Source organism: Peromyscus leucopus, chromosome X, assembly GCF_004664715.2.
Source record: "Peromyscus leucopus breed LL Stock chromosome X, UCI_PerLeu_2.1, whole genome shotgun sequence".
In the NCBI taxonomy this organism is placed as follows: domain Eukaryota; kingdom Metazoa; phylum Chordata; class Mammalia; order Rodentia; family Cricetidae; genus Peromyscus; species Peromyscus leucopus.
Window position 1 is genome coordinate 21780435 of NC_051083.1, and position 144179 is coordinate 21924613.

At 42.8% G+C, this 144179-nt stretch overlaps 3 protein-coding genes across 5 annotated transcripts; 2 read left to right on the plus strand and 1 right to left on the minus strand.

The window, feature by feature from the left end:
• Window positions 1–20825: 20825 nt before the first annotated feature.
• LOC114683399 (3-hydroxyacyl-CoA dehydrogenase type-2) lies at window positions 20826–23445 on the plus strand. Its single transcript, XM_028857695.2, has 6 exons — window positions 20826–20936; window positions 21305–21469; window positions 22354–22518; window positions 22644–22772; window positions 22866–22974; window positions 23143–23445. The coding sequence occupies exons 1-6, from the start codon at window positions 20910–20912 to the stop codon at window positions 23331–23333; spliced, it is 786 nt and encodes a 261-aa protein (XP_028713528.1). The 5' UTR covers window positions 20826–20909; the 3' UTR covers window positions 23334–23445.
• Window positions 23446–23588: 143 nt separating this feature from the next.
• LOC114683398 (RIB43A-like with coiled-coils protein 1) lies at window positions 23589–34022 on the minus strand. Its single transcript, XM_028857694.2, has 8 exons — window positions 33860–34022; window positions 33486–33560; window positions 27299–27415; window positions 26021–26102; window positions 25499–25840; window positions 24741–24859; window positions 23939–24333; window positions 23589–23829 (listed from the first exon to the last, which is right to left on the minus strand). Exons 3-8 carry the CDS (start codon window positions 27413–27415, stop codon window positions 23748–23750), a joined length of 1137 nt encoding a protein of 378 aa, XP_028713527.1. The 5' UTR covers window positions 33486–33560; window positions 33860–34022; the 3' UTR covers window positions 23589–23747.
• A 111-nt stretch (window positions 34023–34133) lies between these two features.
• Window positions 34134–80062, plus strand: Smc1a (structural maintenance of chromosomes 1A). 3 transcript variants are annotated; one of them, XM_028857680.2, is made up of 25 exons: window positions 34134–34353; window positions 40459–40647; window positions 40753–40865; window positions 43626–43829; window positions 43918–44156; window positions 45114–45372; window positions 45461–45601; window positions 46961–47043; window positions 47189–47396; window positions 52110–52295; window positions 52573–52752; window positions 52846–52992; window positions 53081–53218; window positions 54294–54410; window positions 54507–54613; window positions 58152–58293; window positions 63719–63864; window positions 63957–64110; window positions 64969–65079; window positions 76791–76947; window positions 77352–77516; window positions 77624–77774; window positions 78885–78954; window positions 79329–79444; window positions 79804–80062. In XM_028857680.2, exons 1-25 carry the CDS (start codon window positions 34245–34247, stop codon window positions 79880–79882), a joined length of 3711 nt encoding a protein of 1236 aa, XP_028713513.1. In that variant the 5' UTR covers window positions 34134–34244; the 3' UTR covers window positions 79883–80062. The 3 variants fall into 3 exon arrangements, 2 of the variants coding, with proteins under 2 accessions (XP_028713513.1, XP_037055105.1); XR_003733149.2 differs by lacking the exon at window positions 79804–80062 and having other exon boundaries at window positions 77352–77506; XM_037199210.1 differs by lacking the exons at window positions 78885–78954; window positions 79329–79444; window positions 79804–80062 and adding an exon at window positions 36507–36558 and having other exon boundaries at window positions 34276–34353; window positions 77352–77506; window positions 77624–77768.
• The last annotated feature ends 64117 nt before the right edge of the window (window positions 80063–144179 follow it).

Consider the following 144179-nt stretch of genomic DNA (forward strand, 5'->3'; position numbering starts at 1 on the left):
GGTGGATCTCTGTGAGTTCAAGGCCAGCCTGGTCCACAGAGTGAGTTCCAGGACAGCCACCAAAGCTACACAGAGAAAACCTGTCTCGAAAATAAAAATTTATTTGAGGGCACAGGAGATGGCTTAGTTGATACAGTGCTTACCATGAGAGCTTGAGGACACAGGTTCAATCCTCGGCACCACATAAAATGTCAGGCACAATGGTGCTTGCGCATCTGTAATCCCAGCAGTGGGGAAGTAGAGACAGGAGGCTCCCTGGGCCTTTCTGATCAGCTGTTCTAGCAAACTCCAGGTTCAATAAGGGTCTCTGTTTCAAAGAAATAAGATGGAAGGGCTGATGAGGTGGCTCCCATGGTAAAGGCACTTGCAGCCAAACCTAAAAACCCGAGTTTGATTCTGGAAACACATGGTAGGAAGAGGAAATCGAGAACTGACTCCTAAAAGTTGCCGCTAGCCCCAGAGCATGCCCACACAATACACATTCACATACAAAATAAGTAAATAAATACTAATAATAATATAAATTCAAAAAACAAGATGGGGGAGTGATTGAAGAACACACACATTGTTGATCTGACCTCTACATGCAATGTGCAAAGACACACACACACACACACACACACACACACACACACACACACACACACACCCTTGGAAGATCTCACAGCTAGCCTAGTCTCCCACAATGGCTTGTCATGGATAGGTAACATCTGACACGTGAGTTCTGATGATAAACAGTTGTCTAGGTTACTTTTCTGGATTGAAAGACACTGCCTGAAAACATTTACTCTTCACTTGGTCCTGCAGATGACTAAGGAGAAGGCTTGGCATCTCTGCCTTTGTTATTGCATTTGTTTCCTTTCTTGCCTTAACCTTTGCATGGGATTCCATTCAGGTCTGTATATACACAGGCCAACCATGTAAGAAATAATTTGCCCGGAATTATAATATAGGGTCCACTAGCCCTAGACTTAACTTAATCTTTCTCCTCCCCTTCCAAGGCTAATGCCGCCTACCCACAGCAACCAGGAGACACACCAGCGCAAGAAAGGAATGACAGGCGGTGCTGCGTTGAGAACTCATGCACATTCCCCTGCTGTAGCGCTCTCCTTCATCATTCCTGTGTTTGTAACCTCTCGCCTTGCTGCAGCTGAGAAGTCTGTTTGTGAGCGGAGCTCGCTCTCACTCCCCCATTCTTTGTCCACTGAACAAAGCCTTTCCCAGGCAGTCCCAGGCAACCATGTGGTGCCGCCCGTAGGTCACTGTGTTAATTGCCTGTGTATTTGTCTGAATTGTCCGTTTGTGTGGGCTTCTTCCAGACAAGGATTATAATATTCTTCATCTGTCTTCCTTCCCAGCAGCATATACCCTTCATAAAGGAAGTACTTAGAATGTTTGCTGAATTTTGTTACTCTGTGGGGTTGATGGGCATCCATCATGAAAAATTGTTGCTTTCTCCTTTAAAGCTCTGATAACTGTGAACCACCTAAAGTAACTCCATTTTGTCCTAGTTTTAGCTGACTCACTCAGAGGCCCCTCAAACCCATCCTCCCATCCCCCACCCCCAGCCCGCCAGCTAACCACATCCTGCTAAGCAGAACATTCTCATTCTGCAGCGTTGTTCTACAGGTCCATTATTCTACAATATAAAACAAATTGTTCGAATCAACTGAAGTAAAACTTTTGAAAACACTTCCCCACCCCTCCACTCCCCATGGTAGCCTGCCTTTGGTATGATGTAATTGAGGTTTTCAGTTTATAAATCCTACCCTGCCTCACTCGGGGTCAATAGTCTTTTCTGGTGTGAGCCTGCTTTCCACCTCTGGGAAATAAAGGGCTCTTCATGTGACCTTCATTAAGTGGCATTCTTCCCTGTGTCTTGCGTGGGTACAACAACTAAACGTTACCGTCTAAGACTGGTGTGAACAGCTCTAAGGAAAGCGGATTATCACCTTCATCTCAGCTCATTTCTATCAATAGACTGTAGGCCTAAGATCTCAATACCTTATTTATATCACATTATCAAGGCAGTCATGAAGGATTAAGATCTTATTAATGTTAACAAGCCAGCCTTTAAGTACTGCCCCCTCAGCTAATTCACTACCTAACAAATTGCTCTGCTTAGTCAATGGTTGAAACCCTGACTATGCATTCATCTCAGTTGGAGAGCTTTTAAGCAGCCTCTTACTCAGGGCTCCATACAGAGCAGCAGTCATATTAGAATCTCTGGGTTGGGTGCCAGGCATCAGTAGGTTTGACACTCCCCAGGTGATCCCAATGAGGGCCAGCGTTGAGAATGAGAATCACTGAGAGATTGAAAGCACTCTCCGTGGGTTCTGACTGCTTCCTCCTGCCTCCTTTGTTCACCTTCACCTCCAAGCTCCCTTCCTCTCCTCACTTGCTTCCTTCTGCTTGCTCACCTCTGTTGTCTGCTAATGTAGAGAGTCAGCAAGCCCTGGGCTCTGTCCTCTTGTGATCACGGGGCAAGTCATACTCTCAGGTTCTTGGTTTCTTTTCCAATCCAGTCATATCACTTGTGCTCACAGGTAATAAGGGACTCTGAAATCCCTTGGCTGCTGAAGAACAACATGCAGATGTAAGAGATACCTACAGACCTGAGTACCAACATACACTATGTTGAGGGATCAAAAGCCACCCGCAGAAAGTGCCACAGAGAGTTGACACGGGTTTAAAGTTTCAATCCAGGCAAGTGAAACTGTATTGTGACTAAAAGCTACTAGAAAAACATTTCTAGCTATATTCATGTAAAGTGTAAGGACAAAACATCTACAGGGATAATAAACTCCACACTCAGGGTGAGAGTAACTCTGGAGGGGTAGGAAAGGAAATGGAGCAAATATATCTTTAAAGTTTTATTTGAAAAAGATTAGTTTTCTTTCTGTGTATCTCTGCATGTATATGTGTTTCTTATGCTTTTCGTGTTTTTTTTTTCTGTTTTCTGTGCTGACTAGTTTAATGTCAACTTGACACAAGCTAGAGTTATCTGAATGGAGGGAACCACAATTGAGAAAATGCCCCCATAAGATTTGGCTGTAAGGCATTTTTTTGTTTTGTTTTGTTTTTTGAGACAGGGTTTCTCTGTGGTTTTGGTGCCAGTCCTGGATCTCGCTCCATGGACCAGGCTGGCCTTGAACTCACAGAGATCCGCCTGGCTCTGCCTCCCAAGTGCTGGGATTAAAGGTGTGTGCCACCACTGCCAGCCTTGCAAGGCATTTTCTTAATCAGTGATTGGGGAGGGCCCGGCCCATTGTGGTTGGTACCATCCCTGGGTTGGTTGTCCTGGGTTCTATAAGAAAGCAGGCTGACGGGCGGTGGTGGCACACGCCTTTAATCCCAGCACTGGGGAGGCAGAGGCAGGCAGATCTTTGTGAGTTTGAGGCCAGCCTGGTCTATGGAGCGAGATCCAGGAAAGGCACAAAGCTACACAGAGAAACCCTGTCTTGAAAAACCAAAAAAAAAAAAAAAAAAAAAATGAAAAAGAAAAAAAGAAAGCAGGCTGAGCAAGCCAGGGGAAGCAAGCCAGTAAGCAGCACCCCTCTATGGTCTCTGCATCAGCTCCTGGCTCCAGGTTCCTGCCCTGTTTGAGTTCCTGTCCTGACTTCTTTCAGTGATGAACAGTGATGTGGAAATGTAAGCAGAATAAACCCTGTCCTCCTCAATTTGCTTTTTGGTCTTGGTGTTTTGTTGCAGCAATAGAAACTCTAACTAAAACATTTTCTAAAAAGAGCAAAAAAGAAGTCATGGAGTTGGATGTATGGGGAGGCAGGGAGGATCTGGGAGGAGATGAGAGAGGGGAAACCTTGATCATAATATATTATATGAAAAAAAAACACAAAACAAAAAACCAAATCACCCATTTAAAAAATGGGCTTGGGATCTGAACAGAAAATTCTCAAAAGATGAAATGAAAATGCCTGAGAAATATCTCAGAAAAATTAGGGAAATACAAATCAAACAACTTTCTTCTTAACCCAGTCAGAACAAAATGCTGAAGAGAATGTAGGGAAAAGGGAACTTTCATTCACTGTTGGTGGGATTAAAAACTGGTGCAGCCACTATGGAAATCAATGTGGAGAATCCTCAAAGAACTAGAAATAGATCTACCATATGATCCAGCTATACCACTCCTTGGCATATGTATGGGTTCCCAAGTTGGGAGGAGAGGGCATCTGACCCCCTGGAACTGAAGGTGCAGGTATCTGTGGACCCTCTGATGTGGGTCCTGGAAACTGATCTTGGTCCTCTGTAAGAGCAATACACACTTATCTGCACAGCCATTTCTCCAGCCCTCCTGGAAGCATTTTGTGGACATTTTTTGCATTCACTATACACAATAGTGAGTTGTGCTGAATGTTATAAACATCAGGTTGATGATGTTTTACTATGTATTGTTGCTTTTGTCTATATGTTACCAGCATTCATTCAAAACCAAAAGCAGAGCAGTTCACCACTCTAGTTGGCAGTGAGAACCTGGGAGAGTACAGCCTAAAACTGAGGTGGCCTAAAGTCTCATGTAATAGCCAACTTTATTCAGAGCATCAGACAATTTATACTCTGAGGGTTAAGAATCACATGAATGCCGGGAGGATTCACTGTGAACATATAGCCACATGGATATATGAAGCTTTGTGGGATATATTTATTGGAAATAGTTTTGTTTGAAAATCTCAGGCAATGTTTGGGGAAAGGAATGATGACCTACTCAATCAAGGTCATATACATTCAGGCCTTAAGCCTGGATCATTGCTATTTCAACAAACTATGAAAAGAATATCAACTCTATGTTGACAGCCTTTTACAGTCAATATTATTGACTGTGCTGGAATTCTTGCTTCTCAGCCAATAAGAAGCTTTAATCAGATTCTGGAATGGTGGGCTCCTTTCTATTGCATGTCCCCACAATTTTCCTTTCTTTTTAATATTTATTTTTACTTTATTTGTGTGTGTGTGTGTGTGTGTGTGTGTGTGTATGTGTGACATGTGTGTGGGTGCCAAAGAAAGCAGACAAAGGTTTCAGATCTCCTGGATCTGGAGTTATAAGTGGTTATGAGCTGCCTGATGTGGATGCTTGGATCCAAAACCAGGTCCTTTGGAAGAGCAGCAAATGCTCTTAAATGCTGAACCATCTTTCTAGCCTCCAATTCCCTAACTTTCTATCGTGCCTTAGCTAGACTTTCCAATAGTGACTTTATTTGTACTACCCATCTTATAGGGTCATGGTCAGAGTTAATACATTTACTAAAGAACCTCACACATGGCATATGCGTCAAATAATATGACTGGGGCTTGAGATCCTGGTTCGTTATGATAGGGGCACAATGATAGGGTGCTGCATTATAGGCCTGTATTATAAGTACACATTTGTACTTTGTTCTGTAAAAAAGGAATCTACACACACACTACTAATGGTTAGTTTGGGTTAGCTTTCAATCTAGAGGTCATGCAAACAACTGGCTAGGGTGGAATGCAAGACTCAGTGGCCATCTATGGCCCTCCTGAACACAGCTGATCTCATCTGCTCTTAGAATCTAAGCAGGGCCAGGTCTGGTTAGTACTTGCAAGGTAAGACTTGCTATTTTTTTTAAAGAAAGGAGAAAGGAAGGAAGGGAGGAAGGAAGAAAGGAAGGAAGGAAGGAAGGAAGGAAAATAAAATATAAAATAAAAACATCAGGCAGACAGGAAAGTAGGGGAAATTCGTTACAGGCCTTAGACACTATCTGGTGACATTACTTGGCTTTCGGATTGCTGAAGCTAGTGGTCTGCTAAGAATATGTTATAAGTTTTTTTTTTTTTTTTTTTTTTTTTTTTTTTTTTTTGTTTTTTTCGAGACAGGGTTTCTCTGTGTAGCTTTACGCCTTTCCTGGAACTCACTTGGTAGCCCAGGCTGGCCTCGAACTCACAGAGATCTGCCTGCCTCTGCCTCCCGAGTGCTGGGATTAAAGGCATGCACCACCACCACTGCCCAGCGATTATAAGGTTTTTAAAGTTACAAGAATGTTATGGCAGACCTAGGAACTTTCTAAGGGACTATGAGTAGCTCAAGATAATTTGGCTCTGTTCTGAAACATTTTAACTCCCCATAATCAGAAAGTTGAGTCTTTTGGCCTTGTGGAATTTTTTCACACAGATACAGTTTTTCCCCCACCCACCCTGCCCATCATCCTTTTTCTTTGGGAACTTCAGTTCCTACTACTGACAGGCCACTGTTTATGGCCCAAGTACCTTGCAGACATGATCTGCTCAGATAGGGACATTTCGTAGTGAAGCAAATTGAGGCTGGGAGACACTAAACCGACCTAGATCCCACAAGCTATCCCTTTACTGGATGAACAACCAAGACTTATTACAGAAATTGCCTTTGGAATAGTATAAAGCCTCTACAGAAATGTAGGCTGTAGGGTTGTTAGCAGCTAAGAGCGCTTGCTGCTCTTCCAGAGGACACTTGGTTTCCAGCATCCACACTGGGCAGCTCCCAGCTCCCTGTAACTCCAGATTCAGGGATCTGACTCCATCTTCTGGCTACCCCAAGCATTCTCACACACATGGCATACATTCGTGTAGACACATACACATTAACAAAGTCTTAAAATTTTTCATGTAGGTTGGAACATTGGTCTATTGTCCATTCTCAGCCTTGGAGAGGTCTGCCTCTGCAATGGTCTCTTTAGTCATTGCCTCACTCTCATCCTTGAGAGTACCTCACTTTACCTCATAATAAACCCCACTTCTATACTACATTCTGTGTGCCTCATAGAATTTTTTTCCTATGGAGCTCACATGGACCAGGGAACCAAGGAGAGACCAAATAAAGATTCCAGTAACATCTTTGCATGTCTCCACCTGGTTGAGATTGGATCTGTTTTATCTTTATCATGCTATCAAAGTCTCCCCCAAATTTCTAGCTGTGTTCATCTTCTTGGAAAGGGGGATCTTCTGAAGAAACACCTCATACAAACCTTTGGAAAAGTCGCCACACAGGGGACCTTAGATACCAGTTTAAACAAGCAGATAAGTAAACGTGTTCTGTCTGTTCCTCCCTCACTACAAAGCCTGCTTTGTAGTCTATGCAGCCTTTCGTTTCTGAGTTTTCTTTTTGTTGTATTTGTTAATTTTATGTGCATGGGTATGTGGGTGGGTGCACACATGCGACAGTCTGCATGTGGAGATCAGAGGACAATGAGTGGGAATCGGCTCTCTTCTTCCACCATGTAGGTCCCAGGGATCAAACTCAGGTTGTCAGACTTAGCAATAAGGATCTTGCTGTCCCTATTTCCTTATACTTCGGGTCGGGCTTGGTGAAGCTCACCTTTAATCCCTGCTTGGGAGGCAGAGGCAGGCAGAACTCTGTGTGTGAGACTAGCCTGATCTACACAGTGAGTTCCAGGCCAGCAACAAGGACTAAATGAGAGCCTGCCTTTAGAAAGCCCCTCTAGATCACCATTCTAACTGGCCTATGTTATGACATCGTGTTTTCCACTGTCACTTCACCCGGCAGCTGTCTAACTCCATCTATTTGGTCCCCCTTGATCATCTGCCCGCCTGAAAGTCAGCAAGAGTAGAGACTCTAAGCCAGTGCTTCTCAACCTTCCTAATGCTGCGACCCTTTAATACAGTTCCTCAGGTTGTGGTGACCCCCCCAACCATAAAATTACTTTTGTTGCTACTTCATAACTATAATTTTGCTACTGTTAAGAATCATAATGTAAATATCTGTGTTTTCTCATGGCCTTAGGTGACCCCTGTGAAAGGATCATTCCACTCCCAAAGGGGTCATGACCCACAGGTTGAGAACCACTAAAGCCTTCTAGGACTCATTCCAGCCATAAGTGGCCAGATCAACTAGATGCCCATCTCCTAAATGGTTTTAGGGCCTTAGTTCTTAAAGAGGGATTGCAGTCACATAATAACAAGCCTGAAGGTCATCTAGGATGGACCTTTCTCTCATCATCAGCAGCTTGTAAAACCAGGAACTGAAAGTTCAAGACTGATTACTGGTCAAAAGAATAGGATTCTGGCAGTGGTGGCGCACACCTTTAATCCCAGCACTTGGGAGGCAGAGGCAGGTGGATCTCTGTGAGTTCAAGGCCAGCCTGCTGGTCTACAAAGGGAGTTCCAGGACAGCTAGGGTGGTTACACAGAGAAAACTTGACCCCCCAAAAACCTATCTATCTATCTATCTATCTATCAATCATCTATGTATGTATGTATGTATGTATGTATGTATGTATCTATCTATCTATCTATCTATCTATCTATCTATCTATCTATCTCTTTTTTTAATGATGGGATCTGAGGGGCAGGTGAAATGTCTTGGCACTTTCCACTTGCTGATCAAGGCTGATGAACATAGTTTAACTCTAGGAATCCACATGGCCAAAGGAGACACCAACTCCTTAAAGTTGTTGTCTGTCTTCCATATACATAGCTACCCTCATGTACATGGCGTGCACACATAAATAAATAAATGTAATTTTTAAAGGGAATAGGATCTGAGTCATATTTCACACTGTGTGGTGACATGGCATTCTAAACTGTTTAGAAAGTCATAAAATCAGTATTTAGCTGTGGCTTCCTAGTGGGAAAAAAAAGCCAGAGGGATACCATTGTTCCCTCCCTAAATTAACCCAAAGGGGCCTGTCAATCACTTGGACAGGAAAACACTCCTCAGGAAAGCTGTCTGTTCTAAAGACTTTGGAAACAATATAAAGCCTGCATAAAAATGTAAGTCAGTACCATGGTAGCCCTGGAAGTTGTCCCCTCCCACCCCTTGAGAGTGTGTCTTCCTCTGCAATGGTCTGTTTGCCCATTTCCCACTCTCATTCCTGAGACTGCTACACCTTACCTTGTAGTAAATTCTACCTCTGGTCTAACTAAAGAGAAAGGCTGAGGCGCAGATGAGATGGCTCAGTGGGTAGAGGCACTTACCACACAAGCCTGGCACCTTCATTTCAGTTCCCAGAGCCCCGACATGAAGAGAGGACCAGCTCTAAAAAAGTGTCCTCTACACTTGACATGTGTACTGCAGTAGGCATGCCCCCATCATGTACACACATGATAAAAAATAAAGATATTGTACAGAGATAGAGGGTGCCTTTGCAGCCTTGCACCCCCACTTGCAGGATCCCCATTTCTGAATGTTGTTCCAACCACAAGAGCGGGGGAGGAGGGGTTTCCGAAGCAGCTGCGACCCCTTCCAGGCAGACTCATCTCCCCCCACAGTCTTTTATTCTGTTCTGAGTCTTTCCTAATTCTACCCTGGGCTGGAACCAAGTGGAAGCTACTAACTACCACCTTCTCTCCCTTAGCCTCCCTACTTGGGGCTGCCGGGGCTGTGTGAGAATCTGCCTCCCCAGAGCTGGAGAATTGGGGGGCCCCAGCATCTGCCTCTGACCACAAGCAGGTGGAGTATCCCACTTTGCCTCACCTCTGTTAGCAGGAGGGCTGGGGAGGAGTTCTAGGGAAAGAACAGCTTTGTACAGAGTGCCATAGCCTCCCCCCACTAGCTTCCGCCTCCTGGTTGAGGCATCTGTCACTCCTTATACTGGTGCCAGCTGGTTTCTCCTTTCTTGACTATTCCTACCTGTTTCCCCCTGCTTTTCTTTGGGCTCTTCATAGCTCTTTTTCTTCTTCTTCCCCACTCTCTCCCTTGCTGTTTTCCTCACCTCCTTATGTCCGGGATATAGTTGTCACCCTCCCACTCCTTGTTGCTCTAAAAAACCAAAAGAGAGAGTCAAATAAAAGAAAATAAGAGCCCAGCTGGTCCTGAAACAGCTTTACTAAGTGTACAGATGATTCCCAGCTTTCCAGACTGCCTACCTGGATGGGTATGGAAAGCATGAAAGGATTCTTCCACGGTCGTGAAGGGAGGGCGGATTGTAGGTGGGATTTATACTGTATACTGATTGGGACATTTACTGAGTCCACCAGAGGATGCAGGCTTATTGCAGTATCATTCAGATGCATCTACTCACTGAGCAAACAATGCCATTCTCTTATGCACTGAGCCTTGTATTATTGCTTAATGTGGATAGAGGTCAAACTAGATCTCCAGTCTTTCAGGAGGGTGGGTGCTGGCTCAGCGGCAGGCATATGGAGCTGTAGGTGCCTGAGGAGTATCTCACTATCCTGGGAGTCATTTGTGGGGTAGAACTGTTCGATTTGACAATAAAAAATACGAGGCACACAGAGATTTGCACCATATGTTTATCTGGTAATGCTACAGAAGGAAAAGTGGGTTAAGTCTTATTGTAGAATGAAAAAGGTAAAGGAAAGCTAAATGGTAGGAAAGAGTTAAGCAGGACTGTAGCCTTGATTGAGGATAAAATATATTACATTGTCTCAGCTAGGTGGTGGCGGTGCATGCCTTTAATCCCAGCACTTGGCAGGCAAAGGCAGGCGGATCTCTGTGTGTTCAAGGTCAGCCTGGGCTACCAAGTGAGTTCCAGGACAGCTAGGACAGTTACACAGATAAACCCTGTCTTAAAATAAACAAAACAAAACAAAACATTACATTGTCTCTTGGAACTGCACTTGCTCTTTATGCCAAGAACCATATCCCAGTTGCCTTGAGAAATAGAGAAGTAGACAGTACCCAAATAACTGCCTTGGCTTTTCTGTTTGTTTCTGTAAACATGCTTGCTTGTTTTTAAAAATCAAATAATGATAAAGAGCACTGGTAGCTCTCCCAAAGGACCCAGGTTTATTCCTAGCACCCACATGGTGGCTCACAACCATTTGTAACTCCAGTCCTAGGAGATCCAGCATCCTTTTCTGGCCTTTGTGGGCACTGCATACATGTGGAGTACAGGCATACATGCAGGCAGGACACTGTACATATAAAATAAAAATAAAACTTAATTTGAAAAAAATGAAAATTGGGAAAAATAAAATTTCTGCTAGAGATCTGTAACCACACAGACTAAAATTTAAAGTCCACTAATCAGAAAAAAATGGCAAAAAGTGATGCTGTATTGCCAATAAAAACTGTATGAGGTAGGCAGTGGTGGCACATGCTTTTAATCCCTGCACTCAGGAGGCAGAGGCAGGTGGATCTTTGTGAGTTCAAGGTCAGCCTGATCTACAAAGCAAGTTTCAGCACAGCTAGGTCTGTTACACAGAGAAACCTTGTCTTGAAAAACCAAACCAAAACAAAACAAAACAATAACAAAAGAACTGAATGAGACAAAGGATTAGGGTCCTATTGTTTCAAGCATTATCTCAAGTGTTATTGAGCAATAATAAAGCTGAATTCTCCATCTTTCCAAGTGCAGTTTGGTGATCTCCTTCTGTAACAGTCACACTACTGTAGGAACTTATCAGGTTATACATTATTACCAAAAAATATAGTGTCATACTGGCTGAAGTTAGACAGTCCACATCCATCAGACGCTGGAGAACCTTAAAAGTGAGGGGGGAACTCCAGGCCAGCCAGGGATACATGGTGAGAACCTCTCTCAAAAAGAAAACAAGGGAGGATCACCAAAGGTACTTAAGCAAAGGTATTTCAAAATTGGATTTTAGGGGGTTGGGGACTTAGCTCAGTGGTAGAGCACTTGCCTAGCAAGCGCAAGGCCCTGGGTTCTGTCCTCAGCTCAAAAAAAGAAAAAAGAAAAAAAATTGGGTTTTGGGAATAAGCTTTTGTTGGCTTGCTTCCTGAAGCATCTTTTTAAGAGGGACAACAGTGGATGGAGTCCGACCTGTTGAAATAGGATGGGCAAGAGCTTTTGGATGATGGTTATAGGAGAGCAGGAGAAAGGAAGTGCAAATCCAAGATGCATTTAGGGATTGGGAAGTATCACAGCGACAGAACACTTACCTAGCATGCAGGAGGGGAGGCCTAGGCTTAATCCCAGCACCATCACAACAAAACAAAAAACCAAAGATATGCTTAGGAGTTATATCAATGGGACTTGGCAATTGATTGAATCAAGTAAAGTGTATCAGGCTTATTCTTTTGTTTTTGTTTGTTTGTTTGTTTGTTTTCGAGACAGGGTTTCTCGGTGTAGCTTTGGAGCCTATCCTGGGCCTCACTCTGTAGATCAGGCTGGCCTTGAACTCACAGAGATCTGCCTTCCTCTGCCTCCTGAGTGCAGGGATTAAAGGTGTGCGCCACCACCCCCAGCCAGGCTTATTCTTTTAGGCCACCAATCAGCTCCCAAATCATGACATAAGAGACTTATTAGTAATGAATGCTTGGGCTAGCTTAGGCTCATTTCTGGCTAGCATTTCTTCTTTAACTTATATTAACCTGTTTCTCTTTATCTACCTTTTGCCTCGGGGCTTTTTACTGTTCTTATGGCTTACTTTCCTGCTTCCTCCAGTGTCTGGCTGGCTGGCAGTAGCTGGCTTCTGGCCCTGGGCATGTCCCTTTCTTTCCTCCTCATTGTCTTTGTTCTTTCCCCCTCGTTCTTCTCTCCTATCTATTCTCTCTGCCAGGCAGCCCAGCCTATCCCCTCCCTGCCTAGCTATTGGTCATTCAGCTTTTTATTAGACCAATCAGGTGCCTTAGGCAGGCAAGGTGAAAAAGATGCAACACATCTTTACATAATTGAACATGCATCCTTACATAGTTAAACAAATGCAACATAACCAAATGTAAGGCATCCTTACAGAGTTAAAGTAATTTCCACAACAATAAAGCATGCCTGAATCCTAGGGCTGACTTGATTGCCTGGGAAGATGGTATTGCTACCAACTGAGATAAAGCAGGTTTAGGGAACAATGACTCAGCTTACTTCAGGACAAAGCGATGGAGTAATTTGGTATGTGGGAGCAGTAAATAGTTGGCTATGATTCTGAAGTTCAGTGGAGTCAGTAGGCTGAAGGTAGAGTACTGGGGAAATATTTAAAAGCAAAAGGTGGGTGAGATCCTTAAAAAGAGGGAAGAAGCAAAAGAATCTAGGGAGGGGACCTAAGAAAGAAGTGAGAGAATTCTAAAGAGGCAAGAGAGGGAGGCATCACAGAAAACAGATGGGATTTTCTAGGAGGAGAGAGCAATCAACCATGTCAAATGCAGTAAGAAAGCTCTGATTACATAAAGGCTGGTAAATGACCTTCAGTGTTTAGGATGTAGCTCCCAGATAGAACTGGTGCTCAGCATGTACAAGGCCCTGGGTTCCAAAGGAAAAGGAAAGGAGCTGTTGATATGGGCAACAGTCAAGTCCCTGTGACCCTGGGAAAGCATCACACAGGCTCCTTCAGCCATCACTCCCAATTTATTCAACGACAAACCTTCTGCTAGCATGCATCCTAAGCACACGTTCTCTCAGCGCTCATCACTCCTGCTGAGTTCAAACCCTTCATTCCAGCCGAGTCTCATCTCATTTGGAAATCATAGGCCACATTTGGATGCTCTTTGCATGCATCACATGGGGATCCTTTCTCTTTGCCAGTATCCCCTCAGCAGCAGAGAAAGCCAGTGCAGCTCTGGTTTTGCAGAGGTAACTGCAGGCACTCTCACAAGGGTTAAATAGGTTACCTTGTGGTGATGAGGACTATCACTTTTCCCTCTCTCCCCTGGTAGGTAATACACACTGAGGATTGTGACATAATGTTGCATTTTTTTAGGTTCTACTGTTCTTGCTATGTAAACTTAGGCCTTCTTAGTCCATATTTTCTAATGATCTTGAGACAGAAATGCATACAATAAAAAGGGAGAATGCTTAATGGTACAAATCTTTAAGAAAGTGGAAGGGTCTGGAACACAAATCCAATGGGAAGAGAGAGCATCTTCAAACAGGATCTCTCTTCTCTAATCCCCAAGGAATGGATGGTGTGCCTTGAGACAACTTTGGAAATACTGAGAAGCAGCGTTGACTTAATGGTTTCCATTTGCTCTAAACATAGTGCTTAAGCACTAGTCTATTGGAGTCAGTAGAGAAAATTCAAGGAGTCTGTGAACTTGTCTGGGGGGAAAAACCTTCCTATTTATTTTCACTTTCACTAATAGACATGGACCACATCCTTCTAGATAATGTGTGAATAACAAACTACAGTAGAATTAGTTCTTGTGGCTTTATCACCAATAGAAATCAGATTTTAGCCAGACATAGTGACTCACACCTTTAATCTCAACATTCTGGAGGCAGAGGCAGGTGGGTTTCTGTGAGTTTGGAGGCAGCCTGGTCTACATGGTGAGTTCCAGGGCTGCATAGTGAAACCCTATAGAAAGAGAGGAAGAAAGGAAGGAAGGAAGGAAGGAAATCAGATTTTAAAAGTTGTGTGTGAGGTATGCCTGTGTGTATGAGGTATACATGTGTATGTGTGTATGTGTATGTGTGTGTGTGTGTGAGGGTGTGTATGCCCATGTAGAGACCAGAGGAGGATGTCAAGGGTCCTCCTCTATCATTCTCCACTTTACTCCTTTGAGGAAGGTCTCTCACTGAATCCAGAGCTTGCACATGTGGCTGTACCTGATTTTTTTACGTGAGTGCTAGGTATCCAAACTCAGGTTCTAATGTTTGCATAGTGTCTTAGTTAGGTTTTCTGTTACTGTGAAGAGACACTATAACTATGGCAACTCTTTTTTTAAAAAATAATTTATTTTTATTTTATTTGCATTGGTGCTTTTGCTTGCATTTATATCTATAATGAGGGTGTCAGGTCTTGTAGTTACAGACCGTTGTTAGCTGCCATGTGGGTGCTGGGAATTGAACCCACATCCTCTGGAAGAGCAGTCAGTGCTCTTAACTGCTGAGCCATCTTTCCAACGCCCCCGCCCCCCACCTCCATGGCAACTCTTATAAAGGAAAACTTTTAATTAGAGGTGGCTTTCAGTTTAGTGGTGTAGTCCATTATCACTATGGCAGGAAGCATGGTGGCATGCAGACAGACATGGTGCTGGAGAAGGAGCTGAGAGTTCTGCATCTAGATTGGTAGGCTAGACTGATGACACTGGGCTTGTCTTGAGCATCTGAGACCCCAAGCCCACCTCTAGCGACACACTTTCTCCAACAAAGCCACACCCATTCCAACAAGGCCACACCTTCTAACGGTGCCACTCCCTGAAACCACCACACATAGCAAACACTCTACTGGGCTATCTCCCCGTCTCAGAAACCAGATTTTTGGAGTACAATATGGTACTGCATATGTCTTCTTCCATCCAGGCCCGACCCTGCTCAGCTTCCATGATCAGACAAGATCAGGCACATAAATTTGTATTTCATGCACTAATAAGGAAGCACACCGGCGGTGGTGGCGCATGCCTTTAATCCCCGGCACTCGGGAGGTAGAGGCAGGCGGATCTCTGTGAGTTCCAGGCCAGCCTGGTCTCCAAAGTGAGCTCCAGGAAAGGCGCAAAGCAACACAGAGAAACCCTGTCTCGAAAAAACCAAAAAAAAAAAAAAAAAAAAAAAAAAAAGCACATACACTTCGACTTTGCAGATGTGGGATTTCTGTTATTTTGGTAATTGTATTTCAGTATAGGTTTCTTTCATAATCCTATTTGTCTTATAGAATGCATACATTTTTCTGGGAAGGGATTCTCTAGACTTCGCACGGCTTCCAGAGGTGTTCACAGCATACGAAGGACTACAAAACACTGCTCTGAAGAATAACGGTAATAAACTCTACAGAACTCTTGCTACAAGCCAACAGCTCCTTTAAGTCTTTTATTTTTTCTTACACATTTTTTTTTGTTTTTGTTTTTGTTTTCTTTTCTTTTCTTTTTTTTTTTTTTATTTTGGACAGGGCTCATGTACTCAGGCTGGCTTCAAGCCCATCATGTAGCCAAGGATGGCTTTTAACTCCCCATCTTCCTTCCTTAGATTCCTGAGTAGCTGGGATTATAGTTGTGTAGCATTGCTTCTGGCTATAAGTACTTTTTGTTTATGGTTATGGAATAACCAACAAAAAGCTTCTGTGGTTTTCATTATTAGGCAATAAACTGCCCGTGTTCATTTATTTACTTATTAGTTAGGGTTGACAAAATTAATCCATTTGTGTTTTAACAACTCTCCCATTTGCTTCACACATGGCAGGCTACATTCTTGGCACTGGCTTGTTAATAGGTAAATGAGCAGGAGACCCTAAGGTTTACCTTCCAGAAGGAGATGAATTCTACAAATAAGACCCAGTTGGATCAGAGTAAAACTCACCACAATCCTTTGGGAACAGTTTTGCAATTCCCAAAGTTCTGAACATGTTGGTTTCAAAATTTTGGAGCTCAAACTTATTAGGTGACAAAAACCTGACCAAGCGTTATCAGATTATTTCTTCTTTCATACAGTGTGCCATTTCAAACTTTTCCTTTTAAAGGTTTTTTTTTTTTAAGATTTATTTATTTCTTATGTATAGAGCATGTATGATGCAGGCCAGAAGAGGGCACCAGATCTCATTACAGATGGTTGTGAGCCACCATGTGGTTGCTGGGAATTGAACTCAGGACCTCTGGAAGAACAGTCAGTGCTCTTAACCTCTGAGCCATCTCTCCCGCCCTTTTACGGGGTTTTAAGTTTGTTTTTTTTTCAAGTCAGGGTTTCTCTGTGTAGCTTTGGCTGTCCTGGAACTCACTCTGTAGACCAGACTGGCCTCACACTCACAGAGATCCACCTGCCTCTGCCTCCTGGGTACTGGGATCAAAGGTGTCTGCCACCACCACTCAGCTTTTAAAAAAATGTTTAATGTTTAACTACTATGTCCTAGACCTTTCTTAGAAGCTATGTAGTATAGAATATATGCAGTATAAAGAGTTAGATCATATAGAATATGCTTTCTCTCTGGATGTGGTGGTGCCCATCTGTAATCCCACCACTTGGAAGGTAGAGGTAGGAGGTCAGGAGTTCAATGTCATCCTCAGCTACATAGTGATTTTGGGACTAACTTAGGCCATATAGTCTGGAATTTAAAAAGAGAGAGAGAGAGAGAGAGAGAGAGAGAGAGAGAGAGAGAGAGAGAGAGAGAGAGAGAGAGAGTTGCTGCAAGCCGCAGGAAAATGTAATGGAATTCAGCTACTATCACAAAAGCTACCACTTGGAAATGTCAAGGACTTTCCCAAAGGTCAAGCCATGGCTTAAGAAGTTTTGATGATATTTTAGCCAATTCCTGCAATGATTTCCTCGTATGCTATGCATACTTCCAAGAACTCCTAACAGTGTATTTTATCTGAAATACCTACCAAGCATTCAAGGCCAAATGATCTCCTGAATTAAGGTATATTAGCTCAGACCCTCCTTTCTTATACAGTCTTAGTGGTATTTATACTAAGATTATAGACTCCTAACATTTACTTAACCACTTCCAGGAATGTAGTTTGAGCACATAAATTCCATTTTTCTGATATATTAACTGATTTAGCTCTTAATTGACCTCCTCCTTTACCACTCCCTTTTTGGGTTGTAAAAGAAAGCCTGACGGTCACTGCCTGAGGAAAACTCTTGTCTGCCTTTATGACTCTGTAAGAAGTCAAGCCTGGTGACCTTGCTTTAGCTAGAGCACTGCTATTGCATGGGTATATAACTGTAAACCTCAGAGATTGAGAAAGGATTTTGACTGGAGAACTAGATGGAGAACTAGAAGAATGAGATGGAAGATGAGGAAGAGCCAGATGGGGAAGAATGGGATGCGTAAGAATGAGATGAGAAAGACCAACATGGGGCAGAATTAAGATGAGAGAATTAAGATAGAGCATAGAGCCGGGCGGTGGTGGCGCACGCCTTTAATCCCAGCACTCGGGAGGCAGAGCCAGGCAGATCTCTGTGAGTTTGAGGCCAGCCTGGACTACCAAGTGAGTTCCAGGAAAAGGTGCAAAGTTACACAGAGAAGCCCTGTCTTGAAAAAACAAAACCAAAACCAAAAAAAAAAAAAAAAAAAAAAAAAAAAAAAGATAGAGCATAGAAGGGACAGCAGATAAAAGTAGAGAGAAATCAGGCAAGAAAGGAGTTAGGCACAGAGCAGAACTGAAGCTGTGTAGCTAGGATGTTATCCCAGAGGAATAAAGTAGATAGATGAATGAGCTCGGTGTACTTAGATTCTTTTCCTGAAAATAATTTGCACTTATTTGTAGCTTCTCTTCTGGGCCCCTGGGAAGAAGATTACTAGGCTGGACCATAATAATATTTGAGAGAGAGAGAGAGAGAGAGAGAGAGAGAGAGAGAGAGAGAGAGAGAGAGAGAGAGAGAGAGAGAAGAGGTGAGTGCTGGAGAGATGGTTTAGGGTAAGAGTACTTACTGCCCTGTAAGAGTATCCAGGTTTGGATCCTAGCACTTACATCGTGGCTCACAACTATCTGTGCCTCCAGTTCCAAAGGATCAGATTCTTTTTTCTGGCCTCTGAGGGTTCCCACATGAATGTGGTGCATGTAAACTCATGCAAACGATCAGACATACATGTACAGATTAATTAATTAGTAACTAATTAATTCACTTTTTTTTCCGGAGCTGAGGACCGAACCCAGGGCCTTGTGCTTGCTAGGCAAGCGCTCTACCACTGAGCTAAATTCCCAACCCCTAATTAATTTACTTTTAAAGCTGGATAAGGAGCCGGGCGGTGCATACCCTTAATCCCAACACTCGCAGAGCCAGGAGGATCTGGCGGTGGCGGCGGCGACGGCGGTGGTGGCGGCGGCGGCGGCGGCGGCGGCGGCGGCGGCAGCGGCGGCGGTGGTGGTGGCACATGCCTTTAATCCCAGCACTCGGGAGGCAGAGCCAGGAGGATCTCTGTGAGTTCGAGGCCAGCCTGGTCTACAAAGTGAGATCCAGGAAAGGCACAAAGGTACACAGAGAAACCCTGTCTTGGAAAAAAAAAAAAAAAAGAAAGAAAGAAAAAAAAGCTGGGTATGGTGGCTCATACTTATAATCCTAGTACTCAGCAGTCTCAAGTAGGAGGATTGAGGAAGATTCCTGGAAATTTTAGGCCAGCCTGGTCTATGTAGTGAGTTGCCTGAACTACAGAGTGAGAGACCCTGCCCCCACCCACCCAAAATCAGTACCTTCCTTTCTGAAGGAAATAGATGGATTTCTAAACGCTATGCAGAGATTCAAATATGCACTATATAGTGGTGATGTGGCTACAGCTTGAGTGGTCTGAAAGGACCCCTCTTGGGAGGTATTATTTTACTTTATTTCTGTATGAAAAAAAAGCAGCCATGCAGGAACAGGTGAATGCAAAAATGAACACAAGAGGCCACTGTAAATGAAGAAAGTATATGAGGCCAGTGAAAAATGCTACCCTTTTCTTTATTCTCTTAAAATTCAGCCGGAGGTGGGGGTGGTGGCAAATGCCTTTAATCCAGCACTCAGGAGGCAGAGGCAGGTGGAGCTCTGTGAGTTTGAGGCCAGCCTGGGCTACAGAACGAGATCCAGGCAAGGCTCCAAAGCTGCACAGAGAAACCCTGTCTCGAAAAAAAAAATTCAGTCCCAGTAGGAGAACTGCTTTTTTTTTTTTTTTTTTTTTTTTGAGTCAGGGACTCACCATGTAGTCTACTCCTGGCTGGCTAGCCTGAAATTGGCTATGTAAGTAAAGCAGCATGGTCTCAAGACTGCTAGGGTCACAGTTGATGGGAACACTTCACCCAAGCATTTAGATTGTGAGCCTGGGACTGGTGAACCGGCTCAAGCCTGATGATCTGTGTTTGACTCCCAGAAGCCACATGATGGAAGGAGAAAACCAACTCCTACAGTTGCCCTTGGACTCCCCACACAGTATAAACACACACACACACACACACACACACACACACACACACACACACACGTTAAAAGATTGTGAGTGGGTGCTAAACCCTTTGATAAAGTAGTGAAAATCAATATAGGTATACTGGCTGTCAACAGCCAGTCGTCCTTGAGGGAAGTCCATGGGAGAATACTTAACATATTAAAGCACAGTACAGTTGCAGGCAGAAAGTGTAGGCTGAGATTTGTGGGCCTGAAGACTTTGGGTTGAGAAAAAACATGGATCAAAGACAGATTAGATGTCCATCCTAAAGATTCTAATTGAGATATTGGCTGAAAGCTCATCTAGAGTGACTAGAGACCTAAGTTTTTAACAACAGTCTCTGGATGTTGCCCAATCTCCAGTGTACGATCTGGGCATCGAACACAGGAACATAGCAAAGGCTGAGGCGATGAGAGACGCTCTTGTCTCTGTGAGTTTGCTTCTCAGAAATACCTGTTTCGTAATGCCTGCCTCCTATCCTTAGCTCCCAATGACCCTCTCCACCCACAGGCACGAAGTGTGTTGTTGTCTGGCCTCTCTCTCCTTGCCTCAACGTATTTCTCTCTGCGGCCGCTCCTCTGTATCTCAGAATCTTCCTTTCCCTGTCCTCAGCTCAGTATTCTGGAATCTGTAGTTGGGCTGTTTGTAGCTCCGTGGTAGAGTACTTGCGTAACAGGTACAGAGCCTTGGGGTTTGGTTCTGTCACCGAAAAAAAAAAAAAAATCAGCCCCTTTCGTTGTCTGTCCTGTAATTTTATCTTTCTCCAAATGAACTGTGTCCTCCTGGGAAGCACGGACCTTGTATTATTTCTCTGTGTACCCGGTAGAACCTGGCAGCTAGGAATCGGTTTCACTTAACACTTGAAAGCTTTACTGAGAAAGGGCTGGGTTTCTATCTTTGCCCGGTCTTCCTCTGCTGCAGCTGGCTGCATGCCAAACGGCCAGCTAGCGAGCGGGGTGAAGGGGTGGTGATCCCATGCAGGGGCCACTAGGCTCTTTCTACCAACGAAACGCTCCTCAGACCGAGTCCACGGCTTTTCCCTTGCCAAGGTCCGGACGCAGCAGGCCACGCCCTGTCCTCCCCCCTCCCCTCCCCTCCCGTCCCCTCCCTCCCCCACGACACCCCGCGTGTGCCGCTGCTCCCCGCCCCAGTAGGCGGCTCTGTGCCGGCCAATCAGCGAGCGCCTGTGCCAAAGAGACTTGAAACCCCTCCTCTGGTGGCGAGACCTGTGCAAGATGGCTGCGGCGTGTCGGAGCGTGAAGGTAGACTGCTCTGTGCCTCTAACGTTTGTTTTTGCGCAGGCTAGGACTGCACGGGCAGGAACTAGAGAGGAGAGATGGGTGCCTGGGGAAAAGGGTCCTGCTTCTCCGGGCCTCGTTTTCTGGCGATCGGGTTCAACGTTCAACTGCACATGTGTGTGAGGGGTCGCAGGGAAACACGCCTGGGATGAGACACGCCCCCCCACCCCCTACCCCCCCACCCCCGGCCTCCCCTCCCCGCGGTCTCAGCGGGGAGGAGAGGAAGCACCGTTGGGTCATTGACTATCCTGTTTCTTCGCAGAATTCGGGAACTGGCAAGTGAAAAGGGGGGGGGGTTGGACCACAGCAGTTTACCTTGTACCTCTTCACAGGGCCTGGTGGCACTAATAACTGGAGGAGCCTCGGGCCTTGGCCTGGCTACGGCCGAAAGACTGGTGGGACAGGGGGCCACAGCGGTGCTTCTGGACTTACCTAACTCGGGGGGTGAGGCCCAAGCCAAGAAGTTAGGAGAGAGCTGCGTGTTTGCCCCAGCCAACGTGAGTCACGACTCCGCCAGAGTGTGCACGAGGAAACTCGGGGGGGTGGGGCTTCTCCCATAAAAGTGGTGTCGGGGGGGGGGGGGTTGCCAGGTAAAAGCACTTGCTGCCATCTGTAACAACCTGAGTTTGATCCCCAGGACCTACATGGTATGAGGAAAGAACTGACTGTGACCTCCACCCGAGTGCCCTGGCACAAACATGCCTGCATACATACATACAAATAAATGTCCGGTGGTGAATCCATCGCCCGTCAGCTTTTGACCTGAGTCCTTGAGCACACGAGGGCACCTGCAATAAGAACTCTAAAGCCAGGGCTCAGCAGAATGGCGACGAGGACTGGGCACACCAGAATTTCCTGGAGGAGATATGAACAGTTGGAAATGCCTATCTGCCCAGTGATTATATATTTACAGAGTTGAAAAACCTGAACTGCACAGGAAGGGATTTTTTTTTTTTTTAAAAAAAAAAAAGCTAGTTCATGTTCCTGTGAGCAATTCTCAAAACAGGGTTGTATCGGAATATAGCTCAGTGGTAGAGTTCTTGCCTAGCATGTACGAGACCCCCTCAGTTTAATTGTCAATACTGCAAAAGAAAAAAGCAAAACAAGGTTGTATAGTGCCCTGATCCATAGCAGCTGAGAATTACCAGGGGCATAGGAATCCAAAGAGTATAGATTGGAAAAATACTTTGCAGTACTTTTCTGTAGTCCCCACCATTTTCCTTTTACTCGCTTCACTTGTTTTAGCACAACTCTCTCTTGGCCTCCCTTTTGCTCACACAATTCTGCTCCCATTCAAGGACTGGGCTTGCCCTCCTCTCTAGGTTTAGTGGTGTGTGTATGCCAGGAAATGAATACCTTTCCTTCATGTCTCCCTTTCAAGGTGACCTCTGAGAAGGATGTACAAGCAGCTTTGACTCTAGCAAAAGAAAAGTTTGGCCGCATAGATGTGGCTGTCAACTGTGCAGGTATTGCAGTGGCCATTAAGACATACAACCAAAAGAAGAACCAGGTGCATACCTTGGAAGACTTCCAGCGGGTTCTCAATGTAAGGCCTTGGTAGATCTCCAGGGGTAGGACTAAGAAATGTCCGGCTGTGGGTACTCAGCTTTTAAGCAAACACAAAGCAGCCTCTGCCTTAGATCCCACATCATGGTTCTACCCGCCCTCCAGGTGAATCTTATAGGCACTTTCAATGTGATCCGCTTGGTTGCTGGGGAGATGGGTCAGAATGAACCAGACCAGGGAGGCCAACGTGGAGTTATCATTAACACTGCCAGTGTGGCTGCCTTTGAGGGCCAGGTATGTGGATGGAGGCAAAGTTCTTATTTGAATGACTTGCGGGGGGGGGGGGTGTGTGTGTCTCCCACCTATGATCTCCACTCTTTTTTCCAGGTTGGACAAGCTGCATACTCTGCATCCAAAGGGGGCATAGTGGGCATGACACTGCCCATTGCTCGTGACCTGGCTCCCATAGGCATCCGTGTGATGACAATTGCTCCAGGTAGACATTTCTTTCTCTCTCTTGCCATCCCTAGAGTTGGGTGGGATCTGTAGACAGATGAGAGGAGGTGCCCACTACCTAAATATCTGCAGCTTAGCGCTAGGGTGAGGAAGAACCAAGCGACTATGAGAACAGAAATGAACCTTTGATTTTGGTGCTTTCATCTAGGTTTGTTTGCCACCCCACTGCTTACCACCCTTCCAGAGAAAGTGCGCAACTTCTTGGCCAGCCAGGTGCCCTTCCCCAGCCGACTAGGTGACCCTGCTGAATACGCTCATATGGTCCAGGCCATAATTGAGAACCCATTCTTGAATGGAGAGGTCATCCGGCTGGATGGGGCCATTCGAATGCAGCCTTAAAGGGTGAAGGCAAGAAAAACACCAACTTCTCTCCAGCTTGAAGGAAAGCTAACAGCCATTTTGTAACTCTGCTCCAGTCACCCTCTGTGCCTAATAAATTCTCAAACTTCCAGGGCGTGAGCAGTCTTATGCATGAGGGGAACTGACACGGGGAAGAAAGTGAAGGATCCGAGGCTGGATCCATAAGAACAGCCCCAGTGTGGGGTGGGGAAGGCGGTATCTCACACTTGTGTACTGTAACAACACAGGGTTCACTATAGTGAATAATTTTATTCCCTAGGGTAGAAAGTGGAGTTTGGGGCTTAGTTCCCTCCTACTGAGGAGAGATTAGAGATAGGGGTATGTAGCATTTTCTGGACGACTCCTAGCCACCTGTGAGGTTGATAGGTGAGAAGGGAGGTGGTCATCCAGGCTTCAGCGGCTGCTGGTGTTGAACTGGAGGTAATACTGGGCAGTCGGCTGATTGGTGTAGATGACTGAATTCAGGTAATTTTGCCTGTGAAAATTCAAAGGCCACAGGTGATGTTCTCTCCCTCTCCCTGGTCCTTGGCATTCCTCCCCACCCGCCCCCACCTTCCTCCCCACTGCTGTACTGGAGAACTCACTGGGCTGCTTGTTCCCTAGCCAACTCCTTGTTGAAGGAGCCCAGCCCCCGTCGAAATTCCGCACACAACTGCCTCTCCTGTTCTTCCAGCTCCAGGGCTGCTTCAGCCAGGCGGACGGTCTGGCGGCCCCACTCCGCTTCCAGGGACTTTTCCACTCGGCACTGTTCCTTTTTCTCCTGTCGTTGGGTTTCCTGGGTTTTCCTGATGGCGGCTCGCTGCTCTGCAGTCATGCCCTTCCAGCAGTAGGGCAGGACCCGGTGAGGAGCCTGGGGGCGCTGGGCAGCCTGAGGATTCTCGGTCAGAAGATCACTGGTGACTTGTTTCTTGATCTCCTTGAGTTTGGCCTCCTGTTGCTGCTGCTGTTCACGGCGCTGCTGCAGGGCCTTCTTAGCTGCCTGGTGGTAATGTAAGCATTTGGGGGCCCAGCCTTAAGAAACTTACTTGAAGGGGTAGGAAAAATAGAGCCCTACTAATCTCAGAGAGAAGGGAGAGACATGGCATGAATTTTTAATGACCCTAAGGGTATGATGGAGGGGGATAGAATGGCCAGGGAATTTCTCTGCACTTAGTCTGAGAGGTCAGGGATGAAAAGCCAATACCTGTTCGTAAGTCACCCTGTATTTGGAGGTAGGGAGAGAGGTGACTTATGCTTTAATAGGATCTTAAGTGACAGGGGTAGTCCTTGGGGAAATGAGAATGCTTACTCTGGTTGGAATGGGGTGTGAGGTTTGTGGTTAAGGTTCCCCAGGACTTGGTTCAAGACTTGGGGTGGGCTTAGTGCACTGGCTAGTTCAGGACATACCTGGGCTTTGTTAGCATTAGCCATAGCAGTCCTCATGGCTGCTCGACAGGACTCCTCCAGCCTGGCTAGTTCAGCTGCTCTTGTGTTCACGGCTAGGCGCAGCTGGTCACTAAGCAAAGCTACACAGAAAAATATGGCCAGGGTATTGCACCTGCCTCTTCTAGGCCCCATTCCTGGTTTACTCATTAGCTATTTGTTTGACATACTTTATATTTGTTGCACAGATCTGAGTGTCAAAGTTACCCCGGTATGGAAGGAGTTACTCTTTGGGGTCGGGGTAGCCAAAGCACAGCAACTTGGATAACAATGTAGTTCTGTCATGTTTGAGCTGTGAGGCCTTAAGTCATTTTGTCTCTCTAGCCTCAGTCTCAAGGTTATTTGTTGGGTTCTAAGGATATCACAGAATTAGCTCCTGTCTCAGAGAACTCCCTGCCTAGTCCAGTGTGGTGGTGTATGCCTATAATTCCAGCACTTGGGAGACAGAGGCCGGAAGATCAGAACTTCAAGGTCATCCCTGGCTATATAGCAAGTTCAAAGCCAGTGTGTGTTCCATGAGACCCTGTCTCAAGTAGAACTGTAAAATGTTTCCCTCAGGTAAATGCCAAGAAATCATGATGGATGGGTACAGTGTCAGTTGCTGAAGGAGGTCAGGGAAGTTAGGGCTTGTACAGACTAACCTTTCTGCCTCAGCTGGATGGGTAACTACCTCCACATAGTGCTATCCCCAGACCAGGTGGGCTCCCTGCTTGGCTACTTACCTGCACGCACTTCCTCGTCTCTGGCTGCCTGTTGTTCCTGTAGCTGTCTCTCCAAGTTGTATCTGAACTGTTCTTGCTGCATTTTCAGGCGTGAGGCCCTTTCCGGGTCCTCTCCATGGAAGTACTGCATGCTGGCTGGGCCAAAGTACGTGCCACTGTCATAATAAGGGACTGGAAACTCGTGGAGTTGTTTTGGATCCCAGAAGTCACATTCTTGTCCATTCCTGAATTGCTGCCTTTGCTCCCGAAAATCCTGTACTTTCTTGGACAACCGACATGCCCGTTCTGCCTCTTCCTTCTCTAACATCTGTGCTACCAGATCATAGTGCGCATGCTTGGTACCTAGGAGTGATTGACAGGGACATGAAGACACATCAGAACGGAGCCCAGTCAGCCTGGCCTCTGCTCCTCATCTGGCTTATCACTCCCAGAACCTCAGGCTCTTTTCAGAGGCAGAATTGCCCAACTTCAGCCCATTCTCTCTAGTTCTTCCTTTGTTTTGCCCCAGCCTTGAGTGTTTACCATAAGCCATATCTTTGCTTTGCTCCACTGCTTCCCGAAGCTTTCGTTCCTCCACCTGATAGTTCAGGGCATCCACATCCACCTGGATCTCAAAGAAAGAAGCTAAATTAGAGTCGAGTCTCAGCATGGTACATTGAATGCTCTAACAGATGCTATTTAGAAATTACCCCCTTTGCCGGGCGGTGGTGGCGCACGCCTTTAATCACAGCACTTGGGAGGTAGAGGCAGGCGGATCTCTTTGAGTTCAAGGCCAGCCTGGTCTACAAAGCGAGTTCCAGGAAGGCGCAAAGCTACACAGAGAAACCCTGTCTCAAAAAACCAAAAAAAAAAAAAAAAAAAAAAAATAGAAATTACCCCCTTTAAGTTCCCCTATAGCTCTTCAGGACCTACTGGATAAAGGGATGAAAACATCCCTTTCAGTCTCTATCCCTCAGCTTCGTTCACGGTTGTGAAGGTTAATACTGTCAACATGGTCTGGTAAGATGGTTCAGTGGGTAAGGTTCAGGCTTGAGAGAGTTTGATACCAGAGAGCCACATGGTGGAAGGAGAGGGCCGACTCTCGCAAGTTATCGTGGGACCTCCACATTCACACTGCAGCATGCAGAGCACCACATGCCGCCTCCCAAGTAAAGATACACAAGATACTGTCAGCTTGATGGCATCTAGAATCACTCAGGAGAGAAACCTTTAGACCTGTCTATGAGGAAGTTTCTAGATTGGATTATTTTAAGTGGGGAAACCTGTCTTAACTGTGGGCCATACCATACCATGGACTAGGGTCCTGGACTGAATAAAAAGGAGAAAGTGAACTGAATTCTGCTTCCTAACTGGGTGCAAAGTGACCACCGCTTCCTGCTCCTTCCCCCCAATAATGGGCTATATACTCAAACTGAGCCCAAACCCTTTCTTCCTTGTTTGCCAGGGATTTTGTCATAGTAACAGGAAAAATAACTAATATAACAGTATCATGTTTAGCCTTGCAGAAATCCCTTAAATATTCTTTACACCCTTTTGTGGCTCCATGTTGTTTCTCAAGAACCAGCTACAGTCCAAGAGCTGAGCAGATAGGAGCCAGCTGTCACCCCATCGTCTGTCCGTGCACAATCCCGACTCTTCTTAAGCCTGCCCAGGTATATGAAGTTGGTTCCCCAGCTCCTTCCCTTCCAGTCCAAGGGCCTTCTGGAATCCAGAGGGGTTATAATGCACTGCTCCATTCCTTTCTAGGCGTAAGAGGGAAGTAACCCCAGCTTTGTAAAGTGCTTTCCATTACCCACTCACCCCCATGACTCGGTTCCGCACGTTGAAGAATCGGCATTGTCGTTCCTTTTCTCGATTTCTTCTAGCCTCAATGGCTGCTATCTCCTTGGGATCTGGTTGGAGGTCTAACTTATACATCTGGAGCAATGAGAGATGGAATGGCCCATTAATGCTGGCACTGTCCTTCACTATATCATACCTCTAGTTCTTCTTTATAACATCTCGACAGCTATGATCTTGAGTTTACTTTCTGAAGTTTCATATCTGTGTCCTCAATCTCTGCTGTCACCACACTGTCACACTTCAGTCTAATGGCAGGCAATATTCCCAGAAACCTTGATGGTCTGTTTCTCCAATGTTGTCTTCTCTGCCCTGGCTACCACGGGGATCTTTCTGAAAGCAAGTCTGACCATTGCACTCCTTAGCTTAAAGCTTTTGTAAAGCAGTCCCAGGTGCAGAGAACAAGAGACTACAGAATTCTCAGCCCTAAATGGGAAATCTGTATCACATCCCCTCCGTCCAAGGCTCAGTGACATTGCAGAAGGGATGGAAAGACTAAGAGTCAGAGGTGGTGGATGAATACAGGGAAACAGTATGCTCTGGACATCGCAGCGGGGGCTGCACATATGAACTCACAGAGATTTGGACAGCATGCACAAACCCTGTGCAAACTCAAGCCAGAACAAATCCCAGCATGCAGAAAGGAAGTGGGCACAAAGACCCACCCCTAGGGAAGTTGGCAACTGATAGCTGCTGGGAGAGGAGAGCCAAGTTTTCTTTGAGACTGTAGAGCCCACTCTTTATTTTTGCTTTTCAAGATAGGGTTTCTCTGTGTGGCTCTGGCTGTCCTGGAACTCTGTAGACCAGGTTAGCCTTGAACTCAGATCTGTCTGCCTCTGCCTCCCAAGTGCTGGGATGAACTCACAGGCAGATCTCTGTGAGTTCGAGGCTAACCTGGTTTACAAATCAGGTTCCAGGACAGCCAGGGCGGTTACACAAAGAAACTTTGTCTCTAAAAACAACAAACAAACAAACAAACAAACAAACAAAGGTATGTGCCAACCATGATCTGCAAAGCCCTACTCTTAAGTTGACCATGTTACAGTAGAAGGCCACACATCCAATAATGTATTGTCAGCACAAATTGGACATGATGGGTGAAAAAAAATGACGAGCACAAAAGTTGGGTGGGCAGGTGAAGGGGGATAGATCTGGGAAGAGTGGGGGAGGGGTGAATATGCTCGAAACTATACAAAATCCTCAAAGAAGAATAAAATTTTTGTAAGCAGCTTTAAAACAAATGTCTAAAAAATAAATTTATTCACTTATTTTACATTAATAAAACAAAAAGATAAGGTCTAACTCCCTTTGTTAGCACTCAAAAGGCCAGGGCAGGAAGATCGTGAGTTTGAGGCCAGTCTGGGCTACACAGCAAGAGACTGTCTCAAATATAAACAGGAAAACTTGAAAAATGTTATTCATGGATTCATATATATATATACAGTATATATATATGTATATATATATACACACAGTATATAAATATTACAGAGAGAATAATAATAGATTCTGCAGTATGGGAAGTAGTTTGAAAAGAAACAAGGCATTTCAATGGGACCAGTAATCTGTATGCTGAGGGGTTTGTTTTCCAACAAGATTTCACTGTGTCACCCAGGCTGGCTTGAAGTTGCAATACTTCACCAGTCTTTCAAGTACTAAGATTACAATTACACCTACTTTAAGTTGGGGAGTTGGTTCATTGATTGCTATTTTGTCAGGCCTCCAAACTTACATATGGGCTATATATATATTTCTTGTTTGTGTCAACTATTTCAGTTACAAAATGGTTATTGGAAGTTATAGCACTAGGAAGAGTTGGAGTACTTGAAGAAAGGCCAGTGTTCCTGGAGCACTGTAACCAAGGGAGACAGTGGCATGAGACAAATGGAAAAGGGTGTAGGGACTGGCTCTTCAAAGCCTGTAGTAATGGGGCTGGGAGCGTGGCTCAGTTGGTAAAGAGCTTGTCTAGCATACAGGAAGCCCTGGGTACAATCCACAGCACCACATAAACCTGGGTTGAGTAGTACATGCCTATAATCTCAGCACCTGGGGAGATGGAGACAGGAGGATCAGAAGTTCAAGGTCCTCTTCAAGTACAGAGTAAGAACCAGTTTCAAGAAAACTGTCTTAAGGGCTGGTGACATGGCTGAATGGGTAATGATACTTGTCAACAAGCCTGATGGATCTGAGTTTGATGCCTGGACCCACATGGTAGAAAGAGAACCGACTCCTACAAGTTGTCCTCTGACCTTCACATGTGCATGCCAGTGTTCTCCTCCCCCCACTAAATAAAATAAATGTAACAAAGTTTGTTTTTAAACTGTCTCCAAAAAAAGACCCTGGCATGAGTTTGGATCTCAGTGTAATGAGAAGCTAGTGGAGGATTTCAAGCAAGTAAGACAAGAGAATATGATTTGTTTGCAAGCCCCAGCCCCCACTACTTATGTGTCCAAACTGGGCCTTCCAAAATATGAAGGAGCATGGACTAATTATCTGACTAGATAAGTAATAAAATAAAGGGGAAATGTATTTCAGAAAAGCTGCTTGTCTGTGTGATGAGTGGGCAACAGAAAACAATATTGAAGAAGCTAGACGGCCAATGTGGAGACCACTGAAGTTAAGCAAAAAGACAAGGATATTGGCTCTGAGTAGGGCTATTTTAAGAAGAAGGAGGGCTGGATAAATGGCTCATCCTTAAAGGCTAGCCTCACACCTGAAAAGAAAAGGGGGGAAAAAGGGTGGGTTAAAGAATGCTTCCAGGGCTGGGGAGATGACTCAGTGGGTAGACTGCTGGTGCAAGCCTGAGGACCTGAGTTCTAATCCCCAGCACCCTCATAAAAGCAAGGTTCAGTGTCTCCAAAAGGAAAGAAGCCCAATTAGTATCTTAATTTTAGTTCAGTGAGACCCAGTTTGGACTTCTGCTTTCTAGAGCTGTATGAAAGTAAGTCTTTATTAGTTTATTAAGTTTGGGACGATTTGTTATAGCAGTAATATGAAACTAATGTAGCTTCTCAACCAATATTTATTGGAAGATAGACTTTATCTAAAGCCACCAGCCCTGTGTAACTATTGAGTAGTCAAGTGCAACCAGGCCTTATGAGTTCTACCCTTGGATCCACGTGGTAGGAGCGCACCTTTGTCCCACACGGTGAAAGAGAACCCACTCCTACAGGTTGTCCTCTGACTTACACACACACACACACACACACACACACACACACACACACACACACACACTAAACCCCACAAAACAGTAATGGGGTGTGGGTGTGGGTGTGGGTGATTATACCACAGTGCATTTGTGGAGGGCTGAGCACAACTTGCAGGAGCTCTCTCTCTCCTTCCACCATGTGGAATCCAGAGATCAAACTCAGATCAGGCCTGGCTGCAAATGCCACCTCATCAGTTTGTAATTACTGATTTTAGTAGAAATTTTCTTTATGATTAATGAAGTTTCACATGTATTCAACCATTTACTTATTGCTTTGTGAAGTGCCCAGTCATCTTGTGTTCATTTAAGGGATTTTTTGCATTTAAAAATTTTATTTTTTGTGAATATATAAAACAAAATTTTACATATTTATGGGTTATTATGTTTCAATACATAATATGCTATGTAATGTTCAAACTAAGGTAACTCTACCTCCTGAAACATTTATCATTTTTTTCAAAGACAGGGTTCTCTGTGTAGTCCTGGCTGTCCTGGAACTCTCTGTAGACCAGGCTGGCCTTGAACTCAAGAGATCTGCCTGCCTCTGCCTCTCCAGTGCTGGGATTAAACAAGTGCTTCCTAACCACTGAGCCCTCCTCCAGCCCTCATCAAGGTGATCCCAGCAGTTGGGAGGCTGAGGTAGGAGGACTGTTAAAAACTGGAGGCCAGTCTGGACTAAATAGTAAGTTCCAGACCATCCTGGACTACAGAGGCCTGTTTCAAAAACAACCATCATGGGTGTTCTCAGAAGAGATGAGTTATTTAATATAAATCTCTGTGCCAAGTTATTTGTTAGGGAGGTCCCAGAGGCACCTAAAACATAGGGTACTGCTATTCCTCCTGGTTTGTTCACCATAACTAAATGGTAAGAGCCTACTGCTAAAGATACCAAACAGTTTAGCTGCTGGGCATGGAGAAATCAATCTGGACCGACAAAGAAATGTCCTCCATGCTGGCTAGCTTTCATAGTTCCAGAAGGTGCTACCAGGCCTTCCACTAGGGTAGAAAAGACATTTTACCCAGCAGTGAACCCTGCATGCTACAATGCCAACCTTCCAGGTAAGATATGCCCACTGGTGTAATCTGGCATGACTTAATGAGGGTAACCAACCACTTGGATTAGATTTGAGTCCTGGTCCATAAGAGGGAATTCATGCCTAGTACTGTAAAGCTAGCAGAAGTCCATGTCTGGGGAGGTCATGGGAAGTACCTATGGGGAGTACTCTGGGGAGTAGGGAAGAACCTACTACTACTGTTTTGCTAATTGCCTTCTAAATGTGTAAATACAAATATATTTATATTTATAGATTAGTGCTGCTCTCAATTGTGGTCAGAGAAGCTCCTTTTTGCTGTAGGCAAGTTTATGCAGAGACTCATAACTGCTCAAACTGTTGAGAATATGTGGTTGTTGAGTGCTCAGTCCCAAATGAGATGTCTATCACCACTACTCCAAAGTGCAGGGAACACTGTGTTAGAAGAAGCGGGAAGAATGTAAAGACCCAGAGGAGGGGAGGGATACCATGAGGTGCTGTCTTTTAGACATGACAGGGCCGTGCACTCATGAATTCACAGCAGCTGAGGTTACCTGGATGAGACCTGTACTACAAGAGCAAGCTAGTAAACCTTCCAGCATGGGTGGCTGAAGAGTTCATGAGGCTCCATCCCTAGTTGAAGGGCTATTAGAAGTTGATGCCTGCTAAGGAAGAGTCAATTTTCTTGCAGATCCATATCATGCACATATGGGCAGTACTAATTGGACTCAGTGAGTTACAAAGAGGGCAGATATTATGGGAGTTTAGAGGACAGAGGCTGGAGTGGGGATGGATATGATCCATATTTATTGGTATATATACAAAAGTATTCTCCATAGTGAGTTTCAGGACAGCCAGGGCAATGTAGAGAGACCCTGCCTCCCCCATAAAAAATATTAAAACCAATGAACCAAATAGCAACAAAAAACCCACCTAAAACAAAATATCTCTCTATTATAAATTCATAAAGATATTCTACAATTTCTAAGGTTTTGCCTTTATCATTTGTTTTTAATCCATTTGAAACTGCATTTTGTATATATTTAGAAATAGTTAAATTTTCTCCCAAGCTCCATCTCACCTTTGAAAATTAAATAGTAATTTCTCTAAAAACTATGAGATTGCCTTTGGTTATTTTATTCCCCTTTCTTGACTGTGACTGTTTTCCCAACACAGCTTCAGTTGTGACTTCCATATCAGATTCTATCAACTGAGCTTTCTCACTTTCCTAGACTCTTTAGGATTCTTCCCAGCTTTTAGACATTTAAAACGTTACAGGAATAGGACTGGAGAGACAGCTTGGTGGTTAAGAACACGTCCTGATCTTCCAGAATACCAGAGTTCTCTCAGTACCCATCAGGTGGTTCACAACCACCTGTAACTCCAGCTCCAAGGGATTGAATGCCCTGTGTCCGTGGCATACATACATATACACAGATAAATAAAAACGAATCTTAAAATAGTTACAGAGCTGCGTGGTGGGGGCACATGCCTTTTATCTCAGCACTCAGGAAGCTAAGGTAGGTGGATATCTGAGTTCAAGGTCAGCCTGGTCTACAGAGTGAGTTCCAGGGCAGCCAGAGCTACACAGAGAAACCTTGTCTGGAAAAAAAAATGTTACAGGAATAGCTGTGGAAACCATTATCTGAAGAAAATAGATTGAGAAATGAATGGAGGAGGGCAAGGCATAAAGAAGAGAGAGAAGGGAAACAGAGAAGCCAATGAGGGAGGTAGACAAGCAGAGGAGAGTGAAGAGAAAGATAGGGATAAAGAGGGAAGGTGTCATAGCCATATGATGCGGTGGGAATGGGATTGGGGAGAAACAGATATAGCAAGGAGAAAGGGAAAAGGACAAAGCTGGAGCACTGGCTTAAGGACGTGGCCCCCTGGTGTTCACACAAGATACCTTTCTCAATTTTGAAGCTCCTAAGTGGACTGGGTCCAAGTTGGCTCTAGGATTTACAACAGCAGTCTTGGAATTCTGCTTGGAGAAATAAGAGAGAGGCAGAAGATAGGGGTGGTATCTCAGAATACAACTTTCCCCAACTTGTATCTCCGTTGTCTAGGAGTCTAGGAGTCCCCTCATCCTCCTTTACATTCCAATCTCACCTCACCTAAGTCCTCTCTAAGACCGTCCTTCTGGTTCAAACTGCCCACCCCTCCGAGGGTGCCTTCCAATTCTCGACTGAGCCCTTTGCTGGAGCCCCCAGACCAGCTAGACTACAAACCACAGCAGAGTGCCCGCCTCCCACTCGCCCTGGGGAGCCGGGAGGGCATAACCTTGCTGTGACTTCTGATTTGTCTCAGCAAGCGTGGGCTCAGGCCCCCGCCTGCTTTCTGATTCTCCCAGAAAGCGAGAGCCCTCCTCAGCACTAGCGCTTCCGCAGCTTTGTGTGTTACCGCTTCGACGGTTGCGGTGCAACTACAAAGGGGGGCGGGGCCCAAAGTGCCGGCACAAGCTCGAGCCGGGCGACCAATCAACAGAGGCTCTATTTCAGGCGGAAGTGACTGCGCCCCTGGCACCGGGAGCCGGAAATCCTGATTGGCTTGTACTTATTATCGCGAGGTTTACCGTACACTCGGTTTGCACCGCGTTATTTCCCGCGCGGGCTAACCTCGGGTCCCAGGACTAAGGTGCCGGCTTTCCTACGGTAGCGCTGCTGTCATGGGTTTCCTGAAACTGATTGAGATCGAGAACTTTAAATCGTACAAGGGTCGACAGATTATCGGACCATTTCAGAGGTTCACCGCCATCATTGGACCCAATGGCTCTGGTGAGATAAATCCGTGGCAGCCCTGCGGGCGTCCCGGTCCGGTACCCCATGTTTGTCTGCAGAGTAGTACAACCTACCCCATGCAACCTGAGACGTTGTGAACCCTAAAATGGCCCTTGCTCCTCTTGGGGGGATTCCGCTTGAACTTGCTCCCCCTTCCGCCGTGCGCTTAACTCGAGCCGCTTCTTAAATGTCAGTTGGCCGAATTTTGTGCAGCTCCCTCTGTGGCCGGAGTGGTGTGGGCCGAACTATGTGTTGCCCTTCCCACAACCCCTCCCGCCAAAAGAGGCGTTCCTAGAACTTGCGACCTTTTGTTTGGCCGGTGGCTCCTTTGTGTCTGTTATTGTTCCACCTTCCCGGTCTTAAATTTGATACCTGTGGGAAATTTTGGGAATGTTGTCACTGTCCAGTCCCAGGTAGCATACTTTCTGCTTTAGCCAGCCTCCTTCCGCCCCGGCGCTTCTCATTGGAAGGCTCCAGTTTCCTTTTTTCCTCTTCAGCTACGGCACTTTTTTGAATTTTAGACCCAGCTCTGCGCTCAGCAGAGTGGGATTCCGACCCTCGCCCCCTACACACCTAAGAGATTGTTGCCTCGATTGGCCCCTTTCCTATCGGGAAGCTGCAATGAGCCTGAACTTGTTCGCTTGCCAAATTTGTTGAATGTTTCTGGGTTTATCAGTTAAGTTTACGCGGAAAATAAGCCAAGTCCGTGACCGCAGGAAACTTAGAGGAGAAAGAAGATAAAAGTACAAAATATGATAATATTTAGGCCGTTGTAAATGCTCTGTAGAAAAGGAGTTAAGTTAAACCGGGCGGTGATGGTGCACGTCTTTAATCCCAGCACTCTGGAGGCAGAGGCAGGCGGATCTCTGTGAGTTTGAGGCCAGTGTGAGTTCCAGGACAGCCAGGGCTGTTACACAGAGAAACCCTGTCTCGAAAAACCAAGAAAGAAAAAGAAAACAGAAAGTAAAAAACCACTGGCCTAGAGGGCTAATGCTTTGAGTCACTAAGTTTCTTAGGGTTTTGGTGTTGTGTAAAATTCATTGCCCTCGCTGGGCGGTGTTGGTGCACGCCTTTAATCCCAGCACTCGGGAGGCAGAGGCAGGTGGATCTCTGTGAGTTCGAGGCCAGCCTGGGCTACAGAGTGAGTTCGGTGAGTTCGAGGAAAGGCGCAAAGGTACACAGAGAAACCTTGTCTTGAAAAACCAAAATAAATAAATAAATAAATAAATAAATAAATAAATAAATAAATAAGAAACCCTGTCTCGAAAAACCAAAATAAATAAAACAAATAAATAAAAATAAATAAATAAATTAAAAAATAAATAAATAAATAAATAATTCATTGCCCTCAGCATTGTTAGAATTATAATCCAGCTGTTTTGAAAAGGCCCTTGGCCTGAGTCCTTACCCTCTTTAAGTCTTTTTTTTTTTTTTTTTTTGGAGACAATATCTTATAGCTTCAAACTCTGAATCCTCTTGTCTCCACACCTGCCTTCTGCCTCTCCATATCCTCCAGAGCTTGGTTTTGTGAAGACGTCCTTGACCCTTGGTTCCCACTTTGTAAATTGCTCTTTCCCTGGCACACAGACTTTATTTTCTGTCACAAATTTATAGTGCCCGTTTTTTTGTATCTTCATCACTAGTGTATGAGTGTCCTCAAGAAGCCATTTCTTGAGATGTTTTGTTAGTGTTCGCACTGCACATTAGAAAAATGTCTACAATATTAAAGAATTGTTAGTAAGAGTCTTGAAAATCAAGGAAGAAGCTGAAAGGTTGGAAATTGGTGCTTGAAAGACTGAATTCCAATTTATGTTATGTGCTAGTTGTGCTGCCTCTGACTAGACAGTTGAATCTAGATTGTAGAACAATAAACCTGCTATTTATTTATTTATTTGTTTGTTTGTTTATTTATGCAAGGCAGGGTTTCTCTTTGTAGTCCTGGCTGTCCTAGAATTTGATCTGTAGACCGTGCTGGCCTCAAACTCAGAGGTCCGCCTGCTTCTGCCTCCCGAGTGCTGGGGCTAAAGGTATGTGCTACCACTGTCTGGCAGATCTGCCATGTATTGAACACCAAGTTGATCTTGGTTTTGTTGTTGTTCATTTGTTGAGATAGGATCTTGTATTCCAAACTGATCTCAAACTCTGTTTAGTTCAAGCATGACCTTCTGGTCTTCCTCCATCTCCAGAATGCTGGAATTACAGGTATGCACTTCCGCCTGGTTTAATACAGTGTTCGGGTTTGAACTGAAGGCCTTGTACATGCTAGATAAGCACACACTCAGCTGGGTCACATCCGCTGCCTTACAAGGTTCATTTTTTAAGGTCTTTAACAAAACAAGTAACAGAGTGAAGGACGATGAGCAAGGATCTAGAAGCTGGATGATGTAGGGAGATTGTTTTATCACCCTGTCAGTTGAAGTAAAGAACTCACTGACACGTTTAACTTGAGGAATGACTAGGTTTCTTCCTCTTTAAAGTAGAGAAAATGCTTTATTTCCTAAGACTTTTGGATAAGCTAAATTGGGTAATTAATGTGAGCATGAATCACAGAGTTGCATGAATCATGTGTTGTAGTATTTTTAAGAAAATAGCTGATTATGCATTGGTATTTTAACAAGCACTAAAAAGAGTCCAGGATGCTGTCAGACAAAAGATAAGGCTGTGGAGATGGCTCAGTCTGTAAAGTGCTTGTCACGCAAGCATCAAGATGGAGTTTGGATTCTCAGCACCCACTTAGAAAGCTGAGTGTGGTGCTATATACCCAATAACCTAACACTGGGGAGGTGGAGACTGGAGGATTGCTGGCCAGCTGATAGAGCTCAGTTGGTGAGCTTCCAGTCTAAGAGAGATTCTGTTTCAAAAAAAATAAGGTGAACAGTTATTAAAAAAAAAAGACACCCACCATCAACCTCTGACTTCCACATGCATGCACACACACACACACACAGATTGGATATTTGAAAGAAGCTGAGTGTATTAAAAATAGTATACTAATGATATAATTTTGGTAACATAAATTTTAAAGGTTTGAGGACCTGGTACTTGCTAGGTGTGATGGCACACACCCATGATCTCATTACTTGTGGGGTTAAGGAAGAAGATTGCTGTGAGTTCCAGGTCAACCTGGGCTGCACAGTGAAGACCAGGGCTGCATAGCAGAACCCTGTATCAAAAATCAAAAGCTTGGTACCGGTTTTGTTACTCAAGTTTGTTTTGTTAAGGTTTTCTCTTTCTCCCTTGTTTGATCAAGAGACTGGACTGAATGAATTCAAAACGTACAAGAGTTTTCCAAGTATGTGATTCAGTGGTATATATCTGAACAGACCCAGAAGCATACCAAGTTTCCACTCTTTAATGATTTTAGGAATTTTTTTTTTTTTTTTTTTTTTTTTTTCGAGACGGTTTCTCTGTGTAGTTTTGGTGCCTGTCCTGGATCTTACTCTGTAGACCAGGCTGGCCTCGAACTCACAGAGATCCACCTGGCTTGGCCTCCCAAGTGCTGGGATTTTTAAAATGACATTTATTATGTGTGTTTTTTATCAGAGGTTGATGTTAGTGTCTTTTTTTTTTTACAACTCCATCTTATTTATTTCTTTATTTCAAGACAAGGTTTATCTGTTTAACAGTCCTGGCTGTCTTGGAACTCAACTCTGTAGACACCTGCCTCTGCCTCCTGAGTGCTGGGATTAAGGTGAGTGCCACCACCATCTGGCAACTCCAGCTTTATTTTTTGAGACAGGAGCTCTCATTGGCCTGATGTTTTCCAGCTGTGCTGTATTACCTGGACAGCAAGCCCAAAGTATCCTCCTGTCTCCACTTTCTCAATGTTAGATTATGGGAATACACTGGGGTGATATTTTATTTGTACACCCCAATAAAGCTTATCTGAAGATCAGAGGACAAAGCCATCCACTATATTAAACATAGAAGTCTGGCAGTGGTAGCACATGCCCTTAATCCTAGCATTTGGGGGAGGCTGTGAGTTCAAGGCTACACCAGGAACAGAGCCAGACATGGTGGCACATGCCTTTAATCCCAGCAGTAGGTCTGGAGGTCTGTACAGACAGACAGGAAGTGATGTAGCTGGGCAGAGAGAGGAAGTAAGATGGCAGGACATAGAAAGGCATATAGGCGTGTGTATATAGGAAGTAGCTCTTTCTGGAGGCTGAAGAGTTGGTGAGGTGAGGTTGACTGTGGCTTGTCCTATTCCTTTGATCTCTCAGTTTTCACCCCATTTATCTGGGTCCAGTTTTTTTTTTATAAGACCATTTAGCAATTTGTCTTACAATACACCACCACACCTAGCTTTTTAAGTGGCTGCTAAGAGCCCAAACTCAAGTCCTTATGCTTGTGTGGCAAGCTTGGTGCATGTGTGGAGGTCAGAGGACAACTTTGCAGAGTCAGTTCTCTCTTTCCTCTATATGCATCCTGGGGATCAAAATCAGGTTACCAGGCTTGGTATTAGTTATTGGTTATTAGACCAGTGCCTTAATCTGCCGAGCCATCTCACCAGCCTGTTCATAGGTTTTTCTTTTTTTTTTCTTTTCTTCTCTTTTCTTTTTTTGAGACAGGGTTTCTCTGTGTAACAGTCCTGGCTGTCCTGGAAGTCACTTTCTACACCAGGCTGGCCTCGAACTCACAGAGATCTACCTGTCTCTGCCTCCCAAATGGTAGGATTAAAGGTGTGCCCCACCACCGCCTGCCTTCATAGGTTTTCTTATCCCTTTGCTTCTTCCCAAGTTTTTTTTGTATTATGAACATTGGCAAACATGTATGTGCTAGCAGAAGTCAGTCTCTCCTCTCTCTCTTCCCTCTCTCTGTCTTTTTCTCTTCTCTCTCTCTCTCTCTCAAACATTTGAAATTAAATTTGAAAATAAATTGAAGACTTAATAACATTTCATCTTTAAGTGCTTCAGCATTCATATAAAAATCATAATCCTCTCTTACTACTATTTCATTATTACAACAAAGGAATTTTTTTTCATGTCATTATTTTAGTTTTTCTTTACGCTTCAAGCTTCTATAGTTGCTCAGTTTATCTAATATATATTCAAGCTTCTCTAATTGCTTCCCAAAATGTTTCTTTTTTTTTGAAACCAGAGTCTAATCATAGTTCATGCTCTCAAGTGGGGTGGGGTGTCACACACTTGTAATCCTAGCATGTGGGAGCTGAGGCAAGAAACTTGTGATTATGAAGCCAACCTGGACTATGTAGATTTTTTTTTCTAAAATAAAATAAAACGAAAGATTAACGTATAGTAACATCCATGTTCTATTTGCATATATCTCAGTAATGGCCTGTATTCCAGGATGGTTCTCTCAACCCCTTTCACTTTAGACATTGCCTTTATTTAGTAACGGGGATGGAACCCAGGGCCTTGTGTGTACTAGCAAAGCCCTACCTCTTAGTTATACTCCTGGTACAGACAGTGAGTTTTCTAAAAGAACAGGCCATTTGTATTGTGGAACATCCCACAGTCTTGTTTTAACTCATAAAGCTAAGGGTTCTCTGTGTAGCCCTGGCTGTCCTGGAACTTGCTTTGTAGACCAGGTTGGCCATGAACTCAGGGATCTGGCTGCCTCTGCCTCCTGAGTGCTGGGATTAAAGGCGGGTGCCACCACAGACAGGATCCATCCTTGAACTCTTAACCCTTAATTTTTCTGCTTTAGTCTCCTGAGTGCTGAGTTAGGATTAGAAGCATGCTACTACATCTGTTTTCCTTTTAGTCTTTCTAGTCTTTGGGGGGTTGTTTTGATTTGTTGATATGGCCTGAGACAAGGTCTTACTGTGTTGGAGTCCAAGCTCCAGCTTGAATAAAGGCTATTTGCTTTTACATATGGATTTGGTGTCTCCGTCATGGTCTTTGAGGGGTCCTCGCCATCTGGGCATAGTAGCTACTGTAAGTAATAACTGCAAAGGAACTATTTTTCCTAAGTCATTGATCCAGTTTTCTGACAACAGTTTATTTTCTGTTTTTCATTAGTCTGACATTAGAAAATAAAATAGAAAAGAACACGTGTTATTCTCAAATGTCCTTTATTTCTTTTCCTCGTCCCATCTTCCCTATGTTCCCTCTTCTGCTCTGTCCCCTTCTCCCTTAGGTAAGTCAAATCTCATGGATGCCATCAGCTTTGTGCTTGGTGAGAAAACCAGCAACTTGAGAGTAAAGACTCTGCGGGACCTGATCCATGGAGCTCCTGTGGGCAAGCCAGCTGCTAACCGAGCCTTTGTGAGCATGGTCTACTCTGAGGAGGGGGCTGAGGACCGCACTTTTGCCCGTGTCATTGTAGGTGGGTAAGGCTGATCCGAAGACTCTGAGTTCAGGGAAGCAGATAGACTTGTTACTAGGATAGGAAGACTACCTGACCCTTGCTAACTCATTCATTGTCTTGTAGGGGGCTCTTCTGAGTACAAGATCAACAACAAAGTTGTCCAGCTACATGAATACAGTGAAGAGTTAGAGAAATTGGGCATTCTCATCAAAGCTAGGAACTTCCTTGTCTTCCAGGTGGGCTTTTTTTTTTTTTTAAAGACAGGGTCTCACTGTGTAATCCTGGCTTCTCTGGAACTCACTATATAGACTAAGCAGGCCTTGAACTCAAAAAGATCTGCCTGCCTTTGCTTTCTGAGTAATAGGATTAAAGGCATGTACCACCTTGCTTAGTAAATTACATTTTTTTTAATCCTTAAAAAAATTTATTTGAAGATTTTATACGCTGTATTTGCATCATTTCCACATTCTCTTTCTCCCTTTCAACTCTTTTATTTAACCACCTCCTCTGTAATTTATGACCTCTTCTATGTATATAGATGAGGGTTGTTTTTATTTTTATTTTATATGTATGGGTATTTTGCTTGTATGTATATGTGTGCCACATGTGTAGTGTGTCTGGTGCCCACAGGCCAGAAGGCAGCATCAGACCCTCTGGAAGTGCAGTTACAGATGGTTGTAAGCCACCATGTAGGTGGTGGGAACTAAACCAGAGTCCTCTGCAAGAATAGAAGTATTCTTACCCAGTGAGCCATTTTTCCAGCCCCTATATTTGTTTTATTTATTTACACACCCACCTCTACTGAGTCCGATTAGTATTTGCCCTTATTTGTATGTTTTTAGGGCTGAGGTCTTGCTCCTGTGGGGATGGGTTGGGCAATGGGGTAAATGGTGCACCCTCTTAGCAACTATCGGATTTGAAAGTTCCCCCATCCATATTGTTGTGTCCATTGATAGAGTCTTCACAGGTCTTGGGCTGACAGCCATATTGTTAAGAGTTCTTGGGAACACCATCTTTGTCGTGTCAGGAAGAAACTATCATGCAGCAGTCACCCTGGCCCTGAGGCTCCTATAATCTTGCTGCCCTGTCTCTGAGATGTTCACTGAACCGTAGATGTGGGGCCTGTGTTACAGATGATACATTTGGGCCAGGGCACCCTGTGGTCACTTACTTTCTGCATTTTGACCAGTTGTGGATCTCTCTAATTGTCTCTGTTGGAAAACAAAAAGAAGCTTCTTTGAGATGTAAAACTTACACTTATCTGTGAGCATATGGAGGAGTATTTAGAAGGCAGCTGGAAACTATGTTACTTTAATAATATGACAGTAGTTGGTTCTCCTGTGGGCTTTTCTTTCTTTCTTTTTTTTTTTAAAGACAGGATCTCACTGTGTAGCCCTGGCTGGCCTCCTAAGTCCAGAGATTAAAGGCATGTGCCACCATACTCATACTGTGGGCATTTAAAAAATATTTTCATTTTATGTGTATGAGTGTTTTGCTTGCATGTATGTATGTGCACAGTGTGTGCACTGTCCATGGAAACCAGAAGAGTATATTGGATCCCCCTAGAACTAGAGTTATAGATAGTTGTGAGCTGCCATGTGGGTGCTGGGAACTGAACCTGGATCCTCTAGAAGGAAGAGCCACTAGTGCTGTTAAATGTTGAGCCACCTAATCAGCCCCTTTGGGTATTTTTAAATATTATTGGCTATTTGCAGCTATTGTTGGCCTTTCCTGTTCCAACTAGGCCTGCTCCAAGTTCCTGTGTCTCCCCTAGGCTAATGTAGCACATTCTTTAGTGGGCTTTTTAATTCCATTCTGGCCTCTTTCAGTTTCTCCCTCAGCTGGGATAGTCTAATAGGGACACAAGTCTTTTTGCTCTGTCTTTCTGTAAAGCAGTTCAGTGATTCCTTCTTGTCTTAGGATGGTTGTTTTTAAATTGTAGTTCCTAGACCAGTGGTATCAGCACCACTTGGGAATACGTTACAAATGCACATTCTTAGGCTCCATTCCAGATAGATGAGCTAAAGAGACTCTGTGGTAGGGCACAGCCTATGTTATTCCAAGCTCGAGGTTATTGTGAAGCTAGCTAGTTTGGGAACAGTTGACTTAGGATGAGAAAACAAACTTCCAAGCCTGTTGTTCAGAAAGCACTATCCTTTGATTCTTTCTTTCCTACCTTAGTAGCCTTTTCTTCCAATAGTCTTTTCCTCAGTTTTGTACTCCAGCCTAATTAAACCACTTGTAGTTCTTAGATTCATTTTCTGTTTTGGCATGCGGGTCTTTGTGTGTTCATTTTCCTGTATGTCGAATTGTGGAATAACTTTTTCTTTAGCGCGTGTGTGCATGTATGCGTGTTGCTCCCCGCCCCGGCCCCCCCCCCCCCCCGATTGTGGTGCTAGGGATTAAACCCAGTGTCTCTCATGCTATCTCCAGCCTGCTCACCTCTTTTCTTGGTTAGTTTTCCCATATATTCCAAAGTCAGCATAGATGTCACCTGTGTAAGGCTGCCTTTCCCAAATAGAATTCCCTACTGAAGTTTTTTTTGCCTCTCAAGCTTGAGTTTTCTGGGCTGCTTTAGTCATTGCACATAAAATGCCACTATGTTACCTTTGTGTTTGTCTCTTTGTGTTCAGAGGCAGAGAATGTGCCATTAAAACCCAATATGGCTGACCTGGTGGTGCAGGCCCATTCTCCCACCTAAAGCAAGAGGATTTTAAGTTCAAGATTTACCTGGGCTACAGAGGAAGTTCAAAGCCAGCCTAGACAACTTAGTGAGACCCTGTTTTACAGTAAGAAAAGTAAACAAAGAGCAGGGGATAAAGCTCAGTGGTGGAGTACATACTGACCTTTAATGCTCAGTACTTACTTGGCCTCCACCCTCAAAAGCCTTGAAATGTGGCAATAGTTAGGGAGAGGAGGGTTGATTAACTTTTGAAGTGGGCAAGGTGAGCTGAGCTAGCAGAGGTTTAAATGGGGTAGTGTTTTGACCTTATCAGGGCGCAGTGGAGTCTATTGCCATGAAGAACCCCAAGGAGAGGACAGCTCTATTTGAAGAAATTAGTCGCTCTGGGGAACTAGCACAAGAGTATGACAAGCGAAAGAAAGAAATGGTGAAGGCTGAAGAGGACACACAGTTTAATTACCACCGCAAGAAAAATATCGCAGCTGAACGCAAGGAGGCCAAACAAGAAAAAGAAGAGGTTGGTGGCTGACTGCCTCTGAGATCTAAAGGACCAAGCTAAAGGCAGTGCCTTACTGATACGCCCCATCCCCACCCCTGTTTGCTAGGCGGACCGCTACCAGCGCCTGAAGGATGAGGTGGTACGAGCACAGGTACAGTTGCAGCTCTTTAAGCTTTACCATAATGAAGTGGAGATTGAGAAGCTCAACAAGGAACTGGCTGCTAAGAACAAAGAGATTGAGAAGGACAAGAAGCGGATGGACAAGGTAGAGGATGAGCTGAAGGAGAAGAAGAAAGAGCTGGGCAAAATGATGCGGGAACAGCAGCAGATTGAGAAGGAGATCAAGTAAGAGGCACGCCCAGGCCTGTAGCTTGTAGGAAACTAAACAGCTGTGCTATTCCCTTAGGATCCTCTGAGCTCAGAGTCTACTGTGTGTACTAATTTGTTTTTCTTCCCCTTGACCAGGCACATTTCTTGACTTTCAATGAATACAATAGAAGATTAAGACCTCAGGCTTAGGGCAGTAAGGCAGATCAGCCTTGCTCTGGCTCATTGGGTAAAGGTGCTTGAGGCCAAGTCTAGTAACCTGAGTTAAATCACTGGGATCCATATGGTGGAGGAGAGAACTGCGTCCCACAAGTTGTCCTCTCATCTCTGCATGTGGGCATGTTGTAGCACACATGTGCCCACATATACACTAATGTGTGTGCATGCATGCTTGCTTGTGTGTGTGATACAAATAATTAAAAAAGAATAAAAGAACCAGGCTCTGGGTTAACGAGTTAGCAGGTAAGAGGAAGCAGTAGGAAGTACAGCTATTAGATGACCAAGAGGGCCATCCTAGAAGAGAAACACCGTATCTAGAAGCTTAAAGGACAGAGATGTGAAGTGATTAGATCAGATGAAGGCAATTCAGTAAACGGTATTTGTGGGGGGTTTTAATGAGAGACCTGTCTTAGCGTTGGCTTCAACCTTATGGGACAGTGAAATCTATTGCCATGAAGAACTCCAAAGATTTGCAAGGGTTGAAGCAGAGGCGGTATTTTTGTCTTTTGGGGTGGCTAGAATGCCAGGATGATGGTAGGTTCCAAGAAGTACTCAAACTGCACCCTCCTGATTTTTGTTTTGTTGTTGTTTTGTTTGTTTTTGAGGATAAAGAACAAGGCATTAGGCTCTTGTTCTTTAAGGTGTTTCCATGAGATTGGCTGGGAATACATAGTTCCCTCTTTTGGGATAAAAAGCCTGGGAACTTACCTTCTGCAGGACTAACTAACTGATTGTCTCTTTTCCCTCTGGCAAAAGGGAAAAGGACTCAGAGTTGAATCAGAAGCGGCCTCAGTACATCAAAGCCAAAGAGAATACCTCCCACAAAATCAAGAAGCTTGAAGCAGCCAAGAAGTCTCTTCAGAATGCTCAGAAGCATTACAAGAAACGTAAAGGTGACATGGATGAGCTGGAGAAGGAGATGTTGTCAGTGGAGAAGGCCCGACAGGAGTTTGAAGAACGGATGGAGGAAGAGAGTCAGAGTCAGGGCAGAGACTTGACCCTGGAGGAGAATCAGGTAAGTCTTGAAAGGGTTTCTGGTAAAAAGATTAGTGACAACATATGCTGACTTAGTAACCTGTCCTCTTTTCCTGTTATTAACACAGGTCAAGAAATACCACCGACTGAAAGAAGAAGCTAGCAAGAGGGCAGCCACTTTGGCGCAGGAGCTGGAGAAGTTTAATAGAGACCAGAAAGCTGACCAGGACCGTCTAGATCTGGAAGAGCGGAAGAAAGTAGAGACAGAGGTAGGCAAAATTAAAGGATGAGGCGTTGGGGTGGAACTCAGCAGCAGTGTGTGCTTAGCATATTTACCCTGAATTCAGTTCCCAGCATCAACAACAAGCAAAAAGATCAGGGGTGATAATCCCTAAATAAGGATATAATGATAGTTTTAATAACAACAGAAGTTTATATCTGACAGGCAGCTACTGTGTGTTAAACAGTATGCTTTACACATATTCACTTATTTAAGTTCTATACTTATGATGCCTTTAGGGGATAGTTACTATTATCCTCACTTTCCAAATGAGGAAACTAGATTACAGTGGTGAAGTAATCTGCTTAATAATAATAGTAATCCCATAATTGCTTAGCTGTAGGCTCAGGATATGAACCTGGGTAGGCTGGCTCTAAAGCTCACACTATTACCAAATATACTTCACTTACTGCCACTCTAGTATTACTAGTAATGATAGAAAGTTCTTATGTTATCACATGAGCCTATAGTGGTCCAAGCATTCAGCTAAACACTTAGTTTAAATAATTCAAAGAACATTGTAGGCATTCACATTAATGCATGCCCTGTATTAAGTACTTACTATGTGTTTTATGAAGTGGAAATTACCTACATCTTACAGCTGAGACAGCAAGGTCAGAGAGGTCTATGAAGCTTTACTTTGCTTGAGTTTGAGCCTTGGATTGCTGAGGAAACCTGGGCTGGGTGCAATACCTTTGAGAGATTTTTTTGGAAGCCCCATCCATCAGGAGACTGGACTTTGCATGCGTTTCTGCCTTTTGTTTTTAATTTATGAATTTATATATTTTACATCCTGACCACAGTTCCTCCCTCCTCTCCTCCCATTCACCCCCTACCTCCCCTCTGCCCTCCCTCCCAATCCACTCCTCCCCTGTTTCTGTTCAGAAAAGGGCAGGCCTCCCATGGATATCAATAAAACATGACATACCAAGTTGCAGTAAGACTACGCACCTCTCCATGTATTAAGGCTGAGCAAGGCAGTCCAGGATGAGGAATAGGGGCCCAAAAGCCAGTCAAAGAGTCAGAGACAGCTCCTCCACCCACTATTAGGAGCCTCACATGAATGCCAAGCTACACAGCCATAACATATGTGCAGAGGGCCTAGATGAGTTCCATACAGGCTCCTTGGTTGTTGGTTCAGACTCTGTGAGCTCCTGTCAGCCCAGGTTAATTGATTCTGTGGGTTTTCTTGTGATGCCCTGGACCCCTCTGCGTTTTGGTAGGCCTCCTGCATTAGTGACAGATTGTGTTGGACTGTTGGAATTTTGGATGAGTAGGGTCAATAGGGGTGTAAGCCAATATAGCACATGGGCTCACCCTCTAGTAATGGAATGTATTTGTTGCCCAGGCCAAGATCAAGCAAAAGCTTCGGGAGATTGAAGAGAATCAAAAACGGATCGAGAAGCTAGAGGAGTATATTACCACTAGCAAGTATGTGGCTCTGCAATGCTCTCTTTTCCTTCCACATCTCTTTTATGTTTATCCTGTTCCTCTTCAGGCAGGTCTACCAGAGTCCTTCAGTCCCAGATTCTCTCACCTGTACACAGGCTAACTCTTGTATTGTCTTACTTGACAGACAGTCCCTAGAGGAGCAGAAGAAGCTGGAGGGAGAGTTGACAGAGGAGGTGGAGATGGCCAAGCGCCGTATTGATGAGATCAATAAGGAGCTGAACCAGGTGATGGAGCAATTGGGGGATGCGCGCATTGACCGCCAGGAGAGCAGTCGCCAGCAGCGAAAAGCAGAGATAATGGAGAGCATCAAGCGTCTCTACCCTGGTTCTGTGGTAAGACTGGAAGGGACTCTTTCTAAGCATGTATTGAGACTCACTGTCAACCTTGTCAGTCACCTGTGTTATGTGATAGACTTTCTATGGGGAGACATGATCCATAGATCTACTCACCTCAGAAAGGGAACCCACGACAGAACGTATCACCAAAAGCATACCCCAGTGGTGGGTGACACCTCACAAAAGTAACAACCCTGGAGCTCTTGGCACAGCTTTCAGACAGCTCAGCAGTTAAGAATCTCTTATTTCTGCATCTGTCAGAGATTTCTCCTCCAGCAGGTGTTTACTTGTATAAAGCTGAGAAAGGTCTTCTAGAAACTTAGAAGTTTCCACTTGCCTAGATCTGAAACTGAAGTGTCTACCTGCCGAGGCTCCTGAGGCTCCTCCTCCCTGGAGGGAGTGGAGTGCCAGTGGAAAGGAGACTGCTGGAGAGCACTATGAAGACAGAATAGCTAGTCTTACTTTTATCCGGGAAAATGAAAACTCAGCTAAAATGTCCTACCCAGCTTGGACTGGAGAGGTGGTTCAGAGTGAAGACCATGTCTACTTTTCCATAGGACCTGAATTCAGTTCCCAGCACCCACGGAATCCGACACCCTCTTCTGGCCTACGTGGATACTAGTTACACATACACAGACACAGATACATGTAGACAAAGCACATACATATAAAATAAAAAATAAATTGAAAAAAGAAAAGAAGCAAAGCTTGTGAGAGAACTGCTGTTCATGCTCAATTTATCCTTTTTTTTTCCAAATTAAAAATATTATTTACTGGGAGCTGGGGAGGTGGCTCAGTGATTAAGAGCAGTTCCTGCCCTTTCAGAGGACCTAACATAACAGGTGGCTCGCAGCTGTGTATAACTGCAGCTCTAGAGGGTCCCATGCCTCTGGCTTTTGAGGGCTTGGGCATGTACATGCAAACACATAACATAATTACAAATAATAAAAATAAAAAAGTTAATGTGTGTGTGTATTTGTGAGTATATGTGCCACAAGAATGGATCCAGCTTTTTTGAGACAGGGTCTCGTGTTGACTTTTGCCTTTTTTTTTTTTTTTTAAGATTTATGTATATGATTGTTTTGCCTTCATGTATGTATGTACCCCACATGCATGTCTGGTGCTTGCAATGTTCAGTAGTCATCAGTCCACTGGAACTAGAGTTACAGATGGTTGTGAGCCACTACATGGGTGGTGCTCTTAACCACTGAGGTGTCTCTGAACCATCATGGTTGTTTTTCTGCTGTGTATGCCAGGATAGCTAGCCCACAAACAAGCTTCCTGGGGTTCTCCTGCTTCTATTTCCCATATCCTCATAGCAACCATTAGGATTATGGACACTGTGTGCTACCATGTCCTGTTTTATGTGGGTTCTGGGGTTCACACTTAGGTCCTAACTCCACATGGCGAGTGCCTTACCCACTGAGCCATCTCCCTCGCTCAGTCCTGGGCTCTTTTCATTACAATTGCATCTTCCTGATGGCTTTGTCTTGCTACATCCATTCCTCTTTGGGGAGTGGGAGGGACAACGAAGGTTTTGGAGGTGGGCAGACATGGGCTAGGAATTGTCCTTCAAAGAAGTACCTTTGTGTAATTTTCTATAGGGGTTCCATTGGCGTGTGCTAACTGGGCCATTGGCTGTTAGGGAACTCCCCGGCTTTATCAAATCTTTGACCTCTTGGCCTAATTCTGAGTTCCTAGGTGCCCTGAATTGTTCTTCTTCTGTATTATCCTGTCCTTGGGTGCAACTTAGTTTGGTTCTATAAATACACACTGATCATTCCTATAGGGACTGCTAGGGAAGTACTTACTCTTTTTAATCTCATGGTTCTTAAGGAACCATGCTTGATTTTAGGGGTGCAGGAAGGGATCTAGTAAAAGTTATTTACTTTATTGGGTGCTTGTAAGAATTTGAGATAATGTATATAAGATATCTATCAGTGTTTGTTAGGTAATGGCCTATGAAATGATAAAAGTCTTTGAAAAATGAGTATACATTCAGATGTGACTGCCTGAAGCTGTCACAGTGACTTTGGAGCCAGAGTAGGCTTTTCCTATATAGTATGGGGTCTGCTCTGTGAGATAGGATAAAACCAAAGTGTTCTTCCTACTCTCACACAGCCAATAAATAAAGCACTTCGATTCTGATCCCAGATGTGTGTGTTCAGGAGTTCCCGCATTCCAATAGACTCGATCTGGGTGTCCTATAATCCTTTCTGGCACTATCTGGAGATAGCATCAGATAGATACCATAGGTTAAGGACTCAGTCCCATAAGATGGCCTTTCACTTCAGATTGCAATTGTAAGCCTAGACTGACCTGTGGTTCTGACCATCTGATTGAAAATTATGTTTCCATGACCTACTCCATTGGTTAATTTGCTAGAGTTTCTTGTGGTTTTCAGGGAAACACATTTACTCTGTGTATGTGTGTCTGTCTGTCTTTCAGTCTGTCTGACAGCACATGTGTGAAGTCAGAGGACAATTTGCAGACGTCAGTTCTCTCCTTCCACAGTGTGTGTTCCAGGAGTTGAACTCATGTATGTCATCAGTCTTCTTGGCAAGTGCCCTTACATACCGAGCCTTTTCTTGAGTTATGTAGAAGCTCCCTGAATCAACCAATTAGTTAATTAATTTTGAGGCAAGGTCTCACTATATATGCTACTAGCTGGCCTAGAACTTATTATGTAGACCAAGCTGTCCTTGAACTCAAAAAGATCTGCTTGCCTTTGCTTCCTGAGTCCTGGGACTAGTGAATGGCATGAATAACCACACCCTGTTGTAGGTTGTTGTTTGGCACTTTTTGGGGGGCCCGCCACCCAGCTCCCAAACACTCTTACTTAGCTTAGTTTCTAGCCAGCTTTTCTTAACCTGTCTATCTTTTGCCTCTGGGCTTTTCCCATTCTCTTATTTTTGTAAATTCTTACTCTGTGGCTTGCTGTGTAGCTGGGTGGCTGGCCCCTGGAGTCCTCCTCCTCTGGCTGCTAGCTCTTTTTCCTCCCAGATATTTCCCCCTATATATTCTCTCTGCCTGCTAGCCTGGCATATCCTTTCTCCTGCCTTGTTATTGGCCAGTTCTTTATTAGACTATCAGATGTTTTAGACAGGCACAGTAACACAGCTTCACAGAGTTAAATAAATGCAACATAAACAAAAGTATCACACCTTAAAATAATATTCTGCTACAGCACCCAGCATGAACATAGAACTTTCAAGGTTTTTGTTGTCTTTTAAAGTTTATTTTAATTTTAATTGTGGGGGTGGGGTGTGTGTATCTGTGTTTCCATTTGTGGGTTTATACTTGTGAGTGAGGGTACCCGAGGAGGCTAAAAGAGGCTATCAGATCCTTTGGAGCTGGAGTTACAGGTGGTTGTGCGCCATCTGACGTGAATACTCAGAACTGAGCTCAGGTTCTCTGCAAGTGCAGCAAGCTGATTCATTTCTCCAGTCCTGAACTTTTGAGTTTTTATGTGTGTGTGTGGGGGGGTTTCATAGGCACAACAAATTAATCATTGGCTACTGATGATTAACTCAACTTTTAGTCATCTTTTCCTCTTGGGTGTGGGACAGGGGACAAGAAGGCCTGATCTTCTAATCCTGCCTTGGTCTCTGTAATGACTAGCTCTCACAGGAAAGTTACCTAGGAGTAGTCAGTGATCAGTCAACTCATTATGACTTTAGTTTTTGGAACTGTGTCAGGAACCTCAATCTATGGCTAAATGTAGTTCATAATATCATAGTCCTCCCTTGATCTTTGAACACAAATCTTTTACATCAAAACAACCATAAGTCAAAAGATAAAACTGGTGGAGCTAGAAAGATGACTCAGAGATTAAGAGCACTGGCTGTTTTTCCAGAGGACCCTGGTTCAATTCCCAGCACCCACATGGCAGCTCACAACTGTCTAGGGGATCCAACACCCTCATACAGACATACATGTAGGCAAAACACCAATGTTCATATAAAATAAAAAAGGAATCATTAAAAAAATTTTAAAAAGATACACTGGCATATTACTATAATTCCATTCAGTTATCAGTTAATAAGTAACCAGTGTAAAGCTGGGTGCCATGGTGCCTATTTTTAATATTAGCAATGGAGAGGCAGAGATAGGAGGATCATGAGTTTGAAGCCAACCTGGGCTACATAAGGAGATCCAGAATAGTCCCAGCTAAATAATGAGACTATGTTTCAAAAGCAGAAAAATTAACTAGTGTATCATACTCAAAATTGTCTTCTAGGGTGAGGCTGTTAAGGCTTGTGGCCTTTCAGTCAGTCTTGTCTGATTCCAAAAACAGTCTTAGGAAACCTGTGGCTTTACCCTTTAAGCCTCCAATATAATTGATCCTAGAGACAATGTGATGTCTTTCTTGGAGTTGCTTCTGAGGTGTTAATTGGGTCTTCCATCATGTAACATGTTTATTCAGTCCTTAATCCTCCTAAACTTCTGTCTTTGGAAGGAACATTAGAATTGACCACTGTACTGGTCTAAATTGCTTGTAGCCATGCAAGTCTAACAAGTGCCTCCCCTCAGTCCATTCCCATTTTAGTGGTATTATACAGGTGCAAAAATTGAGGACCGACTTCACAAATAAGCAGCATAATTGCATTCATTGTTCCATATACGGAGTTTTATCTTGCCCTTCTTTGTGAACTAGTAATTGGGATTCCTAAGCCTTATGCTTCAGTTTTCCCTTCTTCTTTTACTCAGTATGGCCGCCTCATTGACCTCTGCCAGCCTACACAAAAGAAGTATCAGATTGCTGTGACCAAGGTTTTAGGAAAGAACATGGATGCTATTATTGTGGACTCAGAGAAGACAGGTCGGGATTGTATTCAGTATATCAAGGAGCAACGTGGAGAGCCTGAGACCTTCTTGCCTCTTGACTACCTGGAGGTAAGGCTTCTTGCCTCTTGACTACCTGAAGGTAAGAGTGTGTGTGTGTGTGTGTGTCTGTGTGTCTGTGTGTGTGTGTGTGTGTCTGTCTGTCTGTCTGTCTGTCTCTCTCTCTCTCTCTCTGTCTCTCTCTCTCTCTCTCTCTCTCTCTCTCTCTCTCTCTCTCTCTCGGTGGGGGGCAGGGGAGGTGGGAGTGGCAGCGGCAGGCAAGGCAGTGTTGAGGGGCCCCTCACCTTGGCTTTATGTATTCTGTTGCTTCATAAGATTCTTTACACAGGTCAAACCTACAGATGAGAAACTCCGGGAGCTGAAGGGGGCCAAGCTAGTGATTGATGTGATTCGCTATGAACCACCTCACATCAAAAAAGCTCTGCAGTATGCTTGTGGCAATGCCCTTGTTTGTGACAATGTGGAGGATGCCCGACGCATTGCTTTTGGAGGTCACCAACGCCACAAGGTATGGCCCCCTTTTCCCAGGTTGGAGCTGCACAGGCGCAGTACTGGAGAGTCCTGTTTTCACCATCTCTTCCACCTCTTCTCGCTGTTGTAGACAGTGGCACTGGATGGAACCCTGTTCCAGAAGTCAGGAGTTATCTCTGGTGGAGCCAGTGATCTCAAGGCAAAGGCACGACGCTGGGATGAGAAAGCAGTAGACAAGCTGAAAGAAAAAAAAGAGCGCTTGACAGAGGAGCTGAAAGTAAGCGACAAGCAACTGGTACTTCGGAGTAGGGTTCCTGAGCTCCGGTTGGCCACTCACCACATGGCCCTTTTTTCTTGTCCCTTAGGAGCAGATGAAGGCCAAACGGAAAGAGGCGGAACTGCGGCAGGTGCAGTCCCAGGCCCATGGGCTACAAATGAGGCTGAAGTACTCCCAGAGTGACCTAGAGCAGACTAAGACAAGGCATCTTGCCCTGAATCTCCAGGTAGGGCCTGGCCCTCAGCCCTGGTGTTCTCCAAGGCCTTCCCAGGTTGCACTGAGGGTTGCAATGACCACTTTGCTTCCTTTCTGTTGAGGATAGCATAGCTGAGTCAGACACTGGGATGGGGTGGGAGGTGCGGGTCCAGATCTTCTGTCAGCTGTATTGATCCCGTTAAGCAACTTACTTACCTTCTCTTCATCAGGTTTCTCATCTTCCTTCATCTACCAAATGGAAGTTATTGTCTATTTTGTATGATTATTACAAAGATGGAACGTGTGAATGAATATCTATGTAGTTCTTAGAACAGTGGGCACTCAGTAAATGTTAGATACTGTTATTAATGCAGTTCATTCAATAAATATTAGAATTTCTTCTTTTTTTGTTTTGTTTTGTTTTTCTAGACAGGGTTTCTCTGTGTAGTTTTGGTGCCTGTCCTGGATCTGGCTCTGTAGACCAGGCTGGCCTCGAACTCACAGAGATAAGCCTGCCTCTGCCTCCTGAGTGCTGGGATTAAAGGTGTGCACCACCGCCGCCTGACTATTGGGATTTCTAAAAGTCAGTTGAGAGTGAGCAACAGGGCCAGTCTAGTGGCATATGCCTACGGTCCCAGTACATTGGAGGCTGATGTGGAAGATTAGAAAATTCAAGGCCACTCTGAGCTATATGGTGGGATCATATCTCAAAGGAAAAAAACAGACAGATAAACAAAAACAGTGAGTGATAAGAATTTCAGTGTCTGTGGATTGGGTATATTAATGTGTTCTTTTGTAATTCTACATTTTCCCAGTTTACTCAAACTAGAGGTGTTACATAATACCTAGATTCACCTTCTTCTGAAAAACAGTCCAACTTCTAAAATATATTTGGCCCAGGGGCTATCAATAAGGGATTGTGAACCTACAACTAATGATGTTTACTGTGTGCCTAGCTTTATGGATTAAAGGTTTTATAATTTGACTGGGATATTGGTGCTAAGTCAAGCTTTCTCAGTGGTTGTTGACCATGGGGCTGGTACTGGCAAGGAAGTTCTTTTCCTCCACAGATTCTAGTCTCTTGTCTTTCAACCTCTTGTCTGTAGGAAAAGTCTAAGCTGGAGAGTGAGCTGGCCAACTTTGGACCTCGCATCAATGATATCAAGAGAATCATCCAGAGCCGAGAAAGGGAAATGAAAGACTTGAAGGAGAAGATGAACCAGGTTGGTAGAGGGTGGGCATGTTTATCAGAACAAGACTAGGTTTGGAAGTAGGACTTTAAGCAATAATGCCTCTGCCCTCCCTGCCTTTTCCCTCAGGTAGAAGATGAGGTGTTTGAAGAGTTTTGTCGGGAGATTGGTGTGCGCAACATCCGAGAATTTGAGGAAGAAAAGGTGAAGCGGCAGAATGAGATTGCCAAGAAGCGGTAAGTGAAAGTAGTATTATAAGGTATTGGGATGCATGTCTGCAGCCTTGAGTCGCGTGTGTCCTCGGGCAGCGACCAGTTCTTTAGAACCAGACAAACTTATTGGAGGGGTAAAAGTGCCACCTTTAAATCTGCTGTACCTGTATTAAAATCATTACCTTGAACAATAGTTTTATAAAATGAGACAATAGTGCCTATCTTGGGGCATTGTGGGGAGGATTAGATGAAATAATCGTTGTGAATTATGCAGCATAATAAGTAGCACCTACAAAGAACAATAAACATTACCATTTTTAATGTTTTACCATTACCCTTGTGTGTTGGAGGTTAGGAATGAAAAGAAGAGGTTCTAGGCTGGAGGAATAACCAGAAAAGAAATGAGCCTCGCCCTCATTTTATTGTCTAGTATATTATACTCTTTCTAACTTTGATTTTTAAGATGCAGTCTCCCCTTGCAGCACAGGCCGCCTCACTTTAGTTCATTCGTGGCATATGTGCACTTATTCATTCATTCAGTAAATCTTGTTTGGTTTTGCTTTTTTCAGATAGTCTTGCTTGAAACCCTGGTTGATCTGGTACTTACTATGCAACCCAGGCTGGCTTAGAACTTAGCAATAATGCTGCCTCAACCTCCCCAATGCTGGGGTCATAGGCATGTGCCATTAATGTCTCACTTTAAAAGTCTTTTTGAATATCTACTTTGTACTAGGTTTTCTTGTGCTAGATATTGGAGGAGGTAAGGGAGATGGAGGTGAGGCAGATGAACATGGCATAATCACCATTGAAGGAGGTCACACCCTGGACCCTGGGTCTCAGTCAAGAGTTCATCTAGTGGCATATGCCTGTAATCCTGTACTCAGGATTCCAAGTTCAAGGCCAGCCTTGAATTTAACAAGACCCTGCCTCTGAATACAGGAAAAAAGAAAGTGCTGAAAGTGTTACTTGCCTTTAGTATGTATGAGGCCCTGGGCTTCAGCCCTTAGCGCTACTGTTTCTACAGTAATATCCATTACTTTCCTACTGTAAGCTAGGTTCAAAGAATATAAAATTGAATTGGGTGCTATTTTTCCCCCTCAGTGAATTTAGAGAGTTCTTGAGGAAAAGGTAGATGATGAAATTCAGGATAGTATGGTTGGAAAATAAAGAGGAAAATTTCAAGAAGACAAGAAACCTACTTTAAAAAAATGGGTCAAAGAAAGAAGAGTTTGAATCTTTGCAAACTATAGGAATTGTTTGATTTCTGAACAGAGAAATGCCAGTTAAAATAACATAGTAGTATTTGCTGAAAATAAGATGTCTTTAGTATATGGAGGTACACATACACATTTAGTCGCTCTGTGGGTGTATGTCCCAGAGAATCTTGTTACAGGATCCAAGGAGATTTGAGGGTTGTTCATTTGTGCATAATCTGTATTATTGAGTAGTATTGGTGGCAATACAGATGGCCGCCATTGTGGTGAAAGTTTAAATTAAATGTGATAAACATAGACTCTGAAGTACTGTGGAGCAGTTCAAACAAGAATAGATCTATAGGCAGTAACACAGAGAGCTAACTTAGAAATCTGCTATGGATTGGAACACCGAATGGGATAGATAATGTGGTACATTTGTATACATTTTAAAACATTTTTTAAGGATGTGCATTTTTTAAAAGACTTACTTTTATTTGTGTGTGTGTGAGAGAGAGAGACCCAGAGAGAGAGAGAGAGAGAGAGAGAGACAGACAGACAGACAGACAGACAGACAGAGACCCAGAGAGAGAGAGAGAGAGACAGACAGACAGACAGACAGACAGAGAGAGAGAGAGAGAGAGAGAGAGATTGAGAATATGCCATATGTGTGCTAGCACCCACAAAGCCAGAAGGTGGTGTCAAATTCCCTGGAATTGGCGTTACAGGTGGTTGTGGGCCTGGGAACCGAACTCAGGTCTTCTGGAAGAGCAAAGTGCTTTTAACCACTGAGCTGTCTCCCTAGCCCAGGATGTGTGTCACTTTGAGATATGTATTCACAGTAAGGGGAGATAATGGGAGTAGAAATCAAAGGCTGAATAAAGGAGATAAGGAAAGGGTTTTGCATAGAGAGTAATGACAAATCTATTATCAACTGTGACATTTGACTAGCGCAACTCATCTGAAATTCAAAAAGGAAAGAGCCAACCATATGTTACAGAAACTTAGAACCTGCCTTCAACTATCAGGAAAGGCATTAAAAGAACAAGGAGTGGTGAATTAGAGATCTGAGGAGTGAGTAGGATTTAGCCAGCTAAGCAGGGACAAAAAGGAGTTCCAGCCAGGAAGAACAACATGCTTAGAGGTGTGACAGAACATGCTTTGTTCTGAATACTAAGTAGTTTTGAATGCCTGGCACATAAAAACCGGGTCAGGAGGAAGGCAGGGGAGGTAGATAGGTCAGTAGGGGCCAGATCACCAAGGGCTTTATGAGTCATACTTAGGAGATTGGCCTCAAAATTACATACCTCCAAATTGTAGAGTTAATTACATTCCATTTGTATTATAGTGACTAATAGGTTTAAGCTGCTAGCATGACATCTGGCAGCATCTATCACACTACATGGAGGATTGATTGGTGGGGCAGTTGGAAGCTAGCCCTGCTTGGCTGCTAGTGTCTATGTGATGTTAATGTACTTTGAGTTTCTGAAGAGGTAAGGGAAAGGACAATAGCAAAATAGCAGGAATTCAGTGTTTTCTTAATCTTCTTATTCTACCGAATCTCTGCCCCTTGGGAGCTTCTAAAATCTTGGGGCAGAGCTTAGGATGCTAGAAAGAATTGAAACCCTTGGGCAAAAATGAGCTGATTATAGCCAATATTCCTCACATTGATGATGATAGCTAAAATATACTGAGTGGTTACTTTATACATATTAACTCAATTAGAAAATCTACAGATGAGGAATCTGCAGTATAGAGAATATAACTGAGATTGCACTACGTCCAGGTGGAGGAATTGGAATTTTAGCCCTATAAGTAAGTCCACTACATTATACTATATTATACATTATACTACACTACATTATACATCACTACAGTGATGACATTATAGGAAAGAGCATGGATTCTGGTGTTAGACTTGGATTCCAGTCTCATGTGATATTTGCTTAGCTGTTACCTTTGTGGCCTTGGGGAAAGTTTTTTTTTTTTTTTTTTTTTTTTTTTTTAAGCCTCTTAGCCTAAGATTCCTGTGTAAAGTAAGGGTATTAGTGCCTTGTTATGGGAGTTGTTGAGTAGAGAAATAGAGATAATTTTCATGAAGTACGTAGACGCTTGATAAAGCTCATAACTGGTTTTAGATGAACCTTTGTTTTCTTTTCTTTTTTATGTCTCCTAGTAAATTGAGAAGGTGCTGGAGTCTCTGGTATCTAAAGGGGGGGATAGATGGAATTCCGCTTAGATTCCTGTCTTTAGAGTTGCAGCTTCTGGGCACAGTTTGTTGTACATGTGAGTGGATGACGCTATGATGACTGAGACTCAGTATCTGAGAGGCCCTGAGCGCTAAGTCTACTTCCTCTTTCTTTCTACAGCTTGGAATTTGAGAATCAGAAGACTCGCTTGGGCATCCAATTGGATTTTGAGAAGAACCAGCTGAAGGAAGATCAGGATAAAGTACACATGTGGGAGCAGACAGTAAAAAAGGATGAAAATGAGATAGAAAAGCTTAAGAAGGTAAGGAAGGAGGAAGGGAAAAGACAAGGGGAAAATTGGAATACATATGATGCATACAGGTATAATACCTATAATTTCTACAGTTTTCATTTAATGAAAAACACCAAGACCTTAACAGGGGAGAAATGAGTATGTGACATAAACATTCCAAAAGATTGAAATAGCTCACAAACATAAATAATTTAGTTTTTTTCCAGGAATCAATGAAATATAAATGAAAGTAGCATTGGGTATACTTTATTTTCTATCATTTAATGATTTATGGTTTTATATCTGTATGGGGTATATGCACATGAGTGCAGGTGCCTATGGAGGCCAGAGGCCTGGGATACCCTAGAGCTGGAATTACACGCAGTTGTGACTGCCTAATGTGGGAGAGATGTTGGGTCCCCTTGGAGCTGGAGTAACAGATAGTGTTTTGAGCTACCTGATGTCGGTACTGAGAACTGAACTCAGGTCTTTTGAAGAGCAGTGCACCCCCTTAACCACTGAGTCATCCATCTCTCTAGCCTCACTATCCAAAAATTAAAACCAAAACATTTCTCAGTACCTCATAGGGCGCAGGAGACCAGTATTCTTATATAACATTCCAACATCTATCAAAAAGCTTCACAATGTGTTTATGTTATGCCCTCTAACTCAGTAATACCTGAGGAGGTAATCCAGAGTGTTAGCAAAGCTTTGTGCAAACACATTGATGTTTATTATAATCGTTTATTATAAACTTTATTTATAGTTCCAAGTTGGAGACTACCCAATGCCCCTTGGAAAGTAGGAATTTAGAAAATTATATGGCATTATGTACATACATAATTTAGTGGCCTTTAAACTTTAGTAACATACAGATCTCATTTAAAGCAAAAGTATTTTCCAAGATAGCCAAGCCAGAGCTTCTTAAATCCTGTTATTACTTAAATATAAAAATGAGTGTTTATGCTGGGTGTGGTGGCACACGCCTTTAGTCCCAGGCAGAGGCAGGAGGATCTCTGTGAGTTCAAGGCCAGCCTGGTCTAAATAGTTCCAGGACAACCAAGGCTATGTAGAGAGACCCTATCTCAAAAAAAAGGGTGTACATTTGTAATGCCTAACCAAAAGCCAAGACAAACTTGCCAATTAAATGCTAGCAAAATGAATAAAATTTGGATTTTTGAAAAGGGTGACTTGTACTTTTAATAGATATTAGAGGAAAATGACTTAGAGAAGGTCAGTAATTGTTTCAGCCTTTAATCTGTTAGAACTCTGTCCTAAAAGCCTCAACTGATTATTTTCATATTTTTGATCAACAGATGATCTCACCAACCAGCTAAGTGTGCCATAGGGAGTTTTCATTATTTCATACATCCAGTATTTGATAAAAACAAGAAATTGCATCAGTATAGGTTAAATGCCTGACTGGCAACCAAATCTAATCTCTTAATATTCATTTTATTCTTTAGCTCTTCTACTTTGTCAACAGAAGCTTTTATGCATTTTCCTTAGTGGTTCTACTGATTCCACTTAGCCTTGCCTTTGAGGTATAATGGACCAGAGTTGAGTTGTTCTGTGTTTATGTTGCCCACAGCCACTTGTTTGTAGTGACTGTAGGTGAACAGCATTTCATCATTTGCTTGCTTCATCAACAGCTTTCTCAGACTTAGCCTGAAACATGCTGGTGGGGGTTTAAGGATTTCTGGGAGCCCACAAAGAAGGTGAGGAGCTGGAAGGCAGCCTGAAAGAACAGGCTGGCAAGTACCATTAGAGGCACAGCTCCAAGTGTCTCGACCCTAAATCAGATTAGCCACATAAATTCAGTGCAGCAGATGATGTTTTACTGACACACAGCCATCTCATGGTATGACTGTGCTAGTGTCTGCTGCAGTCATGCTGTTTGGCATGCGTGTGTCACTGTGTTTTGTGTGGTGACTTTTCCTTATATTTTTTTCTGTTTAAATCCCTGTGCAACCCTTGTTCCTTATAGCGTTCCTTCCTGAGACGATTTGGTTCTCTTGGTTTGAACATATCACTTGACTTTTGTATGCCTGTATTTGTTGCTTTTGTATTTCTTCATTAACCCTTTGTGATCTAGAATAGTGTTACTGGAATCTTACATACACTTGCAGATTAGCTAGTAAAATAATGGGACAGGACTAAATTTACATCTGGATGCTCCAAGATAGTGTAGTTATGTGACTTTTTACTTCATTTTGAATAGAGTTGTTGGTTAGCAGGAAGATGTCAGAATAGTACAGCCTTCATTTGATACTCACAGGAGATTTTCTAGGAACCTCTACCCCCAGCACTAGAATGTATAAAATGTATAAAACGGTGCATTGTTTGTCTGTAAACTATGCATGTAACATGAATTGCTAAATGGTCTTACAATAAAAAACCTGGAGCCAGATATTGGGGTAAATGCTGAAAGATCAGAGAGACAAAGCAACAAGCCACAGCTACTTCTCACCTCGCCAACTCCATGAATCCTCTGACTGAATGTCTCTGAGTCCTCAGCCGAATGGGGTCCAGCCAAAAAGGGCCTCTAGCCGAAAAGCGCTTCCAGCTGAAAAGGCCTCAGCCGGAAAGGCTTTAGTTCCTGTCTCCTCAAGCCTTATATGCCTTTCTCCGCCCAGCCATCTTACTTCCTTCCTAGTGCTGGGATTAAAGGCGTGTGTGCTCCCCAAATACTGGTAGCAGAGGCATGAGATCTCAAGTGCTGGAATTAAAGACTTGTGATTCCCAAGTACTGGGATTAAAGGTGTGTGCCACCCCTGCCTGGCTCTGTTTCTCTCCTAGACTGACTCATCTCATGTAGCCCAGCGTGGCCTTGAACTCCCAGAGATCCAGATGGATCTATGTTTAATCTAGTGGCTTGTTCTGTTCTCTGATCTTCAGGCAAATTTTATTAGGTACACAATGTATCACCACATATGCACACCCTCTTGAATGCTTTAAATCATCTCTGTATCATATCTAATGCAATATAAGTAGTTGTTATACTTTATGATTTAGGGAATGACAAAAAATATCTAAACATTCAGTACATTTAAAAACAAAAAACAAAACAACAGAGTCTCACTATGTATCCCTGGATGGTTAGAACTCTGTAGACTAGGCTGGCCTCAAACTCACAGACATCCAATTGCCTCTGCTTCCTGAGTGCTGGGACTAAAGGTGTGTGCCACCACACCTAGCATAGTACAGCTTTTAGCCAAATGCTGATGTTCCAGTGAACCCATGTATACAAAAATCAGTGTATATAGCAGGCTGACTATCAAAGAACTCTCCTCCACAAAAATTTATCAGTTATTGTGTTGCTATAGTTTGCTTTAGCATTCTATATGTTCATTATTTTTTATAAGTTATTTGAGAATTAATTCCAGATGCATTTTCTTTTTCTTTTCTTCTTCTTCTTCTTTGTGTGTGTGTGTGTGTGTGTGTGTGTGTGTGTGTGTGTGTGTGTGTGAGAGAGAGAGAGAGAGAGAGAGAGAGAGAGAGAGAGAGAGAGAGAGGCAGGCAGGCAGACATGGTCTCATGTATTCTATGCTGGCCTCAGACTCTATATAGCCTCCACATGCTGAGATTATAGGCATGTAGCATCACTCAGTTTTATGCAGTGCTAGGGATCAAATCCTTGGCTTTGTGCATGAGGCAAACATTCTACCAACTGAGCCACATCACCAGCCCAACATGTCTCCCTTAATAAGATTATTTTTTTTAAAGATTAAAGGGGGGGAGAAAGAATTTTCTTTGAAAAAATGAAAATATCGGCTAGGGAGATGGCCCAGAAGTTAAGAATGTGAACTGTTCTCCCACTTGACCGAGGTTCAATTTTCAGCACCCACATCAGGTGGCTCTAGGGAGATCTGATGCCCTCTTCACACATACAAGTAAAAAAAATTGTTTTAATTTCAAACTAGAACATTTTAAGTAAGGCTGTGATTCTTGTTTTGTTGACCACTCCCAGTCCTAGTCTCTTGGTCTTTCTAGTGGTAATCCCAGGTTAGTGTCTCTTCAGAAAACAGACTGTATTGCTTGTATAAGTTTAAATATACAAGTGTGAGAACTGGAAAGGTGATCCATTGGTAAAGAGCTCACTACGCAAGCATGAGTTCGGTTCCCCATCACTTACAGAAAAAGCTGAATATAGTGATATACTCTTGTCATCCCAGTGCTGGGGAGGCGGACACAAGAGGATCCCTGGACTTGCTAGGTAGCTAATCTAACAGTATGAGTGCTAGGTTTGGTGAGAGACTTTGTCTTAAAAAATAAGGTGGAAGGGCTTGAGAGATGGCTTGGCAGTTAAGAGTGCATACTGGCCTGGTGGTGCACGCCTTTAATCCTAGCAGTCCTGAGGCAGAGGCAGGTGGATCTCTGAGTTTGAGGCCAGCCTGGCCTACAGAGCAAGTTCCGGGACAGCCAGGACTGTTATATAGAGAAATCTTGTCTCAAAAAACAAAAACAAACAAACAAAAAAGAGTGCATACTGCCCTTTTAGAGGGCCTGAGTTTGGTTCCCAGCACCCAGGTTACATGGCTCCCCCTGTCTATAACTTCATCTCCTAGACATCCTTTGGCCTCCTTAAGCACCTGCACTCACAGGAATATACTCAACATACATAAATAAACATAATTAAAAATAAAGCAAATCTTAAAAAAAGAGATTGTGGAAGACACTTAATATAAATAAACTTGTGGCATATACATGCATATGAGTGAGCATGTACACACACACCACGTACATAAAGGAAAAATAAATACAAATATTATGCTGTATATGACAAAAGTTTTGATTTGGGAAAATGCTTAAAAATAAAACATTGAGCTGGGTGGTAGTGGCACATGCCTTAAACCCTAGCACTTGGGAGGAGAGGTAGGTGGATCTCTGAGTTCAAGGCCAGCTTGGTCTACAGAGTGAGTTCCAGAAAAGCCAGGGATACATAATACATGGAGAAAAAACCTGTCTCAAAACCAAAAAGAAGAAGGAAAAAACCCCATTAATTATGATATAAAGTTAAAATTTAATTTCAACCCTAAAGTTGTTTGTAAAGGGAGGAAATATGCTAGAATGTTAATTGTTTGTTTTTGGCTAGTGGGATTACAAGTGAATCCCCCATTCTTTCCCCTTTATTTTTCCATAGTTTGGACTCTTCCTTTTTTTAAGAAAATTTTTTATTCATTTTACATACCAATCACAGATCCCTCTCTTCCTTCCTCCTGCCCCTTCAGGCCCCCTCCCATCCTATCCCTCTATAACAGACAGTTTATATAATTGTAGTTGCAGAAGGCAACCAGATGATTTAGGAAAGGATAAAAGAAGTCTGAGGAGTTGTGTGAAAACAGAGATCAAAAGTGACACACAACTCCAACAAACTGCCTATTGGGAAGGGTTGCACAAAAGAAGGTTCCAAGGTGAATCTTCCCTTCTTGGTTTAATCTCCTGCTGGGACCAGGAGGAACAAAGACACATGAAGATAATAGATGAGACCATGGCTCAGCTACAAGACCTTAAGAATCAGCACCTGGCCAAAAAGTCAGAAGTGAACGACAAGAACCACGAGATGGAAGAGATTCGCAAGAAGCTTGGGGGTGCCAACAAGTGAGTGGATTCCAGCTTGGGATGGGTGGAAGAAGGTAAAGCAGGCAGCCTTGCAGATTTGGGTATTAACATAGCTACCTGGACCTTTTTAGGGAAATGACTCATTTACAGAAGGAGGTGACAGCCATTGAGACCAAGCTTGAACAGAAGCGCAGTGACCGCCACAACCTGCTACAGGCCTGTAAGATGCAGGACATCAAATTGCCACTGTCAAAGGGCACCATGGATGATATTAGTCAGGAAGAAGTGAGTATTATGGTGGGTGGTGGGAGTGATCTGTCAACAACTAACCAGAGATGGGAGATGAAAAATGGCCGCGAAGGGCAGGCAACAGATAGGACTAAAGGCTGAGAGTTGTGAGGGATGTAAAGGTGGATGCAAAAGAGATGTGGCAAGGTGGAGGTAGTGAAGTCAGGCTTTGTTATGAAAGGAACATTGACTTGAGAGGAGAGCTGCAAGCTAGTGAGTGGTCAGAAAGACAATGAAGTGATTCATTAATCTTACGGACTTGAGCTCTTAGCTCTGTCAAATACTGAACATTGGTAGGAGTGAGAACTGAGGAACATTAGGCAAGAGCAGAGGAAGATCGGAAACTGGAGGACCTGAAGAGATTAATTAGCTTAGCTGCAGTGAGGGAAGTTGGCCAGAAGAGGGTTGGGTAGAGGACGTCAGCAATGCAGAGGTATGGAAGTTTAGGTGGAGGAAAAGGAGCAACATCAGAGAGGCTGAGGCATTTTATCGATTACAAGTGAAAGATGCTAATGAGGAGTGGGAAATTATAACCGAGGAGCTCTTCACAGATAGCCTTTCAGTTTAATTCAGTAAAGTATTTTGAACACTAGTATTCCAGACCCAGGTAGACCGTGGCATAACCATTCATAATCTTAACTATAGCTTTGCTGGCTGGGCATTGTCCTCACATTAGAAATGAAGAAACTTGGTGAGAGGTAGAGCCCAGTTTTCAATTTGGACCTTCCTGTTGGCCTCTGCCTCAGTGTCATCTAGCATCGAAGACATAGAAAGCTTCAAAGGAACCCCTAATCTCTAGAGGGATACAGATGGCAGTCTGCTCCATCTGCCTCTCCTTCCATCTCAACATTGCAGGGTAGCTCCCAGGGAGAGGAGTCAGTGAGTGGTTCCCAGAAAACATCCAGTATCTATGCTCGAGAGGCCCTCATCGAGATTGACTACGGTGACCTGTGTGAGGATCTGAAGGTAAGAACTCTGGCTAGGAGGCATTGGCATCTTCTCAGCTGTCTCAAGAAAGGTTAACCTATGTGGGGCAAGTGAAGTCTGTGGCTAAAAAGGAAAGAAGTGGCTAGGAAAGGATGACTGAGTCAGGAGCCTCTTGCACCCTCAGTTGCCCATATCCCTACATGTATGTATGCATCTATGTATGTACGTATGTATGCATCTATGTATGTGCGTATGTATGCACTAGCCTAAGCCCAAGTGCACAGAGAATTGAAAACAACCTGTGCAGTAAACAGGTAGGCCTTAGGTGCTTCCCAGGGCTCGGCCCCAGCTGCTGTCCCCGCTTAGCATTGTGATTATCTCCTCTGTCCTCACCCCAGCTGGCATCTCTACACTCGGTCCCACAGCTTACCTCAAACTCCAGCTTTCTTCCCCAGATCTTCTTCAGTGCCTCTCACATGCTCAGATACAAAAATCTAAGCTTCATTCTTGACTTTCCCCCACTTACTCTGCATGATTGACTAATTAGCAAGGTCTAGCAATTTTGCGTCCTAAATGTATTGAGGATTCTATCTTGCTTGCTCGTTGTTGCTGTATCAGCTCTCTGGTGAAGGCTACTTTCACTTCACACAGGTTCCTATAGGAACTAGTCTCCAAGAAATATTCTGCGTTGTAGTCCATTCCTCATTATTATGTCTATGGAAATGTCTTTATTTTTTTAAATGTATGGATAATTTCAACTATACATAGAAGTAAGGAAAATGGTATAATGAATACCAGGCACCAGTCACCCATCTTCAGCAGTTAGTAACGTATGGTCAATCTTGATTTTTATAACCCCCACCATGGGACTATTTTAAAGCAAATTTGAAGCATTGTTGTGTTCATAATTACCCCAGCATATATCTACAGAATATGAGGACTCTTAAGAAAACTAAATACTATACCATCATATACAATAAAATAGCATTACTTTTTTTCTGTCTAATATTCAGTAACTAGTTTTTCATTGTCTGTGTCCACATGAGGATTCAAACGTGTTTTGGTTTGCTTTTCTATTGCTGTGATGATATACTAACCAAAAAGAAATTGAAGAGGAAAGGGTTTGTTCAGCTTTGTCCTAGTCCCTCCCAGTCTGTCTTGGTTACAGTTTCTAGTGCTGAGAGACACCATGAGCACAGCAACTCTTTTTATAAAGAAAACATTTCATTGAGGTAGTTCACTTACAATTTCGGAGGTTCCGTCCATTATCATCATGACAGGGAGCATGACAGCATGCAGGCAGATGTGCTGGAGCAGTAGCTGAGAGTCCTACATCTTGCAGGCAACAGGAAGTCGACTGAGACACTGGGCAGTATCTTGAACATAGGAAACCTCAAAGCCTGCCCCCACAGTGAGCCACTTCCTCCAACAAGGCCATACCCACTCCAACAAAGCCACACCTCCTAATAGTACCACTCCTTATGAGATTATAGGAGCCAGTTACATTCAGACTACCACACAGTCCGCCACTGAAGGAAGCCAAGGAAGGAACTCAAAGAAGAGCAGGGATCTGAAGGCAGGAACTAAAGCAGAGGCCATGGAGGGACGTGCTTACTGGCTTGCTCTTCATGGCTTACTCAGCTTGCTTTCTTACACCACCCAGCACCACTTGCCCAGGGTGGTGCTGCTTGAAGTGTGCTGGGCCCTCCCACATGAGACTTACCTACAGGTAATCTAATGGCGGCGTTTTCTCAATTGAGGTTCCTCTTCCAAGATAACTCTAGCTTGTGTCAAGTTGGCAAAAGACTAACCAGGATGAAATGTAGTCCACATGTTAAGAATGGTCTCTGCTAATCTATAACTTTTCCTATGTCTGTTTCTCTTATCTCTGTCTCTCTTTTTTCTATTTATTTATGGAAGAAACAAACCATGAAATTGGTCCTGTAGGATTTTCTGCACTCTGGATTTGGCTGATTATATCTATGTGATATTACTTAATTATGTTCTTCATTCCCAGTATTTCCTATAAACTGGTAAATGAATGTAGAGTTTGATTGAATTTCAGGTCTTGGTTGTGGCCGTGAGACTGTAGCATATGTGCTACTATAGAATTGTAACTCCTTTTGCACATGTCAGTTACTTGCTGTCATGACACAGTTTCTTGCACATGTTCCACACTCAAGTCTTTCATATAAGAACGCTCTAGCATTCTTAGGTAACTTAAACAGATTCTCCCTCATACTTCGCTTATTATTCATTCATTTATTTATTGAGACAGGATTTCACTCTATAACCCTGTCTGCCCTGGAACTCTCTATGTAGACCAGGCTAGCCTTGAATTCAGAGAACTACCTGCCTCTGCCTCCCAAGTGCTAGGATTAAAGGCAGGTGCCATCACACCTGGCTTCCTAATACTTTACATCATCTCTAGCTTAGTTACAATGCCCAGTGCAATGTAAATAGTTACTATGCTGTATTTAGGGAATAATGACAAGAAAACACTACACATTCAGTAACAGGCATAGTTGTTTTAGATATATTTATTTTATGTGCTTGTATGTGCGTGTACCATGTGCATGTACCTTGTGCACTCCCACTGCCTGTGGAGGTCATTGGATCCCTTCAGACCCGAGTTATAGACAATTGTAAGCCACCATGTGGGTGCTCTTAACTGCTGAGCCATCTCTCCAGCCCCTACAAACAGAATTTTTTTTATTATTTTATTTTATTTTACAATATAATTTAATTCTACATATCAGCCACGGATTCCCTTGTTCTCCCCACTCCCGCCACCCTCCCCTTACCCCGGCCCACCCCCCATTCCCACCTCCTCCAGGGCAAAGCCTCCCCCAAGGACTGAGATCGACCTGATAGACTCAGTCCAGGCAGGTGCGGTCCCCTCCTCCCAGATTGAGCCAAGCGTCCCTGCATAAGCCCCAGGTTTCAAACAGCCAACTCATGCAACGAGCCCAGGACCCGGTCCCACTGCCTGGATACCTCCCAAACAGATCAAGCCAATCAACTGTCTCACCTATTCAGAGGGCCTGATCCAGTTGGGAGCCCCTCAGCCTTTGGTTCATGTGTTTCCATTCGTACAAACAGAATTTTTAAAAGGCTATTTTCAGTTCATTTTTGGTTGAAACCCCAGTCCTGATTGTATGAGAAGCATTGGTGCTAGAGGGACCAGTAAAATAAAGCACAAATGCAATTGCCCAGATTTAGTCTGTGGCAAACTTCATTTCTTTTTATTTATTATATTTTATTTGAGACAGGGTCTCATCTTTTGCCCAGGCTGGCCTCAAACTCCTGGGCTCAAGCAGTTTTTCTACCTCAGTCTCCTGAGTAGCTAGATGGGAAATTTCAAAGGGCAGAGAAGGGCTATTACTCAGTGATAGAGTGCTTACCAATTGCACAGTGCCGTTAGTTCAGTTCCTAGTAGAGCAAAGAAAAGAACAAAAGAGCCACTGGTACAGACTGAGAAAGCAGTCAGCCCATCCAAGTGGGTGCCTCTAACTTGAACCCATTGCAGAGAAACGAGGTGGAGAAGACACTTGGAGGGTGAAACTTCAGAGAAATATCCAGCATTTGCACCTTCTTTGAATTCAGCTTTGGCAAACCTTTAAGAAAGAATTTATAGAACAAGAATTTCAGTACTGACTTTTGATGTTAGAATTACTGTTAATATTCTTAGGTATAATAATGGTATTTGGTTTTATTTTCCAAAAATCCTTATTGTTTTACAGCATTGCTTCTCAGTGGTAGGGTGGGTATTTTGCTCCCCGGGAACAGAGTTGTTTCTGCAGGAAATCTGTAGGGTCTCGTTATACGAAGATCATTTTGTTGGTCCCTATTGTAAAATGGCCATCTTCTTTAATTTCTTTTTTATTAGCCAAAATACATAGAGCAGTTTCCTCTCATCACTTGGTAGCCCTAAGGTCCAGTAACATAGGACAGGCAGCTTCATTCTCCCTGCATCATCAAGTCACGTGGTTAGGAATTGCTTCCTGGCATTCTCAGCACTTGTTCACCGACTTGTTTTCTATCATTGGGACTTTAGGAGTTTAAGTACATATGGTGGGTTCAGTCGTGTGCTTCTTCTTGGTGCTCTGTCTTTAGCCAATGGGAATGCATTCGGGTTGGCTTCTGCATCATCTTGACATAATAACCCTTTGAAGTCTTTGTTCATCTTCCTTAGTTCCTGATATGTCTAGGCTCATCCTCTATATTTCTTACCCCTTTCCCTGAGAAGCTCTTGACTCCTTTGTTCAGTGGGAAATGCTACTATTTGGTAACTACCATCTGGACACTGGAGTGCTCAAGACAGCTGACTGCTTAGCTTTTCTATAACTCTTAAGTAAATTTGAAGGAAAAAATAAAATTATTACAGAGTTCATATTGATACTTCTAATTAAAACTGAAATTTCCAGTTTAACATCATTGTCCTTAGGTTTATGTCTCTAATTACTCTCACTGAAAAATCTTGTTTCCTAACCCTTTTTTAAAAAGTGCCTATGTGTATATATGATGTGTGAGTACCACAGCATGAGTGCAAAGTTAGAACACAGCTTTATGGAGTCCATTCTCTCCTTCCACCGTGTAAGTCCCAGGGACCAAACTTAGGCTGTCAGTCTGAGCCAACTTACTGACCCAGTTTTATCATATTTTCTTTCTCTCATCTCTCATCTCTCTTCTCTCCCTGGCTTTCACATTATACTACATGTACACTTTGGTTTTCTTCGTCTTCTTTTATCCTGAGCCTTATGAAGAAAATACAGGCAGTAAGATAGTTCAACTCTAGAGCTAGGTGTGAGGGCACACACCTGTAATCCCGGCACTCAGGATGCAGAGGTAGTGTGTTTTATGTTGTATTTCACCATGGCGTACATCCTATCACCATTTGTCCATTATTAACAAATGATGCTGAGTTTAATCCCATAGTTAAAAGTATGAATTGCCAGGTTCCTCATTGCTAAGCATACACTTTTGTCTTTGTCATTAATTAGCAAGGAATCTCTAGAGTGGTGCTTTGTCATCTTGTGAACATCTTGTTCCCGATATTTTTTTTTACCAAACATTTCTCATATTTCTGTTTAGTTTTGTTTTATAACTATGCAGGATCATATGGTTCTAAGGTCAAAAGTATAAGACAGGGTACATGAAGTGAATTCTGGCTTTTATTTCTATTTCTGTCCCCTTCTCTTCATCAGTAGGGCACTTTGTAATTAGCTTGTATATTGCCCTTTGTTGTGGCTTTAAAATACAAATACGTTTGCATGCAATTGTATTCATATTATCACCTCCTTTTAGATAATAGTAAACTATCGTATACTTTAATTTTCACTTAAAAGCCTATTCTACAGACTATTCCTCATCAGTTTGTAGCGATCTTCAAACAGGATTTTATTTTCTTCCTTTCCATAAATTGCTTATTCAATGGGTGTGACTTTTTAGTGTAGTGGTTGTTTTTTTGTTTTTTGTTTTCATTATGGCCTTTTTCTAACAAAATTTGTTTTTGTCCCCCTCCCCACTTTGCCCATCTCTCCTCCCTCCCTTGTGCCCTTCCAGCCTCAGTACCCTCCTTTCCACTTTCCTGTTACTTGTCACCTCCCCCCGTGCTTCCTTTCTCAATACTTTGGTGGTCTCCTTTCTAGTTTTCTAGTCTATACCCCTTATTTACACACATGCAAACATTAAAAATTTGGAATCTCTGTCTTTCTGAGACTGGGCACCTCACTTAATTAATACTTTTCACTTCCATCCATTTTCCTGAAAATTTCACAATTTCATTTTTCTTAACAGCTGAGTAAAACTCTGTTGTTGATACATCCCATATTTTCATCATCCATTCTTCTGTTGAAGGGCATCGAATCTGGTTCCATTCCCCTGCAATTGTGAGTAGTACGGCAGTAAACATGAATGTGCAAGTATCTCTGTGGCAGAATCTAGAGTCCTTTGGACATATGCCCAAGACTAATATAGCCGAGTCATGTGTGAGCTCTATCTTTATTTATTTTTGCTGTTTATTTATTTATTTATTTGGTGGGGAGCTTGAGACAGTCTCTCTATGTAGCTCTGGCTTTCCTGGAGCTCAATATGTACACCAAGCTGGCCTCAAACTCAGAGATCCTCCTGCTGCTGCCTCCCAAGTACTAGAATTAAAATTTTTTGAGGGGCCATATTGATTTCCTTAATGGCAATATTTACACTCCTGTTAGTAGTGAATAAGGTCTGCTCTTTTTCCACAGCCTCACTAGCATTTATTGTTAATTGCTTTCTTGATCATAATCATTCTGACTGAGGGTGAGATAGAATCTCAAAGCACTTTTAATTTGCATTTTCCTGCTAGCTAATAGTAGCGAACACTTACTATATATATAGTTACCTTTATTTATTTATTGTACATCCATACACTAGCACATGGCACATGTGTGGAGGTCAGAGGACAACCTGCTGGAGTCACTTCTCTCCTTTCACTTTGTGGGTTCTGTAGTTTGAACTCAGGTTTGGGACAGGTACCCTATCCACTGAGCCATCTTGCTGGGCCTTTTGAAATATTGGCCATTTGTGTTTTTTCTTTTGAGAACTATCCGTTCATTACATTAACCCTTTTATTGATTGGCAGTTTTGTGACTTGGGTGTTTTACTTTTTGTAATTCTTTATATATTCTACATATCAGTCCCCTGTCTGAGGCTTAACTGGCAAAGATTTTCTCCTACTGTGTAGGCTGTTTGTTCTGCTGATGGTTTCTCTTGCTATGCAGACTTTTTTAGTTTCATGTCCCATTTATTGGTTCTTGGGACTATTTTCTGTGCTATTTCAGTCCTGTTCAGAAAGTTCTTGTTTATACCTGTAACTTCAAGTGTATTCTTTCTATCTTCCTGTAACACTTTCAGAGTTGAAGGTTTTTAAAGTAAGTCTTTCATCCATTTTGGCATGGTTTTTGTTTAGGGTAAAAGAAATGTTTTCCAGTAGATATTCTTGATGCTTTTATCAAAAATTAGATGGCCCCAACTGTGAGTTTATTTCTGGGTCTTGTCTTATCCTTTTGGTCTACATGTTTGTTTTTATTGTTCTATGATATAATTTTTCCCCTTGATTCTTTGAAAATTTGATGCAGTGTATTTTGATCATATTCACCCCTCTCCTCAGTCTTCTCGGATCCAACCCTCCTTCCCTACCTACCCAACTTGGTGTCATCTTCTTCCTCCTCCTTTTTGATAGACCCATCAAATAAAGTCAGTGCTGCCTCTATCTTCTTGGATCTATGGCCTTTCACTACAGTCTCATCAGCCTACTAGGGGCCACAGCCTTAGAGGAAACTGACTCGCCCCTTCCCAGCAGCTGTCAGCTACCAGTAGCTCCCTAGCTAGGAGTGTAATACAACATTAAGACAGGCATAAGAATATCTCCAGCAATGTTCTTTTTACTTAGGATTGATTTGGCTGTATGTGGTCTTTTGTGTTTTTGTATTAATTTTTAGATTTTTTTTCTAGTTCTGTGAAGAATGTCGTTGGAATTTTGATGCATTGGAATGCATTGAATCTGTAGATTACTTTTGGTAACAAAGCCATTTTCACAACAAAATCTGCTAGTCTAGAAGCATGGAAAGTATCTTCTTTAATTGATTTTTTTAAGTTTTCATTGTGTAAGTCTTTACATTACTAGATACTTAATTTGGGGGGAGCTATTGTGCATAGGTTGTTTTTTCCTAATTTCTCTCTCAGGAATTTTGTTGTTGGTATATATGAGAGCTACTAATTTTTGTATGTTGATTTTTTTTTAAAGATTTATTTATTATACATACAGTGTTCAGTGTGCATGTGTCCTTGCAGGCCAGAAGAGGGCACCAGATCTCATTACAGGTGGTTGTGAAGCACCATGTGGTTGCTGGGAATTGAACTCAGGACCTCTGAAAGAGAACAGTCAGTGCTCTTATCCACTGAGCCATCTCTCCAGCCCTGTATATTGATTTTCTATCTTGCAACTTTACTAAAAGTGTTTATTAAATGTAAACATTTTTGATAGAGTGTATAGGGTCAAGAACAGAATCATGTCTGCGAATATGAGTAATTTCACTTCTTTGTTTCCTATTTTTATCCTTTTTATGGCTTTCTCTTGCCTTACTGTTCGAGCAAGACTTTCAGCACAGTATTGGATAAGAGTGTAGAGAGTTGACTTCTTTGTCTCATACCAAACTTTAGAGGAAATATTTTCAGTTTTTCACTGTTTATTACAATGTTGGCCATAGGCTTGTCATATATAACATTTATTGTTCGAGGTATGTTGCATTGTTCCTAATTTCTCCAGGACTTTTATCTTGAAGGCATGTTGAACTGTGTTAAAGGCCGTTTCTGTATCTATATAGAAATGGTCATGTATTTGTCCTTGCAATTATTTATGTGGCTGGCTAGAAGGACGATGGCTCAGCAATTAAGAATACATACTGTTCTTGCACAGGACCAAAGTTTGGTTTCCAGCACCTCTGTCGAATGGCTCACAGTCTGTAATGTCAGCTGTAGGGAGATCTGGAGCATTCGGCTTCCCTGGGTACCTGCGCTCACACACACATGTGCACAGGCCCACACAGCAGCTGTGGTTCTTCTGTGTAAGACAGAGCCAGTCAGCATTCTAGCATGGTAATCTAGAGAGATGACAGAGCAGTTAAGAGCACGCATTGCTCTTGCTGAGGATCTGAGTTTGATTCCTAGCCCCCATTTCAGGCAGCTCAACCACGACACTGCTGTCCTCCACTGGGTACCAGCATTCATGTGTACAATCCCATACACTGGTTTATATACCTAATTGAAAAACAAAAAACACATTGTAACATGAAAGGCTCAGGAAACCCACATCTAGTGGAAGAGCTGTTAATGGTTGATACATTCTGAGGGAGAGAGTTAGTTTTCTTTAAGGAAATGTAAATTTGAAAGGTGGACCATGTTCTAGTGGATGGTCTCACCCTTGAGTATATGGACAGAGCATACTGGACTCAGTGGGATTTGGTGGGACTTTTTTCTTTTTAAAGTTTTACTTATTTATTTCTGAGAGAGAAAGAACATGAAGTTAGCCGGATAGGAAGAAGTTGGGGGAGGGAAGAGAATATGAACAAAATATATTGCATGAAAAAAGTGTAAATAAATTCATAAAAAATGACTGGAAACTGAGGGATGGAGGAGTGGAGGTGGATCTAGACCAATGGTTCTCACCCTTTGTAATGCTGCGACCCTTTAACACAGTCAGTTCCTCATGCGGTGCTGACCCCAACCATCAAAGTATTTTCATTGCTATTTCCTAACTGGAACTTTGCTACTGTTAGAAATTGTAATGTAGATATCTGTGTTTTCTGATACTCTTTGGTGAACCCTGTGAAAGTGTGATTCAACTCCCAAAGGGGTTGTGACCCACGGGTTGAAAACCATTGATCTAGAAGGAGTAGGGAAAGAGTGGGGGTGAATATGATCAAAATACATTGTATCTATGTATGAAATTCTCAAAGAATTAATAAAATGTCTTAAAAGTAAATCTAAAAAGATTACATTGTTAAATTACATGTATTGATTTGCATATATGTTAATTCTTAATGTGTTATTAATTAAACATTATTTGACAATTTCACACATGTACATGATGCATACTTATCACACACATCCTCTCCCACCTCTACTGCCACTACCTACTCACCCCCATCAGTACAAGTCTTTTTCTCGTGTTCATGTCTACTTGTTTTGTGACTTGGTGAGTAACTAGGGCTGTCCAAACGAACAGATTTGGAGCTACCTGGGGGAGCTTGGTGGTCTCAGCACTGGGTACATAACTGGAGAAAATGATTTCACCACTCTCAAAAACTCAATAAGCAGGAAGAGTCATGGCCCCATGAGCAACCAAGCACCTTTCTCTTCCATCACTGATTACTGACAAGGACTGTCCTGTGTGGCTCTGTGCAGGTAACTGTTGTTGGGAGTTCGTGATTGCATATGTTGAACTAGCCTTGTATCCTTGGTCATGATCTTGATACGTTCTTGAATTGTTAAATGTAAGTGTCTGTGTTCACTGGGGACTTTGGGTCTATAGTTTTCTTTTGTCATTATCTTTACCTCATTTTGAAGCTGGCTGGCTTCAAAAGAACGAAATTGGTGATGTTCCTTTCCTTTCTATTTCATGGAACAGTTTAACAAGCATTGATATTAGATTTTCCTTTAAAGTTTGCCAGGTGTGGTGGCTCACGCCTTTAATCCCAGCACATGGGAGGCAGAGGCAGGTGGATCTCTGTGAGTTCGAGGCCAGCCTGGTCTACATGGTTCCAAGAGAACCAGCACTACATAGTGAGACCCTGTCTCAAAATGATAGTACTAATAAAGTTTGATCGACCTTAGTGTTCGGGGCTTTTCTCTGTGTCCTTTTCATTACTGTGTCCGTCTCATTGTTCTTTAGGGATCATGTGCATTTAGAAATGAAGCACTTCACTTTTAAATTTTTGTTCGTTTTTTTTCATTTAAATTTCATAGCTTATTAGAATATAAGTTTTGGAGCTAGAGACATAGCTTAAAAGTTAAGAGCTTTTACTGCACTTGCAGTAGACCCAAATTCTGTTCCTAGCACCCACACGATGGCTCACAGCTATCTGTAACTTTAGTTCCAGGAGAGTTAATGCTGTCTTCTAGCTTCCAGGATACCAGGGCTCTTCTCTGTTTCCAAAAATATAAATATATTCACGTCCTTCTCACTCTTGAAATCACATTGGCCTCCTCTGAGATAAAAATGTATGTTTCGTACGGCCTTTGAGAATCTGCCCTTTGCTTGTCTGTCTCACTTCACTTCCTTTATGGTTCCTCAGCATACTTCCTGTGAGTGCATGAACATGATCATGTCTGCACACAAATTGTTCGTAGTGCCATATTGATTCTTTAAAAGGGGTGGCTTCTAAAGTTGATTATTTCTGAATTGCTTTGAATTCAATGAATAACCAATGAGGACCCTCCTCTCCAGCTTCTTTCTGCCTGTGATGTTCTCGGCTGTATACAAAGCCGTGTCTACTCTTTTTATCTTCTACTGTTCATCCCATAGACTTTAACTTACCCACACGCCCGGAAGCTTTCCCTGACCACCATCAGAATCGGGTTCCCTTTTGGTGTGCTGATTCAACACTGCTTGTCACTGTCTTTACATTCATCCTGCACTATTCTGACTATTCACTTAGTCGTGTTTCTGTTAGCTCCTTGACTTCTGTGAATACAGGAACAGCTCTTGGTGGATATTCAAAGTAGTTATTAACTAAAAGTGGCAGTGAGGCACAAATTCAAACATGCATTTACAGTAGCTATAAGGGGCCCTAAACCAAAATTGAGTGGAATTTGTTCAGATGCAATGATTTAAGAGGCCAGCATGAGCTGCCTGAGTTGTCGTGGAGCCGTAAGTGGAGGCCAGAGCAGTCTGTAAGGAGCTTTAGGTCACCCTGGGATGGTGCTGGCTCATGGCTTGAGCTAAGCCAGAGAGGGCCACTCACAGCTGTTCCTCCAGAGACAAATAGGTTGGCAGGATCTGGAGGAAGCGCTAAAGGTGAGAAAGCCACATTCACCTAGAATTTCAGTGATAGTTGGAACAATTACTTCAAGCTAGATTTTGTGAAAGACGCCAAGCTGGAAAAGAACTTGCCTTGTGCATAGGAGCAGATCCCCAAGCTCCACTCATCTCTCAGGTAGTCTGGACTTGGGGCAGATGCTCCTTACTGTTGCTGGGTGTGGGGTTACAGGATGCACAGGCGGAGGAGGAAATCAAGCAAGAGATGAACACACTACAGCAAAAGCTGAATGAGCAGCAGAGTGTGCTTCAGCGGATTGCTGCCCCCAACATGAAGGCCATGGAAAAGCTGGAGAGTGTCCGAGACAAGTTCCAGGAGACCTCAGATGGTAAGACTAGCCTTTAGATGAGAGCAGAAGACGGAAGGAAGGTGTGGTAACGGTGTACTGGTATGTCACAACAGCTCCTGTTTTTACATTGCCTGCTACCCTAAACAGTGGGGGTTATCTACTTGCTCTCTGGGAGCAAATGATGGTGCCAAGATAGCTGGTAGAGCTCATGGAATCCGTGAGAATTTGTGTTTGTGTGGCTCTAGGACTAGACTAGGCGGTGGCCAACTCACTGGCTACTGATCCTTGTGGGGCGCTCTTCAGGCATGTCTCTCCCTTTGTAGGTTGCCGCTAGAAGTTTCATTTCTAGGTTGTTCTTGGCAGGGTGTGGTTCTCAACCCTGGCAGAACCCAGGGCACTGAGAGCTCATCATCTGCTCTTTTTTTTTTTTTTTTGTCTGGCAGAGTTTGAGGCAGCACGAAAGCGAGCAAAGAAGGCCAAGCAGGCATTTGAACAGATTAAGAAGGAGCGCTTTGACCGATTCAATGCTTGTTTTGAGTCTGTGGCTACCAACATTGATGAGATCTATAAGGCTCTGTCCCGAAATAGCAGTGCCCAGGTAGACTGCAGCTCTTTTGCAACCAACTCCTACCATTCCTCCTCAGTTGTTCTTCCCTCTTCCCATCACCATGCTCATCCACACATCCAGGTCCTCACCCCTTCTGTCTTCCTCTAGGCATTCCTGGGCCCGAGAATCCTGAAGAGCCCTATTTGGATGGCATCAACTACAATTGTGTAGCTCCTGGCAAACGCTTCCGGCCTATGGACAATTTGTCCGGCGGGGAGAAGACAGTTGCAGCTCTGGCCTTGCTTTTTGCCATCCACAGGTAAGGCTCTGCCCCATAGGGCAGTTGGTAGAGAGACAGAGCTGAGGCAACCAGACACTCTGGGGCCCAAAGATATGCAGAGATCTGCATAGGTGAAGGTGTTTTAGTATCTGCATTGTATCACGTTTCCCTATCTATCTACTGTAGCACATCTGCCTTGGTTTTTTTAGACCTGTCTTTTCCATCTACCCCCATCCACTCAGCCTATCTTTCTGTATTTAGTTCCACTTCTAGGCTTTTCCTCACATGGTTGCTAGCTAGTAAGCTATTTCTGTACATATCTAGCTTGACATACCTCTTCATTCTCCTTCCCTTCCTCTGGGAAGCCCTCTTTGACCTCTGGCATACCTTGACACATCCCCATCCCAGGCCAGTAGTGCTTAAATATGACCCCTACGACTTAGCATTGAATTATACAGTCTCACTTTGTGAGCATTTCTTGAGTGCTGCTCTGTACCAGACCCTGTTGAGAGCACGGGGACAGATGAGTCAGACGTGGTCTCTGGCCTAAGGAGCTCACAGACTAGAGGAAGCCCGACACAGAGGAGGACAGCTAACCTTCAGTGTGGGGATGGGCAAGGAAGGTATTTAAGGGTACGTGATGGGCAGGGAAAGGTAAAAACCATGAGTAGTGTTTGGGGGCAGGAGAGGTGGCTCAGTGGTTAAGTGCTCTTGCAGAGGACCTAGGTTTGGTGTTCAATACCTCTTGTGATTTTCATAGGCATCAGCCTTGCACATGGCACACATATATACATTCATGAAAAACACTTAAACACATAATTTTTTAAAAGAAAAAAGTTTGCTAAGGAACCCAGCAAGCATTCTATGTTGGGATATAGTAGACCTACAGATAGCTTGCTTTTTGAAGACAGTTGTTTCCCTAGCCAACCTGGAAGTTCCTGGAAAAAGCCCTGTTTTTCATGGTCGTAGGGGGATAGCGGCACACAGAGCCAGATACTGAGGAGGGTTTTCAGGGGCCTAGGCCACTGTAAATTTTAGACTTGGGTTATTTGGTCTGTGAATGCAGTTGCCCTGTTCTGGCTGTGGGGCTGGCACGCTCTTCTCACTGTCCTTTCCTTAGTAGTAGCTCACCCATTCATTCCCTCCCAGCTACAAGCCAGCCCCCTTCTTTGTCCTGGATGAAATTGATGCTGCCTTGGATAACACCAACATTGGCAAGGTGAGTGCAAGAAAGTTGAGGTCTGGGAGTGAAGCCCCCAAATTGGGGCTGGGTTTCAGAGAGCAATTCTTGATTGTGCCCTAGTTATTCCTGCTGCCTCGTCTATGTTCCAGGAAGATTGGGTCATCCTTGTTTTGATAATCAATAACCTTTTTTTTTTCTTTTTCTTTTTCTTTTTTTTTTTTTTTTTTTTTTTTTTTTTTTTGAGCTGAGGACCGAACCCAGGGCCTTGTGCTTGCTAGGCAAGCGCTCTACCATTGACCTAAATCCCAACCCTCAATAGCCTTTTCTTAGTCTCCCTTACTCCTACCCCACCTGCTTACTTGGACTGGAAAATGGGAGGTCATGAGCCCTGCTACACACCCCTCCCACAGGTGGCAAATTACATCAAGGAGCAGTCAACTTGCAACTTCCAGGCTATTGTCATCTCTCTCAAAGAGGAATTCTACACCAAGGCTGAGAGCCTCATTGGAGTCTATCCTGAGGTAGGGTGGGCTGGCCTCAGGAGCCAGTCCTCTTCCTGCCCAACTCCCCAAGGCAGGAAGAGAAGCAGCCGTGAAAGAGTGGAGGGGATCAGGTCCTGAGCGGCCCTGGGGGCTTGTTGGAGCCCTGCCCTGAACGTTTAGCCAGCCCATCCTGGCAGAGGCAGCCAGACAGTGGAGACAGGAGCAAAGCGTAGAGGTAGGCAAAGAAAGAAGGCACGTGGCATAGAACGCTTTCTCTCATATCCAGAAAGAACCATCGCCTGGCCTTTGAGCAGATACGTAGATAGGGAGGCAGTTTTTCAGCCTCTGGTCTGGCTGTACACCTTTCTTAATTCTCTCCTGACGTTTTTCCCTCCTTCAGCAGGGACTGTGTGATCAGCAAAGTCCTGACCTTCGACCTCACCAAGTACCCAGATGCCAACCCAAACCCCAATGAACAATAGGAAGAATTCTGCCCTCTTGTCTGGATCCTGGAACTGCCCTTCTGTCGATCTCCTGGATCTCTCTCATCACCCATTATCATGTATTCTCTGGAAATTATGCCCCCCCCTTATGTGTATCATTGCCTATATGCATATGGATTGTTTGCAAAATAAATATTGGACGCCTGTTTTAAAGGAGAAGCATAATCAGAGTTTTATTCTAAGGGAGCATAGAATGACTAGCACACCAGATGGGCAAAAGTAGCTAGGACCTCAGGAGTTAGAGGTAGTCACTAAACTGCCCTCAGTCACTCTTTCGTGGGCTCATTCGTGTATTCATCTGACACATAGTGGACACCCCCCAATTGCCTGGGCCTGTGTTTAAAATACTAAGGTGAATCAGAGACCATCTTTTTTTCTGTTTTTTTCTGAGACAGGGTTTCTCTGTGTAGCCTAACTCTCCTGGAATCACTCTGTAGACCAGGCTGGCCTTGAACTCACAAAGATCCACCTGCCTCTGCCTCCCAAGTGCTGGGATTACAGGCATGCTCCACCACCCAGTTCAGGGATCATCTATTAATGGTAAGGAAATGGTAAAGTAACCAATTACTCTGGTTAGTCAAATATCACAAGGACCTTGACAAGAGGATTATCACTTCCATGCTTTGTGGAAAAGCTCACATTTGAGCAAGACCTTGACAAATTGTTAAGATTTAGTCAGGGATTAAGAGTAGAGGATGCTCTGGGGAGAGACAGTTACAGGTCTGCTTCCACTTTTTACCACTTAACTAATGGTTGCTGAGCAAATCATTTGACTTTTCTTTGCCCTGGTTCCCTCATTTGTAAGATGGGGTTAATATTTACCTACCTCATAGGATTTAATGATGTCAGGCTCTCACTAAAAACCTTATTCATGAGGCTGGAGAGATGGCTCAGAGGTTAAGTGCACTGGCTGCTCTTCCAGAAGACTCAGGTTCAATTCCCAGCACCCACCACATAGCAGTTCACAACTGTCTGTGACTCCAGTTCCAGGGGATCCAGCATCCTAACATAGACATACATGCAGGCAAAACACCAATGCACTATCCACTAGACACCAGTCCCTCCAAACACAAGTCTTGTTATTCCTGGGCCTGGAAGGGCTTCTGACCCTTGTAAGGGACAGAAGGAACTGCCAACTCTGGGAGGTGCTGGATGCTTTGGTTACCTGGAAAGTGCCAAGGCAAGAATAGGGTTTATCTGACTGATGGAGAGCCTGAGGAAGCCAGTAATTTCAATCATACATGGTAACTGCTTGGGCCCCAAGCTGAGTTGTCAGAAACTAAGCCTAATGGGTCACTTGTCAGCCTGACATGTTAAGATCTGGTTGGGAACTAACCCCATTAGCTAAAAATGATACTGTGGGTTGATGAGATGGTTTGGTGGGTAAAGGCACCTGCTACAAGTCTGATATCCTGAGTTGGATCCCTGGGACCCACATGATGAAAGGTAAAACCCAGCCCTCTGCAAGTTCTCTGACCTCCGCATATGTCCATACATACAAGCATACAAAAACCATGAAATGACATGGTTTTTCTTTTCTTTTTCTTACTTTTTTTTTTTTTTTTTTTTTTTTTTTTTTTTTTTTTTTTTTTTTTTTTTTTGGTTTTTGGTTTTTGGTTTTTCAAGACAAGGTTTTACGGTGTAGCCCAGGCTGGCATGGAACTCATAGAAATCTACCTGCCTCTGCCTCCTGAGTACTGGGATTAAAGGCGTGCGCTACCATCACCAGGCTCATCCCAGATTCTTAAAGATAGCAGTTGCTATTCTCTGCCTTAAAGATGAGAAAACTGACCTTCCCCCACAAGGGGTTAAATGCCCCAGATAACACTGAGCTTGAACCCAGGTTTGTTTTTCTTTAATTCATTCCAGTGCTTTTCCATTGCAGAGGTGGTTAACAGCCTTGGCTATACATCAGAACACTTGTGAAGTCCACCCCCCTCTTTTAAAAGATAAAAGCAATATATACACAGGTAAAATTAAAATAGTACAGAAGGGCTCGTAATGAAAATCAGCAGTTACCTTCCACACCCCCACAATCCAAAGGATGTGGAGCTTTTCAAAAATAAATTGCTCTGGTCCCACCTCTGGAAATATGATTCAGTAGGTGTGGATAATAACCCAGATAACTAACCCTCTCCGTTATGGGATGGAGAGGATTACATGAGGTGCCTTAGACTATGGCCCAGGCACACTGGAACACAAGTGCTTCAAAGTCTTCAGGATCAGGGAGGTGAGATTCGAAGAGATTAATGATAGAGCCTAGACTTCCACTTGGAGCTCCTTCTGCTCACTGCTTTGCGATGGACACCATGGGGTGTTTAAGGAAGCTAAACCCAAGGAGAATCCCATGCCTTAGAAGGAGCTAGGTTGGCCCGATTACCTTGGTCTAAGGAGTTGAGTGCTTTTCACACTAGTATCTTCCTTTAATCAGACATTTCATTCTGGAAATCTTAGTATTGCACACCTGGAATATAAAAATGAGTCAAATATTTATCCTGCTTTGAGTAGTTATGTCACTGCCTAGTTAGAAGCCAATTCATAAGCACCCTGGGTAGTCAGGTCTGTCAGAAGCATAGGAAGGATGTTAAGAGATTCAAAGAAGACATTTTCTAGCCCAGGAGGTGATACCTGAACTGAGACGTGAATAGGAATTCACTAGTTCCAGTAGAGGGGAACCCCAGGCGGTGACAATGGTATGTATGAAGATCTGGGAGCCAGAAATAGCAATTAAGGAGCACTGGAGCATAAGGATTGCAGGGGTGGAGAAAAGCAGCAAGAGATGCTGAAGGTAATCAGGAACCAAATGATTTTTTAAAATGTTTTTAATGCTAATTTTTATTTTATGTGTATGAGTGTTGTACATGCCCACAGAAACTAGAAGACAACATTGGACCCCCTAAAGTTATGAGCCACCATGTGGGTTCTGGGGATCAAACCTGGGTCCTCTGAAAGCTCTTAACTGCTCTGCCATCTCTCCAGCCCACCAAACAAAGAGTTTTAAGTGTCTGGCTAGAATTTGGGCTTAGGGGACATTATAGTTCCCATACTTGCTGTGCCCAAGAAACAGGCCATCCATGGGTTCCCGCTTCCAAACCTTCCACTTCAGCATGTGGGGAAAGCCCTCAGCCTCAAGTGCTTACTCCCCAAATAACTAGGGTCCTGCAGACTTCAGAACCATAGCTTGAAGACCTTGTGGGAGCTGTGAAACCAGCTTTTACGCAGAGGACAGACACTCCAGAGCCAAAGAGACAAGTCAGCCTGGATGGGAATGAATTGGGTTAGATGTTCATGTTCTGGGCACCTGTGACTACAGTTTCCCTTTCAGCCAGCATCTTATGAATGGCTTCTTACTTTGTCTCAAGCAAATACAGCAAACCACAAGGGCGAGCCTGCACATAGCTTGTTTCCTGGCTTATTCCCTGCAGAAAGCACAGTACCTGATGACAAAAACCACCTGGGAAGATTTCAAGTTTGTGAATGCGTGAATGAGTGCATTTGTGAAGAAGAGGGTGGAGGTTAGGAACGGCGAAAAGACCAGGCTGTCTGCTATAGACAAGGACAGTGGAAATGGATTGAACGTGATGAGATAGGAGCCAAAGCGATGAACTGAGGGGCTGGGCAGCTGAGGGACTGGCTGCTTTTCCAGAGGATGAGGGGTTGATCCCAGTACTCACAGAGCACTGAAAACTGCAGTTCCAGCTTCAGGGGATCCAATGCCCTCTTCTGGCCTCAGTGAGCGCCAGGCGTGCATGTGGCGCATAGATATACATGCAGGCAGAACATCCAGACACATTAAGTTTCAAAAAGATGTACTTTGAAGACTTGAGTGTTGGTGTGATTGGTGACTGAGATATATATATGAATAGCCATATTCCTACTCTATCCCAGTTGTCTTTTCCTCATCCATCTCTGAATCAGAATCCTCGTTTAGCCTCCTCAGCACCTGGAACTCATCCCTCAAGTTAAGCATCCTGTGTACTGTATGTTCCCCTGCATCCCCCAGTCACTGATTCACCCATCCAGTTCAATACATTTTGGCTGAGCACCTCCTGTGTGCATTGAGACTCTTCTAGCTAGGACTCCAACTCCCTCTTCCTCCCTTAAATATTTTTGAAGGTTCCCCCCACCCACCCAGGTAAGCTGTATCCTTTATCCAATAGCATATAAAGAGATGTCCACTATACCAAACCTATAAAGGAACTTAGAGACTGTCAATTCTAAGGCCTTTGGAGAGAAATTAATTTCCCTAAGGTCCTACTACTAGGAAGTATTGGAGCCATAAATGGGACCCAGGTTCTAATCCCGACAGGTAGAAATGGTAAGGAAGGTGGGACTTAGGGTGAGCTTTGACAATTGATGTATAATCAGGGCAAACAATGCTTGCCAATTATACTACTATAAACAAAAAACAAAAACAAACCTTGCCTTGCTGCTTCTAAGGGGTTTCTCTAATGTAAGTTGCCACACTCTACCATGTGACTTCATAGGCCCAACTACAGATGACTAGACTGCGATAGTATCGGAACCAAGGTAGCAAATTTCTAGGCTGGTCAGCAGCCTCCTAAGTGGACTGGAGTAAGGATTCCATCTTTTTGTTGTTTGTTTGTTTGTTTGTTTGTGTGGTGATACTGTGTTCCCCAAAATATTGTGCACCCTAATAAACTTATTTGGGGTCAGAGACAGAACAGCCACTAGATATAGAGAAAATGGTGGCACACACGCCTTTAATCCTAGCATTCCAGAGGCAGAGATCCGTCTGGATCTCTGTGAGTTCAAAGCTACACTGGAACAGCCAGGCGTGTAAAAGAGCTTTTAATCCCAGGAAGTGATGGCAGGAAGAAAATAGGTATTTAAGGCGTGAGGATGAGGAACTAGACCTGGTTAAGCTTTTAGGCTTTTGAGTAGCATAGTTCAGCTGAGAGGCATCCAGTCTGAGGAAACAGGATCAGCTGAGGAATTGGCAAGGTGAGGTAGCTGTGGCTTGTTCTGCTTCTCTGATCTTTCAGCGTTCACCCCAATACCTGGCTCCTAGTTTGTTTTTATTAATAAGACCTTCTAAGATTCATGCTATATGTTTGTTTTGTTTTTTTGAGACAGTTTCTCTGTGTGTAGCCCTGGCTGTCCTAGAACTTACTCTGTAGACCAGGCTGGCCTCGAACTCACAGAGATCCACTTGCTTCTGCTTCTCGAGTGCTGGAATTAAAGGCGTGCACCACTACTGCCCGGCAAGGATTACATCTTGTGAGGATTCCATCCTATGTGGGTGGCTTACCTAATGGCATGTATGTATAAAATAGATATTTCGGGGAAGTTGAATCTGTGGTATTCAAAATAAGTGAACAATTAGAATTCACCAAGGCTGGAAACTTACACAGTAACAGCAAAACTGTAGAAATCATAAATCATAGGGCTGGATCAATGACTCCGCAGTTAAGAGCGCTGGATGCTCTTGAAAAGGACCCAGCTTTGGTTCCCAGTACCCATGTGGCAGCCTGTAACACTAGTTCCAGGGGATCTGATGCCCTCTTCTGGCCTCTGTGGGCACCAGGCATACACATGGTACACATCTATACATGCAGGCACTCACACACATACAGAACATAAAAAAAAAATCTTTTCAAAAATTCTAAGTTGTGAGATATTTGTATCATGAGTTCACAGGGCTGGCCATCAAGCAACAAGGCACTGAGGGCCCAAAGTTGGCAACGATGTAGCAGGAGCCACAAGACAAATTATGTAAAATCCATGAAGCAGCAGAAGGCTTGAATACATATACAAGACCCACAAGGCAGCAGGTGTGATGAATCCGAAAGAGACGCTACCCGGTAGCTTGAAGCACGCGGTAGAAACAATGGGAACAGGAGAAGCAGTCGGGGTACTTACAAGTGAAAGTTCGAGGAGAACCCATGGGTTAATGGAAGCCAAAGTCCCAAGAGCCTCAAAGCAGCAGGAGCAGAAAGTCCTAGAAGCGCTGAGGCAGTGAAAGCCATGGGCTAGAGACAAGGGGACCAGAAAGAAGTTAGTCAGTAGCAGTAGGAGGGGTATAAATTACAGCCAGGAAGTAGTTGAGTCACCATTTTGAGAAAGGAGCAACAGAATGCCTCAACTGAGGGGTGACAAGACAAGCCAGGCTCGAGAGCTGCTTTGGAGCAAAAGCCATTTTCAAGTTTGCCTCTGAAGCCCTTCCTGTCTCGTTTGCCCGTGGATGCTTTAAACGGCCATCACTAATGCAAGTGTGTCTGTGGCTCTTGTCATCTAAAAAGAGGTTAACACATGTGCAATTTAGATGTGTGAAGACCGGGGAAGTTCTTCCTGGGAGTTTGATGCAAGACACAGAGTGAGAATTGATTCTTTCCCTCGTGACCTCATTTCTCATGTACTTTTCACTCGTTTGCTTGTTGATTCCCTTTTCTCATTTGTCCAATTCGTTTTTTCCTTCTTAGTCTATGCATTGATATGAATGTTTACTCGTTCGTTCTTTGCTGCATCCACTCTTCCCATTCATCTGCTCTACAAGCATATATTGAGTTCTTTTCTGCATATCAGGCCCTCAACTAGACTCTGAGTTCTCCGGCCTCCAGAAATTCACAGTTTAAGTAGTGACTCAGAGAAGTGCACTAAATGTAGCAGATGATATAACAGAAGTCTAGATGGGGCAGGGTGAGCTTATAGAAAAGCACTGGGTGGTTCTCCCCGGAGTCTGGTGGGTTGGAGGAATTGCTCAGTAACACCTTTAGAGAAGAAAGTGTACTTCAACTGAGCCTTGAAAGAGGAGTTATCTGGGAAGGGACGAAAGAACATTATGAGGAGCTGCCTAAACCGAGAAAGTGTAAGTATATGGGTTTCAGAGAGTAGTTAGTATTGGTCCATGCCATGGTAACACTGGTGGAAGCCATGCAATCAAGCTTAGTTTTGACCTTATGAACAATGGGGAAGCTGTAGGATCTGAAACAGAAAAGAGACAGACTGATACATTAGGAATTTCAGTCCAGCAGCTAGTGTTACAGAAGATGAGGGGTGGCCGGCGGTGGTGGTGCACGCCTTTAATCCGGCACTTGAGAGGCAGAGTCAGGTGGATCTCTGTGAGTTCAAGGCCAGCCTGGGCTACAGAGCGAGTTCCAGACAGCCAGGAAAACCTACACAGAGAAACCCTATCTTAAAAAAAAAAAAAAAAAAAAAAAAAAAAAAAAAAAAAAAAAAAAAAAAAAAAAAACACTAAAAGAAGAAGCTTGGGGGCATAAAGCACTGACCTAAATTATGTATGTGAATAAAGTGTACTTGAGTGTCATCATTAGACTTGTGAATGAGGACTCATGAGAACCTTGAGGTGTGAGAAAGTTGTTCAGCTAGAGGCCAAGATTCTTGTTTTTGGTTTTTTCAGACGGTAGAATTTCAGTTAAGAGTTTTAGAAGAGGGACTGGAGAGATGGCTCAGCAGTTAAGAGCACGGGCTGCTCTTCCAGCACCCACATGGCAGCTCACAACTGTCTGTAACTCCAAGATCTGACACCCTCACACAGGCATACAGGCAGGCAAAACACCAGAGGGGAAAAAAAGAAATAAAAAAGAGTTTAAGAATAGGGAGGATTCTGGCTGGTGAAAATGAGGAAGGGCTTTCTGAGCTCGGGAGATAAGAGGACAGCAGTAAAATCATTACAATCTGACGGGATCGGGGCTGCATTTAAGAGAAAGAGACTGCAATAGATTTCCAAACTATTACATGAAGTCTGCAGGGACCAGGAAATCTGGGGGGGACAGAGAAAGTTCATCGACAAGGGTATCCTTTGTGATTTAATTTTTTTTTTAAAAAAATCAAACATTCATTTAAAAATGAGGGAATGCAGGCCCATTATTTAGAAAACTCAAATCAGCATAGTAGGTCTTATGGAAAGCAGGAGTCCACTGCCCCGCCCACTCTCGCTTTTGATGTTTAATTTCAGTTATTTTTTTCCTGATTGTTAACTCCATGCCTAACTAATGTACCATGGGGAACATTTTAAAGCAACACTTTAATTTTAATTTTTTATTTATGTCTACATGTGTGTCTCTCTGTGTGTGCAAACATATGTGCGCAGGTATTCATGGACATTGGACATTGGAACCACTGGAGCTATAGTTGCGGGTGGTTGTTGGCTGTTGAACATGGGTTCTGGGAACCAAAACTCAGGTCCTCTGCAAGAGCAGCAAGCGCTCTTAACCACTGAGCCATCTCTTCAGAATCCCGTGTGGACATTTTTAACAGCAATCAGTTTCAGACCATACACACAGGTGTTCTTTGACAAATGAGAAGTTAGATCATTCACATCAAGTTCAGTTTGTATCTTTTATTTCTAATATAATTTCATTTCACTGTTGGATGACATTCTGAACCTAAGTAACGTTTTGTTTTTGTCTATGAACTAGAGACAATATTCCCCTTCCCATTGCTTGTTTGTTGTTGGTAATGGTGCTTTTGAGAGAGGGTCTCTTATAACCCAGGCTGGCTTTGAGCTCACTGTGTAGTTGACACTGTCCTTGAACCCCTGATCCTCCCGCCTCCACTTCTCAAGTGCTGGGATTGCAAACATGTGCCATCATACCTGGCTTGAGACAATATTTCTTTTTTTTTAATGGGTTGTAGTCTGATTGTTCTTTATTTTATATCTAGAATCCACTTATGAGTGAGTACATACCATGACTGTCTTTCTGGGTTTGGGTTACCTCACTCAGGATGATTTTTTCTAGTTCCATCCATTTGCCTGCAAATTTCATGCTTTCATTGTTTTTCTCTGCTGAGTAGTACTCCATTGTGTATATGTACCACATTTTTTTCATCCATTCTTTTGTTGACGGGCATCTAGGTTGTTTCCAGGTTCTGGCTATTACAAATAGTGCTGCTATGAACATAGCTGAGCATGTATCTTTATGGTATGAATCGGCATTCCTTGGGTATATGCCCAAGAGTGGGATGGCTGGGTCTTGAGGTAGTTCAATTCCTAATTTTTTGAAAAACTGCCATACTTATTTCCACAGTGGTTGTACAAGCTTACATTCCCACCAACAGTGGAGGAGGAGACAATATTTCTTGATCAGAGCTTTGTTAAATAAGAAACACCCTCTCTATTGACCTTCCAATTTTTGCAACATGGACATTGATCTGAGACTTACATTTTTAGAAATTATTTATGAGGACATATGCCACAGTCCATGTGTGGTCAGAGGACAGTTTGCGGAGTCATTTCTCTCCTTCTTCCATGTGGATTCCAGGGATTGTACTCAGGTCTTCAGGCTTCCTGGCAAGAGCCTTTATCTGCTCAGTCATCTTGAAAGCACTCTATTTTATTGTTGTTGGGTTTTATTTATTTATTCATGTGTGTGTATGTGTGTGTTTTATATTTTGTTTGGAGACAGTGTCTTATGTAGCCTATGCTGGCCTCAAACTTGCTTTGTGGATGACATGACTTGGGATACCTACTCTTCCTGCTCTATGGCACGGCTGCCTCCACCACCACATCTAATCTTCTCATCTGTCCTTTTATATTGTCAAAACTGCTCTAGCAACCTGATGGTTACATTCTGCTGTGATCATGATTATACTTAACGCTTTTTGGTGTTTTCTCTATAGTATGATTCTAGAAATTAAAGGGCAATATACAGCTACTGATATGACTAATGGTCTTTCTTTTAGAGCCAACCAATATATTTTAATAAATTTTTGCTTTGTAGCAAGTTTTTCTTTTTCCTGGCTTCTAATTTTTCTTCTTGCTTTATCACATATTCCCTTTTTCTTTTCAGAATCTCCACTGCATTAAGAATTATACACTAAAAAAATTCCACTTAGTCTGATTTTTGTCTCCACCCTCCCCTTCAGACCTTTCTTTCTAGGGACCTTCATTTCTTTTTCAAATATGAATTGTTATTTTGGAATTTTCTTTACCGCTTTCTATGGTTATAGCTACCGTTTATTAGATCTTGGGGTTTTGGTTTTGTTTGCTTGATTTTCCCCATTGTTTTGAGGGACCACATCCTCAAATAGCTTCCTCAGAAAGGTTGTATAGAAAATAGATTTTTTTATGCCAGGCGATGGTGGCGCACACCTTTAATTCCAGCACTTGGGAGGCAGAGGCAGGAGGATCTCTGAGTCTGAGGCCAGCCTGGGCTACAGAGTGAGTTCCAAAAAAGGCACCAAAGTTACACAGAGAAACCTGTCTCGAAAAACCAAAAAAAAAAAAAAAAAAAGATTTCTTTTGTTTTATCATTATTATTGTTATTTTTAATTGAATTGGGATTATATTACTTTTCCTTCTCCCTTTCCTCCCTTTAGTCCCTCTCAGCTACCCTCAACTGGACCACTCCCATGCCTTTACTCAAGCTGATAGCCTCTTTTTCTTATTATGTATTTATATATATATGCATATGCACAAAATATATAAATATAACTTACTGAGTCCATTTTTGTTGTTTGTCTGTACATGCTTTGAAGGCTCACCTCTACATTAGGCAATCAATAAGGGGGCTCATCCGTGGGAATGGTTAATCCTCCTTCTCCCAGCAGCCATTAGTGGCCTGTAGTTTGTATAGAGGAGAGAACCTGTGAAATTTTATGCCTTGTGGTAGTTTGAATGTAACTGGCCCCCATAATCTTATAGGGAGGGGAACTATTAGGAGATGTGGCTTGTTGAAGTGGGTATGGCCTTGTTGGAGGAAGTGGGTCACTGTGGGGTGGGCTTTGAGGTCTCATATATGCTCAAGATATCACCCAGTGTCTCAGTTGACTTCCTGTTACCTACAAGATGTAGGACTCTCAGTTACCTCTCCAGTACCATGTCTGCCTGCATGCTGCCATTCTTCCCACCAAAAGGATAATGGACTAAACCTCTGAACTGTAAGCCACCTCAATTAAATGTTTTCCTTTATAAGAGTTGCCATGGTCATGGTGTCTCTTTATAGCAATAAAAACCCTAAGACACCCTTCTGACATTAACATGTCCATTGATCTTGCCATTGCTCCAATCTGTTTTTTTTCCCGTTTCTTCAAGATAAGGTTTCTCTGTGTAGTTTTGGTGCCTTTCCTGGAACTCACTCTGTAGCCCAAGCTGGCCTCGAACTCACAGAGATCCGCCTGGCTCTGCCTCCTGAGTGCTGGGATTAAAGGCATGCGGAACCCACTCAGCTGTTCCAATCTGTTTTATGCAGTTTTTTCTAGGAGAGACTGTTTCACAGCCGACTTCCTGGTGTTCTGATTTTGACACGCTTTCCACCTCCTCTTGTTCCTATGATGTTCCCTGAGCCATAGATGCAGGAGCTGTGAAGAGGGGTATGTGTGGGGCTGGGCTCCCCATGGTCTATTGATCTCTGCACTGTGTCCAGTTGTGGTTTGCTGTGATGGTCTCCATTTGCTGTAAAGAGGCTCCTTTGGTGAAGGGTGGTGGCTACACTTGGCTGTGGATTTAGGATAAGATTTAGAATGAAGTAAGGAATTATGCTGGTCTAGCAAAGTGGTGGTTCTTTTCTAGGGTACGTGACCACATTAGCCTGGAGAATCTGGCTCAGTTTCCAGTACCAGGCATGGTTTCTCTCCTGTTGTGTGGTCCTTAAGTCCAATTAGACAGCTGTTGGTTGACACAGACATGCAAGTGTCACCTCTTATTGGAAAAATATTATTTCACATATCTGAAAATATCTTTATCATGATACTTGGCTATAAAGTTGAGATTTCATATCATTTTCCCACTCAGCATTGAAGGCACTGCTCCATTATGTAGAGGCTGGGTGATGGGGACATCTCTCACTCTGTTGCCCAGGCTGGTTTTGGATTTCTGAGGCTCTCAAACTTTGGGACTACAAGTGTGTGTGTCTGTATACCCAGCTCTCTGCACTGTCTTCTAATACCCAGTTGTCTCACTTCGGTTTTGTGTTTGGTTTTGTGTTTGATTTTTCGAGACAGGGTTTCTCTGTGTAGCTTTGCACCTTTCCTGGAACTCACTCTGTAGCCCAGGCTGGCCTCGAACTCACAGACATCCGCCTGCCTCTGCCTCCTGAGTGCTGGGATTAAAGGCGTGCGCCACCACCAACCAGCTCTACCACCCTGTCTTGATGGTGTCTGATTAGTAGTGAGTCTGACTGCTTTAGATATAACAGTTTATATCACTTTTTCTCCTTTTCTTTCAGCACCCTGAGGACACAAGGTCGTATCTTCCATAGTAGTCTCATAGGTCCCTAAGGTTCTTCTCATTTCTTCCAAGTCTGTTTTCCAAATTGGGAAACATCTGTGTTTCTGTCTTTAAGTTAATCCCCTGGTTTGTCCCCTCTATTTTGCTATTGTCATATCCACTGAGGACTTTATTTGGGATTTTATATTTTCAGTTCTAAAGTTTCCACGGTTTTCCCCTTATATATTTTTACTTCTTTACTAACAGTTGCCAATTTAAAATACATTACATTGTTGATTATTTGTGTGTGTGTGTGTGTGTGTGTGTGTGTGTGTGTGTGTGTGTGTGTGTGTGTGTGTTCCACAGTGTACATGTGGAGGTCAGAGGACAACTTATGGAAATCAGCTCTCTTCTCCCACCATGTAGGCCTTTGGGATCAAACTCCGGTGTCAGGCTTGCTTGGCAGCATGTGCCTTTACCTGCTGAACCATCTCAGTAGCTCATGTTTTAATTTCTGATCTGTTTTGAGACTATTCCTAATTGTTGAGGTATTTTTGTGGTGACTCCTTGTCCTTGAAAACTTTTCAGATGTTTTTAACATCTCTGTCACCTTGGTGTGAATGTCTATCGTTTTGTTTTGTTTTCCTCACTCATATTGAGGGTTTCCTGGTTCTTGGTGCAGTGAGTGATTGTCATTTGAGACCTGAGTATCTCAGCTACTGTGTTATGAGATGCTGGGTCTCATTTCCGTCTTCTGCTCTAGCTTCCATTGTCAGACACAATTATTACAGTGGAAGAAGAGACCCTGCCTCGTTAATTTAGTGGGTAGAGAAGTAGTCAAGGTCTCTATTCAGTCTCCATTGGATACCCCCACCAGGGGTTCCTCATTGCTAGGTGGGAATGGGCGTTCTAGCTGTCCCACCTCAGATTGTCCAGTAAGAGTGAAAATCTGAACTCCCTGTTGGCCTTTGTTAGTGTAGTGGGAGTACGACCACAATTTTCTTTTGTGATGTTTGGCTAAACTGGAGCAATTATTATCTGGTCGATGGTGCTCTGGCCTTCAGTCGGAAACATCTGAAGTGAAAAACAGATTTAGATCCCTACCACTGTGCCACTCATTTGCTAACCAGTTCTCTGCCCAGTTACTCTGCTTATTTTGGAATATTTCATGGTCTTTTCTCAAAGAAAACCTTGTGATCGGTGCTTCTTTGCTGATATTTCTTTAATGTAGCAATGGACTCTTACCCTTAATCCAAGAAGCCTCTCTGTTGTGGTTTGAATGAAAATGGCCCCATAGGCTCATAGGGAGTGGCACTGTTAGGAGGTGTGGAGTGGGCGTGGCTTTGTTGGAGTAATTGTATCACTGAGGGTTGGGTTTGAGGTCTCAGATACTCAAGCCTGACCCAGTGTCTCAGTGTTTTCCTGCTACCTGTGGATCCAGATGTAGAGCTCTCAGCTCCTCTCCAGCAACATGTCTGCCTGCGTGCTGCCATGCTTCCCACCATAATGATGATGGACTAAACCTCTGAACTGTAAGCCACCTCAACTAAATGTTTTCCTTTATAAGAGTTGCTGTGGTCATGGTGTCTCTTCACAGCAATAGAAACCCTATGACACTCTCTTTCCAGTGAACCATGGTGGATGCAGAGATGATAGCACCATCACTAAAGCTCAGGGAGTCTTGAGGAAGAAGGGATGGAAGGAATGTAAGAGCCAGGAAATAAAGAGAAGAGCTATAAAATGTCATGTTCGGGGCAAAGCGTTACCAATGCAATTACAAACTCCCGGCTGCTAAAGACACGCCCTCAGTGATTCTGCACAAAAATGGACCCATCAACAGTCAGGCATGGGTGGAAGGGGAACTCAAGAGGGCCTGGGCCTACACTGCTGGACATTTCCTATTGATGGATTCAGGGGAAATCATTGCCTTCACTTCTATACCCACTAATAACCCCATCAGACTCCAGGGGTAGTTTCAATGCATAAATGGTCCTGGTTAAAATGAGTCACAAAACCAAACCAGAAGTTCTGAATCTGGGAAAGAGACTAGCATGGGTTGGAGTGGGGTGTTAACAGGGACGAAACGGAGATAAGAGAGTGTGTGGGTGGGGGGAGCAATCGGAATATATTCTATATATGTATATAGTCAAATAAACAAAACAAACCAGTAAAAGTTTTAAAAAAATATATATAGCAATAAAAATCTTATTGGAAGTTTAGGAGTGGCTAGGCAAACTGACAGATTCCCCATAGGATGAGAAGAAGAGTTCTGACTCTTATGCTACATACAGTCCCTGGTTGCCAGAACACCAAGATCCTATCTCGGAGACAGTTCAGTTCCTTCAAGAAGAGTCCCCTGTCTTTGCCTAATGAGTAGACACCCAGCTACTGTACATTGTGCATAAGGGTAGATAGTTGTGCAGACAGGCTTCCCACTAACCTCCCTGTTTTCAGTCACACATCTCACTCCCACCTTTCATCATCCCTGGCATTGTCAAGACCCAAAGCTCTCCAAACTTTCTGCAGAAAAAGGCCAACTTCTTTCTCAGAGGCACCACCTTTACACATGTTCCAGGCTGTAGCTTCATCCACCATGCTTCTTCAATCACCAATTGTCTTAGTTAGGGTTTTATTCCTGTGAAGAGACACCATGACCATGGCAACTCTTATAAAGGAAAACATTTCATTGGGGTAGCTCACTTACAGTTTCAGAGGTTCAGTCCATTATCATCATATTGGGGAGCATGGCAGGGTGCAGGCAGACGTGGTGCTGGAATAGTAGCTGAGAGTCCTACATCTTGCAGGCCACAGGAAGTCGACTGAGACACTGGGCAGTATTCTGAGCATAGGAAACCTCAAAGCCCGCCCCCACAGTGACACACTGCCTCCAACAAGGCCATATTCACTCCAACAAAGCCACACCTCTTAATAGCGTCACTCCCTATGAGATGATAGGGGCAACTACATTCAAACCACCATACCAATTCTCCATTTGATCCCTATCTTCCAGAAATTTGTTGAAATCTCTGTGTTATTGACAGATATGCTCCTAGCCTCCATCTCATAGTAGTATAGTACAAAGGTGTTTGTAATACCTTTATAAGTCCTTTACTATCATTTAGCAGGATCTCAGAAGAGAGTGGAGATAAACACATGATAAGTCTGTCATTTTGACCTGTAAGTCTACTTACTAGTCTACATTTGTTTTCATTTTTTCTAATAATTATCTTCACATCTCCAAATAATGCACAGTTTTTCTATTTATCAGCTTGTTTATCAATTTTAGCTATTATCTATTGGCTTCCTGCTATGTATACTACCTAACTGCGCTCCTCATAAGACCTCAATAAAGCCATGTCACCAACTACATATATACTTATAATCTCTATACCTCTTCTGTCATCTGTATTTTGTTGTTTGACATAGGTGTTACTTACTGGCCAGGAGCTGCCTCTGCAGAGCAGGCGGGCCTTGCAGTCATAGAAATCCACTTGCCTCCGCCTCCCAAGTGTTGGAATTAAAGGCATGCACCGACACACCTGACTTCTCTTTTATTTTTTATTAACAAGATTGATAAAACTTACATTCTATTTGTGACTATAATGAACTCATCCATGCTTTGCTGATTGATCATTCTAGAGAGTTAAGTTAATAAACTATTCATACTATTTGCATAATTTTGTGTGTGCATGTTTGCGTTTGGGCACATATGTGTGTGTACTTGTGTGTGCACTTGTGTGTGGAGGCCATAAGATAACCTTGGGTGCTGTTCCTCAGGTACCACCCACTTTTTTTTTTAAAGACAAGGTCTCTCCCCAACCTGGAACTCAGAAAATAGGCTAGGCCTACTAGCCACTAGCCCCAGGGATCCACCTGTGTCTACTTTCCAAGCAGTGGGATTACAAATGAGCACACCACCAAGCCTAGCTTTTTTTTAAAATGTGGTCTCTAGTGATGGAACTCAGTCTGTGTGCTTGCAAGGCAAGCCCTTACTGACTGAACCATCCTCTCAGCCCACATTTCTTTTCTTATTCAGTCCCTGACCCTTAGAGTTCCTTTGTTGTTGTTTTGTTTTGTTTGTTTTTTCTTGAGACAGGGTTTCACTACGTAGCTCTGGCTGTGCTGGAACTCACTCTGTAGCCCAGGCTGGCCTCGAACTCACAGAGATCCACCTGCCTCTGCCTCCTGAGTGCTGGGATTAAAGGCGTGGGCCACCACTGCCTGGCCCCTTGGAGTTTCTAATTGCTTTCTTTTCCTTGCGTTGTTTGATTTGAGAACCTTATTAAGTTATTCCAAATTCCCAAGGAAAGCATACAAATCATTTGAAGCGCCCAGTTTTCTCTAGAAAACTTCCTTCCTGGAGCCCTTCTTCTTTCTGCTCCCTGGGAATGGTTGCTCTCTAGGGCTCCTGCCCGGCCGTCATCCTGGGATAGCTCTTCATTGCTCTTCTAGTCGGGGCAATCTTTCTTGGACCCCACAGCTTCCTCTTTCTTAGTTTACACCTTTATAGTGGATGTTGTGGTTATTCTCCAGCCCTCGTTCCATCTGCCCCACTTTATAACAAGCACAGAATTTGGCTTGACCCCAGAGCCACAGCTAGGTATTGGTCTTCATAGGTGTACTGACCTGAGTAATTTCAGTCCCCAGTCACAGTGATGAGTGGTTCAGAAAATGATCCAGTCACGGTGAGGCTTTTGAGGGACGAGATGGCTCATCTTCCCAGTGTAGGAACAAAAAAGCACGTAGTTCCACTGCTACTACTAACCACCTTCTGAACACGTGGAATACTTACCTGAGGGTGGTGCTGGCAAGCAGAAGAGGTAAAAGCAAGAGAGCCACAGAGAAAAGGAACCATATTCCAGACCATCCCACCCCTGACATCTCCCCTATCTGTGGTCCATCAAGTGAGTCAATGATTTGCATTTATCATTTGAGCCCGAGTGAGTCTCATTGTCTGTTGCTTATACCTGAAAACATACTAATTTTTGTTTTTTATTGCAAATTTGGTGATATCAGGTGTAGTTGTACTATATGAAGAAGGGAGTATTTTTTCAGGTTGTTAGGTATAGGGAAAAGACTATATATGGACGGTGGAGAACTGAATAAGTGAACTCGAGTGGCTGCCCACCATTTAAATAATTAGGCTACCCTCTAATGGATGGCTTGGTGAGAGGTAGGGCCCCCACTTACTACTATGCAACCAAAAATGGTCAATACTTCCTCTCCCTGCCCATCAGTCAACAAACCCTGAACATTATGTTCATAAATTTGACTCTGGTGCCAGCAACACAGAGGAGCCAGGAATATATGAAGTAGGATAATAATAGACTGGAAAATGTATTTGTAGTGTGTAAAACAGAGGCTTAATCAGCAGGCAGTAAAGCCAGACATGGTAGTGCATCCTGTAATCCCAGTACTCTGGAGGCTGAAGTAGGGTGATCTCCATGAGTTCAAGGCCAGTCTGGGTTACAAAGTGACAGTTTGCGTCAAAACAAATATAAAAATAATCTCAAAGACAATGAAAAATTAGATTGTCAACTCAACAGATATATGGACATAGGATTCAGATAGTAATTTACACAAAAGGAAATTTGAACATGTTGAGATTTTTAACTCGGCTAATAATTAGATAAATGAAAATAGCAGTGAGAAATTACTACAGTGGTGAGAAGTGAAAAAGTTCTCGATATTCTCATGTGCTGATAAAGATGTGAGGGAAAGGCAACTGTGGGTAGACTGAGAACTGGTCCAGCTTTTCTGGAGAGTTGTTTGGTTGTCCCTGTGGACCTAGCGGTCCAAGTCCTGGGCATATATTCTTCTTCCTTTTTTTTTTTTTTTGTTTGTTTTTTGTTTTTTGTTTTTGTTTTTGTTTTTTGAGACAGGGTTTCTCTGTGTAGCTTTGTGCCTTTCCTGGAACTCACTCTGTAGCCCAGTCTGGCCTTGAACTCACAGAGATCCTCCTGGCTCTGCCTCCTGAGTGCCACAACCGCCTGCCTGGGCAAATATTCTGAGACATTGTCACACAAGTCCTAAGGAAATGTATTTTGAGCTTGTTTGTTGTATCAGTTTCTGAGGTAGTGAGTGAGGACTTGGGATCACTTTAGGTGTCCAACATAATGGAACTAGATAAGCAACTATAGAGTTTCCACAGCTGGAAAGGTATAAAACAAAAACAGATTTACATATAATAACATGGACAAATAGTCCCCTAACCTTAGTGTTGAGTGGAAAAAGAAACAGAATGAGATTTATACCATGATATCATTTATGTAAGTGTATATTGCAATGTGTATTTCCATAGGTCTGCATATATCCAAATAAGCATGAGAAAGAATGGAAAGAGTTAAGCTACTAGAGAGACTCACTAACACAAGCAAGAAAATGAGAATGATAGGGAAAGTAATGTGAGAAAAGAAGGGCAGCCTTCACTGGACCGATGTGTCATGACTTGAAGCTTATGATTAATGAAACCCTGGAGTCCACGGCCGCAGACACGGGGATGCAGAGTTCATTTGCTATGGTGTGAGATGCTAATATCACACACACCATGATCAACTGTGAGAAGCAGTACCAATGGCTGCTTTTTCCCCAGGCTATTTCTACACTTAGGACCTTAGTCGTGATTCCTCCTGCCTGGCCTTTCTAATTCCTGTTCTATTGTCTCAGGCAAGTTCTTCAGACTTGCATCAGCTAATGTCACAACTAGCCCCCTTTCCTCCTTAACTTCACCCGATTCTGGGTCTGTTATGCATAGCCAAGATTTCGGACTGATTCAGGAATCCTGCATTTTATTGGAGACACCTTGAAGTAACTTCTTTAAATTTTTTTTTTAAGACAAGGTTTCTCTGTGTAACAGCCCTGGCTGTCCTGGAACTTGCTCTGTAGACCAGGCTGGCCTCGAACTTACAGAGCTCCCCTGCCTCTGCCTCCCCAGTACTGGGATTAAAGGCGAGTGTCATCATTGCCCTGCTTTGAAGTAACTTGAGAGGTAAATTTGGGGATCTTTGAACGTCTGAAAATGTACTTGTTACATTTACTTTCACATTTCATTTATACTTTGGCTTTAGAATTCTGTGTTAGAAATAATTTTCTCTGATTTTTGGAAGTATTACTTTTTAAAACACAGTTGCTGATTAAGTCATATGCTAATATTATTCTCATACCTTTGATTGTGACCTGTTTCCCCCACTTCTAGGAGCTTAAAGGCTTTAAAAAAATCTATTCCTTTTTTTTTAAATGTCACAATAATATGTCCAGATGTATGCTTTCCTTCATCTATTTTTCTGGTCACCTGCTGTACTGATGGACCATTTTTGTCTGAAGACTCAAGTTCCTGTACCCTGAGAAATCACTGCTTTTTCTTAGGTAATTTTCTCCTTCCCTGTTCTTTGTAGAACTCCTGCCACTTGGCTGATGAATCTCCTAGATGGTCTGCTCTACTTGTTCTCTCTTCCTTGCTTTTCCAGCTCAAAATATTTCTAATTGATACATAATTGTACACATTTATGAATAGCAATGCTTGGTATATAGTGTGCTGAAATACTACGTTACATTTATCATTTCTTTGTGTTAGGAACATTCAAAATTTCTTATGGCAATTTTTAAACATACATTCGAATGTTGTTATCAATAGTTCCCCTATAGTCTATAGAACACTGAAAGTTATTCCTGCTACTCTCCCAAATCCTTGTGTATGTTCACCCATCCTTTTCACATACTCTGTTAACCCAAAGGTACTTTTGACAAAGAATACTTTTATTATTTTGAAAACAGGTACAACATCTTCTGTGTATGTATGTATGTTTAACAGAACTTTACTAGAATCCTGGTGATAACAGAAGGTGATAGTCAAGAAAGAAAATTTTTTTTTCTTTTTTTAGACAGAATTTCTCCGTGTAGCCCAGGCTGTCCCAGAACTTGCTTTGTAGACTAGGCTGGCATTAGACTCAGAGATCTGCCTGCCTCTGCCTTCTGAGTGCTGGGATTAAAGGCATGCACCATTATGCCTGGTGGAAAAAATTCATTTATTCCAGATAGTACCTTTCTCACCCTCTAAAAGAATTCTACTCGGGCCTGTCTGAGGGAGGTTGCCTGTACAGACGCCTAGGCATGGGCAAGATGATCTCTTTGTTTGCAGTCCAGAGCTCTAGCTCTTTACCTCAGTATCAGAGAGAGGGGATCATTTTTCCATTTCCCATTCCTAGATCAACTGCATTTCCAGCTCCAGTTAACACTCCACGTTTGTATTTTCTTTCCAGAATATTCTCACATCTACCTTACAGTGGTCCACAGCCCACACAAGGTGATCACAATATTCATTGACACATTTCACAGAGTGAGTTGTTCTTAAAAATTACACCAATAATATTTTAATGGAACCAACAATCAAGGCTCACCCCCTCTCTACCTCCAGCAGGAGTTGACAGTGATTTCAGCCTGCAGGGCTTCTGATGTGGCCCCCTGTGAACATCTTCTGTGAGTAAAGGTCTGGACAAAAATATGTATGTACCTCCCTCTCAGAGAATAGGAGACTTTCAGAATGCTCAGCCCTAAATGGGACATTTGTATCACATCCTATCCTCCCTCCCAAGGCTCAGGCATTACTGTGGGAGAGAGGTGGAAAGACTATAAGAGCCAGAAGCAGTGGATGAATACAAGCAAACAGTGCCCTCCAGACATAACAGGGCATATGAACTCCCAACCGTTGAGACAACATGCACAAGCTCCATGCAACCTCAAGGCACACCAAATCTCAACATGGAAAAGGGAGGTGAACGTGAAGTCCCACCCCAAATGAGATGCTATTGCCAATTGATAGCCACGGAGAGAGGGAGAGTCAGTTTTCTTTAAGAATGTTGTCCCTTGCTGGGTGGTGGTGGTGAATGCCTTTAATCCTAGCACTCGGGAAGCAGAGGCAGGTGGATCTCTGTGAGTTCAAGGCCAGCCTGGTCTACAGAGCGAGTCCCAGGACAGGCACCAAAACTACACGGAGAAACCCTGTCTCAAAAAACAAAAACAAAAACAAACAAAAAAAGAATATTGGTCCTGCCGGGTGGTGGTGGCGCACGCCTTTAATCCCAGCACTCGGGAGGCAGAGCCAGGCGGATCTTTGTGAGTTCGAGGCCAGCCTGGGCTACCAAGTGAGTTCCAGGTAAGGCGCAAAGCTACACAGAGAAACCCTGTCTCGAAAAAACCAAAAAAAAAAAAAAAAAAAAAAGAATATTGGTCCTGGTAATTCGATCATGCTCCAGGAAAGCCACGCATCTAAGACAGATGGGCAGCAAAATTGGACTTGATGCATGGAAACAAAACAAGAACAAAAGCAAAAACAAAAACAAAACAGGATACAAAATTGGGTAGGTAGGGAAAGGGTAGATCTGTGAGGAGTTGGGGAAGGAGGATGAGTATAATAAAAACACAGTGCATGAAATTCTCAAAGAACTGATAAAAAGACCAAGAAAATATTCAAAGATAATTTAAAAGAAAAAATTTTTTTACCCTATGTCCTAGTTAGTGTTCTTTTTCTGTGAAGAGACACCAGGACCATGGCAACTCTAATAAAGGAAAATATTAAATTGGGTCTGATTTATAGTTTCAGAGATTTAGTCCATTATCCTCATGGAGGAACACAGCAGCATGCAGGCAGACATGGTGCTGGAGAAGGAGCTGAGAGTTCTATGTCTTTTTTTTTTTTTTTTTTTTTTTGGTTTTTCGAGACAGGGTTTCTCTGTGCAGCTTTGCGCCTTTCCTGGAGCTCACTTGGTAGCCCAGGCTGGCCTCGAACTCGCAGAGATCCGCCTGGCTCTGCCTCCCGAGTGCTGGGATTAAAGGCGTGCGCCACCAACGCCCGGCCTGAGTTCTATGTCTTATTGGAAGGCAGAGAGAGAGAGAGAGAGAGAGAGAGAGAGAGAGAGAGAGAGAGAGAGAGAGAGAGAGCGAGCGAGCCTGGAGTGGGTTTTTGAAACCTCAAAGCTTACATCCAGTGGCACACCTCCTCCAACAAGGCCATACTTCCTAATCCTTCCAAACAGTTCATCAACCAGGGACTAAGCATGCAAATATATGAGCTTATGGGGCTGTTCCTTTTCAAACCACTGCAACCATGTATGAAGAAAGACAGTCATAAGCATAAAGCTAAGATACTCTTATTCATAAATGTAAACTCATACACATAAAATAAAAATGTGTCCAGGGCATCCAGTGCTCTCTCCAGGCCATCTCAGGCATTGCATGCACGTGATGTACAGACTTACAGGCAGGCAAGACACCCATGCCTGGTTCTATGAAGTGCTATATCAATCTCAGAAATTCATACATGCTAAACGGTCTTGACCAACTTAACTACATACCCAGCCCACATGCCAGATGGCATTTTAAATAAGTGGATAATACATGACACAGATTTGAATTGTCGTTTCATAGAGGAGAGAGAGCTGCCAGGGCTCATGGGGCTAAGATGATATTGGATAGAGACTCTCTAACCACAGTCAACCCTTAAAACTGCTATACAGAACCACACTGATTTGCACTGGCCACATTTACACTAATGGCAACAGCACACTTTCCCCTATGATTCACAGGTGAACCCCTGAGATAACTCAATCTAAGTGAAGGGCCTATTCTGGTAAGTTTCCTTCCATGATGAATTGACATTCATTGTTCTGGAGACATCAAAGTAGTCCAACTTTTATTTTGTTAAATATGTTCCTTCATTAGAAACCCTATACTATATATTTTTCTTTTTTTTAACCAATGTAATCCAATGCATATAACTTTTTTGTTATTGTTGGGTTTTGTTGTTTGGGGGTTTTGTTTAAGACTTATTACTTTCCTTTTATGTATATGGGTGTTTTGCCTGCATATATGTCTGTGTCCCACATTTATTCTGTGCCTGTCATGGCCAGAAGAAGGCATTGAATTTCTTAGACACATAGGGTTTTTATCATCATGTCATCATCATCATCATCATCATCATCATCATCACGGTCTTTGGTTTTTTGAGACAGAGTCTCACTATGTACCTCTGGCTGTCCTGGAACTCACTATGTAGACCAGGCTAGCTTCAAATTCATGGAGATCCGCCTGCCTCTACCTCCCAAGTGCTGGGATTAAAGGCATGCACCCCCACAGCTAGGTGTCCATTATTTTTTTTTTGTTTTCAGATTTATTTATATTTTATGTGTATGAGTAATTTGCCTGTATGTATGCATATATGGGTACCATTTGTGTGTTTGGTGCCTGTGGAGACCTGTTGGATCCCTTGGAGCTAGAGATCCAGAGAGTTATGAGGTGTTATGTGGGTGCTGGGAACTGCCTGAGCCATAGCTCCAGACGATACACATAGTTTTAAAAAGCAAAGCCGTCCTAGAAGATAGCAAATAAAACCTAACAATGTCCTGTCACCCTCTCTTCTACAGATAGTCTAACAGTAACTACTAGCAGTAACTACTTTCAACCATGTTACTTGGTTTGGCCATTTTTCTGTCACTTACAATGCCCAATCTCATCCTCCCTGCCAGCTGCCACTCAGAGACTAAAGAGCTAGATATTTTGTTAGCTTCCTTTGCAGCTAAGAATGGCTATATGACTTGCCTATGACCAACGAGTTATTTTCTCAGGGATTTCTGCAAAACCCTTTGATTTCCTGAGCAAAGAGACATAGATGATTGATTCTGTCCCCTTCCTTATGATTTGAATATAGTCATGTGGTCTAGACACATGACAGCTATCTTGGGACCATGAAGAGATGAGCCTGAACATGAAGACATTATAAAAACGTTAGAAGGAGTTCATTTCCTGGTCATGCAGCTGAACCTGTGACACACAGTTCATTGGGAAAATAAACAAATAAAGCTGTACATGCTTAAGCCACTGTCAGTCAAGATTTTGTTACTTGAAACTGAAAGGGCTCTTTACAAAATATTTATTTTTATTATTTTTAATTATGTGTGTGGTGGTGATGGTGGTATGTGCACCTGCAGAGGCCAGAGTGTTGGATTCCCCTGGAGCTGGAGTTACACATGGTTATGAACTGCCTGATGTGTGTGCTGGTGCTGGGAATTGAACTTGAGAACTGGAAGAACAGTACATGCTCTTAACTCTGAGCCAACACTCCAGCCCTGAAAAGACTTTTAACTAATGACTCACTGTGATTCTTCATAATGTGTTCATACTATCTGAGCAATTTGAAGCAACATTAGTTGATATACCTCAATAAGGCAGTTTTCACACACACACACACACACACACACACACACACACACACACACACCCCTTTTTTCCTTCAGTTAAAACCAGTGGATTGATTTGGAGCCCAGTGCAGGTGGCAGGGGTCTGTCAGTTCTACTAGTAGAGCTCCCTTTGAGGTGACTCAGCAGGGACCTACATAATCTGTTAGGAGACCTTTCAGTATAGCTAGTGGAGGGCTTTACTGTATGTTTGGAAAGTCCTTGAGACTTGCTGGGTTTTTGTCATGTCTACCCAGGGCCATGAGAGTTTGATAAAGGGAAAGTGCAGGATAGGCAGCAGCCCCAACAAATATCAGTGGTCCAGCGCTTTAACTTGGCCACCTCATCCCAGTACAACAAGTACTTTTAACTCTCCTGCTTGGGACTTGACATCCAGCTCCCACTGTAAGTGAACCTTTCTGTCCTATTGGATTTGGCAGGGTAGATCAGCTCTCTCCTTATGAATCCTTACCCAGGTATGGATGAGGCCCACGCCTTTCCCTGTCCTGGTTCTCAGTTACCACTCCTCCAACTCATGTTCTGCTTGCCAGAACACTGTTGAAATTTCTCTCCCATTGATGGGAACTTTGGAGATATGGCTTTCTACCCTTGATCTACACTTGTTTGTAGTCAAAAGTCTGAGGCATGGTCTTCTATCCTTGATTCCTCTACTTTTGTTTTCTGGAGCCTTAGAGATTAGATCAGATAAACTCATTGCATCTTTTTAAAATCTATTTATTTTTATTTTATATGTGTGAATGTTTTTGTCTCCGTGTATGTAAGTGTATTGCACGCATGCCTAGTGCCCACAAAGGCCAGAAGAGAGTGTCGGATCCCGAAACTGAAGTTATAGACAGTTGTGAATCACCATGTAGGTGCTGGGAGTTGAGCATGAATCCTTTGGAAGAGCAGAAATCTCTTCACCGCTGAGCCATCTCTTCAAGTACCCCCCCCCCTTTAAAAAAGATATTTTGAGACAGGTTTTATAGCTCTATCTAGAACTCGATATATTAACCAGGCTGACCTTGAACTCACAGAGATCCACCTGCCTCTGCCTCCTGAGTGCTGGGATTAAAGGAGTGCACTACCATGCCCAACACACTTTTTCTTCTTCCTCTTGTTTTTTTTTTTTTTTTTTTTTTTTGAGACAGTATCTCACAAAATTGTCTGGACTGACTTTGAACTCTTGATCTCTCTGTCTTATCCTCCTCAGTAGTTGGGATTACAGACATGAGTCCCTGTGCCCAGTTGTATTTCACCTTTTGGACTATAGAATCTAGAGTTTTAACTGCCCACAGTTTATCTGTATATACCAAGGATGTAGACCTACATTTGTGAAGTATGAGCAAGACAAAATGTCCATGTTTGAGAATCTTAGGGATATGAGTTTGAATTCCACCTCTGACATCCTTATATCTGTGAATCTCAGTTCTTGCCTCTGTAACATGCACAATTTCTCAGACAGCAGATAGTCCCAGGTGGGACAATAGCTTCTACCTAGTAGAAATTTGGGGAGATTTTCATAGATACTGCATATAAAGCATCCAACACCAGGCTTGTCAGACAGCAGGTGTCAAAAATAGGAGCGATCATTTCTTAATGGGGGCGAGCGGGAAATAAGATTGGAAAGATTTGAACCAGGTTTTCAGAAGACCTGGAATGCCAGGTCTTATTCTTGTGACACTGAGGAACCTTGGCAGTCTTGTCAGCAGGAGAGTAAATTGATCCTAAAGAATTTGTGGCATTGTTCCTTTAGTCTGGTCTGGGAAAGGAACAAGAAGCCCTTGGCCCAGCAGCTCTTGGGTTAAAATCTTTGCCTGCATCTGAGTTATTTGTAACCCGTTGTCATGGCAACAAGTTGGCAAGCCAGCCAGTGCTGCAAGCTCCTGACAGTGGGGCGGGGAGGGCAGTGGGAGAAGACAGAAGATTTGGAAAGGGGTTCATCTGTGACCAGTGTCTCACTTTCCTCTGATTTGCCCAAAGCTTTTCAGCTGCAGATGAGGGTGAGCGTCCTCTGGGGAGAATCATTGGATGTTGGGGCTTCCTCCCCGATCTCCTGATATTTCGGATGTGAAAATAGGCTGAGAGAGGTCCAGTAGCTGGCTCAAGGCCACAAAGAAAGTCAGGGATAGAGAGAGTAGTAGCCCCTCGACCCCCTTTTTAAAAAGCACTCTGTGTCATGGAACTGAAGCACCTGGAGTAAGCCCTTGAGAACAATTCATCCACCCCCTACACACACACACACACACACACACACACACACACACACACACACACACCTGTTTTTTTGTTATTCTTTTTCATATGGGAAACTAGGACCCAGAGTGGTTTACAACTGACCGGGCACCACACAGCAATTTTTTTTTTTTTTTGGTTTTTCGAGACAGGGTTTCTCTGTGTAGCTTTGTGCCTTTCCTGGAACTCGCTTTGGAGACCAGGCTGGCCTTGAACTCACAGAGATCCGCCTGCCTCTGCCTCCCGAGTGCTGGGATTAAAGGCGTGCGCCACCGCCGCCCGGCCACACAGCAATTCTGAGATCGAGATTGGTGATCTCTTAGGCCTCTATGCTGACTGCCAATATAGAGCCTCCCATGGTAATATTGATTCATCTGCCTCGGCCTTTGATGGCCTCCAAAGGCACATGTGTTCTGGTCATATATTCCCTTCCCCATAACTTCATCAGCTGAACGAAGGGATGTCTGTATTAGCCAACTTTTCTCATTGCTGTGACAAAATACCCAACAAAAGCAACCTAAGATGAGAGGGTTTATTCTGGCTCACGGTATGAGGGTACAGTCCAACATGGCAGGGAACGATGGCATGGTGGCAAAAGCATGAGGTGGTGGGGCACATTGCATCCACACTCACGATCCGGGAGAGATGAATGCTGATATACCAGCTGGCTTTCTCCTTTCTCCATTTTTATTCAGTCTGAAATTCTAGCCCATAGGATGTTCTACTCACATTCAGGGTGCATCTTCCTCTCCTCAGTTACTCCTCTCTGGAAACGCCCTCACAGATAAACGCAGAGGTGTGTCTCCTAGGTGATTCCAAATCCAATCAAGTGTGCAATGGAGATTTGCCATCACTGTACTTTCCTGCCTGAAGCAAGGGCAGCACTGTTGTGTAAATATCACACAACCCCACTCACTCTGACCCAAGTCACCCACAAGGCTAGGCACTTCCTGAATCCTGAGCATTTTTCTTTTTTCTTTTTTTTGTGTGTGTGTGGTTGCATATGTGTCATGGAGCACATGTGGAGTTCCTAGGACAATTGCTGGACTTGGCTCTCTCCATCTGTCATGTTGATCCTGAGATCGACCTCAGATCCTCAGGCTTGATGGTGACACATGTATGTGTTGAGCCATCTTGCCAGCCCTTAACATCCTCTTAAGTAATGCAGTCCTAACAATTTGTCTGTCTTCTGACTTAGCAGGTGGAAAACCAAAGGACCAGAAAAATACAAGGTGACTGGCCCAAAGTCACTCAGTGAGTCTTGGCCTGAATCCCTCCTCCTCCTCCAGAAAGGGCTTTCTGCCTATCCTATTCCACAGTCCCCAGAGTTCCTCTGGTGCTTATCTTTATGTTTACACTTGTGCAACACACCCCACTCTTTGTTCTCTGTCTTATGTGCAGTTCAAACTCCTGTCTCCTCATAGCTGATTCCAACAGGTCCAGCTGGTTTTCTCCTGTCTGTCAAATCTACCACTCAGCCTCTGCCACTGCCCTGATCTAGTTGTAATGTCCTCACACTAATGACACTAATTCTACACCCTAGCTTCTAGACTGTCCATTTTTAGATTAATATCCTATACACTAGCAATGTGAGGACATTGACACAAAGCCAATGCATTCTTTCCTTCTATGATAACTCATTTGCCACAGGATGAAGTTCTAGCTCCTTCTTTGGTATTTATGACCATCCATACTTTTGTTCTCTGTCAAACATCAAGACTCATCCTTTACCATTTTTGGCCTCACACCACTGAACTAACAATTTCTTCCTACACTGTTCCATGCTTTTCTTATTTTAGGTATCTTTGCACCATTTTTTTCTGTTAATACTGACCCCTCCAAGCCAGTGAACTCAGCTGTCCAAATGTAACTTCGTCCAGCAGCCTTCTTTGATTCCTCAATGGGATCAGGTTCTTTGGGTTCTTAAAGTCCCACAACCTCCTCTGTTCCTTACATAGCATGGCTCTAATGTCTGGGGCTCAATGGCCTATCAAATTGAAAGCTCCTCAAGGCAATGACTCTGTTTCTACTAAAGCTCAGGACTTGACTCTTCCAGATGAATGGTCAATGAATATTCATTGAATGAATCCGAATACGCAAATGATTTTATGACCAGTGAAATTTGCATTCTGTTTCATAATTGCCTTCTCCTACTCAAAAGAACTTGAGTGGTGTCACCTGGTACCTGACAATCTCTCCACTACTCCATGGCCTGGTTTATCTGGAAAGAGGTGTGTCTTGGATCATGTAATCCAGGGTACGATGGCTCAGTAATACAAGTCAATTAGATCATAACCAAAGAGGGAGGCACTGAGGATGTAAAAAGAGGACCCTCTGAAATAAGTGCTATTATTTTGCCTGCCGATTCTATTGCTGTGATAAAACATCAAGACCAAAAGCAAGTTAGAGAAGGAAGAGAGGGTTTATTTGGGTTTATGGTTCCAGAAGCATAAGAATCTATCATGGTGGGGAACCATGGCAACAGGAGCAGGAAGCTGAGAGCTCACATCTTCAAACACAAACATGAAGCAAACTGGAAGTGCCATGAGGCCTTTACTCTCAAAGCCACACCCAATGAAGTACTTCCTCCAGCAAGGCAGCACCACTCAAACCTCCCCAACAGCTCCACCAGCTGGAGGTCAAGTGTTCAAACACATGAGTCTATGGGAGACATTCTCATTCAAACCAGTACCCCCTTGTAGCTAAGGAAACAGGTACTGAAAAACTTTGACAACTTGTCAGAGCCATATAACCAAGGAAAAGCATGGCAAAACTGACTCTGACTAACTTGAAGTTACTTTGCACATTGTTCTGGCCTCTCACAACATTCCTTTTGGACAACCAGGGTATATATGCACATATATGTGTGCAGGAACAGATACATATATCCAAATTTTTATGACACTAAAAGGAAAATTCGTCTGGGCATGGGAGGTGCAAGCTTGTAATCCCAGGACTTGAGAAGTGAAGACCTGGGGATCAAGAGTTCAACTTCAGCTTTGACTAGATAATAAGTTCGAAGATAGCCTGGGTTACGGAAGACCTTATTTCAGAGCAATAAAAACACTTTAAAGGGCTCGCTAGATGGCTTATAGGTTAAGAGTGTGCAATTGCTCTTGTAGAGTACTGGAGTTTGATTTCCACCCGCACCAGGCAGCTCACAAACACCTGTAACTCCAGCTCTAGGGGACCCAACACTCCTCTGACCTCCACTGGCACATGCACATACATGCACACACACATATTAATTAATTAATTAATAAAACCTAAACCAAAACATTTGAATGTTTGTCTTTTAAGATATTAGGAAGGGAATGAGAATTATTAGGAGAATACATAATAAAATAAACAGAATGAACTAAAGCAGGAGACGTAGGCCAGGCATGAATGGTGCTGAATGCTTGTAATCCCAGCGTTTGGCAGAAGGTTGGGGGGATTGAGAGTTTGAAGCCAGCCTGGGCTAAATAACAAACTCTCAAAAATCCAAGGGCTGCAATATAGACCAATAGTATAGCACTTGTTTAGTATGCACAACACTCTTTGTTGGATCTCCAGCACCGCCACCCACACTGCCACCATCACAACAAAGACAGGTCAAGATGCACATGCACAAAAGTCACGTGACTAACTGGAGGAGCATTAGCAACTGAGCCCTCCACCCCAAAGTCCCCAAACAACAAAACAGCCCCCATTCTCTATAGAGCTAATGCATGTTCCTTGGTGAGAACAAATTCCACACCCAAATACAACCAATGTTAGAATTTTGATTGATGTGTTTAGCCTTTAGTTTAAGTTTAAAAAAATTTGGGATCATGCTGTGTGTTCCATTCTATACTCCCACTGTCTCACAAACACTTCCAGTTAAATTTCTTTAACTTTTTTTTTACATTGATTGATATTTTATGTGTATGGGATGTGTATAGAGAGAGGTCAGAGGACAACTTGTGGAAGTCTGTTTTCTCCTTCCACCGTGTGGATTCCTGGAATCAAACTCAGGTCATCAGACTTGGCACCTTTACATGTTGAGTCATCTTGCCAGGCTTAGAATTATAATTCTTTATAAACATTTAAATTACCACAAAATATTCCATTGAATGGATATAGGCACAGAATTTGTTTCTGTGATGGTTTTGGCATACTCATATTTTTTTGCTATTTTTTCCATGTTTTTATTTTTTGTGGGGATGGGAGGTTGAGATAAGGTCTCATGCAGCCCAGAGTTGCCTTGAACTTAGTACATAGTTGAGGTTGGCCTTGAACTCATCTACCAGCCTTCACTTCCCAAGTGCTGGGATTAGGGTATGCATGACCACACCTGGCTTTTACTTGCTTTCTTTAGATTCGTTTGGCCATGGTTAGGGCTTTTTTCCCCCCTTGTATCTTATTTTGAGAGATAGTATAGAGATTATTGTTTAAGAGAAGTTAGGAAACCCAGTGGAGGCTTCCTGGAAACAGTAGTATTTGGAGTATGTAATAAATGCACAGGAGAAAAATCTTTGATTGGCACAAAGAAGGTATTCAGTGAAAGACAAGTGTCTTAGCCTTCAGCCTCAGTTCTCCAGTTCTCCACTGAGGATCTCCACTGTGAGCACTTCCGTGTGTGGCTGCTCTGTAGATAGTCTAAGCCTACACACTCATCCCTCAGTAGCCAATGGGAGCTGGTTCCAGGACTCTCCTTGGATACCAAAACCCACAGACATTCAAGTCCCTTATGTAAAATGATGTAGTATTTGCATAATAGCCTACACACATCCTCCCATATACTCTGTCATCTCCAGATTATAATACCTAATATAATGTAAATGCTATGTAAATAGTTATTATACTCTGTTATTTAGGGAACAATGACAAGGAAAAAAATTTTATATGTACAGTCCAGATACGGTTTGAAAAAATATTTTCAGTTCTTAGTTGAAACTGCAGATGTGGGAACCATGGTATGGAGTTCAGTCACATTTACAGGTTCTGGGAACTAGAGGGAGGACACAGGCTTGCGTGCTTGTGCATCTATAAGGAGTTCTTTGGTCGTTTTTGTCTTTTTCTTTGGTTAGCATACCTGTTTTTGAACAGGATTTCACTATACAGCCCTGGCTGGCCCCAGGCTGGCCTTAAATTTATTGCAATCATCTTGCTTCAGCCCCCAGAGTGCTGGGATTACAAGTGTGAGTCACCACACTTAGCTTGTACGTTCTTAAAAACTTTTTTAATTAAAATATTACATCATTTCCCTCTTCCGTCTTCTCCTTCCAACCCCTCTCATGTTCTGCCTCCCACTCCCTCTCAAACTAATGGCTTCTTTTTCGTTAATTATTGTTGGTACACACATATGTAAATCCAACCTGCTGAGCCGTTCAGTGTTGCTTGTATGTATGGGATTTCAGGGCTGAGCAGTTGGTATTGGCTAACTAATTAGGGGGCCTCATCCTCATCCTGGGGAATTCTAGCTCTTCCTCTTCCGTCAGTTGTTTAATTGCCTGTATCACCTCTTCACCCACATCAGGATGCCAACTATTGTTGTTCAGGTTTTGTTTTGCCAACCACAGTGCCGAGATTTCATGGGTGTAGCTTCCCTGCTATAGCTGGAGGATATAATGTTGCAGCAGACGTCCTGACCTTCTGGATTGTACGCTTTTTCTACCCCTCTTCCTTTGGTGCAGGATTTGCATTGTAGATGTTTTTGTCTGTTGGTGCTGGGAACCCACCATTAGTTGCTCTCTGCATTCTGACCAGTTGCGCTTTTCCTGGAACAGTCTCTGTCTCTTGCAAAAGGAAGTTTCTTTGATGAGGGGGTGAGAGCTACATTTATCTGTGGGTGTAAGGATAAGCATTTAGAATGCAGTTAGGGATGATGCTGGTTTAGTAAATTGGGGGCTAAAAAATAGCTTCAATAACTCCCTGAATCTGACCAGATTCACTAGCTCCCCACCACCACCACCACCAGAGTAAACAATAAAAGCTGAGAGTCCCTCTCAGGAAACGCAAGCTGAGCTGCATGTTCAGAAGCCATGCAGAGGAGCCTAGCTTCAAAAAGACTGAGCAGAAAAAAAACTACAAAGACTGTGAGACCAGACTGGCTGCCAAGCTGCCCGGAAGAGGTTTAGACCAACTGAGTCACTTGGAAGGGACATTCCTTAATTTGTTGAGCTATCTGAAGGCTGTGCAGTGTGCTCCAGCTTTCCCAGCTTCCGTGAACTGTTGTCACCCATGCTGGGATGGGACTTGGTAATGCAGTTGTCTTTGAGTCATTTTGACTCCTGTAAGTCACCCCTCACTAGTTTTTATGTCAACTTGACACAAGCTGGAGTTATCTGAAAGGAGGGAACCACACACTAGAGCTATCTGAAAGGAGGGAACCTCAATTGAGAAAATGCCTCCGTAAGATCCAGCTGTAGCCGGGTGGTGGTGGCGCAGGTCTTTAATCCCATCACTCGGGAGGCAGAGACAGACGGATCTCTGAGAGTTCGAGGCCAGCCTGGTCTACAGAGTGAGTTCCAGGACAGGCTCCAAAGCTACACAGAGAAACCCTGTCTCCAACCCCCCCCCCTCCAAAAAAAAAAAAAAAAAGATCTGGCTGTAAGGCATTTTCTCAATTGGTGATCAATGGGGGAGGGTCCAGCCCACTGTGGGTGGTGCCATCCCTGGGCTCATGGTCCTGGGCTATAAGAAAGCAGGCTGAGCAAGCCATAGAAAGCAAGCCAGTAAGCAGCTCCCCTCCATGGCTTCTGCATTAGCTCCTGGCTCCAGGTTCCTGCCCTGTTTGAGTTCCTGTCCCGACTTCCTTCAGGGATGAACAGTGATGTGGAAGTGTAAGCAAAATAAACCTTTTCCTCCCCAATTTGCTTTTCCCCCCCACCTTTTTCATCACAGCAATAGAAACCCTAACACCCATATTTCTGTAAGTAACCCCAATAAAACTCATTGGTTCACCAAGTTGGTTGGACTTTGGTGATACCCATGCTTTGGTCTTGTTGGGTTCCCTATTTGAAGTTTGGTCTTCCCAGGAAGTTTTGTCATACAACAGTTTCTAGTACCAGTTATAATTTCCCTACAGTTGAGCAAGCCTCAAGTCCAATTAGACAGCTGTTAGTAAGCACCAAGATGTGAGTACCACTATTGAATCTTTAGGGATATCTTGCCAAGCTGATCATTGTTGTGGTTCATAGCTATTACAGCTGGGTAGGACTATTGATTACTTTCTTCCCTTGGCAGCTTGCATAGCAACTTCTGGTGCTATGAAAGCTCTTCCTCAGGGAAGATACTGTTGAGTCAGAGCCAGCTGGATTATTCCACATCCTGTATCCAAAGTGTCTGGTTTCTTCAGCAGTAAGGAATTACCTTCAACTTCTGGGTGACCACCAAGGGCAAAAGCCATAGCCTATATTGTTTTGGGAGTTTCTTGGACTCCCATGACTAATAACTCGAAATGAGGTTTCACATACCTGGTAGTGGGTATTCAGTTAGATAGTCTATGGCTCTTAAATAGCTTTATTTAGATATAGTTCATGAACCATACAAATTGCTCTTTACAGTATAGAACACAATGGCTCTTAGTATAGTCATACAGTTGTCCAGCCATCACTACAATATGTTTTAGGATATTTTCATGTTTCCATTGTTATTCTATACCCCACAGGTATCACCCATCAATATCCTCATTCCCGATGTAACCATTAGTTTACTTACTGTCTCTAAAGGTTTGCCTTTTATTAACATTTCATATAAAATAGAATAATACAGACTATGACCTCCTATGATCAACTTCTTTCACTTAGTATGTTTCCAAGGTTCATCCATATTGTAATATATAGTAGTACTGTAATCATTTAAAAAAATACATGTAATTGCTGAGGACATAACTCTTATATCAATGGCAGAGTGTGACTGGTGACTGTAAAGAATTGTGTTCAAGCTCTAGTACTCTGTGTGTGTGATATGCATGCATATATATGTAAGTATACATTTATTTTTCAGAGCAGTTTCATATTTACAAAAAAATTGAGTTGAAAGTACAGAGTTCAAAGTTCATGTACTCTCATCCTATCCTAGTGTATATTCCAAAACTTTTTAAAGGTAGGTTCTCACTATGTTGCCTCAGTCTACCACATGCCGGGACTACAGTTGTCAGCCACCATGCCTAGCTCATTCTGTGAGTTTTGACAACGTATGGCATAAATGCTCTTTGGTTTCATACACAATAACTTCACTGCCTTAAAAATTCTCTGTGCTTGCTGGGTGGTGATGGCACACTCCTTTAATCCCAGCTCTTGGGAGGCAGAGGCAGGTGGATCTCTGTGAGTTCAAGGCCAGCATGGTCTACAGAGCGAGGTCCAGGACAGCCAGAGCTGTTACACAGAGAAACCCCATCTTGAAAAAAAAAAATTCTCTCTTCTCAAAGCTTCCTCCTGCAGCACATGGGAGCAAATATAGAGACCCAAAGTTAGAAAGTGCGCAGAGTGAGAGACCTTGGAACTCTCATGTCTAAATGAAATGTCTCCATCAAATCCCTCCCCTCAAAGCTCAGAGAACCCCGTGGAAGAGGAGACAGAAATAGTGTGAGCGCCAGAGGGGATGGAGAACAAGACCCTCTAAATCAACTGAGCAAAACTCACATGAACTCACAGAGACTAGAGCAGCACGCACAGGGCCTGCACAGGTCTATACCAGGTCCTCTGCGTATATATTGTGCCTTCTAGTTTAGTGTATTTATGAGACTCCAGAGTGTGCAAACGAGTGGGTCTTTGATTCTTGTGCCTTCGCTTGGGCTGTTTTCCTTCTGTTGGTTTGTCTTGTCTAACTTTGATGTGATAATTTTTGTCTCGTCTTATAATATTTTATTTAGTTATATTTTTAAAATGAATGAAAGAATGAAAGAAAACCTAGCTACTAGGGTAAAGGCTAATAACTGAACTGTCATTTATGCCTTCTGGGAGAGGGAAAATCTGTTTTCTTCAATGGAATGAATGACACTGGGTATATCAACCACTCCAAGATAGGCCTCGTGTTTAGGAGTAGTTGGCCAGCGTATAATGGACTCCACAGTTTGTGTGCTTTTATTTGGTTACAGTTGGTGTTTTGTTTGGGATGGTATTTTATCTTATTTCCTTGGTTTTGTTGTTGTATTGGTTTTCTGTTTGTTTTTTGAGAAAGAACTTCAAGTTATATGGGTAGGGAGGGGGGAGGATCAGGAAGGACTTGGGGGAGGGGAAGAATATGATCAAAATTTATTTAAAGTTAAAAATTGTTTTAAATAATAAAAATATAATAAAATTTTTTATGCTGTTTATCCCTTTTCCTCCAACCCTCAATAGGCACTAATTTTAAATTTACTATTATAATTGTTATTATAATTATTATTATTATTATTATTATTCTGAGCACGCATATGTTTAGAGTTCAGAAGACAATTTATAGTTGGTTCTCTCCTTCCACCTTTACGTGGATTCCAGGGATCAAAACTCAGGTTGCCAGGGTTTCACAGCCCAACTTCCATCTGTTGAGGCATCTCACCAGTCCTAATCACGAATTTTTGAAGACAAGGTGTTGCTATGTAGCCCAGGCTAGCCTGGAACTTTTCATCCTCTCGCTTCAAGCTCTCAACTGTTAGGATTAAGGGCATGGATTACTCTACTCAACAACTACTGATCTTTGTCATGGTAGTTTTGCCTTTTCCAGAATACGTAGTTGGAATGATACAGGATGTAGTCATCTTAGGTTGACCTTCCCCATTTCACAATACACCTTTAAGGCTGTTCTTTTTCTCTTATGTGCATTGGTGTTTTGCCACGAGTGTTGGGTCCCCTGGAACTGGAGTTACAGATAATTGTGAGCTGCCTGCCGTGTGTGTGCTGGGAATTGAATCCGGGTCTGGAAGAGCAGCCAGTGCTTTTAACTACTGAGTCATCTCTCCAGGCCCCCACCTTTAGCAAGGTTTATCCATGCTTTTTAATTTCTTTTTATTGTTGAATTAATATTCTATTGTATAGATTATTGTAGTACTTCACCTGCGAAAGTACATTTTTGTTGTTCCCAATTAAAGGCAGTAATGAAAAGGCTGTTATAAATGTTTATATGCAGATTTTTGTATGGATTTATTTTTAAGCCATTTGGGTGAATACCCAGAAATACAACTATTGGATTATGTGGGAAGATGATGTTTATCTTTGTAAGAAACTCTTAAACTATATCCCGAAATGATTGTTCTGTTTTTGCATTCCTATTAGCACTTAATGAATTCCTGTTTTCACATCCTCATCAGCATTTGGTGTTGTCAGGGTTTGGAATGCGCCGTTTCTAATAAGTGTGTGTTGATAATCATTTTAATTTTCAATTTCCTAATGACACATGATGTTGAACATCTTTTAATGTCCTTCTTTTCTGTCTGTATATTTCCTTTGCTGAGGATCTGTTCAGAAATTTTGCCAATTTTAAAGCTAGTTTGTTTCCTTGTTGCCTTTGAAAGGTTCTTTGTTGCTGGGTGGTGGTGGCACCCGCCTTTAATCCTAGCACATGAGAGGCAGAGACAGGCGGATCTCTGTGAGTTCAAGTCCAGCCTGGTCGACAGAGTGAGTTCCAGGACAACCAGGACTGTTTCATAGAGTAACCTTGTCTCAAAAAACGAAAAAACCTGTAAGTTTCTTTGTTGAATGGGGGTGTATCTCTGTGGTGGAATCCATGCTTAGCAGGTGTGACACCCTAGTTTGGTCCCCAGCACCAAAAAAGTTCATTACATGTTTTGAATACCAGGCCTTCCTGTAGTAGACGTGTGTTTTGCAGATATTTTCTCCCTTTATTTGGCTTGTGTTTTCTTTCTCCTAACGGTGTCTTCAGCAGAGAAATTTTTTATTTTCACAAAACACAACTTACTGATTGTTTTCACTCATACAGTGTCTGTGTAATGTTAGATCCAAAAAGTCATTGCTAAAGACAAGGCCACTGTGTTTTACCTGTTATCTTTTAGGAATCTTATAATTTTGCATTTTATATTAAGGCTTATAATCAAGTTTGAGCTACTTTGTGAAGAATGTAAAGTCTGTCTAGGTAAACACTTTGGCATGTAGATGTCCAGTTGTCCCAGACACATTGTTTAAAAGACCATCTTTTCTCTATTGAATTACCTTTGCTCCTTTGTTCAGATCATTCACTAGTCTGTGCTCATGTCTGTGCTTTCTATTCTATTTGACTGACATATTTATCTGTTCCTTCACCAGTACTACACTGTCTGGTTTATTACAGTGTTAGGGTAGGTCTTGAAGTCATGTAGCATCAGTCTTCATTTTTTTTCTCTTTCAGTGTCATTTTGGATATTCTAGGTCCTTTACCTTTTAAGGGAAGCTTCAGAAATACTTTGTTGATGTCCAACAAATTTGGGGGGATTTTGTTGGGATTTTGTTTAGGATTGCATTGAGTCTCTAGATCCATGGTTCTCACCCTTTCTAATGCTGGGACACTTTAATAAGGTTCCTCCTGTTGTGTTGACCCCTAACCATAAGATTATTTAGTTGCCAATTCATAACTGTGATTTTCTACTGTTATGAATAGTAATGTAAATATCTGATATTCAAGATAGCTGATATATGACTCCCAAATGGATCATCACTCACAGATTGAGAACTACTGCTTTAGATTGAGGTGGGCAGAGCTGCATCTTGATATTTCTTCCTATATGTATGCATGGAATATCTTTTTATTTGTTTGTCTTTGATTTCTATCATTGGAGCATTGCGTCTTTCCTCATACAGATCTTGTACATATTTTTGTTAGGACTTATACCTAAGTAAGTTTTGGATTCTTATGCAGATGATACTGTGTCTTTTAAAGTTTTAAATCCCAGCTTTTCTTGCTGCTTTATAAAAAAGCAGTTGGCCTTTGTAGCCCGACCTTGTTATCTTGCAGCTTTGCCATAATTCCTTATTAGTTACAAGAGGCTTACATTTTCAACATAGGTAATATATTCCGACAGAGACAGTTTCATTTCTTATTTCTTCTGTTCCAATCTACATACCTTTTTATCTCCTTTCCTTTATTTCCTTTTATCTCATGGTATGATGTTAAATAGAAGTGATGAAAACACACATCCTTGCCTTGTGTGTGTTCATGTGCATGTATGTGTGTGGGTGCGAGTGTACATGTATGTGGATGCTAAAGGTTAAACCCACTGTTATTCCTCAGGAGCCATCACATTCTCTCTTAAGGTGGAATCTTTCACTGAGGCCTGGGGCTTGACAATTAGGGTAGACTGACTAGCCCGTGAACCCAAGGGACCCTTGTGTTTCCACCTCCCAGCACTGGAATTACAGGGACATGCTTTCTACATGGGTCCTGGAGATTGAACTTGGGTTCTCATGCTTGTGTGGCAAATACTTTACCAACTGAGATCTCTCTCTAGCCACCAGCAATGTTTCTTATATCAAAAGAATCCTTTGAAGTCTGTGTATTTAGTTATTCCATCTCGTTAGCCTCACTATGGTAGAATTCTTCAGTCTTTGTGTTTCATGGCACTGACATTTCTCAAGAGTACAAACTAGTTATTTTTTGACTATCCCTCAATTTGAGTTTTTCTGGTAATTTTCGTCATTATATTTGGTTATACATTTTGGTCTGAAGATCACAGGAGTGATGATGTGTCCTTTTTGGTACAAATTTCTATTTGTTTTACTAATGGTGATCACATGGCTAAAGAATAGCTTCCAGATTTCTCCATAGTTAAGTTACTGTCCTTAATAGTATCTTGCAGAAAGATGCATCACACTTACTGTAATTATATCTTTACTCAGACTTGAACCTACTCGTTTTTACATTCACCTGAAACAATTATCATTACTGGGATTGTCAAATGGTGATTTTCAAATGCTATCATTGTTATAACGTTGTTTTTCTAATGTAGAGGAGAATTATTCTTACCACTGGATAAGGATATACATACATACACATATATAATATATATGGAGATATATATGAATATATGTGGATATATAGGACTCAGCAAGTTATAGCATATTAGTATCATTCTTTTTTTGTTCATGTTTTTTTGAGACAGGGTTTCCTGAAACTCACTCTGTAGACCAGGCTGGCCTTGAACTCATCGAGATCTGCCTGCCTCTGCCTCCCAAGTGCTGGGATTAAAGGCGTGCGCCGCCACTGCCAGGCTCATTCTTTATATTAACATTCAAATGTCCCATATTCAACTAGGAGGAAACATTTTCTATTAGTTGGGATCCTTCATAGGAAAAAAAATCAATAAAACACATATAAGGGGCTTTAATTAGATTGGCTGACAACACCACAGAGGCTGAAAAGTGGTCATCTTTGGGTAGCAGAGTGGAAAGCCTAAAAACAAGGAAAGCTTGTGATACAGCCCTTCTACCTTGGCCCAGACCAAAGAACCAAGAACCCACCAGTATATAGACATATGCTGGTACCCAGAGTTCTAACACCTGGAGTTCAAAGTCCCCGAAATCGGACGTCCAAGGCCAGCAATTGCAGAAAGCATGTTCATTCCAGAAGGAAGAACTAGAGAGAGAAAGAATGTTCCCCTCTTCCTCTCCATTCCATTTGGGTCCTTATCTAGTTAGATGATACTTGATCTTATTTGGAGTGGGTCTCCTTCACTCAGTTTGTTGGAAACACATACCTGGAAGCAGTGATTTACCCGTTTTCTAGCACCCGTCAGTCTAACCAAGTTGATAGACAAATTTAACCACCACTCCATTCAGGCTGGCTCCTCCATGCTTTTAGTCTTTGTGACTCCATCTTTTTTTGAGCTATTCTTTATTTTTTTTCACACCAGAAGATGTTCCAGACCTCTTACATTTTCCTTTCCTCAGCCCTGGAATTCGCCAACTTTCCAAGAAGCCTAGTTGTTTTGGACAGATAATGACACTTAGAAACAAAATTTTGGATAATTGGTGTTTATTATAATATTTAAGACTCTGCTTTTTTTTTGAGTGGGGGGTTGAAACTCTAAAGGCACACTGCTGACAACTAAATACACTTTGTTAAAAGTGATGGAGATTGACAGTGTCTTCCTGTTTTGATATCTTCTAAAAGCAACTTATATCTGGTGACATATTACCACAGAGATTAAGGTGAAGAGGTGGCACTTGAAGTGATTGGCAATGAGGTTGGGCTATAACACTTGAAAGGATGCTAACACCTACCAGCTTCCATTTAGAGAGAACTGCTGAGTACCATACAGTGTGCTTGGAGCCTTATAAACATTTTCTCTTATTCCTTATGGAAATTCTGGAAGATGGAGTGAGACCGGTATGATTGGCTAGATATAACTGAGGCAGGATAAGAACTCAGAAAGACTAAGATAACTGTTTACACACTTGGTCTACTTGGGGGACTCCTAGCAGTGGGAGCAAGGTCTGTCCCTAGTGCTTTGACTGTGGCTGGCTTTTGGGAACCTATTCCTCATGCTGGGTTGCCTTGCCCAGCCTGAATAGGGCGGGGGGGGGGGGAGCTTGGTCCTGCCTCAACTTGATATGCCATGCTTTGTTGACACCCATCATGGGGGGCCTGCCTCTTTCTGAGCAGAGACAGACAAAGAATGGATTGGGGTGGAGGAGAGGAGGGGGGGAAGCTGCAGTCAGGATGTGAAATAAATGAATAAATAAAAAAAGCTCAGAAAGATAAGATGGTGGAAGACGCTACCTGCTGTAGAGGAAAAGCAATATATCTCTGGTATTTGGAGAAGGCACTCTAATGTAATAAGCTGCAAACTGAAAACTCGACATTCTCATGCTAGTTTTGCCTCCCACTGATTGTGAGATCTGAAGTAGCTATATATTCTCTTTAAACATTAGTTTTACTGTCTGGCTACATCATATGTTTGTTAAGGAAATCAAATTAAAACATGACAGGAAAGCAGATTTGTAAGCGCTGAAATGCTACATAAATGGATGTGACTACTATTTATCTGGCTATATGAGCCTGGAGTCTCTTTTGCCAGAGATCATAATTTTCATTGAATTAAAGTTGAGCTGAACATAGTGTCACGTGCCTGTAATCCAGCACTCAGAATGTGGATACAGGAAGATGTTCTGTATGGTACAGAGAATGACCTATGACAGCCATATTTTAGGGTTTGAATGAAATTCATTAAGAATAGAGCAAGCCAAAGTAAAGGAATAAATAGCCAATGGTTGATGGATAGATAGATAACAAAAAAAACCCTTCAAATTAGGTACTCAAAACATCCAGTAGAGATCCACTGAGGAAGCTCCTCTAAGGCAGTCAGCTGAACTTCACCATAAAGAGATTCCCCTGGGGCAAAGCTTTCAAGTAAAAACAAAAAACAAAACAAAAGACCAAATAGCAACAGAAAGAAATCATATCAGATTGGCTCATGACATGCAGCAGAAACTGACTTCAGAAATTGAGGCAGTCAACTGAAGTCCCCACTGTGCTTTCTCTCCACGCTGTGCTTCCAATGACAGAACTGGCCATGGCTGAAATTGCAGCTTCACTGTTCCACTGTGGGCACATTTACACCATGGGATGAATAATAGTCACATCTATTAGAAATGGCTTACTCTCTAGCTGTTTTTAAGGGCACAATATTTTTTTTTTTTTGTTTTTCAAGACAGATTCTGTGTAGTCCTGGCTGTTCTGGAACTCCATCTGTAGTCCAGGCCAGCCTCGAACTCACAGAGATTCACCTACATCTGCTTCCCTAGTGTGGAGATTAAAGGTGTGTGCCACCACCGCCTGGCAAGGGCACAGTATTTTAATTCTTTGGCTGTCCTACTGTTGTCCCCTTCTGTCACTGAGTTGGGCAAGGGAATCCATCCCCAATCAAGTAAACTTGGAGGACACTTTGAGACAAACATGTTTTGGTCTGAAATGGGTTGAGGACAATCCCAATTTAAAGTTAGCTTTTCAGTGAACTCAAAATAACAACACATGACAATTTACCAATGTACATTATAGAGAATAGAGAGTTTGAGAATGCTCTGGACTATATAGTGAAATCCAGGTCAGTCTAGGCTAATTAGTGAGGCCTTGCCTCAAAGAATCAAAGAAAGCTGATTGTGGTGCAATCTCAGAGCTAGGGAGGTAGGGGCAAGATGATCAGGAGTTCAAGGTCTCCACTGGCTACACAAGGAGATGGAGGCCATCCTGAGCTACATTACTTCGTCTCAGTAAAGAAAAAGAAGTATAATTTTGGCTTCTTTGTTGAAAATCAGGTGTGTATAGGTGTGTAGATTTGTGTCAAGGTCTTCAATACCATTCCATTAATTCATCTGTCTGTTTTTTTTATGCCAATACCAAGCTGTTTTTATTACTATAGCTCTATAGTGGAGCTTGAGGTCATGGATGGTGATAACTCTGGAAGTTCTTTTATTGTACAGGATTGTTTCAGCTACCCTGGGTTTTTTTGTTTGTTTGTTTGTTTTCCCATATGAAGTTGAGTACTGTTCTTTTGATGTCTTTAGAGAATTGTGTTGGGAGTTTAATGGGGATTGAATTGAATCTGTAGATTGCTTTCGGTAAGATTGCCATTTTTACTATGTTAATCCTATTGATCCATGACCATGGGAGATCTTTCTGTCTTCTGATATCTTCTCCGATTTCTTTCTTCAAAGACTTGAAGTTCTTGTCATACAGGTCTTTCCCTTGCTTGGTTAGAGTTATCCCAAGGTATTTTATTTTATTTGAGGCTACTGTAAAGGGTGTTAATTCCGTGATCTCTTTCTCAGCCGATTTGTCATTTGTATATAGGAGGGCTACTGATTTTTTTTAATTAATCTTCTATCCAGTCATTTGAATAAAGGTGTTTATCAGCTGTAGGAGTTTCCTGGTAGAGTTTTTGGGATCACTTATGTATACTATCATATTATCTGTGAATAACAATACTTTGACTTATACAATGGAAAAAAGAAAGCATCTTCCAACAAATGGTGTTGGTCCAACTGTATGTCATCATGCAGAAGAATGCAAATAGATCCATAGCTATCACCCTGCACAAAACTCAAGTCCAAGTGGATCAAAGACCTCAACATAAATCCAGATACACTGAATCTGATGGAAAAGAAAGTGGGAAATAACCTCGAACACATTGGCACAGGAGACAACTTCCTGAACAGAACACCAATAGCACAGACACTAAGATCAACAGTTAATAAATGTGACCTCATGAAATTGAAAAGTTTCTGTAAGGCAAAGGACACCATCAATAAGACATAACGGCAGCCTACGGAATGGGAAAAGATCTTCACCAACCCCACATCTTACAGAGGGCTGATCTCGAAAATATATGAAGAACTCAAGAAACTAGACATCAAAATAACAGATCTAAACAGAGAATTCTCAATAGAAGAATCTCAAATGGCAGAGAAACACCTAAAGAAACGTTCAACATCCTTAGCGACCAGGGAAATGCAAATCAAAATGACTCTGAGATACCATCCTACACCTGCCAGAATGGCTAAGATTAAAAACATAAGTGACAGCTCATGCTGGAGAGGATGTGGAGCAAGGGGAACATTTCTCCATTGCTGGTGGGGTTGCAAACATGTACAGTCACTTTGGACATCGGTATGGTGGTTTCTCAGAAAACTGGGAATCAATCTACCTCAAGACCCAGCTATACCACTCTTGGGCACATACTCAAAAGATACTAAATCATACCACAAGGAAACTTGCTCAACTATATTCATAGTAGCTTTATTTGTAATAGCCAGAACCTGGAAACAACCAAATGTTCCTCAATCGAGGAATGGATAAAGAAAATGTGGTACATTTATACAATGAAATATTACTCAGCTGTTGAAAACAAGGGCACCAGGAAATTTGAAGGCAAATGTATGGAACTAGAAAAATATCATCCTGAGTGAGGTAATCCAGAAAGACAAATGTGATATGTACTCACTTATAAGTGGATATTAGTTGTAAAATAAAGAGTAACCTTGGTTTCATCAGTTCTTGCTCATATAGACCCTCCTCTTTCTCGCTAATTAGACTGCCAGCACTCCACCCGGGGCCTAGCTGTGGATCTCTGCATCCAGATTCCTCAGTCCTTGGATGGGGTTTCTGGCACAACTATTAGGGTGTTTGACCATCCCATCACCAGAGTAGGTCAGTCCCAGCTGTCTCTCGGCCATTGCCAGCAGACTTTTGTAGAGGTATCTTTGTGGATTTCTGTGGGCCTCTTTAGCTCTTTGTTTCTTCCTTTTCTCATGTGGTCTTCATTTACCATGGTCTCCTATTCCTTGTTCTCCCTCTCTGTTCTTGATTCAGCTGAAAGGTTGGATAAAGCACAGGGACAAATAGCCAAACGAATGGAAACACATGAACTATGAACCAAAGGCTGAGGGGCCCCCAACTGGATCAGGCCCTCTGAATAGGTGAGACAGTTGATTGGCTTGATCTGTTTGGGAGGCATCTAGGCAGTGGTACCAGGTCCTGGGCTCATTGCATGAGTTAGCTGTTTGAAACCTGGGACTTATGCAGGGACGCTTGGCTCAATCTGGGAGGAGGGGACTGGACCTGCCTGGACTGAGTCTATCAGGTTGATCTCAGTCCTTGGGGGAGGCCTTGCTCTGAAGGAGATGGGAATGGGGGGTGGGCTGGGGGAAGGGAGGGGGCAGGAAAGGGGAGAACAAGGGAATCTGTGGCTGTTATGTAGAACTGAATAGTATTGTAAAATAAAATAAAATAATAAAAAAAACAAAACAAAAAAAAGAGTAACTATGCTACAATTCACAGACTTAGAGAAACTAGGTAACAAGGAGGGCCCAAGGGGGGACACGTGGATCTCCTTGGGAAGGGAAAATAGAAGAGATTTTGTGAATGGACTGAGAGTGAGTGGAGATGGGAACATTAGAGATCAGATTCGGGGCCACTGGGAGAGAGTACTGAAAGAGATTACTGGAAAGGGTCAGGTAAAAACCTGGTGCAAGGAAATCTCCCAGGAATCTAGGAGAATGACCCCAGCTAAGACTCCTAGCAATAGCGGATATGTAGCCTGAACTGGCCATCTCAGTTGTCATCATAGAGGCTTCATCCAGCAACGGATGGAAACAGATGCAGACCCACAGCCAAACATTAGGCAGAGTTCGGGGAATCCTGCAGAAGAGGGAGAAAAGATTGTAGGAGCCTGAGTGGTCAAGGACACCACAAGAAAAACCGTAGAATCAACTAACCTGGGCTCATGGGAATTCACAGAGACTGAACCAACAACCAGGGAGCCTGCATGGGACTGACCTAGGCACTGCATATATGTGACAGTTGTGGAGCTTGGTCCTCTTGTGGGACTTCTAACAGCAGGAATGGGGCTATCTCTGACTCTTGCTGGCTTTTGGGACCCTTTTCCTCCTACTGGGTTGTTTCATCCAGCCTTAATACAAGGGGAGGTGTTTAGTCTTACTGCAACTTGATATGTCATGTCATATTTTGTTTTGTTTTGATGGGAGCCCTGCCCTTTCCTAAACAGAAAAAGGATAGTGGACTGGGGTGACAGGGGTGGGGGGGGTGGGGAGGGAGTGGGAGGAGAAGAGGGAGGGGATATTGCAGCCAGGATGTAAAATAAATAAATAAATTTATTTAAAAAAAGAAAAAAGAAAAGGAAGTAAGGAAAGAAAAAGAAAAGAAAACCAGGCAGTGGTGGCTCACACCTTTAATCCCAGCACTCAGGAGGCAGAGGCAAGTGGATCTCCGAGTTTGAGGTCAGGCTGGTCTACAGAGGGAGTTCCAGAACAGCCAGGGCTACACAGAGAAACCCTGTCTTGAAAAAGAAAGAAAGAAAGAAAGAAAGAAAGAAAGAAAGAAAGAAAGAAAGAAAGAAAGAAAGAAAGAAAGAAAGAGAAAGAGAAAGAGAGAAAGAAAGAAAGAAAGAAAGAAAGAGAGAAAGAAAGAAAGAAAAAGAAACAAACAAAAAAACCCAAAGAAATTAAGTTTGTATGGAGAAACTTGTATTTTTTCCCATGTATCGGGAGACTCTAGGAAAATCCTTTGGCAAATTTTGAATTAGCTAATGATTCTAAATTTACTGAACTTTCTATTTCTTAGTAACTGTGATAAGTAGCCTTTAGGATGACCCTCCATGATTCTTACTTTTTGTATTGGTGTTCCTGTGTAACCCCTCCTTTTGGGTGTGAGTTGACATACAGACTTGTGTATAATTCGTGTGTATGGCAAAGGTGATGGGATTTAGTTTAAGTGTTTAGATTATCTAGGACCGAGACTTCTATAACCTTGTTGGGTGTGTGTGTGTGTGTGTGTGTGTGTGTGTGTGTGTGTGTGTGTGTGTGTTAATGGCTAGCATACCCAGGGCCCTGCACATTCCATCAATTGCTTTGCCTGTGATTTACACTAGCCCCTTTGTTGGCTTTGATGAAATAAGTTGCCATGTTACAGAGGTCATGTGTCAGGAAATTGAAGACCAGGAACTGAGGGAGTTCTCAGTCCAACAGTCACTAAAGAAGGATTGAAAAATTTGCCAATAACCGTGTGATCTTGGGAGTGGGCCCTTCCTCTGACACTTTTATTGGGGTCTTGTGAGACTCTGAAGCAGAGGACTTGAGCTAAGTTGTGCTTAGATTCTTGACCAATAGAAACTATGAGATAAATAGGGTTGTTGTTCTAAACCAGTAAATGTGTGGATGCTACTCGGCAATAGATAACTAATACGGTAATCACCACTAACACAGTAACTTCCTCTGCTCTGTTCTCTCCTGTATTTCATGCAGTTATGCATTCCCCTCCTTTGAGCCATACTTGAATTTCTGTATTTCTTTCTAAACCTTGTCCTTGTATCTTTCTGGAAACCTCACTGTACAGTTAAGAGGCTCCCTTATAGGTTATAAAATATATGTGCATAGGGTTCAGCGATCTAACCTCAGTCCCTGGTATACAATATGAAAGGAGAAAACCAACTCCTACGAATTGTCCTCTGACCACCACTGTGGCACATACACACAGGCACACACATGTATACACAATAAATAGATAAATACTGTAATCAAATAAAAAATGTGGGAAATAGTCAATATTTATAAAAATGTTAATACTCTTCAAATTGATTCATACAGTTCATGAAATTAAAATAAGTTTAAATTGATCTTGTAGATAAAAATTGTTTCCCTTTAGAAAAATAAAGATCCAGAAATAACAAGGAAAATTCTGAGATGACTAATGAGTAATGAGTAATGAGTAACCACCAGTCTTAGCATTTAATGAAAGAAATTGTGAGGCTGTAGGAGTTAAAATATAGCGGTACTGGTTCAAAACTGAAAACTAGATTAATGGAATACAGCAGAATGCTTTTTAAAATTAGGTTCATGAAGAATTTAGCCTATTAACAATGATAAATTTATTTATGAAAAGATGAATTGTTCAATTCCCTTGTGATTTGGCAAAATAAAGTCATATCTCCATCTTATTGCTTATGCCCAAATAAATTACAAGTCTTCAAAAAAGTAGAAATATCAGGAGCTGGAGAGATGGCTCCACACGTATGAGCACTTACTGCTCTTGCTGAGGACCCAGGTTAAGTTCTCGGCACCCACATGTTAGTTCAAAACCATCTGTAACAACAGTTCCAGGAGACACAACGTCCTCTTCTGACCTCTGTCCATAGTGCACACAAACTCATGTGGGCTCACACACATACATAGAAATAAAAATAATGAATTTAAAAAAAATTTAAGCGCTCATATTTTATTGAAAAAGGGGAAATGGAAACCACATATGGCCACCAGGTGAATGGATAAGGAAATTAAGACACAAGCATGCACACCTAAGGGGACTGCTTAGCAGGAAAGGTATGGATCCTGATGCAAGCAACAACTGGGATGAATCTCAGAGTCATTATGCTGACTGAATAAAGCCAGACAACCCTCGCCCCAAAGCACATCCTGTATGACTCAATTTTTATTTTTCAGAATAACATAAAGCATTGGATAGAAGAAAGAATAATAGCACTTGGTAAGAAGGCTGATTTTGAAGGGTCATTAGGAGGATGGAAATATTATGTATCTTGATAGAGATGTGGGTTACAAAGGGTTCATGTCTTTGTTGAAACCGATTGAACTTTTCACTAAGATCTGAGCATTTCATTTTATGTAAATTATACCCCAATAAAAACTGTTATTATTATTAGTTACAACAGCGCTCAAAGTTTCAAAAGAAAGTATGAATAGATGTTTTATAGCTTGGAGTGGGAAAGGGCTTTTTCATGTGACTGAAAAGATGATGTTTTCAGCGTACTTTGTTTTGTTATTTTATTGAATAGGTAATTTATTTATATAGTGTGGAATGCTAAAGAATTACCTTCCAAGATTTTCTACATCATTCCCAATAACTTGAAAATACATACTTTACATGGCCTCTTAAGCAGTTTAGATGCTATAAGAACATGCTTTAGACCAGTGGTTCTCAACCTTCCTAATGCTGTGACCCTTTAATACAGCTCCTCATGCTGTGGTAACCCCAGCCATAAAATTACTTTGTTGCTACTTCATAACTTTGCTACTGTGATGAATCATAATGTAAATGTCTGATACGCAGGATATCTGATATGTGATGCCTGAAGGGGTCATGACTCACTGGTTGAGAATAGCTGCTTTAGATGGATAATTTGTTTTTAATATTTTCTAAATTAAAATATAATTACACAATTCTTCCCCTTCCGTTTTCTTCCTCCAGCCATTCCTATGTACTGTCTTGCTCTCTTTCAAATTTGTGGCCTTTATTTCTTTAGTGTACACACACACACACACGCACACGCACACGCACACGCACACGTACAGGCGCGCACCTAAATGTATGACTGCAACATGCTCAGTCCATATAAAGTTACTTGTGTATATGTGATTTCAAGGCTGACCATTTGGTATTAGACAAGCAGTTTTGAGGTTCTTCTCTGGGGAAGACTATTCCTCCTGCTGTCAGCATTCCGTAGCTGCCTGTAGTTCTTTGTCTAGGGTTAAGACCCCATGAGCTTTTCCCAGTCCTTGGTAGCATGTCTATTAGTGTTGTTCTTGTTCAGGCCATGTTTAGGCGGCCATACTATTGAGACTTCATGGATGTAGCGTCCCTGACATTTCTAGGAGACACAATCTCACAGGAAACTTCCTGTTCTTACAGTCTTTCCACCTCCTCATGCGAAGGAGTTGTGTTGTAGATGTATCAGTGAGTTTCACAACTCTGCATTTTGATTGGTTGTGGTTTTCTGTAATAGTCTCCATCTGTTACAAGGAAATGTTTCTTTGATAATGGATGAAACTTAAATTTATCTGTGAGTATAAGGATAAATATTTAAAATGTAGTTAGGAATTATGCTGACTTAGTAAAGTGGTGGTAATATGCTCTCCTTCGAGATCCGTGACCTAATTAGCTCTCGGTAGTTGAGTAGGTTTCCAGTATCAGGCATGATTTCCTTCTTATTGAGCAGGCCTTAAGTCCAATTAGACAGCTGTTGGTTACCGCCAAGGTGTGTATACCACTACTGCACCCTTATGGATAATGTGCCATGTTGGTCATTGTTTTAGTTCATAGGCCAGATGGGTACTTTGTAAACAATGCAATTATGTCTCATACTTCTGAAGGATGAAAAGTATGAGATCAAGGCACTGGCAGATCCAGTGTCTAATGACAGTCTGTCCTTGATATGTGACAGCTTTTTTAATGCATCCTCACATGATTAATGGGAAGAAAGGAACTAACAAGATTTCTCAGGCCTTTCTTTTATAGTATCAACTAATGCCACTCATGAAGATTGAGTCTCCAAAAGGCCTTACTTCTTTATACTAACACCAAGTAGGTTAGGGATCAACACAGGAATTTTGTGAAAACATATACACATAGACTATAGCATGCAGCAGAAGGAACTTTGTAGATGTTAAGGATCTTGATAATATGAATAAAACTCTGGATTGATTAGGTAGGATCAATCTAATTATAAGGGTACAGAAATGAGAGGGGAGACAGGAGGGGAAAGAGGGGAAAGAAGAGAAACAACGAGTTTACATTTCTGACTTTGAAAGAAGTGCTCATAGACCAAGGAATGTGGGGAGCCTTTGGAGGTTGGAAATGACAGGGAACGAAATACAGAAATACTCCCCTTAGCACTAAAGAACGGGTCCTTTGCTTTTGGCCCTGTAAAAACCATTTCAGACTTCTGACCTCAAAAACTGAGGCTTGAACCCATGGCCTTCTGCATGCTGAGCATGTTATTTTTTTTACATTGATTTATTTAGTGTGTGTGCACATGTGTGCATGTGTCATGGTGTACATGTGAATGTCAAAGGACAGCTTGTAGGAGTTCTCTTCTTCCATTATGTGGATACCAAGGGTTGAACTCAGGTTGTTAGGTTTGGTGGCAAATGCTTTTCCCTGCTAAGCCATCTTACTGACCCCTGAGTACATTATTTTAGCCATGGTTGTGGTAATTTGTTATACCACAGATAGGAAGCTAATACAAATATTTTTAAAAAATTGAAACTGTATGTAAAGTGTACCCTGGAAATTATTATCAACAATCTGTCCTCACACAGCTGTTCCCCTTGAACTCTATATAGTAACTATTTTTATTAACTTCTGGTGCATTCATTCCTTCTTCTTTTTCTATTGGACTTGTATATATGTGTATGTTTGTGTGTGTGCATGTGCTTGGAAGCAACAGGAAAACCTTCAGCGTCATCCTCAGGAGGGTCACTCACCTTCTTCAAGGCAGTCACTCATTGGCTCAGAACTCATCAATTAACCAGGCAGTAGTGGCGCATGCCTTTAATCCCAGCATTTGGGCGGCAGAAGCAGGTGGAGCTCTATGAGTTTAAGGCCAGTCTGTTCTACAGAGTGAGTTCCAGGACAGCCAGAACTATACAAAGAAACTCTGTCTCGAAAAACAAACAGATAAAAAGAATTTATTAGTTAGGCTCGACTGGCTGGTCAATGAGTCTCAGGGATTCTCATGTGTCTGTCTATACAGCACTGGGATTAAAAGTGTAGGCTACCATAACTGCCATGGTTATGTGGGCTCTGAGAATTGAATTCAGGTCATCGTGCTTGCAAGGCATGTACTCTGGCAACTGAGTAATCCTTCACCCCCATTGTTTCTTTATGTAAACATATTTTCTTACTCTCTGCTTTTGTATACAAGTGTAATCCCATACACAGACTTCTGCTCACTTTTTTTCCAGCTAACAATACAAGGTAGATAAGTTCAACTGTGTAAAATTAAACATTTGTTAAATAACATTCCAAGCCAGGCAGTGGTGGCACACGCCTTTAATCCTAGCACTCGGGAGGCAGAGGCAGGCAGAGCTCTGTGAGTTCGAGGCCAGCCTGGGCAACAGAGAAACCCTGTCGCGAAAAACCAGAAAAAAAAAAAAAACCCTAAACCAAAACAAAACCATTCCAAGTGAAATCAAGAGATAAACTTGGGAAAATATTTGCATAATTCCCACACTAAAAATCAAAAGCTGATTATCCATTGATAGAGAATTGCTCAAGTAAATTATGTTGTATTCATAGGATGATTTCAAATACACAGTAGCAAGTAAATAAGGCCCTTGCAAAAATACTGTGTATATACGAGTCTTTGTTTGTATAGCATGGAAAATAGAAAGAACATGTAACAAACTATAAATAATAGTTATCTTGGGGTGTGAGATTATAAAGGACTTTTCATTTTCCTCATTAAATATATGTGTAATACCAATTTTTAACGCGATATCACTTTAATTGTCAGAAAAGGTTAACTCAAATATTTGCATCCCCATAGCCTTTACTAGTCGTGGATCGATTTTGCAGCTGTGCCAGCAATGTCTCTGGTTAACATAACAGAAAATGAAATCAGAAGTATTGGAATTTCATTATTGAGACTGAAATTATTGAAACTAGAAGTATTGGTAAATGTGGCAGAGGCATTTACTACTTACTAAACTTTCTTTGGTGAAGCCATGTGGCTAGTTCTGGCCAATGGGTTGTGCATTTAATAGCTGGTACTCACTCTACCTGCTCTCTCTTCCTTCTTCTTTTCCTAAAATCTAGACGAATCAGCCACAAGATGGTGGAATGTTCATCTGCCTGCACCTTGAGTTACCACTTGGAACAGAACTATTCTAAAAAGCTGCTAGACCTGCAGTAAATCTTGCATAAACAAGAAATATATTTGACTAGGTGTGATATTGCATGCCTACAATCCTAGCATTCAGGAAGCTGGATCAGGAAGATCATGAGTTTAAGTCCAGTCTGGGCTGTGGAGAAGACCCTTTTGAAGTAAGTGGGGAAGAATCTGTATGTGTGAAGTCATTTCAAGATTTTGTTAAGTTTTCAAAGCTTAAGTCAGCCTACCCCAGCTAATAGAAAGGAATGTCCCGTAATCCATAAAGTCCATCAGAATCCTGGAGGAAAAGGCAAGGTCATAAACCAGGCATGGCATGATGTAAAGCTAAGAATAGCATAGATTGATAGGATAATTCTTTCTCACCCATGAGCAACATAACACTTACCCATATAGCTGTGGACCCTGATATCCCACAGATTTTGTTTTGAGACCAGGTCTCACTTTGTTGCTCAAAGTGGCCTTAAATTCTTGATAATGCCTCAACCTCCTGAGGGATAGGATTTTGTGTGTGTACCCATCATGCTTAACTCTTATTAAATTCTCGACTTTAGTAGCTGTCTTGAAAAATCAGTAAATGACCCTGCACACTTTTGCATTATTCCTTCAACATTCAAAGTTGTAGGAAGGATCATGTAATTGGCCATGTAAAGTCCATAGGGGATAGGAGGAAGAAATACGTTTTGTACTAGAGGCTTCATTAGGAAAATCACAAGAGGGCTTGTGATATAGCTCAGTGGAGGAATACTTGTCTAGAATTCCCAAATGCCTGGATCTGATCCTCACCACTACCTGCTCCAAGCCACAAAACAACCTATAAACTAGGAGAAAATAATGCAAATAGTATGTCTGATAAGGGACCCGGAGCCAGAATATATAAAGAACTCCTACCACTCAGTGGCAATAAGATGAACAATCCAATTCAAAAATGGACAAAGGACTTGAACAGAAAATGAATACATAGAAATGGCCATGAAGTACCTGAAAAAATAAATTCGTAGCTGGATATGATAACACAAGTCTTTAATCCCAGCACTTAGGAGGCAAAGGCAGGCAGATCTCTGTGAGTTCGAGGCCAGCCTAGTCTACCTACTGAATTTCAAGCAAGCTATGACTAATGTGGTAGTTTGAATGTATTTGGACCCCATAATCCCAAAGAGAGTGGCACTGTTAGGAGGTGTGGCCTTGTTGGAGTACTTATGGCCTTATTGGGGGTAGGCTTTGAGGTCTCTTTTGCTTAAACTTCGCTCAATGTCACAGTCAAGTCCTCTTGCTTTCTGATCAAGATGTAGCCAGCACCATTCCTCTCTCCATGCCGCCATGTTTCCCACCCTGATGACAATGAACTGAATCTCTGAAACTGTAAGTGAGCCACCCCAATTAAATGTTTTCCTTATAAGAATTGCTGTGATCATGGTGTCTCTTCACAGGAATAGAAACCCTAATGAAGACAGCTACATAGAGAAACCACAACTCAACAAAGAAACAAATAAATTAATAGTACCATTAGCCATTAGGGAAATGCAAATCGAAGTCACTTCCCACCAACTAGGGTATGTAAAATTTTTTAAAAGAGAAGCATTGGCAACTGGAATATTTGTACATTGCTCACGTGGATGCAAAGTTGTGGAACTCCTGTGAAAAACTGATATTTCTCTTTAAAGAGTAAACAGAATTACCATATAAGCCAGTAATTCCACTCTTAGGCATGTACTCAAAGCAATTGAGGACAAGAAATTCAAACAAATGTACATACACAAACATTTATAGAAGTTATTTACAATAACAAAAAATTTAAAATGCACAAATGGCCATAAATTGATGACTAAATTCAATGTGACATATGCAGTTTAGTTTAATATTTTCAGCCATAAAATGGGATGAAATACTAATATATACTACAATGCAGATGAACCTTGAAAACACAATGCTAAGTGAAAGAATCCTGACCCAACAGGTCACCAATTCCATGGTTACATTTATATGAATATCCACACAAAGGAAATGTATATAAACACAAAGTAGACTAGCGGCTGCTTATAGGCTGGGGTTAGGGAGCAATACAGAATGACTGGTAAATAAGTAAGTATGGGAGTTTCCTTTTGAAGTGATGAAAGTGATGTAGAACTACGAAGGGGTGATGCTTGCACATTATACATGTAATAAATGCCATTAAATCATGCAATTTTGTGACTTTTAATCAACTAATGAAAGCATGGTCTGGGCCAGAGAGATGGCTCAGTGGGTAAAAATGTTGTTGCAAGTCTGCTGACCTGAGTTCAATCCCTAGAACCCAAGTGATGGGAGGAGAGAACTGGTCCCACAAGTTGTCCTTGGCTCTCCACATGCACAATGTAGTGAGCACACCCCCCACCCCAATAAAAAATGTAATTGAAAAACTTTTAAAGCATTGGCTCCAAAATTCTTAAGAATCTAATCATAATTTACCACACGATTCCATAATCATACCTCTAAATACCCAAGACAAATGAAAACCCTAGTGTGTAGAAGAAAATGATATTCAGATGTCTTTTTGTGCAAACTATCTAAAAGGTAGAAACAGTCCAATTTTCTACCAAAGCTGGTGAACACCTAAACAAAACACAGTGTAATTGTGTTATTCAGAAATGGAGCAGTGATACATGGTGCAGCATATATATGACCCACAGAAACATTTTGCTTAGTCAAAAAAACTCAGACAACCCCCCCATACACATACTAGCATTCCACCTGTAGAAACTCTGCATGGAACTCACATATATAGTAACAGGAAGTAGATAAGCAATTGACTAGGGGTGAGGGTGTGGATAGGAGGGAACTGAATGGGCATGAGTGATCCTTTGGAGGAAATAGAAATGTTTGAAAAAAAGATTGGGGTTGGAAGTGATGGTTTGTGCTTTTAGTTCTGGCCATTTAGATTACTGAAGCAAGAGGATTACTTGAACCCAGGAGTTCAGGCCAGCAACTCCTATCTCAAGAAAAAAAAAAGTGAATTGTGATGATCGCACAATTTTGTAAACAAGGTAAAACTAATTTAAGTGTGTACTTAAATCACATGAAGTTTATGCTATGTAATTCTGCATCAATAAAGGTCCATACAAGCAAAACCACTGCTCAGGGTTCATTGCTCTCTAGCTTCTTCCCTCTTCCTCTCCTCCCTGTCACAGACAAACAGCTTGAGAATGGTGTTAGCACTACTGCCCCACCTCCTCGCCTCCCCTCCACTTTTGAATCTTTTCTCCTCAGTCACTTCTTAACCCCTTTGCATTCGCCTTAGACTCCTTCCTTCTTAGCCCATTGTAATTTGCCATCCACGCCCACTACTCCATGGAAACTGCTCTCTGCAAGACTGCCAATGGTCTTGTTTCTAAATCTAGTTGATTCCGACTTTGTTTTGTGTAATATTTGGCACCATAGACCACTCCCTCCATTTGGTTTTGATGACACGCACTCTTCCTGGGTTTGCTTTTTATTCCTTGGTTCTTACATCTGTCACTTTTGTAGATCCTTCTTTCTCTGTCCCTTTATTAAATGTTTTTGTTTGATAAAGCTGTGTTCGAGCCCTTTTCTCATTCTTGGGTGGGTGGGGGAGGGAGGGCAGAGACAAGCCAAATGAGAACAGTAAAAGCTATTATTTAGAGCTTGCTATAGCAAGGAAATCCACCACCGTTTTGTTTTGGTAGAGACTCAGAGGCAGGTAGAGGAGGAAAGGTTCAGAGTAGAAAGAGACAGCTTTAGGTGTGCCCTGATTAGAGGCTATTTGGCCTGGGAAGCCATCAGCAGCTAGAAGCAAGGTATCCTATGTGATCAGTTAGGGGTACATATTTGCTTTTCTGTTGTTAGTTCTAAGTTGAGGGGGTGGACAAAAACTTGGGAAGTCAGTTAATCATTTGTGGTCAGTTGTTATGAAAGTCATTTATTTAGCTTCCTAAAAGGTCACTAGAGGCAACCACCTAACTTCTGACAAGCCTCACTTGTTATGAGTTTACTTCCTAGGCTGTTTACTGTAAGTAAAGGGTAGGTTTCCTAGGCCAGTTGCTGCAGATTATGTGTCAGAGTTCTGTTTTTTATGTAGTCCCACACTGCCCATCTGTATATTCAGTGACTCGCTCCATGTAGCCTTTGCAGGTGATCCATCCATTCCTCTGTACTTACTAATCACCTACAAGATGGCTTCCACTTCTGTAGCTCCAGCCTACATGTCTTTCTTGAACACCAAATCCCACGTCCATCTCATGGATGTCTTCCCAAAGGCAGATAAGACATAGCAGGCCATTCAATTTGTTTTTCTTCAGACACCTATTCCCGTTTGGGTGTTCTTCTTGACAAAAGGTTCCATCATCCATCTAGAAGCTTCAGCCATAAGTCTAGGCTTCCTCTTTGACCAAGCAGATTGTATACCAATGTAATCCACTTATTGGTCATGCTGCTCTCTTTCCTTTTTATTTGAATGGGTCCCTGCTATGTTGCATGGGCTAACCTCAAACTCCTGCATTCACGTGTTCCTTCTGCCTCAGTTTCTTGATGCAGCTGGGACTACAGGCATTTACTGCTGTACTTGACACTCATGCAGGTAATTCAAAACCTCTACATTCTCTAACTCAAAGATCTTTTGCAGGTGTTCATGCACTGGGTAGTTCAGAACACACTCAGATATGCTGAATTACAGGTAAAATTTGGTATGCTGTGTGATTTGCAATTTTTCTGGGGGACAGAGTGCAGGCTGGAGACTTTACCACATTCTCAGACAGATGAATAACTCAACAAAAAGTTAAGAAGCAGCTCTCTTCATTTATCCATTTTACTTATTCAACTTTCCGCTCTGATGAAGTGTACTCACTACATGGATTGGCGAATCAGGAGATTTGGCTGAGGTCAAGGACCAAAGTGTTGGGTACAGCCTGCCTAAGGGGGCTCTAGATCCTGGCCTTTCTATTAACAGATCATTCACTTGATTTCTGTTTCCTCCCCTCCTCCATCAGTCTTCTCCTTTTCTCTTTCAGTTCATTCTCTTTCCTTTTTTCAGTTTCTATCTCATGCTTCATTAATACACAAATTATAGGGCAAAGCGATCTTTATCGCACAAAGCTTGGAATTTTCCTCTTTTTAAAAAAGACTTTTATGTATGTGAATAGTCTTGCCTGCATATATGTTCATGTACCACATGTATGCAGTGTACATGGAAGCTAGAAGAGGACATCAGGTCCCCTGGAGCTGGAGTTACAGAGGATTGTTAGCCAACAGATGGGTACTGGGAACCGAACCCAGGTCCTCTGGGAGAACAGCCAGTGCTCTTATCACTAAGCCATCTCAGCCCTGGAACTATTCTTTCCTCCTTACCCCCCTTCTTCTCCTTTTCCTTTTAGATAGGATTTCGCTATGTATTCCACGTTGGTCTTGAACTTATTATATATCTTAGGCTGCCTTTCAACTCTCAGCAATCCACCTGCTTCAGCCTCCCAAGTACTGGGATTAAATGAATGCACCACTCTACCTGGCAGCACTAACCATGCCCCATCCTGCTTAGCTTCTGAGATGATGGGTTGAGGAACATTCAGGGTTCTATGGCCATAGATTTGTAACCTCTTAAAATCAGGACAACATTTACCTTCTTCATCAACTCTCACCAGCAGAGTCTCTGGCATCCCCTCCACAGAGTAGCAAAAGGGAGTAAGGCTTTGGTTTGGAGGTATAGTGTCTATAAGAAGAGAGACCCCTAGCACCAAGAATTATGGAGGACAAGTCAAAGAATCATCTACCTTATAGTGTTTACTTCTATGATGCTGGGGATGGTGCCCAGGGTCCCGTATGTGTTAGGCAAGCACTCTACCACTCAGCCACATTCTCCACCATAATCTTATAATGATTCTTAAATTTTGAGGGTTGGGGGTCGAGCCCCGTGGTCAGATGTTTGCCTAGCAAGCACACAGCTGTGAGTTCATTCCCTAACACCAGAGGGAAAAGGACAAGCCTTAATCTTTGAAAGAAAAGTTCAGCTTTCTAGCAGGACCTTCCCCCCACTCCCATTTCTTTTTTTCTATTTTCTTTGCACTCCACTTTTCTCCCTTTCAGGACTGAATCTAAGGCCTCACACGTGCTAGGAAAACTCGCTATTACTAAACAGTACACCTAGTTCGCTTTTTTACTTTCTGCTTTGAGACAGAGTCTCACTAAGTTGCCAAGGTTGCTTGTTCAGTAGCCCAGGTAGGCCTTGAACTTGTGACTCTGCCTTAGTCTCCTAAGTAGCTAGGGTGATAGACCATCGCCACCAGGTTCATCCTTGCTACACCAATTCTAAAATGGAGTTACAGTGACAGGAGAGAACTGGACACATTCTATTCCATGAAGAAAATTGGTATTTGATGCATAGCCCCCATTGCTCACTTGTATGGACTATGTGACAAGAAGCTTGTTTAACAAAGGAAATGTCAAATGTGAGACTGTATCAGCAACCTTCCTCTAGCTCATGGAGAAGTTTGTATAAGATCTTGACTTGAGCCAGGCAGTGGTGGCACACGCCTTTAATCCCAGCACTAGGGAGGCAAAGGCCGGTGGATCTCTGTGAGTTCAAGGCCAGCCTGGTATACAGAGCCAAAGACAGCCAGGGATATTACACAAAGAAACTCTGCCTCTTGACTTGATTCTTCTTTTTTTTTTCTCCAGCTCCTATTTCCAGTAAGTTCTGTTGCATGTATCTCAGAATTTGTTCTAGTCTGCTCTATTGATTTATGTGTATATTCCTTCTTTAGCTCCTTTGTGTACTGTAACTCACTTCTATTGTGGCTGCCTTGAAACAGGATAGTGTGGACCCTCCAATTTTGTCCTTCTTAAGTATTGTTGTAGTTGTATCAGATCTTTGGCCTTTCTTCAGAATCATTTTGTCTATACCTGCAATGTAAGCTTGCTGGGAATTTGGCTGGAATGACATCGTATCTAGGTATTAAGTTGGGAAGGATGAATCTTCACAATATCTAGTCTGCTTATGCATGAACATAGAGTAATTCTTTATTTAGATTTTTTAATCAATGTTTTGTTTTGTACACTAAGATCCTGTACCTATTCTGTTGTTGTATTTATATCTAAGTATTTCACTAAATACAATATTCCATTGAAAATAGCTTTGCTGCCTTCAAATTTCAAATTCTAATTGTTTACTGTTGGCATATAAGAAGCAGTTGATTTTTGCATGTTGACTTTGTTTTATGATCATGCTATACTCTCTCACTAGTCACTGGGGATTTCATTTTATTTTGATTTTTAATTATAGATTGTTTGGGGGATGTCTACAAATTGCTTGGACTTTTCTATGACTTATGATTTGTTGTTATTATTTTGAGATAGCGTGTCCCTCTGTATCTTAGGATGGCCTGGAACTCCCTATACAGCCAAAGCTATCCTTGAATTCACATAATCCTATGGCCAGGATTACATGTACAGGCCACCATGCCTGGCTATGGCTACGCTTCTATTTGAACACTTCCAGTTTTCCCCCAGTGACTTTTGCCCCGAAGTTAGACAGTGTATCTTTAGGATAAGTTTGTGTAGTATAAGTTATCTATTCTTTCAAGCTCGTTCCTTTGTTTGTTAAATTTTTTTTGAAGGGAGATCCATTGTCACAGCATGCATGTGGAGGTCAGTGGATGACTTGTGGGAATTGGATCTTTCCTTCCACCGCATGGGACCCAGGGATGAAACTCAGCTTGTCAGCCTTGGCTGCAAGCATCTTCACCCATAGAGTTATGTTGCCATCCCTGAGCTCATTCTTGACCATGTGTGTAAAAGAGAAAAATACATGGTCATTATGAAAGGTTCAAAGAAAGATAGTATTCAATAAGACAACCCATGTTCATAACAAATAAACTTCTTAGCTACTAGGGGTAAGAGGAACTTTCCTTAACCTGATTTAAAAAAAAAAAGTACTTCAAAATCCTTTAGCAAGCATCATATGTAATGGTAAAACATGGAACTCTTTTTCCTTTAGTTGAAGAACAAAGATGTCCATTTTATTCCTTTTGCTAGCTGTAGCTACAGTAAAATTTGTATCCATCTCCACATTTTAGAGATCCCACACAGTAAGACAAGGGAATGAAATAACAAGAACAGGAATTTGGGAAGAAGAAACAAAGCTGCCATTTAAATCTCCTGTCTCACATCTTTCACTCACTATGCCTTCTGCTCCCTGGAGTGTGTGTGTGCGTGTGCGTGTGCATGTGCGTGTGTGTGCTTGTGAATGTGTGTGTGCGTGTGCGTGTGTGTGTGTGTGTGTGTGGTGTCCATATAATAGCTCCTTCAGGGGGGCACCTCATCTGGTAAAGTTAACCCAAAAGCTCTTTGCGATTCTATCTTCCTGTGCTTCTCTGAGTTCCTAATCTCATCCCCACAGGCATTCCCACTTTCCTCAATAGTTCCTGATGGAGGTTTCCAGATCGCTCCTTTCCTAGCAACACACTCCATTTTGTTTCGTTCTGTGAAGAAATGGGGGGGGCATGAAAAGATGGAAACACATGAAATCAGACCAAAAAGAGCGCTTGAAAAGGGTGGCAAGGAGAGGTGAAGAGATAAGGAAGCTTTTGAGAGTCAAATGGCCTGGCAGGGAGAACTTGGGAGTAGGGACCCACTTCCTTCACTGATTTTCGTGGGACAAGAAGAAGGTCCCCGTATGCTTTGGGAGTACAGGGTCCACAGCCTGCTACAAGCGCTTGATGGCTCTGCTATTTCTCCTTTCTAGCGCTCCTGCTCCTGGAATCCAGGACTCTCACGCTGGTAGCTAGGGTGGGGTTGGAGGCAGGGGATATTGACAAAAGCCAGCTTGGAACAGGAAAGGGAGCTGAACAGATCCAGGTCTCTGTCCAGGAGGCAGGAGCAGCCGCCACAGTGGGAGGGAGAGGCAAGCCAACAGCTGAGTGAGACAAGGCCTGGGTTATTTTTTTTCCAGTTTGTTGGCATGTGGGTGGATTTTTCTCCTTTTTTCTTCTCTCCTGCTCTCTGCCGTTTCCACAGAGATGTGGGAGTTTGCAAATTTGTCTCAGTGGAGGGGAGAGGCAGGAGCTGATTTGGGGCGGGGGGGTCCTTGTCAGGGACCAAGGGAACAAAGAAGGACATGGAAATTTAGGCGGTCAGGAAACTAGGACCTCTCTCGTGACAGACTTGCTAGGGTAAGGAAGTCGGGCAAGATGCAGCTGGCTGCAGCGAGGCCTCCTTACCTCTGCTTAGCTCTTGATTCTCAAATCCATCCCACCTGGTGATTGCGGACGCCTCCCTCCCCATCTCTCCTTTCTCTGCGGTGCCAGAGGCCCTTCCTCGGGGCCACTGGAAAAATCCGACACTGCCCTAAACTAGCGTTGCTCTCCTCTCCAGTATTTCTGGGGATGGGAGTTGGGGTGGGGCTGAAAATAAAAAAGAAAACCTTAAAAAAAGACGAGAGGGGGAGGGGTGAAGAAGCAAAGGAGGGGGAGCATATGAGGGCAAAGTAGTCCGTCAGGGCAAGCCTGTGGGCAGTGACCCATCTTGGCTTATTTCCTTGGGAAATATTTTCCTGATTACACATTTAAAGGGTAAAAAACGGTACCAGTTTTTAAAGGGGAGGGGGGAGTTGAAAGGCTGAAGGAGCAGAGGAAGTGATTTAGGAAAGACCTATTAGAAGATCGGAGAACTTCCCAAACGGACACGTAGCTGAGGAAGTGCTAGCTAGGGGCAAAGAACACGAGGCTGTGGGTCTGCAGCTTGGATATGATTCTTGCTTCTGCTGTTAATTTCTAACAAGATATCAAACGCAGAAGGTTCTTCCATTCTTTCAGACTTCGTTTCCTCATCTGGAAAATGGGCTGGGTCTTGAAGGCTCTGTCCAAACTGAATCCTGATTCCTAGCCTTGGGAGTCATGGGTTACCTAGTGAGATCAAGTGTATGCAGGGTATGTTGAACATTACGGAGGGGTAGTATGGGCAAATGTCCTGGTTTACCTGGCATTCAGAGCCTCCATGGGCGCTGGGGTCTTCAGTGATTAAAAGCAGTTCTGGGAAAGCTGGAAAGGTTGGCCATTCTAGCAAAGATCATACCCACTAAATGATCATTTGATCATCATTATCATTATTATTACCACCAGAGGGCAACACTCTTCTGCCTGACGGTAGGGCTTACCCTAACCAAAAGGTGCAGAACTGGTTCCTGAATCCAGAACCAATCATTGTTCTCAGTCTTGCTCCTAGAGATGAGAATGCTAAGAAACAGAGCAAGCTGTGACTCCTAAGTCTCTGAGCTTCCTGGGGCAGCCCTCTGCGGTCTGACTGCCAGCTGTGCCCAGTTTATCCCACTCTAGCAGAACAGTCTGCCTCTCGGGGAACTGGGAAACTAAAGGAATCCTGAAATGTACCTGGGTTTGTCTGAAGAAGAGGCACTTTCACAAAGCTGTGCTGTTCTTCCTGTGGGTGCCTGGCATTTCTGAGGTCACCCTAGGTCAGCCTCATTGATCCCCAAACTGGCTATCTCCTTCCTAAGGAAGTGATTTTTATATACTACCGAAACCCTTATTGTACTAAACTGTAATTATGATATATCTATCTACATATTGTAACATTAGGGTGTTAATTCAGGCATCCAACAGATAGGAATCACTTATTGGTTACCTACCATATACCAAGGTTTTTGCTATACCTATGGCATTGAGTGGGGAGTGCAGCAATAGACAGAGGAGTACGTACCATTGAAATACTAACAGTCCAAAGGAAGAAGCAGATGCTAAGCAACAAAGAACTGCACACGTCAATATGCAATTCCAAGCTTGTTGTGCTGGGCGAGGAAAAGGACTCACAGATCGCATCTGTGATCAGAGGGACCTGCCTGCGTTGAGAATGAGAGAAGGGGCTGCTGATGACCTGAGATCTGAAGGGTAAACAGGCAGGAAGTATGCAAAAGTGTGGAAGAAGCTTTCTATGACAGCAAATTGCAGGCCATAGACAGATCATTTGCTCCTTGAGGGCACAGCTTATCTCACATCTCCTCTTGTATGACTCCAGGCTTCTGACACAGAGATGTGACAATCTGTCTGACTAGAACTGAATGGTATTTTATCATAGAAAGCATCACAGGTCATGTTGTAAGGTCCAACTTCTAGCTTCAGCACTTTGTGACAATTCTGCTCAGTTCAATGTCTTAAATGCTAATTGTGTGCCCACCACGTGCAAGGATCCAACACCAAGCCTTGTTGAAGGATTGAAAGATGGAAATTGATTTTGCCCTTGAGAAGCTCTTGGTGAGGTGAATTGGGCAATGGGTAGACTACTCCCATTCTCCGAGGACTGCCTCCATCTCTATCTATCTATCTATCTATCTATCTATCTATCTATCTATCTATCTATCTATCTATCTATCTATGTTGTATCTATCTATCTACAGATGGAGTCTCATTATATAAACCCAAGCTGGCTTTGAACTTGTAATATTCCAGATGCCAAAATTAAAGGCATGAGCCACTACAGCTAGCTTCCTCTGAGTCTCTTTAGTGAGTCATAAAATGAGGGCTTTGGATCACATGATCTCTAAGGTCCCTTTAAACTCTTAACAGCCTTAGCCTATTCTTCTTTGAATAACAGCCGATGGTGTAAGGAGCAATGGAA

What these genes read in the sequence shown, in the direction of transcription:
- Smc1a (XM_028857680.2), top strand. Translation starts at nt 34,245, where the DNA reads ATGGGTTTCCTGAAACTGATTGAGATCGAGAACTTTAAATCGTACAAG. An exon ending in CATTGGACCCAATGGCTCTG is followed by an intron (nt 34,354 to 40,458) that starts GTGAGATAAATC and finishes CTTCTCCCTTAG; the next exon opens with GTAAGTCAAATCTCATGGAT. An exon ending in TGCCTCTTGACTACCTGGAG is followed by an intron (nt 52,296 to 52,572) that starts GTAAGGCTTCTT and finishes TTCTTTACACAG; the next exon opens with GTCAAACCTACAGATGAGAA.
- LOC114683398 (XM_028857694.2), bottom strand. Translation starts at nt 27,415, where the DNA reads ATGTATAAGTTAGACCTCCAACCAGATCCCAAGGAGATAGCAGCCATT. An exon ending in TGCGGAACCGAGTCATGGGG is followed by an intron (nt 26,103 to 27,298) that starts GTGAGTGGGTAA and finishes TTTGAGATCCAG; the next exon opens with GTGGATGTGGATGCCCTGAA. An exon ending in GCTAGGGAACAAGCAGCCCA is followed by an intron (nt 23,830 to 23,938) that starts GTGAGTTCTCCA and finishes GAATTTTCACAG; the next exon opens with GCAAAATTACCTGAATTCAG.
- LOC114683399 (XM_028857695.2), top strand. Translation starts at nt 20,910, where the DNA reads ATGGCTGCGGCGTGTCGGAGCGTGAAG. An exon ending in ACTTCCAGCGGGTTCTCAAT is followed by an intron (nt 22,519 to 22,643) that starts GTAAGGCCTTGG and finishes CCCGCCCTCCAG; the next exon opens with GTGAATCTTATAGGCACTTT. An exon ending in TGGCTGCCTTTGAGGGCCAG is followed by an intron (nt 22,773 to 22,865) that starts GTATGTGGATGG and finishes TCTTTTTTCCAG; the next exon opens with GTTGGACAAGCTGCATACTC.